This window comes from Tiliqua scincoides, chromosome 2 (genome assembly GCF_035046505.1).
Source record: "Tiliqua scincoides isolate rTilSci1 chromosome 2, rTilSci1.hap2, whole genome shotgun sequence".
NCBI lineage: Eukaryota > Metazoa > Chordata > Lepidosauria > Squamata > Scincidae > Tiliqua > Tiliqua scincoides.
In genome coordinates this window covers 50,374,549-50,484,780 of record NC_089822.1, presented here as the reverse complement: position 1 = coordinate 50,484,780, position 110,232 = coordinate 50,374,549, and the positions used below count along the sequence as shown (strand labels likewise).

Here is a 110,232-nt window from a genome sequence, read left to right as displayed (position 1 = left end):
ATTCAAAACTGATGTCCATTAACTGTAGCTTTAAATGGCACACTCTCCTCTGTTGCCTTCAAATTCTACTACTTCATTCAGCTGCATGTATAGCTCAGGCCTCATCTCCAGCACTAAGGTGGTTCCTATGCCCAAATCAATAGAACAGATTAGGCAACATAATCTCAAGGGATGAAGCTTGCCCTGGAGAAAGTGCTTCCTGAGGAAACAGATCTGGGCCTCCTATAGTGAGGGACCTTAAAAGAATAATCAATGCTAATGTCCCTTGCCCATCAAGCTGCATTTTACCTAGGTGAGTATGACTCCCTTCAGTTCTGCTTTCAGTCTCCTGGGAGAGGAAACAAAATGTTATGACATATCTAGACTTCGGGTTTCGCAGATTTGCATGATGCACATTTGAATTGAAGTATTTCTCCAAGAACACAAATATTTGCTATTTGGCTTGCAAATGACTGAGTTTCAGTTCTGGAGAAGCTAACAGCAAAAGCCAAAGCATGGTTTTTTGTTTTTTTCCAGAGGTAGGGCATTTTACAATGTAATATTGTCAGCAGCTGCTCACACCGATAGACTTTTTTTTCCCCTAGAAGGGTCACTAAAGTCTAAGTCTGGACATTTGCTACTGATAACTGGTTTTGGTGCCTGGAGTGGGGGTAAGCCCCAAAGGAGTTTATTTGAATAGACTTTACTTTTAACAAAGTCATGCATCCTAAGCTTTTGAGGAGTCTATGTGCACAAATATAAATAAAATCACTTGGACCTAGTTATAAACTGCATATGGTTTGGAAAGATCAAGGCTCCAGTAGTTTGTTGAGCTGCAAACAGAAGGGGTGATTCACACACCATCTGGCTTCTGTTGGCAGCTTAGCCTTGCTCCATGTATTGGGTTTCTGGCTGGGGCCTGTTAATAATCATGCACATCAGCTTCCATTTGCACAACTGTGATATGCACACCTGCTTTTTAGATTGTTAGGTGTAGTGGGCCATAAGCTTAATCTCGAATGTGGCAGCAGCTGCACGCAACCTGATGGTTACGGACAGGGAATTTCCATATACAGCAATTTCAAGCAGTCACTGTGAGCCATCTGGTCATGTGAATCAGCCTCCTCATACACAGGATGAGTGATGAAGACTAAGGATGCTTTCACGTTTGTGGATGACCTTTCTACTTAGCCCTGTTTAGCATACCAGATGCTGCCCCATCTTACCTGGTGATGTACCAGCCTCTGCTCCTATCACTCCTGAGACTGAAAAAGAGGACAGAGGAGAAGAGGAAGTGTGGAGGAGAAGAGAGTGGTGTACCTTCATCTATTAATACAATTAATACATCTATTAATTAATGCAAATGTAAAGCTTTAATATTTTTATTTTCTTTGACTTTTCTGTCATAGACATGTAAATATCTTGCACTTAGCTTGTTTGCATCATGTAATATTTTTCAACTTTTGAAATTTTAAGCTTTCATGTTTCAAGGATCCTACAATGAAAGGCCCTAATCCAGTGGTTCCCAAACTGTGAGCCATGGCTCCCTGGGGAGCCATGGAAACCAGCCAGGGGAGCCATGAAATCTTCAAGGAAAACCGGCTGTCCTACAGAATGTATAGGATTGTAGCCCTAATGGGGAGCAGTGGCCAATGGCCCACTAGGTCAAGGAAACCATCAGTCAAAAATTTTGGGAACCACTGGCCTAAACTGTAGCGTACTTAGCTTGTGCATGAATCCAGCCCTGTGTCATTTGATATGCATATACACTACAGTTAATGGTTAACTTGAGGTTAATGGCCAGATTTATTTAGGAGTAAATTCCATTGAAGTAAATAGCATTTGCTTCTGAGTAAATGTGCATAGACTCTGGCTATGAGACTGCAGTGGCTCGTAAACAAACCTATTACGCCTAGCATACAAGCAAATATTGCATACAAGCCTTTTGCTGTTGTGCTTTTTTGTTTTTGTTTTTAAAGATGAACCACTTTTGGTGCCTGTTCCAAGTATTAAAAGGCTGGATCTATCCTATCAATACAGGGCTGGGCTCGCTGCAGCTACCTGATGTTTCACATCAGGTGCCTGCCAACATCGCTGCCTGATGTTTCACTATGATGACCTTGTAGTTCTTTCACAGCTGTGATCTTGGAATCTTGTCCTTGGTTCTACTTTTGAGCCACACCTCTTCCAAACACACCACATAGGAGAATCTCAAAGTAGGATTCAGAGATGACTGATGAAGTTCATCTTACTGGGGATGAGGCAGGGTGACCAGATACAAAGGGGATCAGAGTGCCTATAACTTTAACAGAAGAGGGGATTTGGGCAGGTGCAGCTTTTTAAACCTTTGCCTGTTGAATTGCTAAAATTCCCTCTTCTAAACAATGGTTAAAGGTATAGGACAGCGATTTTCAGCCATGGCACATTGGTGTGCTGTGGATGGTTTTCAGGTATGCTATAGGACTTTGGGGAAGGTCTTTTATTATCAGGAATATTGAGGGATGTGAGCCCCTGCACTGGCATTGTGGTGTGCCTTGACAATTTTTGCACTTTGTTAGTGTGCTGTGAGCTGAAAAGGGCTGAAAATGGCTAGTATAGAAACTCTTGTTTCTATAGAGTTGTTGTAGTTGAGTTGTAGTTGTAGTTGAGTTGAGTTGTAAAAGAGTTGTTGTATTCTTGTTGTACAGAAACTCTTGTTTCTATAGGCGTCCTATTGTATCTGGTCACCCTGGTTGGGGGAAAGCCTTGACTGAGGCTGCAGCACTATCCTTGGAGTCAGTCTCACTGAAGACAGTGGCCTTGCTTCCAAAATAAACATGCCTATTGCACAAAGGACTGACTAGATTTCTATTGCACCAGATGAAATTGACCAGGCTTTGTCTTCAGGGCTCCCCACTGATGGGGGGTGGGGAGCCGAGACGCCTGTCTCCTTTAGGCGGAGCTTCGATATCCCGAGATGGAGTTGGAGCTAATGAAAATTTCACATCCCTGCAGCAGCCTCGTCTCATGTGTGCTTCCCCCCCCCCCCATCTCTTTCCGTGAGCTCATCATCTCCTTGACCGCCTGGCAAATAGCCTCAATTAAGGCACAGCCTCTCTCTGCCCAGCCCCGACGGCACTGGCCTCTTCCCCGGCCAAGCCACTTCCCAGAGGGGAGGATCACCCAGAGAAGGAGGTCAAAGTCACCGGGAAGTTGCGCTGCTGCGGAGGGGCTTCCCTGGGGCTGCCCCCCCCGCGCCTTGCCTGTCCCTCGTGGCTTTCTCATGACGATGTCCGAGTCCGAGGAAGGGAGCGAGTTTGGCTACATCGTGGAGTTGCTGGAGAAGGGCCAGGTAAGGCTGCAGCAACCTGGGTCGGTGTCACCAGCCCTTCCGTGCGCCCTCGACGACGGTAGTGCTGATGCACCGGCTCCCGGGGGGTGCCGTGGCTGCAGGTTCAGCGCAGTGCCTGGCAGGCTGCGGGGTCGAGATGTTCCTGGATGGGACGGGCGCCTCGGTTGCAACGCGAGCCATTCGGGCTTCCAAGGGGGCGGAAATGGGCGGTGGAAGGAAGCGGCAGGCGTGGTGCAGCCTGCGAGGCTGGAGCGGCGACGGGGCGGGCAGCAGCCTGCCCAGCCCACTCCCGCCCTCTCAGGGGCAACCCTTCGGGGCTGGGTTCCTCCAGGTGCAGGGGCTCTCCCCAACGTCGGTGCGCCCTCCTCGCCCTTCTGAAGGCCAGCAAGGGCTTCCAAAGCGGATCCACGACAGGGGGCGCAATCCTAGCCAACTTTCCAGCACTGGCGTAGCTGTGCCAATGGGGCATGTGCTGCATCCTGCAGTTGGGGGGCAGTCACAGCGGCCTCCTCAAAGTAAGGCAATGTTTGTTCCCTTACCTCGAAGTTGTGCTGGGAAATTGGTTAGGACTGCACCCAGAGTCTCTCCCATCCCATTGCTTCTGAAGCCGGTGTGATCAGGGACAACTCACAGGCCACTCCACTCCCCTGTGCCTCCTCTGCAATCAGGGCATGAGAAGCCCACCTTACAAGGTTGCTGTTTGGACTATGGAAAGAGAGTCTGGGACAAGGGCATCCACGGAAATATTTCTTGAGAACAGGGACTAAGGCTGCAGTCCTACTCATACTTATCTGAGAGGAAGCCCCATTCACTATCATGGAACTTACTTCTGAGTACACATGTATAGGATTGGGCTCTAAGTGCGCATGCAAGCCTATGTGCACTTACCTGGGAGTAAACACCACTGAACAGAATGGGACTTACTCAGGGTGACCAGATGTCATAACCACAAGAGATAGGGCACCCCAAAATGAATGAAGCATTTTTCTTTTCCTAAGAAAAATGTAGGACAAAATGAAAGCTAAAAACACTCATATATGGATTTCATGTGGTTTATTTTAACACTATATTACTTATTTTTAAATTTAAAACTGTATTACATATAATTTATTAATTTCAAGAAGGCTATGCACTGCCTGCAGGGGCCTGCTCACAGGGAAAAGGACATTTAAGTCTTTTCCAGGACACAAGGCTCAAAAAGAGGATGCATCCTGGAAAAAGAGGGCATCTGGTTACCCTGGACTTATTTCTGAGTAGACAAGCACGGGATGGGGTTGAAAGTCTGTTTGTCCGTCACTGGTCTGGGACCCTACAGACTTTGTAGCACTGACACCCTTCCCTTTGGACAGTGCAAAAGAGTGGTGCTGAGGGGTAGAGAGCCTTGGGCTCTGCCTGTAGAGGTGTACTCAGTAGGGTTCTATGCTTTGGAGTGGCTTTGTAATGAAGAGCTTTGCTTTGCCCATGGGCTGTAATCAGAACAATGTAGCTGTAATCAGAGAAAAAAGCAGTAATTGGACCAATTGAAGCCCCCCCATTTTGCATTTTTGCATATTATTTATTCTCTCCCTTGGTTGTAGAATGCCAGGCATATGAAGGTTCAAATGATCAGCAAGAAAAAAAAATCTAGAGTTGAGGGGGCAAGTGCCCACACTTACACCCTCTGCAGACAAGTATGATATATAAAGCACTTTCAATACTCAAAAAGAGCTAAATGAGTGCTAAGTATTATTACCATCACTTTACATAGTTTATACATGCTGTGTATACACACTTAACTAGGAGTAAGTCCCACGGAGTTTCATATGAGTAACTTCCGAGTAAGCATGCATAGGATTGCATGGTTAGTCCTTCATTAATCTGGGTGATTAACCTTTTGCACTAGGTTCAGGGAAGTGAACAAAGAAAGGTTAGGGAATTGGTGCATGTCTATGTGGTGTGTTGATCTGAACTGCTCTGTAATTATAAGGATAAAAAGTGGACTGTGAATGTGGAAGACCCCTTGATGCCAGTTCCCTGCTATGCTAATACACATTCCAGCGGTGTGGGGAAATTAGAAAACATGACCTGAAAAGCTGAAGGCACTGTGGGGTTCTCTTGCTCAAGTCTCTGGGGATCACAGCACTAAGTGGCCTGTGCCTGGGCTGTAGCAACGCTAAAGAAGCAAGGGCAATTTCAAAATATTGATAAAAATGCCCTCTTGGCTTTCTGAAGACCAAGAGTGTACTTAACATTTGAACTATGGTAATACAGTCCATGACATGCTACAGACTCACTTTACATTCAGATGAAAGCCTGGCTGGAAGATAAGTTTACACGGGCACTTAATGCCTGGTGAGTTTTTTTTCAGACACCTGAGAATGGGGGTTCTCTTTCTATCAAGTCTTATTAGTTTGGAATGTTTCCCATAGAGCTATCTGGTTGTGTCCAATAAAGGCGGGGATGGATATGTGTCACAATGGGTCAGGTATCACATTTGGGGAGTCATAATGCAGGTAACAAGAGTGGTAGTGAGATCCTTGGACAGAGATGGGGAACTGGTAGAGTGGTTTGGTCATTTGCGAAAGTGCCCAATGTCAGGGGGATATTGCTGTAGCAAGCTGTGATGTCATTGCTGTTTTTGTGTCCATGGCTTATGCCTGAAACAGCCCTTCATTTTGGCTGGATGAACAAAGCTGTTATAGGGGATTTGGCCCCTAGTATTAACCATTCAAATGAAGATGGTCTTGCCATAGGAGATAAGCCCAATGTGATCGAGCCTTTCCAAGATTTATATGGCCAGGGGAGCCTAATCTGAAAATACTTTTCAACTTATTACATATGTGAATGATAGGTCAGAGGCAGGTAATTATAGGTACCAGGCTCTGAGTAAAACTCTTGCCTGTCCCCTGGGAGGCAGAAAGAGGCACCAGGAAGCACTCTTTTTTGGATCAAAACCGTTTCAGGCATGCAGTCATTTTGTCCTGGCTAAGGGCCTTCTATTAGCTTTTCCATTAGCCCTCTGAAAATGTTGGGTGAGACAAATGGATTGGAGAACTTAGAACTCTGTGGGTGCTTCCAGACTTGAGGCCTTTAGCGCTACCCAGTCATGGTTTTCCTGTACATGTGCAACTTGCAACTTGACTTCCAGGCTTGAATGCCATTATTCATTTTTCCCCCCAGCTGAAACACTTCCCCCTCCCCACCATTTGTTAATGAAATAACTTCATTTGACTTCTAAAGTCTGTCTCTGCATGTCTTCAGGGAAGCAAGGCACCTGACACCATGACTCCTAAAAACAGCTTCAGCTTAAAATAGCTTAAAAACAGATTCCCATCCTGAAGAGTGTAAAGACTTATGAACTTGACACATGCTCGGATGCTCAGAGTTGTTCTTGTAATTTGTGTGAGGTAGCAGCAGCCTCTCTTTCCCCAAAGATCCAGCACACTAAATAGTCAAGGATCTGTTGCTTGAACACACAGTACATGGTGTAAACACCAATTTTCAGGCAGGAGGTCTGGTCTAGAGGGTTGAGCCTCTGTTTGCCTGAAGATGACATCCGAAGGTCGCCAGTTTGAAGCCGCCGGCACCGTGAATGGCGAGACCTTGAAGCAACTGACAAGCTGAGCAGAATTATTCCACCTGCTCTTGGAGAGATGAAGGAGCTGCTTGTCAGCCTGCATGGGAGAAATCTGGAGGCCAGAAAGTGATAACAGACCATAAAAGATCCATCTGAAATGTTGTGCGTTTCTTGAAAGATAGAACCTTTCTTCAATTGTAAAAATCCCTTTGGGGGTTTAGAACAGCCTGCCTATGTAAACTGCCTTGAATTAAAGTCTGAGGAGAAATCTGACGACCAAGAAAGACAGTATATTAATGCCTGTATTATTATTATTATTATTTGGGGGGGGGGTCAGTGGGTGGCATTAGGTAAAAGAACACTTTCTGCCATTGTTCTCTGCAGTCTTATTCACAAGGTCTTTGCTTGGCTGTTCACCTAGAGAGGATGGAAAGAGCATGCACTAATCAGAATGCATGTGGAACAGTGCTTCAGTTACCAGTGCATTCAAATGAAATGACTGATGTTACATGATTGCTCCAGATGACAACTGTGTGGGGTTTTAACTTGCTACTCTTTGTGCTAAGTTCTGGAGGAGATGTTATACATTGGCAACTTGGGAAGGGAGGTTACTTTGCTTTTGTACTGAAACTATCAAGACTGAGAAATCTAGAGATGTCCTACAAGATCTATAGTGTTTATGCACTCTGTCCACCACCTGCTCCTCCAGATGAAGCAAGACCTCTTAGCTACTCCCTCCTGGACTTGTATGAGCTCCTTCCCCCTTTTCTAAAGTGTTGACAGTGACTGTTGGGAATTTAAAAGGAATAAATGTGAGTGTTATGAGAACAACTTGATTTGAGCATATTTGGGATGGAGGATAAGAGAGGACGTTGCTTAGCCTGAAGCAAAGAGCTTCTATAGATCTTAGTTGGGTGAAATGTGATTAGATTAGGGCAGTATTTCTCAAACTGTGGGTCGGGACCCACTAGGTGGGTCACAAACAAATTTCAGGTGGGTCCCCATTCATTTCAATATTTTATTTTTAATATATTAGACTTGATGCTACCATGGTATGTGACTGCATTTGGGGAAATGTTACAGACCTATACTTTTAACAAGCTACTATGTATATTCTTTTAACAATGATAGTCAATTGGTCTTACTCCTGGGTAAGTGTGGATAGGATTGCAGCCCAGGATTGTTAATTTTCCTGTTTGATATCACTTCCAGTTATGACATCACTTCCGGTGGGTCCTGACAGATTCTCATTCTATAAAGTGGGTCCTGGTGCTAAATCCCGTAACCACTGGGTTATGGGATTAGAAATTGAAATTCTAGAATTGACGCTCAGCTTAGTAATTTGACCACTGCAGGTTCAAGGCCTACTTCAAAAGGAGAGTTGGTGGTGAAAGTGCAAAGGGCATGAGCAGGCAACAGTTAGTATTGTGTGCCCCTTATGGTGGGCTCACTGTATTATGTTAGGACACTCCAAGACAGCTCAAATTGCAAGGCTCAGAAATGCTCTCTCTTTTGATGCTTCTGACTGCACTGTGGGGGTTCTTCAGCCTGTATTGCTTGTCTCCATAGCAGACACAGGGCCCAACCCTATCCAACTTTCCAGTGCCAGTGCAGTCGTGCCAGTGGGGCATATACTGCATCCTTTGGTGGTCAGGCAGTCACAGAGGCCTCCTCAAGGTATGAGAACATTTGTTCCCTTACCTTGGGTCTGCACTGTGGTTGCACCAGTGCTGGAAAGTTGGATAGGATCGGGCCCACACTCTATTATGGGCTATGTAGTCTTTTCATGCCTGCCTTCCCTGTTTGAAACTGTGCCAGAGGAAAAAGTTATACACAGGGAGAAACTGCATTCAGGACTAATTCTTAATGAAAGTAGTATTAGTAGAACAGAGATAGATGTTACTCTGATGGTTGGTATTGTATCTGAAGGATGGTACTGTAAGCAATGTGCAGGCTATTTCACATGGGCCCAATTTTCTACTTCCAATCTCCATCTCTTAGTGTGTGTATTTCCAGTTCACTGCATGTGTACCATTTTGACATTTTGCTTCAAGTGTCAATAGCTGTGAGATACAGACTTGGCAGAATCAGGGCAAATTGTATGGTTGCATACTGCATACATATTCACTGCTACTTTGGATCTCATTTGCAGCTCTCCCCTGTCCCTCCATCTTTGAGCATGGAGGCTGCTGCTATGTGGCTAAGCTCTCAATTCTTACAGGACTAATTTTAGACTATAAATGAAACACGAGGCATGGATCAAGCAAAATAAGATAAAATTGCATGTACTGCATGTGGCTGTATCTTTATTGATTTAGCAAATATTTCTTTGAGGTCTGCCTTGCATGTTAATTTTTTATATGCCCACGTGCAATACATTTTACATGTTCCTTTAAAGCGATTTGTCTCAACATGCAGCATATGGGTCTGGGCCTTATTCCCACACACAACAGCAACCATGTTTGGTACTGCATAATGTTTGTTATTGACCTTTAAGACAAGGCCAGTTCTGAAGCAAGATGGATGTAACTTGAATTATAGCTCAGTTGATAATGACTCCGTTGTAAAACATTTCAGGCTTATGCTACTCTGAAAACAGACACATTTCTATTTTGAATTGCACAGACCCTTTATAAAGCAAAGAGGCAAGACCAAACTATCACGATATGAATGATGTGGGGTGTGAAACTTCACTGGCTAAAGTGTAAACCACTTCCATTCCTATGTGCTGGTATCAGCCTACAGAGGAGTTAGTTATATGCATGTGGTCCAGTGTTGGTGTTTATCACTCCTACTAGAAGCTAATTATGGCTATCCTCAGGATTACTATATGTATATGCAATGGTCCCATGTTGCTAAGTGACACTTCTAAAAATACTTGTGTTTTCTATGATGACGGATGGGGGGTATAGAAGGGAAAAAGCTGTCATCTTTCAGGAAATGATTCAGAACTTGCCAATGTAAGTTGTGGGGGGGGGGGGGGTGGAGCCTGATGAGACTTGCATGTTTCTCAAACTTTGAAAATCAAACTTCTTTTGTTGTGAGTGATGTTACATATTAAAGTAACAGGTCTCTTTTCTTCCACCTCATCAAATGGGTAGACTGCAGTTTATAATCCTTGTAAGAATCAAGGTTGTCCTTTCCGCTTATTATTTTGTTTACTTTTATTGAAAACAGACTATGATTTCCCTTCCACATGAGATATGCTCCCTGCGGTTATAACGAGATGTGCCCAGTGGTAGAGCCAGCCTTGGTGAGAATGTGAGAAAAGTGATGCAACAAGAAGAGGTGATGAAGCAAGGAGAGGTGGGTTGCCTCAGGTGGCAGATGGGCACAGGTGACACGGCCACCTCACCTAACCCCCCCCCCCCCACTTGCCTCTTACCTATTTCTCCTGCTTCTGCTCTGCCACTCTGTGCTCTGAAATAGCATGGCAAAGCTGGGCACAGCAAGGAAGACAGCAGAACCACCAACCCATTTTCTTCCTAGCTTCTTTGTTCTGCTCCACTCTGCAGCGGTGTAGCAAGAGGCTGTGGCACCTGGGTGGTGACTTTGATATCTCTTCCAAGTTCTCTTTTTCTGAGAACATCGCCTCTGGTTTCTCCTCTCCCAAGGAGGTGCTGGCAGCAGTGGCCTTGAGATCCTTGTGCTATAGCCGCCCTTCTCTGGATCATCTCCATGTGTTTTAGTGGCCTCATGGTCTGGCTGCCACATCTTTCCACCTCCTTTTGAACCTAAGTGAAAGTCTTCACTTGCTTGATTTTAACAGAAACTGCTCAGTGGTGCCCCCCCTTCAAGTAGTGCCCAGGCCATGTGCCCTGCCTGCCATACCTTAGATACGCTACTGCCACTCTGTTGTTTGAAGCAGGCAAGCAAGGGAGGGGAATTAGGTAGTGGTAGTGGCTACAGCAGCAATTCTGAATTGAGAAGAGGACCACTGCTGCTGCTATTGTCTTCTCCTCTGAGACTGGCTGAGTAGGCAGGCTAAGATGGCTGTTGTTGTCGTCTTGCCTCTTCTCTGCCTCTAAAGTGAAGAGACCCCCAGTAGAAGTGGCAGCAACAGTGATGGGAAGCCAGCATCAGGGGTACAGCTTTAGGTGCCATTTCCCGTGGGGCTGGCCCTGATATCCCAAATCTAGATAGTAAGGGACTAAAAACTTATTTTCCTGGCACTTACCTGGGCAGATGGGCAAAATATTCATAGTGTCAGTCAGTGACTCTTCATTGCCTGAAGCAGAACACCAAATGGTACCCCTTCCCTTCCCTGTTTTTCTTTTAAAACCACACATCTCAATTCCTTCCATCAGAGCCTGCCCCTTCTTTCCTTTTCTATTAAGAAAGGAAGAGGAACAAAGCAGAATAGTGCCCCTTTACCTTATTTGCCCTGGAAACTATCCTTGGTTGGGGGTGCTACATAAGTTGCCCTGGAGGACCAGCTCACAGTCTGTTGCCTGAGGCAGTTTGCTTCACCCTGCTTCATGGTAGGACCAGCACTGCAAATTTTTTTTTTTTTTAAAAGACTAATTATGACTGAAAAGAAATGACAGTGTGGTTGGATGTCTTCAGCCAAAGTGCCCTCATCCTAGGCAGAAGAATGGAATTGCTGATTCAAATGTCTTCTGGCCTTTCTTTCTTGCAAATATCCCTGTATTCTTTCTTGCAAATGTCCCTCAGGAGTCAGTCTTTTGCCTTCTCTGTGCTCATCTGGCAACTGCTTGCTTCCTGTTCTTAGGGGCTTTTGAATCAAAGGTTTGTGGTGGATGTGTGACAATATATTGTTGGGGGTTAAATGCCCAAATATGAGGCAACAAAAATCTTGCTTTGTAATATAGGAAACATAAGCACAATAACATGTCGAGATCAGCAGCTTCTTTGAAGTCTTAGCTTTTTGATGTTAGTTAAGCTATGTTTTCAGTATGTTTTGGGATTAGGGGATTTAAGCCACTTCCTTGGCTTATTCATAAACTCTCTTTATAGAAAAAAAAAAGTCTGCTGTTTAGGCATGTTACTTGAGACCAATATTGCTCATTATTTAGCAGCCGGAATTTTAAATGCACTCCAGATGATACGCACTTTGTGAAGTGATGGAACGGATTCTATTGCAGTTCTGGATGAAGACAAGAAAATGTTTACATAATCTTATAAGCACCTACATTTGACAAGAATTTGGCAGCTTTCATTCGGCAGTATTAATGGAAAGGAGGAAGGGAGGGGGTGTTTCAGGGTGGGAGATAAGTGCGGTTCAGGCCTGGGAAGGGGCGGGATTGGTGGAGGAGACCTCTTTCATATCTGAACCCCCATCCCAGGCCTGAAAGTCCTACACTGGGCTTCTTGGACTTTTGCCAGCTATTTTGTTGGCAAAGATCCAAGTAGCCACAATGGGAAGACCTGGAGCTCAACATGAGGTACAGGAACAAATGTCCCTTAACCTGAGAAGACCTCCGGCCTGCTCAATTTCAGTGCTGGATACGGCGTGGACCATGTGTCCCAGCTGCACCAGCGCTGAATAGGATTGGGTTGAGTTTTGCCAAACTCCTGTTGCAAACTTGATCTAGAGAACTTATGCCCACCTTAAGCTAATTAATCCCCCTGGCTCAAACCCAGTTAGCCCTAGCAGTGTATAAACCTACAGCTGAACAGCAGCAATGGGGAGGTAATTAGTAGGCAGCTTGCCTGTGGAGCTGTAGGGTTTCTCCTTCCAGTTCTCTAAGCAGCAGCCCTTGGGCATGGTAGCCTCCAGCATCTCCAGCAGTCTCTATTCCAGCAGCCTCCAATAGCCTTCATTCATTCAGTCCATCAGTCAGCCCATTTAGTCAGTCTGTCCCCTTTCCTCCAAGCTCCTTCCTTCTGTTCTCTTAGGGCCCAATGCTATCCAATTTTCCAATGCCAGCGCAGCTGTGCCAATAGGGCATGCACTGCACCTTGTGGTGGGGCAGTAGCCACAGAGACCTCCTTAAGGTATGGGAACATTTGTTCCCTCACCTTGGGGCTGCACTGCGGCTGCACTGATGCTGGAAAATTGAATAGTATTGGGCCCTTAGTCTCTCCAACTTCCTTCTAGTCTCTCCAATGTCTTTCTTTCTACATCTACACTCTTTTCCTTCCTCCTGGTTAAATGGAGATTTCAATCTGTTTTTCCAGCCCCTATGCTGTGAAGACGTAGACTGAAATCTCCATTCAACCAGGAAACTTCCACAGCTCTGACACATGCATTCTGGGTTATGAAAAGGAAAATGGAGGTGCTGGTGACCCAGAAGAAGGGCAATTCGCTTCCTCTGGTCCATGTACTTCTTCCCTTCAACATTCAAAACAATGACCCAGGGCCAGAGGAAGGAGATTTGGCATCTTGGAGAGTAGAGGTCACTATAAGCGGGTCACTATAGCAGGAACCCCTGCTAATTGGGTAAGAGGCACTTTTTCAAGTGGGTGCTCCTTTTTTTAGCAGGGGGAGAGTAACCGGCCCACCTCACCCCAGCACTGTCTGTTCTAGTGGCTGCCTGCTGGTGTTCTTTTGCATCTTTTTAGATTGTGAGCCCTTTTGGGACAGGGAGCCATTAGTTATTTGATTTTTCTCTGTAAACCGCTTTGTGAACTTTTAGTTGAAAAGCAGTATATAAATACTGTTAATAATAATGTTAATAATATAAGGGACAGATTTTGTATCCCAGGCCATCAGTTCTGGACTCTTATGTTGCAGCCTTCACATATAAGGAACAAACAAGCTTTGACCCAAAGTGCAGAGTGGAATGAGAAAAGTGGTGAGTAGCACCACTTACCTGTAGTTCTACCTTGTTATCAGCCTCATGGTTTTTTCACATGTGACCTTTCACATTAATATGACCATAATTATCAGTGTGTATTACTTTCTCAGTCAGTACTTTCTTTATAACTTCAGTTGGTACAAGAAACAGGCCTGGCCCTCCCTCCAAAAAGACATGCTTCCAGATATAAGGACACAACAGAACAGAACTGGGAAACTATCTTTTAGTAGTGTTGTGAAATATGTGGTGAATGGTGAATCCAGTTCCAGGCTGTCTACTTCTTTGAAGCAGCTTTGTGCTCTGCACAAAGGAGACTTCCAGCCCAATCCTATGCATGTCTACTCAGATGTAAGTCCCATTAGACTCAGTGGGGCTTACTCCCAGGAAAGTGTGGATAGGATTGGACTATTCATCCTTAATCTAGTAAGGTTTCTGGAGCAGATCGCTGTTGTCTGCCCTAGAAGCTATGCCTAGCCCAGGACTTCCTGAATCGCTTAGACCAGGATACTCAAGTCCACCCAATTTCTCCAATAGAAAGAAATAATCTTAATGTAATAATTTTATAAAAGGTAATTAGTATACTGTACTTCTTTGTAGTCCTGGGTAGATGGGACTCGTCAGCCTGGGAAGGCAGCTCATCTGAGAGAAGGAAAACTCTGATCTCAAACCTCCACTGCCTTGTGGCTACATCCAGTTATGGAAAAGGCTTCAGGAGTCAACCTCAAGGCAAAATCCGGAGCCGGAGTCCCTGAGGCAGTTCATGGCTGAACACAGTCCCATTCTGGCAACTCCTGCTACGCCGCTGGAACCAACCGTATTGGCTTCTGCCTTTCCATTGGACCATTTCAGCGACGTGGAGAGGGGGGATTTGCTGCATGGGCAACAGCCTATCCTCCATACCTACTTTACCCAGGCTTCGCGCACTGGAGAGGACACTCTGTTCCAGAACCACCATTCAGAGTGTGACACCATAGTCTTCCGAGACTGAAGGATGCCAACAACTTCTTTGGGAGCTCTGTGTTGACTTGGAATCATTTTGTTGCATCTCAACAGAAAATAAATGGGGAATCAATGCTGAGCTTGGATATTCTGGACAAAAATCACCAGGTTCAGAGATTTGATTTAGTGATTAAATCCCTAATATTATTTCAAATATGACAGAAGTAGTAGCTAACAACAAATAGATGTGTTGTAATGATGTGACCAAAATACTGCCATAGAGAAGGATTGTTTTCTATTTCTATTCTATTTCTATTGCATTCTATTCTGTTCTTTTTCTCATCCCTCTACAAGAAAACAATTGTGGTTATTTTGTACATGCTTAATCTTTCTGCTGAGACAGTAGTCGATTATCAAAGGTTTACATATGTTTTGTTACACGTAGCTTTGAACTCTGAATGTTGTCACAACTTAAAGGTTAAGGAGAACAGAAGAATGGCAATGGTCCTGATGGTTTAAAAATATCCTTCCCATGTCAACTAGTTGAAAGACCTTGCTGACCTTTTCATCCATGGCACTTATTATGCCTAAGAGAACAAGATAACTGAAATCTTGCTTTGAAAGCATCTTAAAGATAAAACAAACTGATACATCAGCAGGTTTAATCCCTTTGATCTGAGGACTGAGCAAACAGTCTTTCACAAAGAGGTCTTGACAATAAAAGTTGGGAGGGTCTGCAAAGCAATCAGCAGACTATAATACTGTATACCTGCTTTGTACTGTATACAAATCTGAAAAGTCAACTCTTGTTGACTAATGCCTAGTGAATAGATGCTGACTGATGCTGTTCTGTTCAATGTGGTCTTGAACAGAACAGTTTTATTCTGAAACTGGGGCATGTTCTGATGACCCTTAACAATGGAGCAATGATCTGCTCAGCTCAAAGTCAGTCAGCTTTGCAGACAAACAGCAAAGGTTGCTGTTAACTAGGAATATTCCTGGGAGCACAGAGATGGTTTAAGGACAGGGCAGATATGGCAATTCTAGCCATGTCTACTCAGAAGTAAATTTTATTGGCTTGAAGGGGACTTACCCAGGAAAGTATGTATAGGATTGTAGCCTCAATTTGGAATAGTCTCAGTGGAGTCAATGGGGGGGGGGGGCATTAAAGAATATCATTCCTACAGTGTCATGGATACTAAAGAATATCATTCCTACAGTGTAATCCTATGCCTACATACACAACAGTAAGTACCAGTGTGTAAAATGGAGTTTACTCCCAAATAAGTGTGTAGAGGACTGCAGCTTTAAACAACCACTTCAGACTACAAGTTTCAGGTAGTACAGTACTTTTGATTACTTCCTCACATTAACACCCACCCGGCCCCCCCCCCCCAAATAAAAAAATAGAAAACTATTTGGGAGAAGTTCCACAGCTCTTTGCCTGCAGGGGAACTTTAAAGAAATATAATTTTAATGGAAAATTATTCTAAGCCTAATTTGGGCCCTGTAGCATTCCTTATGTCTTTAGTGGGAGCATGACGGGATCAGAGAGCCCCCAACTCTGCAGTGCCCCAAGTGGCAGCAGCAACAGGAAGGCTTCAAGGAAAGCTTCAGAGGTTGGAATGCTGATACAAAAAGTGGTGTAGGTGCCAGGGATCCTGGGAAATGTAGTTTCTCAGCATCAACCAAGACATTATCTCTTTTTCTCTCCAACCCAGCACCATAGCAATTGTCATAGCAGTGGAGAGCATGGGTGAATGGAAGAGAGGAGTTATCTGGTTCAGTCACTGTGGACCTGGAGAAGATCTCTTGGGTTGAATGTCAACCTTGTATTTGGGGTTTGTAAGCATTGTGAATCACTGAGGTCTGTATTTCAAACCTGGAAGTCATGAACTTTGGTGACACATAGTTACTAACTATTAGTTACTTCCAGGTTTGCTGGAATATTGGAGCCATGTACTACTACATGGCTCCAATATCCAGCATTTTCTGGGCTTTCTTGGGGACTGTTTGAATAACTTGTATTCAGAAAAATGCTGAGATCAGCAGCACAATAACTCTTTTTTTATTAAAATTAGTCATAGGTGTACAAGTTTTGGCAGAAATATCAAGAGTAACAAGAAATCTTCTGTTGCCAGTCTGTTTTCTTTTCTGGAGGGCTGTTGTCAAGGTTTTTTCTTGCCTATTGTCCATGTAGGAAGTTTCTCGGACAATTGGATGAATCTTGATGAATGGAGGGAGGATGGTGAGGGAGGGAAAGGGGAGAAAAAAGGAGACTTAGAGATGGCAGAGAAATTAAATGAGTTCTTTGCATCTGTCTTCACGGCAGAAGACCTCGGGCAGATACCGCTGCCCGAACGGCCCCTCCTGACCGAGGAGTTAAGTCAGATAGAGGTTAAAAGAGAAGATGTTTCAGACCTCATTGATAAATTAAAGATCAATAAGTCACCAGGCACTGATGGCATCCACCAAAGAGTTATTAAGGAATTGAAGAATGAAGTTGCAGATCTCTTGACTAAGGTATGCAACTTGTCCCTCAAAACGGCCACGGTGCCAGAAGATTGGAGGATAGCAAATGTCACGCCTATCTTTAAAAAGGGAAAGAGGGAGGACCCGGGAAACTATAGGCCTGTCAGCCTAACATCTATACTGGGTAAGATGGTGGAATGCCTCTTCAAAGATAGAATCTCAAAACACATAGACGAACAGGCCTTGCTGAGGGAGAATCAGCATGGCTTCTGTAAGGGTAAGTCTTGCTTCACGAACCTTATAGAATTCTTTGAAAAGGTCAACAGGCATGTGGATGAGGGAGAGCCTGTAGACATTATATATCTGGACTTTCAGAAGGCGTTTGACACGGTCCCTCACCAAAGGCTACTAAAAAAACTCCACAGTCAGGGAATTAGAGGACAGGTCCTCTCATGGATTGAGAACTGGTTGAAGACCAGAAAACAGAGAGTGGGTGTCAATGGCCAATTTTCACAATGGAGAGAGGTGAAAAGTGGTGTGCCCCAAGAATCTGTCCTGGGACCGGTGCTTTTCAACCTCTTCATAAATGACCTGGAGACAGGGTTGAGCAGTGAGGTGGCAAAGTTTGCAGATGACACCAAACTTTTCCAAGTGGTGAAGACCAGAAGTGATTGTGAGGAGCTCCAGAAGGATCTCTCCAGACTGGCAGAATGGGCAGCAAAATGGCAGATGTGCTTCAATGTCAGTAAGTGTAAGATCATGCACATTGGGGCAAAAAATCAAAACTTTAGATATAGGCTGATGGGTTCTGAGCTGTCTGTGACAGATCAGGAGAGAGATCTTGGGGTGGTGGTGGACAGGTCGATGAAAGTGTCAACTCAATGTGCAACGGCAGTAAAGAAGGCCAATTCTATGCTTGGGATCATTAGAAAAGGTATTGAGAACAAAACGGCTAATATTATAATGCCATTGTACAAATTGATGGTAAGGCCACACCTGGAGTATTGTGTCCAGTTCTGGTCGCCGCATCTCAAAAAATCCATTACGGGTTACAAGCCATGATGTGCATGTACAACCTCCTGATTTTGGAAATGGGCTATGTCAGAATGCCAGATGCAAGGGAGGGCACCAGAATGAGGTCTCTTGTTATCTGGTGTGCTCCCTGGGGCATTTGGTGGGCTGCTGTGAGATGCAGGAAGCTGGATTAGATGGGCCTATGGCCTGATGCAGTGGGACTTTTCTTATGTTCTTATGTCCTTCAATTCTTTTGGACAGTGTTCCAGTACTCTGGCCTGGATTTCACCTTCCCCAAATCTTTCTCTCTGTGGATGCAGAGACATTTCTGTTTTGCTGCTTGCTTGTGCTGCAATGATTAACATTTTTTCTTCCAAGGCTGAATATGTCTTTGGCACTCATAATATTTTTAGTTCATTTCTTTATTATGTAAACTTTCAAAAACAAACATTGTACTGGATGTTCATTGTACAGGAAGGTCTGCAAAACAGACAAAATGTTGGTGATAAAAATGAAAGCACTGCATTACAATATTTTAAAACAAGCTTCTTATTCCTATCCCCTGTGACTGAGATTCTAATAATTTTTAAAAAATGATCCATCTCATTCCTGTAGATCAGTGGTGTCCAAAGTTTTTGGCAGGAGGGCCACATCGTCTCTCTGACACTGTATCGGGGGCCAGGGAAAAAAAGAATTAATTTACATTTAAAATTTGAATAAATTTACATAAATTTACATAAATGAATATATTAAAGATGAACTTATATGAATGAATGAAGGTCTTGCAATAGCTTAAGACCCATAAAAGGCCTTGCACAAAGCAAGGCTGGCCTTCCCTTTGCTGCTGCTACTGCATCACAGACATGAAACAGCAAGCAGTGGAGGAAGCCCTCATTCCACAGCTCACGCAAGAGGTCAAACAGTTGCTCTCATGCTGAGAGCAGTTGCACCAGGCCAGTGTGGGCTCCAACAAATCTCTGGAGGGCCAAAGGCTCATTGGAGACTGGGGGCTCCTTGAGGGCTGCACTGGGAGGCCTCAAGGGCCGCAAGTGGCCCCAGGGCCAGGGTTTGGGCACCCCTGCTGTAGATAAAGAGTAGGCATGATAAGCAATGATGGACTTGTGTTAGTTTTCTCAAATTGTAATCACTTCAAACAGAATTAACTATTCACTAGGAGTTATAAACGAAAACAAACTGATTTTCTCAATTACATTCTTCCTAATGAACTTTATTTAAAAATACTGTACTGTATGTAGTTTTGAGGCTTATTTGTCTGAGGCTTCTCAGACCTGGCAGGCTTCTAGCATTGCCTCAGTCTCTCTAATTTGATTTACTTTAATTAAGACTGTTCAAAACATGTGAGCCAAGGACACTGTCTCTCAGCTGTAAAATTTCTAGCCAATATGTTTTCCAGAAGCTTAACCCTACATAGCCACAGATGGTATTTCTCCCCCCCCCCCCACACACACACATGATGGTGAATTTGCTTGGTGCTGGATGTAGATAAAGGAGATGATTGTTGCCTAGGTGTTTTTTTTCCCCACAGATGAACTTCCCTGCATTGATTTCCTTTTCTATATTGCAGTTAGTTATAGCTTGCTGTTAGTTATGGTGTTCAACTTGTTGAACTGACTGTGGTAGAAATGAATAAGTTTACACCTGTTCCTTCTCTTTTTTGACTCTCCCATGTACAGTATTAGCAATCATTTTGATGTCTAAGCATAGTAGGGCTCACTGAAACCAGCTGCCTTTTTCTTGTGCAGCTTTTAGTAAGATATATCTTAAAAGGTTTGCTTTTCCCTTCCAATGATCTCTGCCTCTTTGCCCCTGCTGCTCCCTCTCCTGGATTTGAACAGGAAGAGGGCAATGGTGAGGAATATGAAGGACTTTTTCTTCTCCTGAGAGGAGTGGCAGAGGCTGACATACCACCCAGTATGGGGAGACCAGCATTTGATGCAGCAGGTCACTACACAAGGGGAGAGCATTCAGTGCTCAAATGTGCGAATGGGGGGCTCATGTGTGTATGCATACTGGCATGTCAGAAAGTCCCCTCCATCAGTCCTAAACCAGTTGGGGGGGGGGGCTTGTTTTTGTGTAAGCTTGCACATGTGTACACTCACACAAGACATTTCTCCTGTACCTCTGCTGTACCTACGCTTGGAGATAAAGAATTGTTGCAAGTGTTACAGCTAGTTGCAAAATCTTGAATGGAGTTGAATTAGCTCTTCAGGTAATTATGCCCTTGTTAGATGCTTCCCTTTTATTGTCAGGTTGGGGAGCAAGTTTTGAAAGTCTTCACTCCTTCCCACAACAAAGGAGGAAGCAGAAGTTGGCTGCTGTCAGAACTAGCAAGGGACTGGCTTGCAAATTCCCAATGCTCAGGGTAACCAATTTGCATTCAGCATTCTCCAGCATGCTTTGTAATCCCTGGAATATTCAACTGTTGTTTCTCAGGATTTTAGGATAATTGGCAATAAGAGAAAATGGAGAATTTTCTGGGATTGGGAGAACCTGTTTCTGTCCCTCCCAAAAGAAATGACTCTTCAAACACAGGTTGTTTTTTTTTAAAACACCCTTCCAAGGAGTATGAGAAGCTACTATTTTCTTAACGTAAACTGTGCAAAGGGATTAAGCACAGAAGTATGGAAAAAAGTGGAACCCCAAGTATGAGTAGTTGCTGCATCACTGAAGTAGAATCAGGAATATGATGAAAATCTCTACCCTCCTTCCCCTTTTGCATATTTTTCACTTCTTTTAGATCTTTCTAGCACCTCAGAGGTTGATCACAGGTGGGGGCGAAGTGCTACTTCTCCCAGATGATAATGTTCTGATGCTGTTTGTCTTTAAGGGAGTGCCTGGCATTTGGAGTTCTCAGCCCTACTGGGAGAGAGTTTTTCCTATGTGACCTCCTTCAATCTGCCTTCCCAGTCTGGCATGGTGGCAGTAGTCTACCTTTACCAATTATTTGCATCTTGATCCCTTTTAAAGGATGAAGTGGGACTTGAGAGGGTTGGTGCCGGGTGCTAACAGCTGTGCCCAGTGTTCCTATGGAAGTTTTTAAAAAGCACATTTGAACATAATAATCCTCTAGCAATAGGGAAGAGGGACTTGGGCCCCAATCCTATCCAACTTTCCAGCACAGCTGCTATTGCAATACAGCCGAATGTTCCCTTTCCTTGAGGAGGCTTCCATGACTGCCCCCCCATGGTAGGATGCAGCACATGGCTGCATCAGTGCCATCAAGTTGGATAGGATTGGGCCCTTTGTTCAATTGCTCCGTAAACCCTCATGTACATGCATCCTTACTTGCAGTAAAGAATATAGACAGGAGAGGTCTCCATCCAGATGAACACCAAAACCCCTTTTAGCTTGACAGCCTAATGGGTTGTAGCCAAGGAATCCCAACTTCCATTGCACTTAATGGGACTTCAGTCAGTGGCCACTCACTTCTCTTTCTTTATTTCAGTAGTGCTTGGTCACACTGTCTTTGGATATAAGCCACAGTGTTCAATATGGGGTCTCGTCCAGGCAAGTTTCTGCAGGAATACAATGCTTCGTCTTTAAGGGGCCACAAGACTCCTTGCTATTTTTGCTGCAACCAGCCTAAGGCTTCGATCCTATTCACACTTTCCTGGGAGTAAGCCCCGTTGAACACAATGAATCTGAGTAGACATGCACAGAATTGTGTTCTAGAGCTGCCATCCCTTCCACCAGGGTTCTTGGTCATATAATGGGTCGCTCTTGGAAATAAGTTGGCTGAGCTTCTTTTTGCATCACAATGAATATAAAAGGTAAACTTAAAAATTTTTCAAGCATCATTATTATTTACTGGGCATAAACGGAGAGTCCACTGGATTAAAATGTAAGTTTAGTGTTGGCGGTGAGTAAATATTTAAGGATTTAGATGCTTCTTAAATATTGTGGTTCTCCAATAATCTGAATTTTATTGGATGTGGCTCTAATCTGAAGCAAGTCGGGCCACTTGCGACTACACTAAGAGCCCAGTCCTTTGCATGTCTACTCAGAAGTAAGTCCCCTGTTAGCCAATGGGGCTTCCTCCCAGGGAAGGCTGCAGCTGTGGAGCCTAAGCCTCTGCGCGTCTTCTCAGAAGTCCCATTCGAGGCCTGCTCCCAGGGAAGCGCGGTCGGGTGCAGTGAGCGGGAGGGGACCGGCCCCTGCGCTCTTGCTGCTCCCGGACTTTCCCTCGCTGCAGGAGCCGAGTCCAAGCGAAGCGGGGCTCCGCTCCAGAAGCAGCTGCAGCCGCAGCGCCCTCCCGCCCGTCCGTGAGGAGAGGGCGCTTCCCCTTCCCTGGCGGCGTTCGGCTCGCGGGGAGGGAGGGCGGGTCACAAAGGTGCCAGGCGGCGCCCCTCCCCCATTGTGTCGTGGGCGCGGCGCCCCGCCCCGCCCCGCCCCCCGCAGCCAGCGCCGGCGGGTCCTGGGGCAGTGGCGGCAGCTGCTGGGCGCCTCGCAGCCGCTCGCGCGCCTCTCTCCTCTTCCCCCGGCCTCTGGGGGAGGGGCGGACCAGCCGGTTCCAGGAGGCGGCGGCCGAGAGGGAGGCAGAGAGAGCCGGGCTCACACCGCGCGTCTTCGGCTCAACCGCCCGCGAGCGGAGGTGGCGGCGGCGGCGCGGTGGTTCCAGGATGGAGGGGGACCGGCTGGAACCCGCCGTGAGTGTGCAGCCCGTCCGAGGCGGGAGGGTCGCGCGGGGGCTGCGGAGCGCCGCCCCGCCCCGCCTCACGGGCGCGCCTGGGCTGGACTCTGGCCTCACCTGGCGCCGAGGGAGGGGCGGAGGGAGCGGGACCGCCTCGGAGTCGGGGCTCCCCTTCGCCCCTCGCTTCGCACGCCGCGGAGGCGCTTCTCTTTCCAGGTGGCTTTTGCAGTGCAATTCTGGTGTGCGTGTGTGAGAGAGACACACACACGCACTGAGAGACGCACACTCTAGGTGGCTTTTACAGTGTAATTCTTGTGTGTGTGTGTGTGTGTGTCTCACTCACTCACTGTCTGTCTGTCACACACACTACACTGTAAAAGCCACCTGGAGTGTGTGTGTCTCACACACACGCATCCATATGGCTAGCTACACTGTATGATATACATGCATACACAAAACAAAAATGTGTGTGTATACACATGTATACACTGTTTACATACATACACCTTATGTATGTACGTACACACATACATAATTCGTAGACTGTATAATATACATGCATATACTGTAATTGTATGTATACACATACATCATACATACACTTTATAATGTGCATACATACACCGTATGTATGTACATGCATATATCATACATGCACTGTATAATGTACATGGATATCCTGTACATAAACTTTATGTATGTATGTACACACACGCATCATACATATACCGATTAATATGCATACATTGTACGTATACTGTATGTATATACACGCACATCATACATACACTGTATAGTGTGCATACATACACTGTGCATGCACTGTATGTACACATACACATCATACATATACATGTGTGTCTTTGCATTTGCAAGATTTTTCCTCCTGAGGCGCTTCCCTCCCTCTGACACACATGCTGCTTGCAGAGGTTGGGCGTGTGTGCGCCTTGCACCATTGTTTTGTGCAAACTCATTCTGCTGCAGTTGTCGGCTTGGTGGACTCTGGCCCAAGGAGAAGCTGTCAGTTGCAGCAGGCTGAGCAGGGTCGCTTCAGATCCTCTTCGGATTTCTGCACTGTTTTGGAGAGGGTGGGATGGGAATCTGTGCCATAACTCTGTGGGTTTATATGAGAGGGGAGGGGGTTCATCGCTAGTAAGCTTACGGCCAAACCCCTGCTAAACCCCTGCTTTTCATATGGACTGCAAAATAGATTCATGTGGAAATCCATCAGGTTGAAGCTGAAGATGGCCATTTAAGAGTGGCAGATTGAGGAGGAAAAAAATTCTGGTAGTGATATCTGGTACATATGTGTGGTTCATGTATTCTCTGTTTTAATTTAGAATATTCTTTGTTCAGCACAGTAATTGCAAGTGCAGATGGCCGTTATTGCAACTACTGTATTCCATTTTATTTGAGAGTCCTGTGCCCATCAATAATGTCTGTTATAATCCCTATCGAAATATGGGGAGAAAGTATTTGTCTACCCCCCTTCAGTATGGTTTGTTAGCCAAAATAATTTATTTTGAGTATTTATCTTGCGAGATGTTACTCACTAAGCTATATAACTGGATTTTGACTAATTTGTGTTGAATCATGAGTTTTTCTAGACATGATCTTTGAATAGCCAGCCAGTTGCTTTCCCACTTGCAGTGGCATGCAAAAATTTGCAACCTTCCTTCTGTGCAGCATACAGAATGTGTTTTAGAACACAGTACAGATCACATTAGGCTGATCCTTCCTCCTAGTATCTTTTGTGGTTGGTAGGCACATGCCTCTCAAATAAGATGGAACAGATGCAGTAATGGCCACCTGCACTTGCAATTATTGTGTGTCTGTTTTATTTTTTCATGTTAACTAGAAAAATCTGTTGATTAATATAACCATTTAGCCAAAGTACAGGTGGACCATGGATAGATGACATTGTCATGTAAAAAGCCCTGTAAATAGTGTATGAACAGCAGGTGATTAACCCATCCTTAAGTGTGCTGTCTGGAAGTACCCCATGAACTGCTGCCTGGAATGTTGCATGTTATCTTCTATAGCTTTTAGGGATCCATCCTTCCCAGCAGTCTGCACTAATAAAGGGTGGAGGATACCTATTGAATTGAAGATGATAATAGTGGAGGTATACTGTGTGTGGTGTGCACAATCATCCCCCTATCCTATCTGGTTTTGCAGGCTTTCATAGAGTTTCCCAAAACCTATTTGACCCACAGCAGTAGTGGGACAAAGTAAAAGAATTATAGACACCACAGGCGTTAATGGTGACAATTGTATCACTTTCAGCTTTCTTGAAAACTATTGTGTGTAGCTGGAGCGTTAATGACTTATGTGCAAACCCACTTCCCTCTTTTCTTTGGAGGATTGAAAGGTACAGCCTTTGCTTCTGGAGAATGAATAGTGGTTTGATCATCATTCTCTGAACCTTTGGCAGCCTTGTGCACAAAGCGCTTTTTCTAAAGGGCAGAAGCTGGGTGTTTCAGAGTGTCCCTTAATTTATTCAACCAGGCTGTAACTTATTCTGACTGAACTGTAACTGGGACAAACATCTCTTCTCTCTTATCTAACAATGTGCTTTCTTGTTCTTTGCAATCCATTGGAAGAGGGACAAATAGCTACATGCACACAAGTGTGTGTCTAAGGTGCAGACAGCTCACCAAGTGTTTGGGGCATTTGGTGGGCCCCTGTGAGATACAGGAAACTGGACTAGATGGGCCTATGGCCTGATCCAGTGAGCCTGTACTTATGTTCTTAGCTATCCGTACACTACTCTTCTGATTTATGCAAAGAAGTAATATCAATGACATCATTGACTGAATTTGCATATATTTTAAGAATAAGTTATACAATTGTATTGGTATATAAAGAAATTTTCCTATCTAAAATGTGTTTTCTAAATTCTTATTATGCTTACTGCCATACTATGGCATTACTGTGAAAGTACAGCCCTTATATTTTGAAAGTTTTCTAAACAGAAGAAGCAGGAACACTATTTTAGTCATTCAAATATGAAAGCAGAAAACCATTTTCATATTTGCAGCTAAATCCTAAGTACTTGGAAAGCAACAGGATTCAGTGGGTTGATTATCTCATATACAGTATAGCACCTTTGCAAAGTGCGAATAACCCTGAAACCACCCAAAGTTTTACAGTATTCATTAATGCTTGATCTACAGTCAGCAGTGTAAGGCAAACTGACTTCATACCACTGTTATAAATAGAAGAAAACCATGTATTTCTATCTTTTGCTTACCCATGCCAATTTAGACCTATAGACATCTACCTTTGGCCATTCCCAATAATAAAGTATGTATGCATGTGGATAGGTAGTCTTTTCTACCTATCCACATTGCCAATAAGAACCCTGTTTCTTCCCCACTGCCCTGGCAGTTAAAAAGTAGAATTTCTTTCCAGAGCAGGCAAGCAGAACTTGCATACAAACCTGAACATTGATACCTTGATGATTTTTAAAAATTGAACACTCACCTTCACCCCTCTTGGTAACATTCTAAGATCATAATCCTAAAATCACAATCCACAATCCTTTCTCCCAAATTAAAAAAGTTAATGGTAGTAATGCCCCCACTAAATCTTACGCTAGCACTTTATTCCTGACTGTCCTTGCCCAATGTAATCATGCTTTATGGAACTAAATCAAGACCTTAGTAATGTATGTTGGGTTACTATATCCTACAACGTATGAACACAATGGCTACTGCAGGGAGTCTTGTATCTTCTTCTCTGGAAACTGGATAAATTTAATGTAGGCTTTTGAGAAATATCTGATGGAAATGACATTGGCATGGGTTTTTTTTAAAATATGCAGTCCTCTTGCTATTGTTTGTAATTCTTGTCATTTTTGTTTTCAGGTTACCATTAAGAATATTGAACGAGAACTCATCTGCCCAGCATGCAAGGAGCTATTTACCCATCCACTTATTCTCCCTTGTCAGCACAGTATCTGCCACAAATGTGTAAAAGAAATTCTCTACTTGACACTTGAAGATTCATTCAATGATGCTGCCTCAGAGTCTTCCAATCACAGTAGTCCTCGCATCCGGATACATTCCCCTAGCTTGGATAGAATTGACAGGATTAGTAAAACAGGTATGTATAAGTAATGCATAATTGCAAGATCTATTTGCATGGGGTCTTATTAAAAAAAATAGGTAACATGAGGTCTTATTGCTTTATAGGGATACTTATCGTTCAGGTGTTCTTACAACATTAGTTTTTCAGTGGAGTGGGTAATATAGTAGATTGTTATATCAAACTGTTCTAGTAAGTTGTGGTTGCTTTGAATGACATAGACTTCACTTTGCTAAGTTTATAATAATGGGTTGGATCCTAAGAATGTCTTCTATCAATTGAAACAGCTCAGTTTGCTGGGGGGGGGGTAATTTTTGCTATTTGCAGTTCCTGAAAATCTGCTCCTGATAGTTGGTTGACCCTGAGGAGCAGATAGGGGAGCTGCAGAGGTGAGATATTAAAAAATACCCCCCCCCCCACATGCATTGCATTCCAAGAAATGAACTGGATACAACCACTGGAATTTATTCCATGAAAGGTTGTCCAGGATCACAGCTTTGATTACCTCCCTCCAAATATTTTCTTATTCAGCTATAAATAATTTCTTCTGTATATGTGGTGCTGAAACTCTTTGCAAGCTACTGAAATGCCAATTATGTGTGCTTTGCAATAGCAGCCATCCTATGTAGTTATAGTCTGGACCCTAAGTTTTATGAGCATTATAAAGTGACCATGTGTCTTCAGAGTAGTTTTTGTGATTGTCTGCATTTATGAGAATTTATTTAATGGATATTATTCCTGTTAAATCGGATCCTGAGTGTGGCTGTGTACTAATATTCAGCAAGTTGTGTGGGTGTGTGTTGGAATGGAGGGTAATCTCTATATAAGTGTTCTATAAGTTTTGAGGTTCCATTGATTCTTCTTATGATAAAATGCTTGATACGAATGATTATGTTCTGTACTTTAAAAAATTAATTCTGTATAAAAAGTACTCATTTCAACTAGAAATGGGTACTGTAGGAATTAATTGATTTAATGTAATTAAAAAAGTGTTTTTCCCTATCGCATGTTTTATAAATTGTGCAATCTGATCTGGTGTGTTTCTTTAGAAATAAGTTATATCCAACTCAATGAGATGTATACCCAATCAAATTCTGCAGAGGGTGGCAATTTAAGCAGTTTTTGTGTATTGCAGAATTTAAGTTGTCTTCTTCCTACTGCAGTTTAATTTTTTATCATGGATGTATCATAGTGAACCAATAGAGAATCCTTCCTGTTCTAAAAACAGCTCTCTGTTCATTGTTCACAGCCTCACAGCGGAGGTCTTCTGGGTGGCGAGGTAGAAATGCTTCACTTTTATATGCTTATGGATAGTGTAGTTCTTGTGTAGTTCTTATGATAAATACCTTTTGGCTTACAGTTCTTTTAAACATCAGTGGTCAAGTATTAATACAAATGAATATATGTCAAGTAGCACTGTATAGTGGTCTAGCAGGTGGATAGAAGTAATCCTGTTAAGGAAATGTTACTGTCATTTCTATGAAACCAATGTGAGGGTCAACTGGATTCAAATTTCTAACAGAATACCTTTTAGAGCCCAATCCTATGCATGTCTACTCAGAAGTCAGTCCCATTATAGTCAGATGGGCTTACTCCCAGTGAAGTAAGTGTGGATAGGATTGCAGTCTTATTGAAGCTGCATGATCACAACTTTCATACTAGTAAAAAATACACCCTTAGAAATAACTATAATCAGTAACCCTGTACTTGGGTTTTTAGTGTGGTGGATGAATTGCTAGCAAAGTCATGACTTGCATGTATTGCTTTCTAAAGGGGAAAATATTTGTTGGACCTGGTGTTTTACATCAGTTTGTACTTTACCAAAAATGTGATACGTTTATAAGAGTGCTGATGCAATTTTGCAGTATTACAGTGAGGATTAAACATGTAAAATATTCTAATCTAATACATCCTATTATAAAGGAAAGTCATTCCATGGTCAGGATTCAGCTTCAGTATCACAAACTAATGTATTGGTCTGCACAAGTAGAACAGAACAATGTTGTCTGCTTTGCTTGCCTTAAGTTATTTCTATGTAGAAATAATGGTAAAGGATTGCTGTGCAATTCTCTTGCCCAGGTTATAAATGGCCTTTGGGATGTTTAAGAGTCGTTGCCAGCCTCTCCCTTTCTCTCCTTTTTCCTTGTGGCAGGGGTAGTTGTTACAGCTGTGCCTGCAACTGGGGTTTTATCAAGTCTTGTTTTAACAAGCTTGCTTATTCTGTAGTCCCCCTCGTTTGCAAAATCCATAGAAATTACAGGGGGCTCCCACATCTGCGGATTCACTTATCCGCGAATTGGTTCCGTGGGGACTGTGCATGCCCCTTGCCTCAGGAGGGTCCTCTGATCCCGACAGTATAAAAAACCCTGTCGGTTTCTCCATGAATCTAGAAGTGACTTTTAATGCCTTATAAGGCATTAGGAGGCCTTGGGAAGCCCCAGACCTTCTCTGGGTCCCCTAATGCCTGATAAGGCATTAAAAATGTCACTTCTGGTTTCACTGAGAAACCGCAAGTAGCGTCTTTTGCACTGTTGGGCTCAGTTTGAGCCCAGTGGAGGCTATCTGGAGGTGAGGGGAGCAGAGCTCCCCTTGGGTCCGGGGGTGGGTGGGGGACGGTGTTCACCTGTATTAGCAGTTTCATGTAATCATGGGCGCTACTGGAATGGAACTTCCACTGATACAGGGGCAGCCTTTATCCTGTACTCCATTGGTATTAAATGGTATGCTTGGAAATGTACATTGCTTGTAGGTTTAGCTCTTCTTTGAAAGGCAGTTTTCTGAGAACTGCATTCTGAAAAGTTATGACTAGAACTGAAAAAGTTTTACAAAACTAGACAGGGAAGTACATTTTACATTAAAGGAAAACAAAGTTGGTAGTTGAGCATAATCAACAATAGTTTGTAATTTCCAAAATAATACTTTTATGTTTTGTAATTCAGTTCTTGCCTTATCTCAAAAGTCCTCAAAAAATTCTTAATATGAAGAGAGCAAGAATTTCATTTATGAACTTAATATAATATGAATCCAGTTTACCGTAAAAGTCTTTTTTGTCTAAAAATGCACCAGTTTTATTCTTTGTTCATGATGCTGGTGATACTCTATTCAGATATCTAAGCTGAATTAAAGATGTATTATCCCTTTTCTAGTCTGGCATTTGTTGTGGTAAATCATACTTAAATGTCTCAAGTGGATAATGAGGTTAGCAGTTATGTGAGAAGCAGATTAAGGCAGGTGGTCGTGAGAATCAGATTTCCAGTCATATGTAAACAGATTTTAATCAAGTTTAGAACAGGGGGCAGATACAGTTCTTCCTATATTTTATTTACTTTTAAAAAATTTATATACTGATTTTTTAAAAATTAAAAATGCACCGTGGTTTAAAGGAAGATTCAACATAACCAAAAATCGGTAGGATAATGGTGTAATAAACCACCAGCAATTTAAAGCAATCTGGAACAGTATAAAAAGACAGCAAGGCTATAAAAACAGTATCCATTAGTTGCATGAGAGAGTCTTGGAGAATAAAAAGATCTTAACCTGGCACTTAACTTGTAAGGTTTCATGCCAGCTGAAATAGCACTGGTACAGGAAGGACTTTCCATAACTAGGCTGCAGTCAGTTGAAAGGTTTCCTTTGCCCTAGTTGTTGCCTAGCTGATCTACAGAGGTTGGGGGTACCCAGAGGACATACAATGCAGATCTTAAAATCCAGGAAGATTCCTCTGGAAGAAAGCAGTCAAGTGAGCAAGTCCTGAGCCATCAGGGTTTTAAAGAACAAACCTTGAATTGTGCTTAGAGACTTGTGGGAGCCTATGAAACCTTTTAATGTGGGTGTAGTATGATCAGACTGTCCTGTCCCAGTTAGTAATTAGACTACCATGTTCTGAATTGGCTGAGGGTTCCGTACAATCTTCAAAGGATGTGAAATATTCCCATCCATTGGGTATCATGTCTGATTGAAGACAAAGGAGGTGATTAAAATGCATACAATTTGTATTAGCCCTTAAGTGTTCTTATGACATTTTGTCATTAGAAATGTTAAAAGGAAAAAGGAAAATACCATGTTCCATGGTATTAGAGGCAGGTGGGCATTTGCTCCCTCACTAATAATAGCATCTCTTATTTGAAGCTACTCAGGTCAACTTCTAAATAATAGAAGCCTGAAGTTTTTTTGCATTTGTGTGAATGGCAGTAGAATGCTTAGTTTGTGAATTAATGAAATAGCTTAATTTAAGAAACTTAAATAGTCTCCATGAAAAGGGATGGAACATCTTTGATCTTCTGGATTGACTAATCATCGGTTTGATGTCACCAGTATGTTCATCAAATCATGCTTTCATTCTCATACTTTTTTAAAGCTTTTGTCTGATCAGAAGTAAATGAACAGTTAAAAATATCAGTCTCCCATTTTAACTTTAACTATGGGGTGCACCTATTGACACTTCAGAGGCATGCTACTCGCTAAGTGTTTCATTGTCTGAACTTGACCACTGCATCATTTTTTAAAACTTGTATTGGATTGTGTCTCTAAGAATTTTGCCTGCTTGATTGTCATTTAAATAGTGAATGGCTTGAGTCTGAGTGATGTTTGTTGCCTGTTATAGTAGTCAATATAAACTGTTTCTGTGGCTTCTGTTTTTCACTGCATGTTGCATGTTACATTCTTAGACCTCTAAGTTGCTCAAAGTTTAGAATGCATAGAATATATTTCAGTATTCCATTGTATGCCGTGGCATCACAAATGTTTGCGGGAGGTGCGGGAAGACAGTGCATCACCCCCATGATGGACCTTCTCCCATGCAGTGGGCTAGGCAACAACCCAGGTGGTGGGCATGGTGATAAACCATTGCCCCACCCACTTGTTTTTTGGCTATACCTTTTGATAGCACACAGATATTTCAACGCAGTTAGTTTCATCGCATTCTGCATGAAATTACACATTGCTTGTTATATAACATGATGGCATTATTCCTACAAACTGTGATTTTAGCAGTTTTGGTCACTAGTGGTGTTACCCCCCTGGAGAATGTCATCTTACTAACACCTTATTTGTTCCATGCTGTGTCATAATAACATCTCATTAACTGTTCAAACAATCAGTCTCATTGGTCTGTTTTGAATTAAGGAAATGTACTTTTTTGTTACATAAGACAGTTGCATTTTTGTTTTCTGGTTTTTTGGCCATGACTTTTGTTAGAATTGAGATATTTCACTCTGGTTTTTTTTATTGCATTCTGCTGTAAATTACACATCAAATGGTGTTTTATATTATGGTATTATTCCTACAAACTGCGATTTTGGTCACTAGTAGTATCACCCCCCCTTTGTGCATCACCTGGTGTGATCTGCACCCCCTAGTGACACCAATGATTGTATGTAAACTTTTTATGGCTTTTTTTGAGATTAAATTTGCTTGAAATACAAACATGCTAAATAACTACTTTTTATAGTGTGTGATCTATAAATGTGGTATCCATCAGATTATAAATGTGGTAACCATCTTTCTGAAGATTCCCTGGAGTATGAGATGTGTTGCTTTCATTATCAATCCAGAGATGGGTTATGACTCCTGAAGTGTGCATACAAGTATTAGAAATGTGTCTTTAGAGATAAATAATTTTTAACCAACTGATCTGAGTGCAGTTACTTAGGTGCTATGATGGTACTGCATTCAGGGCTATATATTTCCTGCCCAGTCATGAGATGTGGTGCAGAAGTTGATATCCTGACAGTGGCAGTTTTCATGGTTTGAGAAACTGCAGTGGGGTATGAAACCTTGGAATCCAGAGTTTTCATTGCCACATGCAGTTTTCTGATTTGTCCTCTAGCAGCAGCTGTCCTTGACTTCATATCCTTATAGCCCCATCTTCCATTCACCTATTTTTAATCTATAATTCAAACTCTTTGAAAACCTTCATCTCAAACCTCAATCAAAGTGTTGCATAATAACCCTGCCACAGAGGAAAGTTCCTGCGTGGGATCTTCTTGCAGTATTGACACCATGTTGTTGGAGATCCTGGACCAAAGTGTTGTACTAGGCCCTGTCCCCCACAGCAACTCATGTCGGTGTGTTGGGCGCTGCTGCTATTGAGTTCTGGTATCACTGTGACTGAGTGGGCCCTTGGCCGGCATCCAGTCTGCCAACCTCTGGTGCTATTCTTGCTTTCTTGCCCCCTTTCAACATTAATCTGCCACAGCCTCTGATTATTCATTCCAGGGGTTTGGGAGGCCCTCTGTGCAAGATGGGATGTTGTATGAGGGCAGCTGATTCAGTGAAAATTCTCCTCTGTTCTAGCAGAAGAGTAACTCACAAATATGGCTTTTGCACAACCCAAAATTCAGGAAAGTTGGAAAGACTTATTATACAGGTACCTCTCATTTTATGTGGGGGTTACGTTCTCAAAAATTGGCACATGTACAGTATTAGGTATTGGCAACCTTCAGTCTCGAAAGACTATGGTATCGCGCTCTGAAAGGTGGTTCTGGCACAGCGTCTAGTGTGGCTAAAAAGGCCAATCCGGGAGTGACAATCCCTTCCACACCGGGAGCAAGTGCAGTCTGTCCCTGGTCTGTCTCCCTGGCTATGGGCCTTCCTTCTTTGCCTCTTAGCCTCAGACTGTTGGCAAAGTGTCTCTTCAAACTGGGAAAGGCCATGCTGCACAGCCTGCCTCCAAGCGGGCCGCTCAGAGGCCAGGGTTTCCCACTTGTTGAGGTCCATCCCTAAGGCCTTCAGATCCCTCTTGCAGATGTCCTTGTATCGCAGCTGTGGTCTACCTGTAGGGCGCTTTCCTTGCACGAGTTCTCCATAGAGGAGATCCTTTGGGATCCGGCCATCATCCATTCTCACGACATGACCAAGCCAACGCAGGCGTCTCTGTTTCAGCAGTGAATACATGCTAGGGATTCCAGCACGTTCCAGGACTGTGTTGTTTGGAACTTTGTCCTGCCAGGTGATGCCGAGGATGCGTCGGAGGCAGCGCATGTGGAAAGCGCTCAGTTTCCTCTCCTGTTGTGAGCGAAGAGTCCATGACTCGCTGCAGTACAGAAGTGTACTCAGGACGCAAGCTCTGTAGACCTGGATCTTGGTATGTTCCGTCAGCTTCTTGTTGGACCAGACTCTCTTTGTGAGTCTGGAAAACGTGGTAGCTGCTTTACCGATGCGCTTGTTTAGCTCAGTATCGAGAGAATGAGTGTCGGAGATCGTTGAGCCAAGGTACACAAAGTCATGGACAACCTCCAGTTCATGCTCAGAGATTGTAATGCAGGGAGGTGAGTCCACATCCTGAACCATGACCTGTGTTTTCTTCAGGCTGATTGTCAGTCCAAAATCTTGGCAGGCCTTGCTAAAACGATCCATGAGCTGCTGGAGATCTTTGGCAGAGTGGGTAGTGACAGCTGCATCGTCGGCAAAGAGGAAGTCACGCAGACATTTCAGCTGGACTTTGGATTTTGCTCTCAGTCTGGAGAGGTTGAAGAGCTTTCCGTCTGATCTGGTCCGGAGATAGATGCCTTCTGTTGCAGTTCCAAAGGCCTGCTTCAGCAGGACAGCGAAGAAAATCCCAAACAAGGTTGGTGCAAGAACACAGCCCTGCTTCACTCCGCTTCGGATGTCAAAAGGGTCTGATGTGGAGCCATCGAAGACAACAGTGCCCTTCATGTCCTTGTGGAAAGATCTGATGATGCTGAGGAGCCTGGGTGGACATCCAATCTTGGGGAGAATCTTGAAGAGGCCGTCTCTGCTGACCAGGTCGAAAGCCTTTGTGAGATCTATGAAGGCTATAAAGAGTGGCTGTCGTTGTTCCCTGCATTTCTCCTGCAGTTGTCTAAGGGAGAATACCATATCAGTGGTGGACCTGTTGGCTCGGAATCCACACTGCGATTCTGGATATGTACAGTATGAGCTTGTAAATTAAATATATTTTTGCTATTGGAATGTACTTAATGGTACAGGTTAGGGGAAAAGTCATATAACACATTGACTGGTGACTTCTGCTTGCTCCAAATGGTGTGTGGAGGGGGGTTGAGGAGGAAGACTACAGATGTTAATGACTGAGAAAGCAACAATGAAAACAAGTCACAAAAGGAAACTGATAAAGTGGTAAGTGGCAGCTTGGTGAACATTGCCACACGTGTGGCATGCCACTATGCTGCAGGAGCATGCAGGAAGGTTGATTGTTTACATGTGCAATTTTTGAAATTAGGGTTCTGGGATTAATTGAACAAGCACATTATTTCAAAATCATGGAAATTGGGAGGTACTTGTAGAAGAGGCTTTAGCCTGTCTGTGAAACTTAGATTTCTTTGATGTAGAACTTGGCTGATGTGAGTGAAAGAAGTCAGGGTTTTTCGTTGCCACAGAATACTATGTAGCCTTGCTAATGTGTAAGGGCTTGACATTTAATATTTGATCTTTGTTTCTGGTAGACTCAGGTCAAAATAATGCTTTGCTGAAACTCAGCTTTTAAAGTGACACATACACATTTTTCCTGCTTGTCCATCCCTATCTGTATTTGAAATACTTTTATTTATGGCTTGGTTAAGATTTGTAACTGGGAATGAAATCAAATTTGAAGTGTTCCCTTGTTTGAGAAGAACTTAACAGCCAAGCTTTGTACTTAGGACAGTGTTCTTATCATTAAAGTTCCTTGGTGTAGAACTATTTTCCTATATTGTTTGCAGTGTGTTTTATATTACAACAGTATATCCATCAGCTTGCCACAACTGTTTGAGGAAGATTAGGCTGAGACATAGTGAATTACAAATGACCACCAAGTGAGCTTCAGATGGAACAGGGCTTTCTTTTTCTAAGTCTCTGTCCTTTGTAATACAGTATGATCTCCTTCGATCTGATTATTAGACAAACCACTATCTTATAAGTTGGTCAAGAATGTCAAATAATGAAATATTAAGCAGTGAATGTAGCTTTTCTTGGTGTTTGTTTGCAAGGATGTATATTTTGTGTTCAGAGTTATTAAATGATGTGGCATCCATGTAGTGCCATTCCTAAAGTGATGTGTATTAATTCCTAAATAAGGATCTGGCAGTGTTGTTCAATTCATCAAACTATTTTCTTTACTGCATTGTAACTAAACCAGGTCCTGCCAGCTGTACAGGTTGGAAACGTAATTCATTAACTCCTAGGACAACTACCTTCCCTTGTCCTGGATGCCGGCATGATATAGATCTGGGAGAGCGTGGCATCAATGGCCTATTTCGCAACTTCACCTTGGAAACTATTGTGGAACGATATAGGCAGGCAGCAAGAGCAGCTACAGCCATTATGTGTGATCTCTGTAAACCCCCACCACAAGAATCCACAAAGAGCTGCATGGATTGTAGTGCAAGTTATTGCAACGAATGCTTCAAAATACATCATCCCTGGGGAACTGTAAAAGCGCAACATGAATATGTGGGACCAACCACCAACTTCAGGCCTAAAGTAAGTGACTTTTCTCAATTTGTAATAGAACTGTCAAAACTTTGCACATGACCATTTTTATTTTTATGCTGAACAAAGGCAAGTCTATATTGCATGACAATTGCCATGAGTTTTAGTGAGCAGGCACTTCTTGAGTCTGGATGGAACTTTAAATGATTCCGTCTTCATTGTATGACACTTGTGTATCATCTTCCAGTATGGGCAGAACTACTTCTGATCCAGTGTATACACTAGCTGTGATCTGATAAGGAGTTGTGCTGCTGTCAGACTTTGCTGCAGCAATACAGCATTGCATGTTATTTTGCTATTTCAGTCTTGTAGGATAATTGCAAATGTAGTTGGTAACTAGCTTCCATGAAAGTGCCTTAAAAGTAATTGTAATAAGGAAAGGTATGATAAATCACAGAGCAACCTGATTTTATCTGGTAGAAGCCCACCTCAGTAAATGGCTCATAACTATGGAATCTAGAAAAAAAACAAAAAACTGTAGCAATAGTGGAGAAGTGGTTCATGGCTATACCGGTAGTATACAAATGCTGGGCTTACTAGTTAGTCATAATTTGTGGTTGCTACAGTCACCTTCTCTTCCTCCAGTTCCTCTGTATCTGCCGGAGAACTGTGTATGTATGTGATAAATTAGCACAATGTAATGGACTCTAAATAATTCCTTTCATACTTGCAGAACATGCTTTGTCAAAGCTGTTGTCATCCATTCTGCACCAACTGATTTAACCAACACTGACAATCACACATGCCTGCCTAGCTTCTAGCTTTATTTCTCACTTCTGATCAGGGAGTTGGGGAACTTGCAGAGGGTACGGGGCCAGGACAGGAGAATTCAGTGAAAATTGCAGATGAGCACCATGACAGTTTTGGAGAACAGCCTATACCATGGCATAATGTGTTCCTGTACGACAGGATTTACGAGTAGGTGGAGCCATATCACCAGATGTCATAGGGGCATAGTTTCTCCAACTAGGACAAGGTCTTGCCAGTATTAGAGAATGATGTAGTTTCTGTCCTCTTATGCCCCATGAGAGGGCAAAGTCATTTTTTTTAGTTGTTTGTATGTATTGCTAGATTTCTGTATAACAAGATTAATCAATCATGAAATTGTTTAAGGCCAACATTGCATATATGCAACAGGCACCAAATGTGTATGCCTGTGGACAGGGCAAAAGTGGGTTGATGGGGAAGGATAATTTATTTCTTCTTGGGATCTGTCATTATCAGACTAAGGCAGTCAACAATTAGTAATTTAACCTCCCCACAGCTGTACACATTTGGTCCCTGTTGCATATATGCAACATTGGGCAGAAATGGCTTAAAACACATGAGATCTGTCTCTAGAAGATGATCTGGTATTAGGTTTTTGCAAGTCTGCTAAAATAGAATACAGTGAACTCTCCTTATTTGCGGATTTCAAATTTCAGTGCTCAGCAATCTAAAGTATGTATGTTGTTGTGGTTCAGGTTCTATTGAGACTCTTCTTCATATTTATTAAATTGTGACTGCTACTCTGATTTACAGAGCTACTATTTATACCCTATTTTAAAGTCATTTAAGGGATCTGAAATTGACATGCTTAGACAGTTACTAACTGGCAGGAAAGATATTTTATCAATTAACATGGCAAAGTACCTTTACTTATCTATGCAAGAATTGTCTCAAGAAGTTGAGTCTAATTAATGCATGATATGGATACTTTTGTGTCTACACCTTGGTTTTATTGTTTATGCCAATAAAGGTCTTTGATTTGATTTGATTTATTTGTGGATTTCAATATCCGCAGATGCCAAGCCTACAGCTGGAGGCACTCGGAGGACCAGCTGGATGCAACCAGAAGTGCCTTCTGGGAGATGCTCCGAGGTCCTTCAGCCATGGATTTATTTATTTGCAGAATTCAGTATCCCCTGGGGGTCCTGGAACAGATCCACTGTGGATATTGATGGCCCACTGTTACCTTAAAATGGAAGAACATTCCCAAAGCTGCAAGAGCACTGAGCACTACTTCAGATTCTATAGAACTAGGGTCCTTTATATTGCCTGTTACAGAATGATATGGTTTTTGGGTTTGTAAGGCAGTCTTCTCAGTCAAGAGCTAAATTATAGGCAGATCTGCATGTGCACTGCAGTTCTGTGGGAACACAGGCAAACGGTAAAATGCAGTAGTGAGCACAGACTTCAGCTTCCAGAGAATCTGAACTTTAATTTTAAACATGATCAAATTTGTAGACTTTATGGCTATGAAGATATACTTAAGATAATACATAAGCATATGCAAACAATGTGTGCTGAAATCTAAGATGCCAGAAGATATCTTAGCCAGATTTCTAGGGGTAGCTTTTCAGTGTCCTATGTAGCTTCTTGTCACTTGATTATCAAAACCTGAATAAATTCACTCAACTGACATAGCTTATATAGTTTGCAGCATTCTGTTTTCTTGGCACAGGATTGAGGTTGTGTAGTTACAGAATTTTAATTATTATTTTTAAATAAGATACAGCCCATACTACCTTCATAGCTAGAAAAGTTTAGAAACACTTTTGCAGTGAATGCTGTTTACTTAGAAAAGCAACAAGAAGACAATTTACTCTAATCTTCTTGTTTACATGCATCTGTAGAATAAGGTTCATGTAAACATGCCTGACAATGCACAACAGGGAGAGCAAAACCTCTTCTGACTCGCTATCTTGCCACTTGGTGCTACCCTGGGTTACATGGGGCTGACAATTATTTTTAATCAAATCAACACAAGTCCACTCCCTCAAAGACTTTCACAGTTATTGGTATGTTTGAGAAGGAAAAAATAATTCAAACTTTATTTGACTGCATCTGTTGCCATTGGTACACCTTTCAATTTTTTTCAATTTGATTTGAAGACATCATCGTGGTTGTAATCTTCACAATATTGCTTTCGCACACATACATGGGTGCCTTCATCCATGTCTTAATATTACAAACAGCAGTTATAGAGGAGGTTTCAGTAAGAATGGAAATCATTGTTCCATTATGTGTCTGTCTAATGAAGCCTGAGATTAAAATTTTCCATATAGGACATGCTAGCTAGTATAGCTTGGTAAATTAAATGTTGTTTGCTTTTGTGATTTTATTGAGGCTGTGCTCCAGAATTTCATTTCCTAGGTAATTGGTGTCCTCCATTCAATTTCCATTGATGGTTAACTCGATGGCTTTGCATCTGTCTGAGGTTGCTGTTTTTCTAACTCAGTGTTCTCCTTCAGCCTGGTACACAGGGTTGGAACACCTTCCACAGTGCTATGGGTTGGGGGGCTATAGCTACGGGAAGAGGGAGATTAGTACTCGCACACATATGTAGGGGCAGAAGTGTCTTTTGTCTGTGCAAGCAGATCTTTAGAACTAAGCCTATAACTAAAGTAAATAACTAAGCATAGCTTAGGAGAGCTGTTAAAAAAGAATGGCACCTACAATATCTCATGCATCATAGCAGCCTTGCTGAATCACCGCGGACACCCGCTCACAAGTCGACTCCATAGATAAGTCGAGGGCAGGTTTTGAGCCAACAATCATGGAATTTCCTATGACACTCCGATAAGTCGGAGGTTAAACTTAGGGGGGTGTCTGACTATAGTTTTGTCTGATTTTACTCGAGGCCAGATCCTGAAAAATAACCCACCACTAATTGTTACCCAAGAACTGTAGTCTCTAATTTATTTAAAACATAGTAAAAGATCATAAGATACATTTTTATTCTTTTTAAAGTCTAGTCTTCATCACCTTTTTGTAAGCACTATCAGAGTAAGTGCACTGTAAACAACATACCAGTAAAGCAGTGGTTCCCAACCTGGTATTCATGTACTCCCAGGGACACTCAACAGGACCTTTAGGGGTACTTGAAAAAGAATGGAATAATGGTAGAAAAAGGCTCCAGAATGCCTTGCAAGACAGGAATGCCTTGCAAGGACCAGGAAGGGAGGTAGCTAGTTGGCTGTGAAAGCCCCACCAATAGCTAGTTTTTGGTCATCAATTCATGTATGCACCAGTGATTGAAAACCAGCACAGTAAAAAAGCTGAAACATAATATGGAAAGTGATCAATCACCCAGAATTTCTCAGCATACTTCTGGTGCAAAACAGTGCAAAGGCAGAGTCTTCTGTTCTTCAAACATAAAAAGAGAAAGCACTGTGATAAATACATGAATTCTGGGCTTTCATAGAGAGGAGATAAGGGCTTGTATTATTAATTACAAACATTTTGCTAATATGAAGGGTATGAATTATGGAAATAGATTGCCAAGGGATATGCAAGTGAAAAAGGTTGGGAACCACTGCAGGAGATCCATGAATCAAATCCACCTTTAAGGTGTTTGGCGTGTTAAACCAGAAGCTCTACCTACAACATACAACCCATAACACATAACTAGAAGTATGCAATTCAATTCACAGCAGAGAGATGGAGCTGCATATATTTGCAACTCTTTTTACTCAGAAGTAGACCCACCGCTTTCCATGGGTGTTATTCTTAAGTAAGGGTGCATTGAATTGTAGCCTGCTTCAAATGGAAAGGAGGATTCCCATCCTGGTGTTTCAAAAAACAGACCTGCTTTGCAAGCATTTGCAAAGCAGAACCAAGCTGCAGTAGAAGGAAGGAGAATAAAAGGTTAACAAATTGTTTCTAAGGAGCTGTGCCTGCCTGCTTCTTGAAAAACTTGGCGCCCGTCTGCTGGCAAAAATTTCATGTACTATAGGCAAGTATCTACGGTGATTCCCATTTATAACCCTTCTGCAGATTGAATATTTTAGATGGTTGTTTACTAAAAAGAGAAGCAGATGGAATCCTGTAATTGCTAGTAATCCTTTTAGTGAATTAACCTTAAAATGTTCAAGTCTGTGGGTTTGTTGGTTAAATTAACTGTATCACCCGCATCATGTCTCTACCATTATAGAACAGTGAATTGTTGTTAAGAGGGGAAGGATGTATCTATGTAACACTTCAAAACAAATTACTGAATGAAACAACTTGCTTAACTTTTGAGGAAAAAACCAAAGGCAGTCAGGAATAACCTTCTCCATTCCTTTCCCCAGAGCCAGATGGCTTGTTTCTAGAAAACATTTTTGTGGCAGTTAATGCTTCCACTTACAAATACCTCTTTTATAGTATATTAACTATTGCAGACAATACTGTATAGGCCAGTCTTAGATTTAGTCTTAGTTCTGAATTGGTTAGTCTTAGATTGTATAGAATAAAATTATATTGCAGCAGGCTATTGTAAATTTTAACTAAGTTTCTATATGCATTTAATTGTTAGATGTGTACTACTGCATGTGTGTACATTATACATAATTAGTTTGACTATAAACTTATGCCTTGTTTTTGATGCTTTGAAAGTTGGTTGGTGATGGTGTTTGGAACATGAAACTTTCCTGTACAACTGTTAGGTTTTTGTGTAAATGGACTAAGGAATTTACATTAGACTAGAAATGAAAACAAGTGTGACAGCTCAAAGAACTCTCCAATAGAATAACTCAATAGTTATTCCCATATAAGCAATTTGTGCCTGATCAGTACATTGCAGTAGTTGGAGAATATGACTCTCCCTCTTCTGGTTAGCTAGTGAGTTGTAGCGTATCATTTAGTAAATCTTATAATTGACTAGGAAGAATAGAATGCATTTTGCAAAATTTCTATTTATGTGACTAGGCAGTTGTCTAGGCAGAAATTCTTGGTATAGTCAGCTCACATGCTACCCGATGATTGCATTCTGAGTTTGGCATATAAAACCAAAATTGTGTATAGCTGAATCTCCCTTAAATTCAACAATATGTACTGTCACTTTAAGAACAAAAATCATAGTATGAAAGACACATGGAAACTGAGGGAACAGCAACTTCTTTCTCTTGTTTCAGGCTTGCTCTGGGACATAAATAGCATAAGTTGAATGGCAGGGGGAATCACTTGCACTATTTAAATTGTTTTTCTCTTTTTTTCTTTTTTGTGGGAGTGAGTGCATATACTTGAATTTGCATAAGTCACTTGTGTAAGATGTTGACCCACTGCATTCATATATTTATAACATATGGGTATCTTCATTTGATGGAAGCATTTTTCCCCTTCTTCCCTGAACCTCTCTGTTTTCAGTCTTTGCATGCATACTTTCACTTGGTGCTTCCAAACATGCTTTGGAGATGTTCTTTTCCCCTTAACAGGGAAAATGTTGAGCTATGATAGTTATAAGAACTCTGTTAAGATGACTTTCCTTTTTTGTACCTTTAAAAAAAGTATCAAAAACATAGTTATGCCTGTGTCTCAGTTTTTTAATTAAAGGTTCCCTGCTGTTAACATACAGTAGTTTACAAAATGGGAGCAATTAATACAAATGGGAGTGTGATCAACATACTAGTTTATTGTTGGGCAGTCCTTTAACGTACATTCATACGATTGTTTCCTTACCAGATTTTGATGTGTCCGGAACATGAAATGGAGAGAGTAAACATGTATTGTGAAATATGCAGGAGGCCTGTATGTCATCTTTGCAAATTAGGTGGCACACATGCAAATCACAGAGTGACAACCATGAGCAGTGCCTACAAAACACTCAAGGTAAGTGGGTTTGGAAAACAGGAACTGGATATTTTTGGAGGTGTAAAAACAAACTTAGACCATATTCATCTTTGCAAATGGAGGTGCCGTTTTAAAACATGTATAGAATTGTATTGAGCTTTATGCTTTAGCAGCAGTTAGAGCTACAGCATCCATCTACTAGATGGAAATTGTTTTTTTCAAGAAATGTATTCCCTGGAATTTTGCCTCCCATAAAGGAGCAGCTCAAGGAAGCATACAACAAAAATCAATGCATGGAGAACAAGCAAACATCAAATACAAACAATAAAAAACAATGACAGCAATAGAGTTGGCATTGAGAGCATCCCAACAAAACAGTAAAATAGCAGCAGTTACAAGCAAAACATATCCCAAAAGCTAAGTGGAGCAAAGTCTTTAGCTAGCGCCAGAATTGAGACTTAAGAAGGGGCTGACTTAATCTTCTGTGGGATGGAGTTCCACAACTTGGACACTACTACAGAGAAGGTCCTTTCCTCCATCACTCCCAGACATGCTTTTGTTGGAACATGTAGAAAGATGCTCTCAGGAGATGAGCAGTTTCATGTGTTTGATGCTACACGCTTGTTTTGAAAATTGGTACTACATAGTTAGGCTACTTGGCACTTCCTTTCAGATGTGCCTGGCACTGCCTGCTCGTATTATAGAAAAGTGTCAACAGGGATGTGACAGTGATGGGAGGAGGAAGGCAAGCACTATACCTAGAGTTGGCCATGTAGGGGTTTTGCAAAAATGGGTGATAGCGCAGATTACTGAGGCTGTAGGAAGCAGACTAGGAAACCTTAAAGGCTCGGAGAGGTCTAGGCTGCAACTACCAAATACATATTTTTGAAAGGGTAATGGAGGCTTCATTGCTTTAGTTAAGTAGGTTTCAGCTTTATTTAATGCACACTTTAAATAATAATAATAATAATAACAACAACAACTTTATACAACAACAACAACAACTTTATTTTTACCCCACCTTTCTCCCCAAAGGGACTCAAGGCGGCTTACAACAGATTAAAAACATAATTTAAAAACAAACATATTAACACATCATAAAAAACAGCAGTCAGAATAAAAAATAGGTAAAAAGAGCATAGAGGAGCAGCAAGTCATAAAAGAATCAGGCCTGTAAAAAATATTAAAAGATGTTAAAAAGGCCGAGAACTCAGAAGGCTTGTTTAAACAGAAGGGTCTTCAGGCCTCGCCGAAAGGTCTCAAGAGAGGGAGCCATTCTTAAGTCAAGGGGAAGAGAGTTCCATAGCGTTGGTGCCACTACTGAGAAGGCCCTATTTCTTGCAGCCACGCCACATACCTCCCTAGGCGGCAGCACTTGTAAAAAGGCCTTCTCTGATGACCTAAGAGGACGAGCCGGATTGTACGGGAGTAGGCAATCTCTAAGATACCCTGGCCCAGAGCAGTATAGGGCTTTAAAGGTCAGTACCAGCACCTTGAATTGGGCCCGGAAACAAATGGGTAGCCAATGCAGCCGCTGGAGAAGTGGACTGACAGAGTTGAACCACCTACCTCCAGTAACCACACGGGCCGCCACATTCTGCACTAGTTGCAGTTTCTGAACCGTCTTCAAGGGCAGCCCCGCATAGAGCGCGTTACAGTAATCTAATCTCGATGTCACCGAGGCATGGATCACCGTGGCCAGGTCTGCACGATCCAAGTACGGCCGCAGCTGGCGCACCAGCCGAAGCTGAGCGAAGGTCCCCCTAGCCACAGCCGCCACCTGGGAATCCAGGAGCAGCTGCGAGTCCAGGTGGACCCCCAAGCTGCGGACGTGCTCCTTCAGAGGGAGTGCAACCCCATTCAGCGCAAGCCGATAATCCAGCACCTGCATCAAGGATTTCTGAACCAGGAGAGCCTCTGTCTTATCTGGATTTAATTTCAGCTTGTTAGCCCCCATCCCCCTATAAATGAAATAAAGGTTTCAGCTTTATTTAACACGTGCATGCACACATACATACGTCTGTCTTATTTCACAATTGACAATATAAAGTTTTTTTGAATATTATAAATCTTAACCTATAAACATGATTATAGTTTCTAAAACTCGTAATGTTATAATGATTGTAGGTATAACTTAAATTTAATCAGCACATTTGACCATCTTCACTTAGTTCATACCAGCTGTTCAAATAGGCCAATGTTTTATGGTAGGTTTGATGGAACAAATTATTTTGTCATAGAAATAGATTTATATTTAACAAAATGTATAAGCTTAACTAATATTGTCTTGCTTATCATGAACATACTTAATACTGTAGAGACTAGTGGCAAAATTTCTCAAGCGGTTTTTTGTACAAACAGTATATTGCTTTTATTCTAGGTTTTCTGATTTGATGGAAGAAGTTCAATGGGCCTGTGGTATCTGTGAATTTAACTCGTTGTGGATGCCAGCAGATACCAGGTCCACATTTAAAGTGCTTTAAAAACAAATAAAAACACCAAAATGACATTTCCTACCTTTGCATGGCCAAACTGCACAGTTTCCCAGACTCTAGCAGTGCTCAAACCTCTGTGTGTCTGGAATGTGGTCCCTGTCCGGACCACATCCAAGTATTCTGCCCAGGCACCACACGAAGTCCACCTTGTTCAGAGGATAGGGATGCTGTGGGCAGTTGCATCTGTTGCCTGGAGTCTCAGAAGGCTGCGTGACAGGACATCTAGGCAGATGCGACTACTCAGGGCATTCCTGTCCTCCAAATGAGGAGGACTTTGTGTGGCACCTGGGTGAAACCGAAAGGTCTGCTCACTGGGCAGACAGATCTGCCTGAACCCTGGATCTGGCCCCTGGGCCAGGGTTTGAGCGGTCCTGCTCTAGAACCAGTTCTAGGACTGAAAGACCCACTTCCGGGTCATGTGGAGGTTCCTTTCTTCTCCCAGCCTTGCCCCAGAATGCATTGAAGGTAGGAAACACTATTTTGGCCCTTTTTTATTTTAAAGTGCTTTCAGTGTGGGGCCCCAGTATCCACTTTGAACCCCCATGAATACTAGCATCCACCTGTACAGACTTGCTACTTACCCAGGATAACCTTAAACTTAGGGTCAGATTGTATGTTACACTAAACACAAAAGGTGGACTTTTTTGTGTTTGTTTTCCCTAAATAGAGTATTGGGGGATGATGGTCAAAACTTTTTGAACTTCAGTGGAGCAGTTGGGGGAAGGGCTTAGCATTTCCCCCCCACTGTGATAACAATTCCAATTGTGAGTACCATGAGCTATTTTAAATTTTTTTCTATTGACTTTCAGTTTGAGCTTTTCTCAGTTTGAAATAGGATGGGATGGAGGCTGCAATCAGGATTGCAGAGGGCCAGAGGCGTAGTTAGGTCATTTGATACCCGGGGCCCATAAATTTTTGTCATCCCATATGACTTAATTAAATTAATTAATTCACTTTTTATAACACCTTTCTCTAAGAAGCTCATGGTGGTGTACATGGTTCCTCCCCTTATTTTGTCCTCACAACAACCCTGTGAGGGAGGTGAGACAGAGATAGTAATAGTCATGACATGGAATGAATAATAATAATGGCCTGAAAAATAAATGCAGTGAATATTTCCCCACAAGCAATGGATGAAATTCTGCATCAAATGGTATATAACATGATGGTATTATTCATAAAAGCCACAATTTCCAGAATTTTGGTCACTAGGGTGACACCCCCCCCGGATGTCTCATTGGCCTGTTTGGAGTTAAGGCAGTGGTTGTCAAACTTTTAAAACTGGGACCCACTTTTTAGAATGACAATGTGTCCAGGACCCACTGGAAGTGATGTCATGGCTGGAAGTGACATCAAGCAAATAAAATAATTATATATAATTAAATTAAAGAAAAACATAAATAAGGGGAAGCCAACCCAGTTTCACCAAGGGAATTTTATCTGTAGCCTGCCTGCAATAACACCCCCCCCCACACACACACAGATAAAGCAGTGAGATTTTCAGTCCTCCCCAGTGCCCACCTTTCCAGCTCAAGCCTCTGGTGTGTTCTTTTGGGGGGGGGGGGCTGCCTTCTGAGCTCCACTTTCATTAGATGGGGACCATGCAGCTAGCCTTGCATTCCTCTTTGCCTTACTTGACCAGGAGCCAAGGCACATTTGCTTACTCGTGAGTAAACGCAACCGTGTGGCTTACTTTTGCTTTCCATAGGGCTCAATACATTTGTCTGCTTGGAGGGGGGGACTTCCTTCTTGGGTGTTTTTTGGGGTCTGCTTTCATTGGATAGGAACCATTCTGGTGTCATTGGATTCCTCTCAGCCTGCCCTTTCTGACAAACTATGGTATGTTTGCCTAATCACGAGTAAACGTGTGATATGGCTTTCATTTTCTATAGGGTTCAATGCATTTTTTGTCCATAACTGGTTTTTTGGCCATAACTTTTGATGGAAAGGAGATATTTCAATCCGGTTTTTTTGCATTGCATTCTGCCAGACATTCCGCATCCAATCATATATAGCATGATGGGGTTACTCCTAACCTTCACAATGTTAGCAATGTTGGGGCATTTGTGGTGTTACACCCCCCCCCAAGGATGGTACTTGGGGTCGACCACCCTCCCGCCTCCCACTAGCTACACCACTGCAGTGGGCTCAGTGTACTCCCTCAACCACAGTTTTACCCATCTTGCCACTTCTGCCCTGGCATGCTGTTTAAAGGGGAAACAAAAACACATTATGCATTTCATGTAATGTGTTGTTTGGCCATGAGCTGTCCTGTTTCAATCTTAAAAATAACTTTACTAAATAAGCAGCTTTATGATACTTTCAGGAAGGATAGTACAGGTCCAACCTTGTTACACACTGATTTTTCATACATGGATTTGACTCAACACAAATGGCTACTGCAGTTGAGAAGGAATTTGCTGATCCCTGGAGAAGGAAAAAAGCATTCGTTTAAAATCACAGTTTAAAAAACTGCTTTTCCTATTGTTGTAGAGAGACAGTCACACAAGCATTTGTTCCATTCTTCAGCTGAACCAAGCAAAGGCAGGGGGAACTGTGCATTTCTGATTGCTGACTGCCTCTCTACAATAGTAAGAAAAGTTGTTTTTAAACCACAATTGTAAAGCGACGCACTTTTCAATCTTCTTAAACTGCTTTGATTTAATACATTTTATGGTATCAGCAGGGAGTTCCAGAATCAAACTCCTGTGGATGTTGAGGCAAGCCCTTACTTCATTAGGAGCAGTGCAGGGGCGCAAAACCTAGAAGTGGGTCTTTAAGTCTTTTTCCACTGTTTTTTTAATCCACTAGGGGTTCCAGAACAGAACCCCAGTGGATAATGGGGAATGACCTGTATACTTCCAAGAGCAAAAGTCATTGCTTTATATAGTTGCTTTGTGGTAGCAGAAATGTCTTTTAAGATTGTGAATTGTATACTGTCCCTCTCCCACTGCTCCCCTTTTCTATCATGTCTGTATGGTATTGTATGCATTGCACAATGCAGGTATGTGCTATAGTTGATGGATATCAGTGTTTTAGTTCCATTAAGCTTGGAGTGGTGTTTAGGCTGGATCCAGATGCTGCATAGTTCATGGAACAGGGCTATGTTTTATTCTCAGAAGATCTGCTCCAAAATAGGAAATAGCAAAGAATTTGATTTCTATAGATGGCTCACATGTTCCTGCATAATTACAGTTCATTTTTTTCTAACGAGTATTGCTTTTACTTTTAACAGGAGAAACTTTCTAAGGATATAGACTACCTCATTAGTAAAGAAAGCCAGGTGAAAAGCCAGATTTCAGAACTTGGTCTTTTAATGAAGGAAATGGAGGTAAGACTTTGCTTATTGGCATGGGCCAAGCAGTCTTATGATGATGCTCCTATTAAAGTGGAGATAGTAATGTTAATTTTTATGTGATGACTGCATGTTGCATTTCGTTGAAACACGTAAATGTTTTTTTCCTCTATCAGTTGTTCATCTTATTTAGAGCACTTCTGTATAAATCTCTTTTTAAATGAAGTGGCTCCTAGTACAGGCAGCTTAATGGGGTCTTAATTTGCACATTTTTGAAATAACAAAGTTTACAAATTAAAACCAGAACTGTGATTTGTTCAGGCTTATGTTTGAAATAACACTGTCAGTTAGTTGCTAATTGGTTGCTAATGAGTAACCCTGTTAGACGCTGGCAGCTTCTGGTGGATGGGGAAGTCTCCTATAAGGCCAGAAGATAAAAAAGAGACAAAGCAAATGTGTTCACAGAGCTTCTGAGATGGTTGTGGTTGCACATCTTGTAAATTCCTCCTCCTTGGTGGCAAGGGCTGGAGTGCCAGCAAGGCCACAAAGGGAGACTTCTGAGTTATTTCTGAAGCTAAGCAGGGTCAGGCCTGGTTAGTACTTGGATGGGAGACCGCTTGGGAATACCAGGTGCTGTAGGCTTATGCCATAGTCTTTCGAGACTGAAGGTTGCCAACCACCAGGGAGAGAGAGAGAGAGCAATCCTCTGTGGTTGTCTCTTGCAACATGAAAGTTATGAAGCAGTAAGTGGATTTTTTCCCCACAGGATAACTGACAAGCCTAAGAGAAAACTGTAAGCTGCTTACCGTTTTCTGTTTCCTTGCCAGCATCTTTGTTTTTCCTTGTTGCTTTCTCAGTTATCCACATTACTAGCCACTTCCACTCCCAGTAACCTCCCTCTTCAATCCTTTCCTTACGCTATCATGCATAAGCACAAGTCACCAGTCATCAGCATGAATGTTAAATTTCCCCTAACCCAGATCAATCCCATTATTTTCTACAGGAAAGTTGTTTTTCATTTACACAACCATCAGATGAATATGGTTCGAAAAAATTCTTTCCTGCATTTTGCCAGCACGGCATGGTGTCTATCTGTGCAGCACTCATTTGGGCTTATTTGGCGTTGGATGCACAGCCTAACTTGGGCATTTTTTCCCTGCTCGTTAGGTTGTGAAACACCTGAAATAAAGTTTTTAAAAAGTTAGGTTTCCGCAGATGCCTCCCCTTCTCTGATTTATCACTTGTTTCAGTGGCACTCCTGCCTTTAACCAATGGTAAGAAAGCAGGAGGAAAACCAGAATGCGAGTTTTGTGGGGACGACTACCGCGCTGATAAAATGCAGGGGGATTTTTTTCCCCCCAAATATTTTTGAACAGTGGCGTGTTGGGTTTCCTCACAATTTTTCCTGTCTTTATGTTGCTTGGTATGGGAATCGAGCATGCACAGAGTTTTTCATCTGTGTGGGGTTCTGGAACCAAACCCCTGCGGATAATGAGGGCCCACTGCATGTGCAGTTTTCTAGGAGCATAACTCCTGCATAATTGAGAACTGCTATATTTTGTATATTCATACTGAGTTATTAGCTTCGACCATGCTCTTACTCCCTCAGGTTTTAGTCTATTTTGTCAACCATTTTCCCCTGTCTTATTTCTTGGATCCAGTTCTGTGCCTGAGCGCACATAAGAATACCTAGATATTATTGAAGTTGAATAAGAAATGGATTCATTTGTTCTAGATGGCAACTAGAAAATGTTTCTGTTGAGTCATGGAATTGGGTTGAAGAAGTGCATCCCAATTGGTGATTCTTTAGAAGACAGACTTATTAAATAGTTGATTGGTTATGCCATAAGTCAGTGTTGCATGCAAATAATTCAGTAAATTATGCAAGAACTCTAATGCAAATTAAGGCAAAACTAAATGAGACATTAAATGCTTCAGTGTCTAGTTCAAGGATTGTTTAAATCAACCTTTAGCTGCTTAGGGATCCTATCTGGAAGTAAGGAAAGTTTAGCTCTTTAACTCTGCTAATTTCTTGCTGAGTCTCTTCTGAAGCTGCCATTTACTGCATTGGTACCTTCAGGAGTATTTTTAGTGGTAAGAGCACAGAGGTAAAAAGTGAAGTGCCCCCTACCTCAGTGATATAGTTCACATCTGGATGCCCTCCCTGCACCTGCTGTGTAAAAGTAAAAATAAGTATACAGTACAACTAGACAATGTATTTAAACTTCCTTTAAACTAGTTCAGCAATTAGACAAATCATTAAAGTTGACTTTAAAAACAAGTAATGCTTATTTGCAACACTTATGTGCTTTTGCAACCATGTGAAATGGTTGAGAATGCAGACAGGGGCTGAAAAAAGAAAAGAGAGAAAGCTATAACCATTTTGCAGCCACTTAACTATAGACTGAATAAGCAATTGCAATTTGATCAGGTAGTAATTGTGCAGTTTAGACACTTGAGAGAACTGATGCATGTGAGGGCTCTTACTTCTGGTATTCTATAAAGAGAGAAGTCTTTGGCCTGATTTTGGGGCAAGGAAGGGAATATTCAAAAGCATCAATAAGTTTAAGGAATAAATCCTATAACCATGGAGAAACATTTATCAGAATTGTGGGTTGGTTTTAACACACATAGGCTATTGCCAATAGCATCATCTGATGGAAAGGTTAATACCCTAGAAGCAGAATTGCATTATTTTTGCACTTGTTTATATAATGCCAAACTAGATGCCTAATTTCTTAAAAAGCAATCCTGGGCGTGGGTAAAGGAGGTGAGGATTGAATGAGAACTGTGGCACATGTGAGTTCCCCCTGCGAGTTGCTATTAGGGGTAACGTACATATCTAGTTTGTCCCTTAGTCTTGATATAAACAAACATTTGGGTTGAGATCAATCATTGCAATGAATTTAGACAATATTGTATTTGAAAATCCACCCATCAAAGAAACCTGACACTGAAATATGTAAGCTTTGGATAATAATCTTTCTCTTGTAAAAGCTGTGCTCCTCTACTGATATGGCAAAACATGGAAACTCAGGAGCTTTCTTGTAATCTGCAGTTAAAATATAAGATTGGTATTTTTAGATGTTGCACAACAATTATAGTTGTTATAATTGTTATATGGAGCAGGAACTCCATTCCTGCTTGGATATAAGAGCAACTTTTGGCAGATTTGTGATGTCTTGATGGTCAGAACCATTAAGGGCACAATCGTAACCAATTCTCCAGCACCAAGGTAAGGACAATGCAACTGTGAGGTAAGGGAACAAACACTCCCTTATTCTTGAGGAGGCTTCTGTGATTGCCCCCCAACTGCAGGATGTAGCACCTGCCGCAATGGCACCGCTACGCCAGTGCTGGAAAGTTGGTTAGGATTGTACCCTAAATCGGCTATGTAGTTGAATGACTGTTTCTTATTTAAAACTGTGTAAAATTAAACTGGATTGAAACCTGTTTCTTACCACCCAGGCAGTGGTTCCCAAACTGTGTGGGTTGGGACCCACTGGTGGGTCATATCCTGATTTTTGGAGGGTTCCATAAGGGTTATAACTAATTAACTCAAGCCCTGAAGATATTAAAATATCAGATAGCCACTAACTATCCTTGCAAGGAGCTGAGCTCCCGCAGATCATACGCATGTGTAAATATAGGGAGATAAATGTTTGCGGGTCTTTTTTCTGGTTATTATTACTTGTCAGTAAATAAAACATTTCTTTCTAGATCTCCTTTTTTAAAAAGTCAGGCAAACTTAGGTGCTTCCTGATAGAGTATCATTTTAAAAAGTGTGTCCCAGTACTAAAATGTTTGGGAACCACTGACCTAGTGTCAAGTGCACTTTACACTCAAAACTAAGACTTTTGATTTCATTATTTTGGTAGTTAATGTAAAATGTTGTCATGTTGCTTAGTATTGATATACACTGTGTAAGTGAAGCCTTCATGTTCAAATGTTTTTATATAGTGTAATGGTGAAAGAGCCAAGGAAGAAGCATCTAACAACTTTGACAGGCTATTTGATGTTTTGGAAGAAAGAAGAACAACGGCACTTAGGGCAATTGAAGCTTCCAAAAATCTGAGACTGGATAAACTGCAGTCTCAAATAGAAGAGTATCAGGGACTTCTAGAAAATAATGGCCTGGTGGGATATGCACAAGAAGTTCTCAAAGAAACAGACCAGTCTTGTTTTGTTCAAACAGCAAAACAGCTGCATGTTAGGTATGTAATTTGTCTTGTGTTATATTTTTAGATGATATACTTCAAAGTAAGAATTGGATGGTTTCCCCATCTGCTTACTGCAGCCCATTTATAGTCCATGAAAAGTGAATTGGTATTTAGAGTCGTCTCCCCCCCCCCCCCCACTGCATCGGTTGGTGTATGTGTTTGACATGAACTGGTAACACCCCCATGCCCCAACAAAGTTGCTTTCTTGTATGTGCACAGTGTATGTTGAATTGAAGCCTGCATGTCATAACGTTGAGGAGCTCTTGTGCAGCTTCTGTCTATTTTAATGGAGCTTTACAGGAGAACTTCTTAGCTGATTGTTTCCCCTGCTCCCTTTGAAATCTTAATTCTGTTTGTTAATCATGCAACAGGATGGATTAATACACACTGGGCTGCAGTTTTTGCATTCCATTAAAGGAAATTTGGAAAAAAAACACCTAATTTTGCCATGGTCAAAGGATGTTGTATTGAATAATATTGTCAGTTTGCAAGATGTTTTTTTGTTTCACTGAAGATCCTAAAGGCTAACTTGTTAGAGTGTGTGCATAAACCTAACTAGTAAACATTTTCCACACACAGAATTCAGAAAGCTACTGAATCTTTGAAGAGTTTCAGACCTGCAGCCCAAGCTTCTTTTGAAGATTTTGTTATTGATATAGCAAAACAGCAGGAAGCTCTTGGAGACTTGTCTTTCCATTCAAGTGGTAAGCTTAGTAGGATGATTGCTTTATTTCTCCCACCCCCAACTTGCTCACTTTCTTTCCAGACACCGTTTACTCTCAACAGTTTTCAAACATTGTATATACCCTGAAACACCTGTATCTTTGGGAAATGTCTTGGTATTGGAGAAAGTACTGTGCACAATTACATGTTGGAACCACTTTGAAGAGGAAACAGTTCCTTGTTGTTGAATAAGTAAATCGTGGAATGTTCAGGGTGTTTTAGTAAGTTAATATTTAAGATGCATGGTTTTTACTGGTTTTATTTATAATAAAGCAGATTAGTGAATGTTGACACTTCACCTCTGTGAGCTATGGAATTTTCTTTTCTTGACCAACTGATATCACCATTCAAAAATTGTAGTGAGTGGATTAAAAAAAGGCTGTTGGCAGGAGCAGCCAAGAATATCCCTAGAAATTGAAAGTCTTGTTGTCAGAGGAAACACTAGTGGTATGAGTAGCACTGCTATTGGGTGAGGGTGACAACCTAGGGCTGAGTAAGCTGTGACAGGCTATCCAATCTGTAAAGTGAGGGGACATTTTTCCCCCGTAACACTGCAGATGTTTATGTTCTGAGGCTTTTTTATACATTTGTCATGCTTCTGAAGAACGTAAAAGGCTTTCCTAAATCTAAAAATTGTTTTTGTTTGTTTAATTCAGGTGTTGATATACCAGAGATAAATGAGGAACAGTGCAAAATGTATAACAAAGCTTTGATCTGTTGGGATCATCCACAGAAAGCAGGTTCATCTGATACCTACATCCTTGAATACCGTAAGCTTAGTAGAGAAGAGGCAAACCCAGCATGGCAAGAGATTGAAGTATTCAGCAAGAGTAAAATAATCTCTGACCTTGACACTAACAGTAGTTATTCCTTCAGAGTCCGAGGATATAAAGGATCTATCTGCAGCCCTTGGAGCAGAGAAGTTATCTTGCACACACCACCAGCTCCAGGTACAGTAAGATTCAGCGACGTGGAAACTTTTAGGAGGCTGGAGAATTACACATACAGAGTGGGTTTATGTGTAATTATATCACTTTAATATTTTTAAACTCCCCTCTCCATGTTCTCCCCAATGTTTTAAGTCTAAGCTTGAGCTCCAAATGCTAGCCCAATTAATTAATTCTTAGAACACTTTTGAAATGTTATCAGGCTGAAATTTGTAACGGGAAGTTTAATAAATGCAGGACAGCTACCAGAAAGTCTCATGGGGCGCAATCCTAACCAACTTTGTAGCATCGAGGTAAGGGCAGTGCAACTCTGTAGTAAGGGAACAAACATTACCTTACCTTGAGGAGGCCTCCCTGACTGCCCCCCAACTGCAGGATGCAGCACATGCCCCATTGGCAAGGCTATGCCAGTTCTGGAAAGTTAGAATTAGGTTAGGATTGTGCCCTTGGTGTCTTTTCTGACTCTGGTCTGGTTTTCTGGTTTATTTCGGCAGGGGTTGTGGTGGAGAAAGACCAGAAATAAGGGAGTGTTAATTTCCAACTTTGAATAGATTGGTAGCATGCCCCTTCCTCAGGCAGGCACCTAAGAATTTCCTCTAAAAGGAATCAGCGGGTTATTGCAGCCCAAAAGAATTACCAAAGAGGGGTGTGTGTGTAAGGTGCACCACCCTAACGCCACACACCTCTCTGTTCCAACACTTCCCTGTTTCAATTGTATAGCCAAATAACCTGATTTTGGTGAGCAGCTCTACCCAACTTGAACACACATTTGAAATAATAAAAAGGGCTATATTAAAAAAAAATAATAGTCACTAGCTAGTAAGTAGTCAAAGTCCGAATCATGGAGAGATTTTAAGCAGCTCATGGGATAGCCAAACAGCATGTCCCCCTGGCTGTCCAGAATCAGGTAAAGAATGCTTCCAACGGATCCTTTTTTTAACTACAAGGATTCAATCACAATACCCATATAAATCACCCACCTGGGCCTTTCCTATAGTCATGAATCTCTTGTCAGGTGTGTGTACTTTATCTTGGATTATAACTCAGTCTCTCTTGCATCTTCACAATGGCACTATCCCAAGATAACCCAGGAGAGGATTTCATGGTTGTGTGTAACTCTCTCTTAAGTCAGGAGACTAAATGGAGGATATCCTGATAAGAATGGTTCCACAAAATACTACCATTATAAATTCCAAACTCCAGGAGAGACTTTCTAAAATAAAAGTGCAAAGAGCTACCCAACTAATGGTCTTTTTAAATATAATTTTACTTCCTTACCATCTTAGCATTTCAAAAGATAAATCAGCAGAGAAATGGCAGTTCTAAGGAACTATAGTCTGTCTTAACCACTAGGTACTAGAATCAGAACTACATCAGAAAAATACACCCTCCTGACAGGAAGTAAGAAAGCAAGAACCACTATCACATTGGAAATATATTCACAGAACATTCCTGTGGAATGTTTACTATCTGAAATAGTAAAGATTTTTTTTTGCTAGTTGGTGCATTGTGCCTGTCTGCCTCTCTGTTTTGAATAGTGCAACTGAAACTCTGACTACACATAACTTTATTTGTGGTATCTACAATTTTTGCACTCATACTAGGTTACTTATTCTGTCTGTAAAGGTGGGCCCTCTGTATCCACAGATTCTTTATCTGTGGATCTGTCTCAGTGTGGGTCCCCCAGACCTGCATGGAGTCAGACTTGGCCCCACCTGTGCCCTCCAGAGCTGCACTCTGGTTGCATCTGGTGGGTTTCCTGAAGCCTGCAGAGGCAGTGCACATTTACCCGCTGCCTCTGCAGGCTTCGGATTGACCATTTTGGCAAAAGAAAAAGAAAGTGACTTCCGGTTTCCCTTGGAAAACTGGAAGTGACCTTTTTTTTGCCATATAAGGCATTCTTGGGCCCCAGGAAGCCCCTAAAAGGTGGACACACACAGCCTCCAGAAACACACAAAGCTGACTTCAGAAAACACAGCTCTGGCCCCTTCGGAGGTCTTACGGGGCTGAAAATCATGGATTTGATTATCACAGTTTTCTGTATCTGCAGGGGGAGGGGGGGTGTCCAAGAATGGGTTCTCCATGAGTACTGAGGCCCCACATGTGGTTTAAAGTAGAAGAATATCCAAGTTTTTTTCCTGCCAACAGCTAGAATATCTGACTTTCTTAAGAATTGACACTAAAGCTGAGCATCTCTAACACACACATTTATTTTTCAGTTTTTAGTTTCCTTTTTGATGACAAGTGTGGCTACAATAGTGAACATCTCATGCTGAATGCAAGGAGAAATGCTGTAGAAAGCAGGGCTGGGTTCCCTCTGCTTTTGGGAGCTGAGCGTATCCAAGCAGGCTGCTATACCACCTTGGACTGCATTGTTGGAGACACTGGTATTGTGAAAGGAAAGCATTTCTGGGCTTTTCATGTGGAGCCCTATTCATATTTGGTAAAAGTAGGAGTTGCATCTGATGCCAAGATCCACGAATGGTTCCATAGTTCTCGTGATCTTACTAGCCCAAGGTAAGAAATGCTTTGTTGCTTTCTTAAGATCTCATAGCTATTTTGTTTTCGAATAAGCTGGAAAGCTACATAGTTGAAATAACAGCTGAATTTTCAGTATTGGTCTGTTATGTTAATTGAGTATTGTAATGGGAAGCAACATTTCCAGATATTTGTCTGGATCTGAAGGACTGTGTCAGCATTTCTGTGTGTTCAAAAGATCTTTCAGCCTGTGCATCTCAAACAACACAAATGTCAAGTTTCTTTTTGAAACAATTTCAAAAGTAATTTGTTAACAGCATTGGGTGGGCATTTGAATGGCATTAATCTGCCATTTAAATTAAGGAAGTCAAAAACTTCATCTGGCACACTTGAACTCTTTGGCATGCCTAAAGTTAACAATTTCTGCCCAATGTTGCATATACGCAATAGGATCAAATGTGTACTCCTGTGGGTTGGGCAAAAATGGGGTTAAATTAGTTTTTTGAACCCCACCATTATGTACTAGTAGGGTGACTGTATAATTTGTTGTCTGAACTGGAACATTTTTATGAGTGAAAAGGGATGCACAAAATTATTATAAATTTTGTGAAATAGATATTTATACATCAACAGACTGGTCTTTTTAGATATTTATATTGATATTTTTATTGATTATCTGAACATTAAAATACGTAAACAGAATAATTATTCTTGGTACATATTCACGTATTTTAAGCCAATTTAAATACTTATTGGGAAGCCCTTACAACCCTCTAATTAAGATAGATAAGTTAATCAACCTAACATTTTAAATTAATGATCAAATAAATCGCCTTTATGAAGAAACAGAAAGCATTGTAGCAGATACCAATGTGACAAGCATATCTGGTACATTAACACAAGGCAAGGTAACCAGGAGGGAGATCAACCAGACTGAAGACATGATGAAAAGGATAAATAGAATTGAGAAAAGGGGGGGGGATCACCTTTAAGAAGAAGCAGAGGGAAAAATACCATTGTTGCTTGACAACCAACCAAGAGGGTTAACAGTCAAACCGAAGACAAAAACACAGAAAAGGGTGTGGGGGAAAATGAAATTCAAAAAGTGCAAGGAACTGCAAATCTTCCCCCTTCTAAAAGGGGAAGAGGGGAGAGACGAATCAAGTAGGGAAATGTGAAATACTAATCAAGAGGACACATGAAGGCTGGAGGAATGTGCAAATTAAAGGAAATGGAACTAGAAAAAGGGAGGTGCAGTGAACTGGAAAAAAAAGTGAAACTGCAAACTCTTCCCCTTCAAAAAGGAAACAAAGAAAATTGTGTTGCTTCAACTGTCAACAGCTGAAAATGAGGCAGCAACAAGGAACCCCAAAATCTCTATTGAAAATGCAACAAAAAGAATGTACTGGCACACTCCAGACACCAGAAAAGCTGGGTGCAAGCTGCAAGACTACTCTGGATTGAAATAGGGCTCCACCCCTTTAAACCAGACACCAATCAGGTGCAACCCTTGGCAGCTCCTCTGCAATTCCAAAAGTGGGGATGTGTATCTGGCAAACTGTGACATCTGATCACCTTATGTATTACATATATAAGGATGTTTGAGACTGATCTAGGTTCTCAGAATTGTTAGGATACCTGACCATAAGCCAGATACCTGTAATTCGTACTCTGTGTGTTGCAAGACTCCACAATCCATGGGAAAAAGGACCCTTGTTTCAAAATGAGGGAAATAAATACAATCAAGTTGCATCTTATGTGAGGGTTAAAATTATACAGTCAGCACCTAAGGGGAAAATAGTGTATCCTTAAACCTCAGGAAATAAAAAGTTACATACTGTCTCTCTAAGAAGTTAAAACACGTTATGAGTGACAGCAGGAACTGAGATGACTGAGGGAACAGTAGATTAATTCTTCCATCTTGCACCCACTCCAGGGCACGTACTTGGTGAATGGAATGGCAAGGCATTATTTAAACTTTTGTCTTTCTCTTTTGGTTGTTGCTGAGTGTGTAGACTTAAATTCACACAAATATAGCACATTATATTTGTACAGTGACTATATCTCAAAAGTAGGCGGCATACTACCTTAGAAACCTAAATTTGATACGCATGTGTCAAAGTCCTGTGTGGCACCGTTGCCCTAAGGGACAGCTCAATATAGTTGAGATTAATGAGAGGACTAAATTTAGTTGTGGTAGAGACTGATGCAACAAATAGAATTAACTTCCATAAAGTATCGACACACTGGTACAGAATGCAAGCTACAAAATAGACACAGGAATGAGAATGGCCTCTTCCTTGCCCTCCTCTAGCCTGGGAGTCCTCTCAACTCCCTTGAATCTTTGCTAGACAGAAGCATGTTGGTCCATGCTCTGGCACAATACCCCTTCTGACCCTTTTCACAGATGCTAGGTTACCTCCAGCGTACCTATTTGCCTACAACTGACTCTGTCTTGTCCTGTTGACAGATAATTCCCCACTCAAACTGCTTAGCATAATTACCCACCCACCCTGATATCTTTGTGCAGTGTCCTGCACTCATGGGTGCTTTTGTCTGGCAGGTGGGTAAGCTTTCTTTGCCAACTGCTCTCTACCCAGTGTACTGACATCCTGATTAATAGAAAATTGACCCTTTCAGAACTAGCTATCAAAACTGGAGGTACGAAGGTTGTAACAAGAGGCCACCATAGAGCAAGCCAAATACATGTTGGAAAGGATGCTGTCCTTTGGGAATACTGTTCTCTGTTTACACATGTGAATTAGGTTTGGATGTGGGAAGAAGGGATTTCCAGTACTATCCAGAAACATGCACCTGTGCTTGTAGACCATACGCTGTATTTATCTGTAAGGGCACATACAAAGTGAATACATCTTGCATTCTGCAAGCTTGGGTTCATATTTCTGACTGCTTCTGGAAATGTGTGTTTGCAGTCCTATCCACACTTACTTGGAAAGAAGCCCCATTGACTATAATGAGATTTTTCTAAGAAGTCATGTATACGATTGGGATCTGTATGTGCGTTTCTTCATGATATCAACTCTTTTGAAATGTTTCAACACCCCAGTTTGCCTTCCAGAACACTGAATAGGGGAGGCTTGTATTGTTGCAAAGTTCACTGATCCACTTAGAAAACTCAGTTTTATTCAGTGATAAATGTTTTCATTGTATTACATGATGGGATGGCTCAGAAAAAAATGTTCTATGAAGATTCCCCGTTCACCCATGTGGAGGATGGGGGAGGCCTGGGTCTGTGGCTTGCTCCTTTTCACTGATCTTCTCCAATGTAGGGGTCAAAATTGGCACTTTGCTGCCACCATGAGGACAAAGCCAGACAGCGAGAAGCTGTTCTTAGAAACTTCCCACCAGAGAATTTCCCCTCAGCTCTTCCCCCAAATCTAATCAATAGTATGTAGTCAAGGGTTGAGGAGGACTGAGGCAAGAATCTTACAACAGAGCATAAGCAGCTAAAGAGTTAAACCATAAAAAGAGTTTAAGCATTCTTCGTCTGCATGAGTGGTATAATACCAGAAGGGAAGCACAAAACAAACAGGCATGGGAAATCGTTTTGGAATTCACAGTGCCTGTGTAGAAATACAAGCAGGTCATTGAAGGAAAAGTTAAAAGCAAAATAATTCCCAATGCATCTTAGCTCATTGGTTCTTTATACTTAAGGCTTTAGCTTTTCAGATGCCATTAACTTTTTTGATCCTTGGGGAGGTGGATGAGCACTTGATCACACAAAGATGTTTTTCTGAAGAAACCAAGGTGGAACACATTAAATCATTGTTGGACTTGACCTTAACAAACGCAGGTTTGATTATGTCAACGTTCCATTCGATTGGATCGTTTATCACCATCTGAGCATCCCTATAGAGCAACCGCAACTGGCAACAAAAGCAGCAACCTACAAATCTTCTCTGTAAATAATAAATCTCTAATCATTAAAAATTTAATTGTCTTTTTGTGTGCGGTGGGAGGGGGTTGCATGTGGTCCAGAATAATTCCAATTTTTGCTTCAGTGGTCTGCAGACTCCTAAAGGTTGGGAACCACTGTCCAAAGGAAGCCTTTCTCCTAATGAACATGATGCTGAGGCTTTCTGGAATCTTTTGAAGGGGAGGAGCAAGAAGAGCTTGGTCACCCTAAGTACTGTTTAACAATTCCAATCTATCCCTTTTCCTGGGAAACATTTATCAATGCTTGCAGAATGTAAGCTGTGTAAACTTGTATACAATAAACTTGCAAATCAATCAAATCAGACTTTTGTTCTGCAACATAGATGCATGTTCCTTCTTTCACATCCAGGCCTGATTCAAATATGTAAAGGGCCAACAGATTTTCCACAAGCCAGTATTGTTTTCCACTTGTGATTTGGTTTATGTGTTCAGCACTGAAATTTCTGAAGGATTACAGCCTGTGCATGAGTGCCCTTGTTTTGTTTAAGAATGTGTGTTGGGATACCAACAGGCAATAACAGGGTTATTCTGGAGACTTGGGTAAATAGAGAATATTTGGTCAGTGACTCAATAATATACCTCATTGTTGCTTATTAAGGGGAAAGTTCTGCAAAGGATAAACTTCTCTGTTTAGAACAGGGGTGTCCAAACTTTTTGGCAGGAGGGCAATATCATCTCTCTGACACTGTGTTGGGGGCTGGGGAAAAAAGAATTAATTTACATTTAAAATTTGAATAAATTTTCATACATGAATTTATTACAGATGGAACTTATATGAATGAATGAAGGTCTTACAGTAGCTCAAGGCCTATAAATGGCCTTGCACAAAGCAAGGCCAGCCTTTCCTTCGCTGCCACTGCTGCATCACAGATGTGAAACAGCAAGTAGTGGCAGCAAAGGAAAGGCTGGCTTTGCTTTTTGTCTGATTGGGAGCCCCAGAGGGCCGTAAGTGGCCCCCAGGCCGGGGTTTGGGCACCCCTGGTTTAGAACATCATGCATGGTCTTACTTTATTTGCTTGCATGTTATCTTTTGCAGGTTTGTATTCCCTTTTATAGTGACAACTTCCTCTTGAGAAGGTTGGGGCACTGTAAAATGTATTTGCACTATTTAAGTAAGCGTACATGTTTTATAGAGGCAAACCTGTTTTATAGAGGCAAAGTATGTGGCCGAGACAGAAGGATAGCTGGTGTGTAGTGACTTGTGTAATTGTACAAAACCAAATAGTACTCAGCACAACAGAAAAAGTGCTGAACTCAGAGCGCAATGGAAATATGAGCTTAAAGAGGACCATTGCATAGCATTGTTCGACACAGTATCGAACTGGCACTGTATCAGGTGATGACAACTTTCCTGGATATTTCTGGAAGGGAGGGTGGACAGATCCAGTAACAGTGACCTCAGCTTCCATAAACGTTTTATCTTCTCAAGGGCTGGTAGAAGTTTTACCAAAACTCTTATTGGATGATTTGTATTTTGTGTCAAGTGTAAGCTGTGTATACTTGTGTACCACAAATGCACATTCCTCCTCTTCAAATCCAGGCCTGATTCAAGGATGTAAAGGGCGAACAGAACTCCCATTGGACAACATTGCTTCTCACTTATGTGTTCAATGCTCAATTTCTTAAGGATTACAGCCTGCACATTAACACCATAAGCATCTTATTTTCAACTATTTACAGTGTTAATAGTGCTGATAAGTGACATTTTTTATTTTTCAAGATTACAGTTGCTTGAAGCTATCAGGGAGAAAAAATTCTGCCATCCAGAAGAAAAGGGCCTGAAAGAGGAGGAGGGGGGAAGAATGGAGAAAAGGTGGAGATTTTTTAAATTAATATAGTTTAGAATTGGAATAAGGGGGTATACTCTAAGGAAGTGCAGAAAGCTGCTGTTGGAGACATAAAGTTCTCTTGTAAGCCCTTTTGCATTCTGTATCTTCAGTAAGTCAAAGATTCAATATCTTGCCTGTTCAATACAAGTAATTATGAGCCACTTTGCCGTTGTTATTCCTTTCCTTGTGTAAATTAATAACTTTGATTCAACTTCTGTAACATTAACTTCCTTTTTTTTTTAACTTACTGTCTTCCTGTGGGCTTACATAGCTACGGTTCTTCAGTTTTTCCTCATCATGTTCTTGAGCAAACAAACTCAGCAAACACAACTTGGCCTTGATTTGCCCAAAGCAGGAATTTGAACTGAAATTGCTGATATCCTATTCACTTCACTATACCACCCCCCACCATTTCTCTGTAACCTTGCCCTCAACCAGTAAAAAACACTGCTAGTAAAGTGCCCCTCCCCCACTTTATTAGGGAAGTCTCAAAACAAGTTTTCTTCTGTAATTGGAGCTAAATGTTAGAAGGTAGTTCCCAGCCACATGTGTTCCTTGTAAGGCAAACATAGAAGTGGGAGTGAGTGGGTGGGACTGTTACCTTAGAAGTATAAAAGTTATGACATTTTAAAAATTCCTTGGGAATGTCAGTAGTCTGTGTACTATTTTCTGAACTGTTATATTTGTATCTAGCTTTGTTCATAGGAGTTCAGAGCAGTATTTTATTGAGATGTTGACTTACCTGATGCTACCAAAGTGAGCCTCTCAGCTGAGAGAGAACTTGAACTGGATTTCCCATATCCAAAACTCTGATTCTCTGCCCCTAACGGAGGGGAGCGATCTGTGGTGGCAAAGTCCAAATACAATTCATGCCAGAGCCTTTATTCTTACACTAGAGACTTCCCTTTACCTTGTGGTAACTCCAATCACTTGAGTATCCCCATCATAATGCAGTATCCTTAGAGAGAGGTATAATATACCTCTATGATTAAGCCATCCCGCACTGTACTTGCTAGCTACACTGGCAGGAATCTCAATGTGGTAAACCAACATAATTGTCAATTGTCATTAATTGTCAATTGTCAACATACGTCAGTTGTCATTAAACCACCTCGCACCTGCCCCATACTTTGGCAGTCCTTGCTGCTTGTGTATTAGCCACTGCAAAGAGCTGGTCGATCCTCTTTCTCTCTCTCCTGCATATCAGAGGAACTGGTTTTCATGCACAGTGTATTAGGAATCAACACATGTTGATGTACTATACTGTAAAACATATTACAATTCATACATAATGTGTCAGGGATTGATAAAGAAATTGTGTGTTGTTCTTCTAGATATGAACAAGACAGTGGTCATGACAGTGGGAGTGAAGACATCATTGTTGAATCCTTGCAGCCTTTCACACTGGTAACCTTAGGCATGAAGAAATTCTTTATTCCTAAAGCATCCCCTACTCCAGCTGCTCCTAAAGACTCTGCAAATAGAATTCTTCCCATGCCATCATGCATTGGAATCTGCCTTGACTGTGACAGAGGTAAAGTGGGATTCTATGATGCAGACCGGATGAAGTGTCTTTATGAGCGTCAGGTGGACTGCTCTGGTAAAATGTATCCGGCTTTTGCATTGATGGGAAGTGGAGGAATTCAGCTGGAAGAAACTATTGCAGCAAAATATTTGGAATACCAAGATGAAGACATGTAATGCCCAAGGATCCATCTTTAACATTATGTCTTAATTACATCATATCTCCTAGGTGTGTTTGCTGCACTCCTGCTTTTGAGTCTGTATTCTTTTGAGTTTTTCGTGGGAGAGAAAACGATGCTCTGTCTAGTGCCTAGAAAGGTCTTCCTGCAGTTGCCTTTTTGATCTGCCTTTTGCATGCAGTGACACTGGATTCCTTCAGAAAAACAATTGGATTAGCAGCCTCATTGTTTGTCTTAATCTGGAAATCTGTCTATCCAGATTCTTTTTTAGCTGGCACTGCAAGCATTCACATTCCATTTTTAAAATGGAAATAGTCCACACATAGTAGTGCATATCTTGTGATTATACATGATGTATACTCATTCCAAATGGAGTCTACTGCTGTTACTGGTCAGAAGGCTTAGTAACTGTCTTTGAATGGATGCAAAGTACATTTTGGAATTCATGGTTCAGCTGACCACTGGTAACAATTTTGGGATGAATGGTGAATCACTATGATTGTATCTAATATGGACTTATTGTGACTACTTCAATTTACTTTTTAAAACTGATGTAGCTGTATCAATTATTAATAGCAAGGTTCATGCATACATTTTCAGTATCATAGGTTATTTCCTACGTACTGTATTTAAGTGAGTTTAAATAAGTGCAATTTATCTTGAGACATCAGACCTTGATGTTAAAAACTTTCTGCATATATCTTCTTAGAGGGATAAAAATGCAGACCCAAGTGGAAATATATAGATTTTTTAATAAGTTTTGTTGGTACATTTTTTTATACTTTGTAAAATAATTTTAGTGTGTCCAGAATAAAAGTGCACTGACAATTACGTTTTGAGACACTTTTGCCTTAAGGTGTCATCTTAGTCAAAATCTGTTAGCTACAAAGCAATCCGTATGAACTTGTCTAAAGTTCCATATAGTCTGCTTAGCTTGTGGAAAAAATGTTGCTCCAAAAGGGAGGCTCTTGAAGCACTGCAGTTCTGGTTGTAACTTTCTTTTGGTGAAGATAAATGTGTGTAATATTTTACTAACTACTGTTTTAAAAAAAACAAAAAAACCTAAAGATGGCAGCAGTTGTTCAAGATTTGGCAATTGCTGGTCATTTCTGGATCATAACTACAGTCCAAAGCATTAGTATTTAGCTTGTTTATTTATGGGATGCTGACTAAGCCATAACTTATTTATTGTACAGTGAGGTAACCTGCTCTAAAGAATCCTAGATCATAATTTATCAACAAGCGCCTTGGACACCACCGCTACTTTTTATGCATCCTACAGTTGGAACTAAAAATGTGACTAGTGCTGGCACTAACAGTGTGCTTGGAGCAATACCAAAACAAACACAACCACCTGGTGCTTGGTCTTCAGTTTAAGGGACCAGGGAAAAGTTCCCATCTGGTTATACTGAGGCTTTTGCTTTTCACCAAATTGGAAAATATCCCTGTTCAATCATTCTAAACTATTCAGAAGGGGTATCCAGAAACTATCCACTTTCTATCTTGAGAGAGCACTTTACATACAGACTAAGCTAAAATGTGTGTGGATCATTCTCAATATAGCTGCTATAACAAAGCTGTTAGTGACTACTGTGTGATCTGCAAAGCTCAGTATAAGTGTACATCATGTAGACAGTTCTCAGAAAAATTTTTTTGAAGCTTTAATGCAAACCATAACGCCTTGTTTGAAAACATTGTGAAGTGGAAATGTAACTTTCTCAAGAATTTAAAAAATAAAATCTGAAAATGGTTTGGTTTTTATTATTACACTCTTCTCTTGTTACTTCTAATGGCAACTTCCTGCTAAGAGTGACCACTGAATGTAGGAAAAGGCATATCATCTTGTGCTCTGCTTGTACTTCAAAACATTAATCTCTTCCAAAATTGAAGTCAGCTGTAAATGGTAAGGTGTTTTCCATGTTCTGACACAAATGGCAAACGTTTTCTTTTATCTTATTTTTACATTTATTACTTAGAGTAATCTGCCTGTCAAAAGCCAGTCTGATCAAAGTCTGTAATTTCCCCATAGTTTTTACTCTGTCAGAGTAGCTTTTTTTAAAAAAGATTTAGCACTAACAAGTGGCAGAGATTCAAGAAACCTTCTGGGAAGCATTTCATTAGTATGTTACAGAGGTATTGCCAATTGTTAGGGCTGGATCTGCCCTAAACCAGTGCGTTGAGAGCAGGGGTAGGCAACTTACGGCCCATGGACCTCATCCAGCCAATAGTTCCAAAAAGCTATATCCACCCATCCCATGGTGGTCCTAAAAAGAATTCAAGTTTGTAGTTCTAGCTGTAAGATTTACAGTGGAAGCAGACCAAGGGCAGAAGCTTCCTTTGAGCACCATTCTCTGACTGGGCATATATTTGCCCATCTTTTTTTTTCCTTGGCTATGTAGCCTAATTGGGAGGTTCATGCATGCATATTGAACACACATGCAATTTTGCGGACCTGATGTCTGGCCCCTATGCGGAAGAAGGTTGCTGACCCCTGCTCTAGAGGATCCCTTCAAAAGTGGTGGGTACAAAGGAAGTGGTACTAGAAGTGTAGCAGGAAGTGATAGCCCTGCTCCGTGCAAGGACTATCATATACAGCAGTGGTTCTCACACGTTTAGCACTGGGACCCACTTTTTATAATGAGAGTGTCAGGACCCACTGAAAATGATGTCATGACTGGAAGTGACATAATCAAGCAGGAAAATCAGGCTGCAATCCTACCTACTCACTTACCGATGAGTAAGTGCAATTGACTATCGTTTATATACATAGTAGCTTGTTAAAAGTACAGGTCTGTCGCATTTCCCCAAATGTAGTCACATACCATGGTAGCATCGTCTAATACAGGGGTGCTCACACTTTTTGGGCTCGAGAGCTACTTTCAAACCCAGCAAGGCCCGGAGATCTACCAGAGTGTGGGGGAGGGAAGATCTCTATAGAGATCACAGTAAGACCAGTGCAAAACCCCTTGCACACAGAACCAACAGATGGAAGTTGGGGGGGGCAGATCTCCATACATACCAGTGCAATAACAGGGGAAAGGTAAGTCAGCCCCAGTAGAGTCAACGGGGCTTCATCCCAGGGATGCATGGACGGGAGCAGCTTGAGAGCGGCTGCTCTGCCTGTCTACTCAGGAGTCAGCCCCAGCAGAGTCAATGGGGCTTCATCCCAGGGATGCATGGACAGGGGAGCAGCTTGAGAGCGGCTGCTCTGCCTGTCTACTCAGGAGTCAGCCCCAGCAGAGTCAATGGGGCTTCATTCCAGGCATGCATGGACAGGGGAGCAGCTTGAGAGCGGCTGCTCTGCCTGTCTACTCAGGAGTCAGCCCCAGCAGAGTCAATGGGGCTTCATCCCAGGGATGCATGGACAGGGGAGCAGCTTGAGAGCGGCTGCTCTGCCTGTCTACTCAGAAGTCAGCCCCAGCAGAGTCAACGGGGCTTCATCCCAGGGATGCATGGACAGGGGAGCAGCTTGAGAGCAGCTCCTCTGCCTGCTTAGTCAGGAGTCAGCCCCAGTAGTGAAGCCCAAGAGCAGCCCCCGACGCGGCTCCGGCTCTAACAAGACACCCTCCCCCCTTCTCAGACCAGCCTTGCCTCTGCTCTTCCTCCACAAAAGGGGGCCAGGCAGAGGGCAGTCCTGCTGCAGAGCACCCCTGCATTACAAGAGCAGCCCCTGACGCAGGCTGAGGCTCTAACAAGGCGCCCCTGGGGAGGGCTGTGCAGAGGCCACGGCCACTCACCTCGCTCCTCGCCTCAGCAGCGCTGCCTCTCCCGCGCTTCTCAGACCAGCCTCGCTGCTTCCAGGCTCTCTGCCTCAACAAAATGGCCACGCTGTGGAACAGCCGCAGCGGAGGGCTGAAAGAGCACATTAACAGTTTGGAGAGACAGGGCTCCGCAATTGACTCATTTTGCCTCACGATTGACCAGTCGATCGCGATCGACGTATTGAGCACCCCTGGTCTAATATATTCAAAATACTGAAATGATCACCCACCTAATGGGTCCCAACCCACGGTTTGAGAAACATTAATATACAATCTTCTTGGATCTCAGCTAATAAACTATATTTTTTTCCTCCATCATAAATTCTGCAGTCTAATGCAATAAGCATCATGTGTGAAAGGTAAGTAAGAATGCAGGCCAGAAGTGTTACAAAAACTTATTGCCTGTATGTAACACCTGAGATTTCTGTGTTACACATTTCTCCTTGAAAGCCTATATTTCCTACCCCCCCTTTCTTTCTCTAAACATTCCTCTTGCCTGACAAGAGTTGAGTGGACATCTTTTAACTGATCCAATTAAGAGTGGTGCTCCACCAACTTTGTGTTTCTAAAGAACTTTCGCACTGATCTATGAACACTTAGACCAGTGGTTCTCAAACGCTGCAGGGGGAAGGCTCGGGGGGCTGTAGGGGCTTGGGTGCACTTACCCAAGCCTCTTGCAGCCTCCTTGCGGTGCAGGGAGCCCTGGCAGGGCTACTTCTGGCAGGGCTCCCCGCAGCAGGGAAAGTGGATGTGGAGCGATCGCGCCCCGCCCCAGCTAAAGCAGAAGTGTAGTGCACCCAAGCCCCTGCACCCCCCTGAGCAGTGCGATCCTGGGGATCGTGCCACTGCCTTCCCCCTGCCTCTAGGCTGCCCTGCCCCTTAAGGGGGCAGAGACCAGGGCCCTCAGGCTGGGGCGTTGCTATGCTCCAGTTTGAATAGCACTGACTTAGACTGACCTGACCTGAAGAATATTTCTAGGTCCTTGGTTCTGCAATAAGAGCTTCTGTGTGTTTTCTGCCAACTCCAAACACTGTACCAGGCCAATCCAACTACTTATGAAAGGATTTGTTTGTTTAGCTAGCCAGTTTGGTTGGACATTCTCTGCCCTAGTTAATCCCTTCTCTGTTTGCTCAGCTCCTTTTCCTTGTTCATATTAAGGATTCTAATACTGTGCAGTTCTCTTCCACTCAGTTCAGGAAACTGCTTGTTAATTGGTGTGTCAGGGTCTCTAATTCTATGTCCTGACAGTATCTTAAATCAAATTGTAGAAACATTGTCCATTTGAGTAATATATCTTCAGAGGCTGACAAATGTTCCTTGTCCTACTGAACTGGCTTCCAAGACAATGAGTGTCTGGAATAATTGGTGATTACATCACTCAAAGGCTATATATAGAGAAATGACAAATATATTGTATTAAAAATGTGAAATGAAGGGAAGGCTGTTATAGAAAATACCTAGACTATCCTGTAAACCAGGGGTCTCCAAACCCCTGCCTGGGGGCCAGATGCGGCCCATGGCCAGCCTCTGATCCCCTGAGAACCTATGGCCCAGCTGACCAAACACAACCGGAGTGTGCTTGTGGGGTGATGGAGTGGAGGTCCGTTTAAGTGTGTGCTTTATTTCTTGGGCTGTGTTTGTGCTTGGAGAAATCCTGGGCATTTGAGCCCATTCTTTCATTCATTCATCTAAGTTCCATCTCTAATGTATTTATTTAAATTTTATTTAATTTTTTTCTGGCCCTCCACATTGTATGAGAGATTTGATGTGGCCCTTCAGCCAAAAAGTTTATCGATCCCTGCTGTAAACTAACAATTTCACAGACACTGAACTATTTGTCTATGGTTTAACGAGTTTCTAGATGAAGCTGGAATTTGAAACCTTAGTACCAAGGGTGGTGAAGTGTATTACGTTTTTGAATGTATAGCTTTGCTAAAGGAGTCCAGATGTCTGTTGTGAATAACAGTAAGTTATAAAGCTGTGATGAAAAAAGTTCATGTAACTTGGGAGGAATGAGACCTCTGCCTTTTATGTAGGGTTGCCAATCCTTAATGACCCTGCACCTGTGCCTTAGCAGTCTTACATACAGCAATTAGGGCCGCATAAATTTGCATGAGACTAAATGGGTTTGAAGAAAAAGCTCTTTTAGTTGGTGAATATGTATGTTACAGCAGGTATCATGAAGGCATTCCCTTCTGTGTGAAAATGAAGGGGGAATGTCTCTTCTACAATGGTGAGTGGCATCTCTGGTACATCTTAAGATATTCACAACTTTTTCAAGAAATGTGGTTTTAAAGAAACCTTGTCATTCAAAAGGTATTACAAGTTGGCCCTTATCTGTGGATTTTACATCCGTGGATTTGACATGGATCCATGGTTGGGTTCCCCAACCCACAATTGCAGGTAACTTCTGGCCACATCTGGAGGGTGTTCTAAGGTGGCCTCCCCACATCTCGGAACACCTGTAGAAAGTGTCTAAAATGGACTTCCAGGTTCCAAAAAACAGGTGCACTTTTCGGACCCTCAGAGCACCCTCCAGATTGAACAGGAGGGTACAGGTCAACCCACGCTGCAGATTCCATTATCCACGGGGGTTCTGGGATCGAAACCCCCACACATGCCAAAGTTGGTCTATATATAGATCAATTTAGGTTGCTATTCTATGTGCACTTACCTTTCTGTAAATCTCATTGAGCGAGATTTGAATAAATAAGCAAAACAGAGACCTTATTAGATGCAGCAGGAATAGGTCTCTCCCAGTATTGTCCTCCAGGCTTCTGGATGATGTAGCAGCCAAGGCTGCAGGGGTGTGAAGGCAGAGTTGCAATATTCTATTGCAAGTCTATTCCCCTGTGCAGTGAATTCCTGTTTCTGAGTGTCTCTGTGAGACAGGATTGGGATTCTATTGGTGTACTGCCTGACTTGTTGCTCAAGGGTTTCCTGGCCTGAGCAGGTCCCCCAGTTACTGCTTCTGGGGGATCTCAGTGTTCACACCAAGGCCCCTGGATTGGGAGCAGCTTACAGTTTCATGTCCACTATAGCAAGCTTGGGCCTGTCTCAGCAAATTTCTTCCCTGATGCATGAGATTGGACGCATAATGGATCTTGTGTATACTGCTAGGCAAGTAGATGGTATCTAGTGTGGAGGTGATTAAGGTCACTCCACTGCCATAGATAATTTCCTGGTGCAGTTTAGGCTGGTCATGCCCCCTTGATTCTGCAGATGTGGGAAACAATCTGTATGGTCTGCCCCCTGAACAGCATAGAGCTTGATTGCTTCAGAAGAATTTCTAGTTAGGGCCAGCAACTCAATGGTAGTCCTCAAAAAATTTTTGGGGGGTTGTTGCTTTGACTTTGAAGCTGGCAGTGTAGCCCATCAGTGAGTCATGACCTGATGCTCCCTGTAGTATGCAAAACATTAACCCATTTCTGCCCAGCCCACAGATCTCTGTTGTATATATGTATATATCTCTACACATTTGATCTCTGTTGTATATATGCAATGTTGGGCAAAACATTACTGGGAGCCCCTGAAGGCCATTTCTGGTTCACACTGGGCCTGTGATCCAGAATGCTTCAGTGAAGCGACCAGAAGCAACATCCGGTTTGCTGCTGCAATGTCCAGTTTGCTTCTATGACTTCTGGTTGATTCCCCAAGGTATTCTGGGGGCCACAGACGCCAATGGAGTGGGTCATGGGCCTAATACAACCTGGAGGGGCCTCCAGTGGCTCCCAGTAATGCTTTGTGGCGCTATGTTGGGTCATGATCCACTGTGGAAGATGAGAAGGATTACGGTGGTTCAAAGTTTGAGAATCAATGCTCTGGAGCAAGGGTCTCCAAACCCTGGTCCACTGGCCAAATCCAGCCTTACGGAGGATTTTATCCAAACTGTGATTTTATCTGACCAGCCTCTCAGAGCTAAAAATAACTGAAAAGATGCACTTCTCCTTCTCCCAGCATGGCTATTTACTGCATTCAGCCACTAGAAGTGCTGAATGTAATGCAGTATAATGGAATGAAATTATTCCATTACATCCAGCACCTTAACTGGCTGAATGAGGTATATACTGGATATATTCTAGATCGCACAGTATCAGTATATACCGTATTCAGCCAGTAGAGGTGCTGGATGTAATGTAGTAATTTCATTCCCTTCAATTACATTACCTTCAGCACCTTTAGTGGCTGAATGCAGTATATACCCATGCTTTTTCAATTCTTTTTCAAAATCCATTCCCCTCTCTTCCTGTGCAAGTCAATTTTACCCTCTGTTCCCCTCCTCCTTCCACCCCCACCCGCTTATTGTATCCAATCTAACTCTCAGCATATTGTTTCTCCATGTACATATCACTTATTTATTTTCCAGCCCAATGTGACCCTCGTGCCGAAAAGTTTGGAGACCCCTTCTCTAGACTAAAATTGTTGGTTAACACAGGCCACCTCCTCTTTCTGCTATTGCACTTTCAAAATGTTGGGAAACAAGGCATGGATTACTTACACACTGAAAAGCAGTTGGGAACGTTAGAAGAGGAGATGAAAACTGCTTATACATAGCATGATGTCACTAATCTTAGTGCTGGTGTTTTGTGGTTGAGAGACTGAGGGCCCAATCCTATGCAACTTTCCAGTGCCAATGCAGCTGACAAGGCACTGTAGCCCTAGGTAAGGGGGAAATAAAACCTTCCCTTATCTTACAGAGTCCTCCATGACTGCCCACCCACCACAGAAAGCAGCAGCACACAGCCCATTGACATGGCTGCATCAGCGCTGGGACGTTGGATAGGACTGGGCTCTGAGCAAATCAGAACGTCCCTACTTCAAATCTCACCTCTGCTATGCTCTGCCCATTCTGTTTATTTCAAACAGGACCAAACAGGAGTAAGAAAAAGGAGGAGGTAGTGAATTGGAAGGCAAGGGGGAAGCTGACTCTGGATCACCATTCTCCTTGCTTTCCGAAGCAGCCAGAAACAGGACCTGGGGGCATGGAGGGGCTAGCCCTGTTCTGCTTTAGGCTTCCCTATCCCACCACCGGGAATGGCCATTTTCCATGCTGCAAGGGGCAGCAGGATCATGCTTGTCTTGGTGGGAGGAAAGACACACTTCAGATATTAGCAGCTGCAGTTCTTAGTGAGAAAGATCACCCGCAGAGCAGTGAAGGAGAGAAATGTCTTGCCTCTGAGGTTATTTTATGGCCTGAGTCAAGCTCCAGCAGACATATCTAAACAAGCTAGCTGTTGCCGTGGAAGAGGTGGCACTGGTTCATAAGAACATAAGAACATAAGAACAGCCCCACTGGATCAGGCCATAGGCCCATCTAGTCCAGCTTCCTGTATCTCACAGCGGCCCACCAAATGCCCCAGGGAGCACACCAGATAACAAGAGACCTCATCCTGGTGCTCTCCCCTACATCTGGCATTCTGACTTAACCCATTCCTAAAATCAGGAGGTTGCGCATACACATCATGGCTTGTACCCCATAATGGATTTTTCCTCCAGAAACTCGTCCAATCCCCTTTTAAAGGCGTCTAGGCTAGACGCCAGCACCACATCCTGTGGCAAGGAGTTCCACAGACTGACCACGCGCTGAGTAAAGAAATATTTTCTTTTGTCTGTCCTAACCCGCCCAACACTCAATTTTAGTGGATGTCCCCTGGTTCTGGTATTATGTGAGAGTGTAAAGAGCATCTCCCTATCCACTCTGTCCATCCCCTGCATAATTTTGTATGTCTCAATCATGTCCCCCCTCAAGCGTCTCTTTTCTAGGCTGAAGAGGCCCAAACGCCGTAGCCTTTCCTCATAAGGAAGGTGCCCCAGCCCCATAATCATCTTAGTCGCTCTCTTTTGCACCTTTTCCATTTCCACTATGTCTTTTTTGAGATGCGGCAACCAGAACTGGACACAATACTCCAGGTGTGGCCTTACCATAGATTTGTACAACGGCATTATAATACTAGCCGTTTTGTTCTCAATACCTTTCCTAATGATCCCAAGCATAGAATTGGCCTTCTTCACTGCCACCGCACATTGGGTCGACACTTTCATCGACCTGTCCACCACCACCCCAATATCTCTCTCCTGATCTGTCACAGACAGCTCAGAACCCATCAGCCTATATCTAAAGTTTTGATTTTTTGCCCCAATGTGCATGACTTTACACTTACTGACATTGAAGCGCATCTGCCATTTTGCTGCCCATTCTGCCAGCCTGGAGAGATCCTTCTGGCGCTCCTCACAATCACTTCTGGTCTTTACCACTCGGAAAAGTTTGGTGTCGTCTGCAAACTTAGCCACTTCACTGCTCAACCCTGTCTCCAGGTCATTTATGAAGAGGTTGAAAAGCACCGGTCCCAGGACAGATCCTTGGGGCACACCGCTTTTCACCTCTCTCCATTGTGAAAATTGCCCATTGACACCCACTCTCTGCTTCCTGGACTCCAACCAGTTCTCAATCCACGAGAGGACCTGTCCTCTAATTCCCTGACTGTGGAGTTTTTTCAGTAGCCTTTGGTGAGGGACCGTGTCAAACGCCTTCTGAAAGTCCAGATATATAATGTCCACGGGTTCTCCCGCATCCACATGCCTGTTGACCTTTTCAAAGAATTCTATAAGGTTTGTGAGGCAAGACTTACCCTTACAGAAGCCATGCTGACTCTCCCTCAGCAAGGCCTGTTCATCTATGTGTTTTGAGATCCTATCTTTGATGAGGCATTCCACCATCTTACCCGGTATGGATGTTAGGCTGACCGGCCTATAGTTTCCCGGGTCCCCCCTCTTTCCCTTTTTAAAAATAGGTGTGACATTTGCTATCCTCCAATCTTCTGGTACCGTGGCCGTTTTGAGGGACAAGTTGCATACCTTAGTCAAGAGATCTGCAACTTCATTCTTCAATTCCTTAATAACCCTTGGGTGTATGCCATCAGGGCCCGGTGACTTATTGATCTTTAATTTATCAATGAGGTCTGAAACATCTTCTCTTTTAACCTCTATCTGACTTAACTCCTCGGTCAGGAGGGGCCGTTCAGGCAGCGGTATCTGCCCAAGGTCTTCTGCCGTGAAGACAGATGCAAAGAACTCATTTAATTTCTCTGCCATCTCTAAGTCTCCTTTTATCTCCCCTTTCCCTCCCTCACCATCCAGAGGGTCAACCGCTTCTCTGGCGGGTTTCCTGATTCTAACATATTTGAAGAAGCGTTTATTATTCCCCTTAATGTTGCTGGCCATGCGTTCCTCATAGTCTCGCTTGGCCTCCCCTATCACCTTCTTACATTTCTTTTGCCACAGTTTATGTTCCTTTTTATTCTCTTCATTAGGGCAAGACTTCCATTTACGGAAGGAAGCTTCCTTGCCCTTCACAGCCTCTCTAACTTGGCTGGTTAGCCATGCGGGCACTCTCCTGGATTTAGTGGAACCCTTCTTTCTTTGCGGTATACACCTCTGCTGGGCCTCTATTACTGTTGTTTTAAGCAGCCTCCATGCACTCTGGAGAGACTGGACTCTTTTTACCCTCCCTTTCAACCTCCTTCTAACCAGCCTCCTCATTTGAGGGAAGTCCGCCCGTCGGAAGTCAAGGGTTTTTGTTAGAGATTTGCCTGGTATTCTTCCCCCAACGTGCACGTCAAAACGGATCGCAGCATGATCACTGTTCCCCAATGGCTCAGTAACATTTACATCTCTAACCAGGTTCTGCGTACCGCACAAAATTAAATCCAGAGTCACCTGTCCTCTGGTGGGCTCTGTGACTAGCTGATCTAAGCCACAGTCATTTAGCACGTCAAGAAATCCGGTTTCCTTATTGTGACCAGAACACAAATTGACCCAGTCAATATGAGGATAATTGAAGTCCCCCATGATTACAACCCTGTCCCTCCTTGTCACCTCCCTGATCTGTTTCCTCATTTCAAGGTCCCCATCAGATTTCTGGTCTGGAGGACGATAGCACGCCCCCAGTATTACATCGCTGCACAAGCCTGGTAATTTAACCCACAGAGATTCTACGGTGGAGTCGGACCCACCTTCAATCTCTACTTTGCTGGATTCTATCACTTCCTTAACATAAAGGTTCAACCTTGAGGTGGGGCTCTCAGCAGATGGAGAAGAGAGAGACCCTTAATCTAGGTGTGCAACCCTTTTTCTTCCACTGCAGCACCTCCCAAGGCTTGCCCCAAACTTCCCTCTTCCCCTTTGTCCTTTGACGCATCCAGATAGCAACAGAGCCACTCAAGTGGGTGAGGAAAGAGGGCCTCCAAAGGGTTGGGGCCAATATGCAGGCTGCGAATACACTAGCTAATTGCCGCATTTTTCTTGGGTCAAGATGTACTCCTTTATCTCATCCCATGGCCTTGCTGCCTCTGTGTGCATACCATTGCGGTTATAGCTGGAACCTTGTATAGTTTCAGCTCAGCTCTTAAGCAGGCTAGGAAAGGATGTCTAAAAGGAAATGGCTGGGCGGTGGCTAAGTCAAGTCAAGGTCTCAGTTTTGCATCCTAACACCGAGTGAGTAGGCAGCAGCCATGGTAACAACAGCAGTGGAGGTAGGGTGTGTGCATGGTAATGTACGTGCAAGGTTTTTAATTTTTTTAATTTCACAAGAGGTGCATACTAGGTGGGGTTTGTGAGACAGATCTGCTCTGGCTATTCCTGCCTGGGGCTGAATAGGGCTGCCTGGGGATGAATATTCCTGACAGGGGCTGAATCTGGGACATGTGCATATATTCTGCCACTGCACTGCAGTCTGATCTGCAGCTCTGTGTTTGTGCAAACACCTTTATTGTCAAACAACCTCTAAACACCAGTAGCATTTGCTCCAGAATTGTGAAATGTTTTCCTGAGCGCCCAATCCCATCCAACTTCACATTGCTGATACAGCTATGCCAATGGGGTGTGTGCTGCATCCTTTGAGGGAGGGCAGTCATGGAGGCCTCCTCAAGGTAAGGGTATGTTTGCTCCCTTACCTTGGGGTCAAATTGTAGCTGCATCAGTGCTGGAAAGTTGGATGGGATTGGGCCCTGAGCTGTTGCTCAGTCTTGCCAGTAGGTGGTAGCCACTGACTGAACAACAAATGATAATGTGTTTGATTTAATTCATAGCCATGCCTTCTGCTGCATAGATTTGGTTCTTTTCAGTATTTATTGTTATGCGCGCACACGCGCATACACACACAGAGAGAGAGTTAAATCCATTGGGACAAACTAACTAAAGCTAAAGCAACTTTTGAGGATAGGTGGCCAATCAGAAGCTCTGCTCATCTAAGGTTTTTTAAAAAATAGAAAGCATAATGGCAAACCACCAATGGTGAAGCCTAGGTTTTGCACTCTTTTTGGACATTGCCTTTACTGACATTTCACCAGATATTAGAAAGATGGTGAAAGGATGTGGATTTTCACCTGGAGACTTTGTGCCAGGTGGCAGTGGCAGGGAAGTTAGAAGTTAGGCTATGGAAATTGCAGGGCACCTTCACTAAGTTGTTTAATGTGGGATTGTCTGGGCAGGAGGTGGGCAGGAGGTCTGGTCTAGAGGGTAGAGCCTCTGTTAGCCCGAAGATAACATCAGAAGGTTGGAGGACACTGGCAGCTCCCTGAATGGCTGAGAATGGTGAGACCTTGAAGCAGCTGACAAGTCAAGCTGAGTAATTCCACCTGTTCTTGGTGTGAGCAAGAAGCATGTTGGCTGCCCTCCATGTGAGAAATGGAGCTGCTTGTCAGCCTGCGTGGGAGAACTGGAGGCCAGAAGTGAGACCAAACCAGGAAGATCCATTCTGAAATGTTGTCAGTTCTTGAAAGAGAGAACCTCTATGATTGTAAAAATTCCCTTGAGGGATTTAGAAACGCCTGCCTATGTAAACCGCCTTGAATAAAGTCAGAGGAGTAATCCGATGACCAGAATGACCAGTAATCCGATGACCGATGACCAGGCGGTATATAAATACCAAGTTATTATTATTTATTATTATTGTCACACTTGATTCACCCTCTTTATGAGGGTTCACACGGCATCATCATCCAGACACTGTACTCATATATTTCCCTGTGTTCAAACCTTAATATTCATGAACTAGCAGCCTATTCCTAATCAACTTTCCAGTTCTGATGTGGCCATGCCAGCAGGGCATATATGGCATTCTGTAGTGGTGGGGCAGTCACAGAGGCCTCCTCAAGTTCCTTTACCATAGGGCTGCATTGCAGTTGTATTAACGTTGAAAATGGGTTAGGATTGGGTTGTGATAAAATCTAATAAGTAAAGCAGGAGTACAGTAGTTCAATGACCACACATGTGAGCTGTTGTTAGCGTCATTGTTCTATCTTTACTTGAGAGGCACGGGTCAACAGACCACAACAGAAGGGGGAAAATGGGAAGGTCCAGTTGACTGCATTCTCCCCAAACATGCTGTATCCCCAGAGGTGTGGAAGGATCATTGCACCCCACATGTGGCCGAAGAAGCAGGAGTTAGTAGCAGACTTCAGAACACCTTCTGGCTGAATGACTTTGCATGCAAATACAGTATCTTCTTGCAAACTTTAGGATTAAGCAAAATGTTTTGTTGAGGCCATAATTAGCACGGATGGCTTTAATTTTTATTTTGAAAATAGCGGCCAGATTGGGAAAGCAGCAAGAAAGGAGGGTTTTTCCCCCCTCCCCTTACCATAGCCCCAAACCGGATCATTCCGTCCCTAAAACAGTGATGGGCCATGGAAAGAAATCCCATGGTTGCCAATGGATTTAGTCCACAGATTGAGCAGAATAATATTTTGTGTTTTCTCTTTGCTAAAGTTTGTTTACAGTTCTTTTACTGCTTTGTGTATTGTGTATGAGGGGCAGCCACATTTTGTAGCACACAAACTGTATATTGTGCATCTAGCAAAAGATGAAATCTGTGGGCTCTTTCAGTAAAATCCATTCTGAAATTGCTGCCTGTATATTTGGATATCAAATCCTGAACCTTCATCAAGCCAGACACCCAACTTGCTCTGTGTTAACAAAATTCTTGACCCGCCACATCTGATGTCAAATAAACTTTCTGCTTCTTTTTTTTCATGTTAATGTGGTTGACTGAAATCATTTGTCTCAATGTCCCTGTAACACCCTGCTTGGATCTAAACATGACACAAAGGAAAGAATGATAGTGCTCTTTGCATGCTATAAACCTCAAGGCCTTTCCCGAAACACCACCTAGATTATTTTCTCATCTCAAATGCATTGGCATCTGATGAGGTTGCTCTCTTGAACCTGTTTTTCTCTCTGCTGTTATACACTTTGGAAAATTGGAGTGATAACCTTTTTGGTATTTTATGTTCCTTTAGTGAATGCAACATTTACATTTAATTTATTGTTTCACAGTCTCTTTTGAATGTGACCCAGACATTTCACATGGTGGCATTCAGAACTGTCATGCTGTGTTGCCTTGCTTCCTGATTTCTTAACTAAATACATTATTTTTTTATTGCATATTTGTATGTCATTTCATGTTGGAAGTGTGGGGAACTTTATAATGATTGCTGCTGCCTTAAATTGTATGCCCTCCCCCAATTTTCTTTTGCTATGCAGACTTACAGGTTCTTTTCATGCCTGTCTGTCAGAGACCAAATTAAAAATTAGGAGAGTTGCCTCCCAGGACTTATGGTGGCGGATCTTTCGATCTGCCACCATAAGTCCTTCTCTGGTGATGCAAAAGCCATGCTGCTGTTGTGTGTGCTGGGGCTGTCAGCACAAATGGCAAGAGGCCCCATGTGCATAACAGCACCTCCCCAGTGCCTTGCCAGAGCAGGTAGTACAGCAGCAGGGGCAGTTCAGGGGAGGATTGTGGACAGTTTCGGGCAAGGAGTGGGCTGATTAGGGGCAGTGTGGGAGCAGGAGCGGATCCCTTTCCCAGCCCCCAAACACGCCTTGGTTCTCCTTCGACTCAACGCCGTCACTAAGGTTTATGTCACCTGGTGTAGGAGGCCAGTGTGTCACCCCTATGGACCTACTCCCATAGAGTAGGCAGGGCAATGCCCTGGGCAGTGGGCATTGCGATGTACCATTGTCCCGCCCTCACTGATTTTTTTGCTATAACTTGGGCAGGAGATCTGGTCTAGAGGGTAGAGCCTCCGTTTGCCTGAAGATAACAGCTGAAGGTCGCCAGTTTGAGGCCACCGGCACCGTGAACGGCAAGACCTTGAAGCAGCTGACAAGCCAAGCTGAGTTTTTCCATCTGCTCTTTGGCCGCCCTTCCAGTGAGATATGAAGGATTGTCAGCTTGCGTGGGAGGAAACTGGAGGCCAGAATGTGATACCAGATCATAAAAGGATCCATCTGAAATGTTGTGGTTCTTGAAAGACAGAACCTTTGTCAATTGTAAAAATCCCTATAGGGATTTAGTATAGCCTGCCTGTGTAAACCGCCTTGAAATAAAGTCTGAGGAGAAATCTGAAGACTGTGAAAGGCGGTATATAAATACCTGTATTATTATTATTATTAACTTTTGATAGAATAGAGATATTTCAGTGCGGTTTGTTTCATTGCATTCTGCACGAAATTACTAATCGATTACATGATATATATAACATTATGGTACTATTCAGAAATACCAAGATTTTAACAATTTTGGTGACTAGTGGTGTCACCTCTCCATGTGCGTCACCCAGTGCAGCCCGCACTCCCCTAGCGACACAACTGCTCAGACTTATGCTAAATAACTAAATGTTATGGACTGGCAGGGGATAGGATTGGGCCTTAAATCTTTGTCAGGGTTGGCCCACCCATGAAGCCAACTGAGGCCTTGCCTACCACTCCTCTGTTCTTCTGTTCTTTCCCCTGCTTCCTATTTGAACCTATTTGAAGGGCAGGAGGTCTGGTCTAGAGGGTAGAGCCTCCATTTTCCTGAAGATAACATCCACAAGGTCGCCAGTTCGAGGCCACCGGCACCGTGCGACCTTGAAGCAGCTGACAAGCTGAAGCCGAGCTATTCCATCTGCTCTGAGCGTGGGAGGATGGAGGCCAGATCAGAATGAAACATCTGAATTGTTGTGGCTCTTGAAAGATAGAGCCTTTTTTCAATTATAAAAATCCCTACGGGGATTTAAATACGCCTGCCTATGTAAACCGCCTTGAATAAAGTCTTGAATAAAGACCAAGAAAGGCGGTATATAAATACCTGTATTGTTATTGTTATTGTTGAACCCAGGAAGTGGGAGGAAGAGGAGGAATCTGAACTGACCCATATGAACTGACCCATATGGCCATATGAACTGACCCATCATTTGATGAGGGGAGAGGTGGTAGCAGTAAATTTTGCTCTTTAATTTGCAAACAATTCACTTTAAATCTGTATTTGGGGTAGTGTTACATAAAAAAAACCGAAAAGTGAGATCAAGATAACATTGTGTAGATATTATTCTATGTGAGGGAGCACAAACCCCTGCTAACTGGGCAAAGTGATGCCTTCTTTTATTTATCAGACGGAAAGCAGCCGTCCCACTTCACTCTAGCACAGGGGTGTCCAAACTTTTTGGCAGGAGGGCCACATCATCTCTCTGACACTGTGGGGGGCAGCAATGGGAGAAAATTAATTTACATTTATATTTGAATAAATTTACATAACTTTACCTAAATGAATATATTAGAGATGGAACTTATATAAATGAATGAAGAGCTTGCGATAGCTCAAGCCCTATAAAAGATTTTGCGCAAAGCAAGGTCGGCCTTTCCTTTGCTGCCGCAGCTTCAAAGACATGAAACTGCAAGCAGCAGAGGGAGTCTTTGACCCTGCAGCTCGCTCAAGAGGTCAAACAGTCATCCCTTGTACTGAGAGTAGTCACATCGAGCCAATGCAGGCTCCAGCAAATCTCTGGCTCATTGGAGACGGGGGGCTCCCTGTGGGCCGAATTGGGGGGTCCCCGAGGGCAGCAAATGGCCCCTGGGCCAGGGTTTGGGCATTTCTGCCCTAGCATGCTGTTTTTTTTCTGTGACTATTGCTGGTGTTTCTTCTACAACTCTTTTAGACTGTGAGTCCTTTCGAGTCAGGGAAGCATTGATTGATTTATTCAGCTTTGTAAATCACATTGTGAACTACTTTTTGTTGAATGATGGTATATAAATATTCTTAATAATAAATAATCAAGAAGTTCTGAAGGGATTTTCTTGCTGCTGCTTAGAAATGTTTCCTCATATGAACTAGCCAGAAAATATGGAAGATTCACATTGTCAAAGGCAAGATTTACATTTTGCAATTTTTTTGACTAAACATTTAAAGAAGCTTTCTAAAGCTCTAACAGAGTTGGTGAAGAAACACAAGAGGGCACTTTTGTCCACTCTTTGAGTAAAAGTAATTTCCATGTCAATAGTGGTTGTTTTGAAACTCTCTGTAGGGGGAAACTTCGATCATGGCTAACACAATCTTTGAAAATAACGGAGGCTGCAATCCTAACCACACTTTCCTGAGAGTAAGGCCCATTGAACAAAATAGGACTTACTTCTGAGTGGACCTGGTTAGGATTGTGCCCTAAGTTAATATTCTTTAGAGATAATAAATACAGTGATGGCACAATCTTAGGGTCTATTGGAGTGCGTGATCAGAGGCAGATCCAGAGTTTGTGTTTGGGGGGGGGGCGCATGATCACTACCAACTTCAGAGCCCAGGTCAACCACGCAGGTAGACCTTGGCTCCTGCATGGACTTGGAGCCCAGATCTACCAGTTGGGTAGACCTGGGTTCCCGTATGAACTTTCAGCCATTGGCTGGAAAGGGAGCCCAGGTCTACCCAGCTGTTAGATCTGGGCGCCAAGGCAGGAGTCCTTTCCTGCTGCCAGACAGTTTGGGAGGGGCCACGTACCCATGGCTCCCCTTTGGATCAGTCCCTGTGCGTGATGCAATGTCTGTTTTATCCTGTGTGCTGACTGGGGATCAGGCTGTTCAGGAGAGGTAAGAAAAGAACAACATTACTTACTTTTCTGGCTGCTGCAGGGTCCCAGATGGAAATCCTCATATCTACACCAGCTTTGTAGCTGGCATGGTCTTAAGGAGCTCGCAGGAGGTGTGTCTGGCCTGGGATGGATGTTCTAGATATGGTGGACACCAGCACCACTAAGATCCATCCTGTTCCGTCCTGATCTGCCCTGATTGGGCCCTCGTCCAGCAGAACTTTGTGTGCAGCCAATCTGTGCTACACTGCTGATGGCATATGGTAGTAGTGCAGCACAAACGGGTGGAATGACTGCCATGCAACTGGACCTCCCCCTCAATGGACTGGCAAAGAAAGAGGGAAGAGATTGGCAAGGAAAGCAAAACTGGAGTGACATGGTAGCCCACCACTCTTCACATCCAGGGAATGGGAGCAATGAAGGCACATGGACAGGCAGTGGTGGGCACAATCTACCAATCTGCTGCTTGGGCAACTGCCTCAATTGCTCTCATGGATAGGCCAGCCCTGCAGAGGTAGTTGCTTTGTACTGAATCAGGCCATTGGCCTATTCATTGTCCGCAGGGTGTCAGACCAAAACTACCGTCTGCCCTACCTGCAGTCGTCAGGGTTTGACCCTGGGACCTTCTGCATGCCAAGCAGCTTTGTCACTGCACTATAGCCCCATCCCTGGGCTGTTTGTACTCAGACCTCTATGCCTAGACATTTAATAGCTTAGACATTCTATATTTTAACTAGCCCAATATAAAATATTTGCAAGAGTTATTGGAATTGAACAAGAGATTTCTTCTCAAAGGCAATAATTAAAAATGGGTGGAAAAGATGTTATCAGTTTGCAGCTAGAAAAATTAGCAGAAGCAGCAGGAGCAACTTTCTTCCTCACTAGGTAGATATTCATCTTCTGTTACTCATATTAAATTAATGGAAGCTGGCTTGCTAAACAGTTCACTTGCTGAGTCAAGACTATCACCCTTCTTGTTAAGCTTCCTTGCAGGGGGTTTTGCACTGTTCAAATACAGTTTAAGCAGCAAAATCCACCCATTGCTTGAGCTGAACCATTTGGATTCAAACCTACCCTCGCTTTGTGAATACAGTGGCATGGAGGGACTGTCTGAATTAGAAGCCTCAACCAAATTTGGTTCAGATGATTGTGAATGAACCCTGCATAGCTGTGGACTCAGCATTCTGCCTCTTTGACATACCGGAGGAAAAGATGAAATGTTCAAGCTCATGTTTAAACTAACCACAGCTCTGTGCTTCATGCAAACCTGGAAATGTGTTTAGTTTTGTTTATTCCCAATTCAGGATCTAAAACCACAATTCGATCCTGGTTGGTTTGAATAAACCACCATAAAAGCTAACCACAATTCTCTAAGTTCAGACCAGACGCAGAATTGTGGTCTGTTTAAAAACAAAAGCATTCCATCTCCTCTTTCAGCGTGCAGAGGAGGAGGGGAAAGTTCAAGTCTGCGTCTCTCTCATGCTTATTCATGGTAATCTGAATCTACTCAAAGCATGTAATATCTTGCCAATCTATACTCAAGAAAAATATCACAATATGTGTCTCATCTGTACATAATAGATGCTGACAATGGCAGTTTCTTTCTCTTTTCTTAAGTGTTCATGGATGTGTACTCCAAAACAAGAGTAAGTGTAATCTTCATCAATGATAGATACAGTGTGCCCTTTGAATCCACGGACTTGGCATCAGCAGATTTGCTTCAAAATATTTGAAAATACATTTTTCCTTGCATTTTGCCAGGGAGGCACTGTGGTCCCAATCCTTTCTAATTTTCAAGTACTGATGCTGCTATGCCAACAGGGTATGTGCTGCATCCTGTGGTGGGGTGCAGTCATGGAGGCTTCCACAAGGTAAGGGAACGTGTGTTCCCTTACTTTGGGGCTGTATTGCAGCTGCATTGTTGCTGGAAAGTCGGATAGGATTGGATCCTGTGTGTCTCTGCAGCAGCACTCATTCAGCGTGTTCTGGCTTTCCTCCTGCTTTCTCCCAATTGGCAGGAGGTGGGAGTCAATGGAAGAAGTAACTGGACTGGGCAGAGTGGCAAATTGGAGGAGGGGAGGTGCGTGGGGAAACCTAACTTGGTTTTTTTAAAACTTGGTTTCACAAGTTTCTCAACCTAACTTGGGCGGAGAAAAGTTACCTAAATACACCTAAACTTATACTGAGTACACTGTACCTCAGGATATCAGGTGCTGGGAACAAACAAGTAGGTGTTGTAGAGCGTGGGATTTTGAGAAAGCAGGAGGCCAAATAAGGGGTATGGTTAAAATCTGTCAACACCAGTGTTGGCAGAGCCAGCAGAAGACCTGTTGGTGCCTGGGGTGCCATACTAAATGTTGCCCCTCATTACCTGGCGAGGTGACAGCCTCCCACTCCCTAGATTGGAAAAGGACAACAGAATGGAAGTGTGAAGGAAGGCTAAGTGTCATACTCTCTAGCCCACCACTCTTCTTTCCTTCACACCTCTGATCCATCATCCTCTTTCTTTTCAAAAGCAAGGAGTAGGAGGATGAGAGTCAGTGGAGGCAAGTGGGTGGTTGGAAGTGGGTGTCTCCTTGTTAATTGGCTGCCTCAGACCTCACTGTCAATGGTAGTCACTGAGACTACCACTTCAATCAGGCTCATGGAAGGGCTGGCCCTGAGAGTCAGGAACTTGATAAGAATGTGACTCTTATATTTGGGACAATATATTTGATCAAGTTGGGTTGAATAATTCAGTTTATCAAATAAAGGCCATAAAATGGCATATATGTACTGTCGAGTTGGGAAAATGTAAATCCTGGAACACTTTTTGTCATTTACAACTGCAGCCTGTGCTCTGACACTGAACTATGGAGTCTTCCAGAGTATTTTTGAAATCCTCTCTTAATATTTTCTGCTTCCCACTTTATCTTCCCATCTAGCCTGCTTTTTATATTGCATGAGTTACCTTCTGTTCAGAAAAAAATCCTCCCTCTAATGCGTGTTCAATGTAATGAATCATACTGTTGTTTAAGTTTGAAGACCTACTCAGTAATCACAAAATGTATAACGATTCAGTTGAGTTTGGGTTTAGCAACCATGATGTTCTGATTTCATAGCTTGTTGGAAGGTACTTATGTCATAAATAAATGTGTGTGATTTATGTAACGAAATTGCACTTTGATTGCGTGCACTTGGAACACAAAGTTTGGGGAAATGCTACCACAATTACCAGGGATTAGAAAGTGCACTGTTTCCATTATCTGTAATGGGAAGTAAGAACCAGTTCTAAGAGGAAGGTAGTACAATATGAAATGAAGTCTTCCTTGCCTGCCTTACCTTTCCTTGCCTTACTTGCAGCACTATAGGAGATCAAGGCAGGCTATACATCAGGCATTTGCAAAAACCACCATCCTGAAGGTATCCTTATAGCCCATTGTCACTTTCCTTTATTTGCACCATTCATTCCATTTTAGGCTTTGGGTCGGGGTGGGGGGTGGGTGTTCAGATCAGGCATTGACCAAGGGCCTACACCAGGGGTGCTCACACTTTTTTGGCTCGAGAGCTACTTTGAAACCAAGCAAGGCCCAGAGATCTACCAGAGTTTTTTTTACAATGTTCGCGCCATCATAACATATAACATTTATGTGTACAATGTATGTTGGTGTACCTTGAGCCTCACTGAGTATAACAGGACTTACTCCTGAGTAGACATGCCTAGGATTAGGCTGTGAGGCTGCAATCCTAGCCACACTTACCTGGGAGTAAGCCCCATTGAGTACAATGGGCCTTACTCCTGGCATTTCCTCCCAGAGGCACCTGAAGGGGGAGGGGTCGGCACTCCGCGATCTACTCATTTTGCCTCGCGATCTACCGGTAGATCGCAATCCACCTATTGAGCATCCCTGGCCTACACTAATAAGACTGTGTTTGCTCCTGAATCTTTCTTAATAATGGCGGCAATAGTGCCTAATGCACTCTCAGGGAGTGAACTGGGGTCCCAGTGCAGAATTTCGCCCCAGGGATCCCAACTGCACTGATTGGGATACTGTAGTTCTTTCTCCTGCAAATCATGCTTCTTTTGTGAGCAGAACCAGAGTAGGACTGTAAGATAAGAACATTCCTGGGTATCTGCAGGCTACTGCAGTGGCATAGCTATAGGGAGGTGGGGTGGTAAGTACTGCAGGTGCTGCAATGCACCATGTAAGCAGCCCCTCCCACTAGCCATCAGAGCCATTCCAGGCAGCAGCAGCAACACACAGTTGCTTGTTGAACCAAATGACGTCTCCTGCATGTTGCCATCACTATCACATGGTGAACCAGCAATCAGCTATGCACAAGAGAACACAGTCCTACTAGTGCATGTAAATCGCTCCTTCCGCCTCACTATAGTGCACCAGCCATCAGACTATTATCCCAGATAAACCCCATTGAAAGGAATAAGAACTGATGAAAAACATGGGATTTGGTCCCTGAGACAGATCTCTGCCCATCTCTCTCTCATTCTGTCATCCTGAGTAATTCCCCAAGTCTACCTCTTGAGGTGGCTGCTTCACCTCATCACTGCAGGGCCAAACGAAATTATTTCCAGAGTGGGGCCTCTGTGCTTATTTTTCTAAAATGTAAGTCACAGTCATATGGGACCAGATCAGGATCACGGTGGAAACATTTTCACATATTTCACTTGCTGGGTCCTGATGTGGATCCTCCTGCTATCACTATTTGCCCAGGGATAAACAGTCACTTTGTTTGGAGTGCCTTTCTCAACAGGATCCTGATCAGAACTGCTGGCCAAAATCACACACTCTATGTATTCTCTAGTTTGGCCTTCTGTAAGGTCACCTCTCTGGGGTCAGTGTTAATCTGCAACTAGTAGTGTGGAAGCTACTAGCTTGGTACAACTTGAAGTGGGCTCTGTTCTTTTTTTTTTTTGTTCTTACCTTCATCTTGCTTTGGAATCATGGGACAATGTCGGCTTCTTTCATATTTCCAGTAGTGCAATAAGCCAAACTATTTCCTAGAAAAGCCTGGATGATTGTGGAAAACTTTAACGATGATTGGTAAAAATTTAACCAATACCAAATCAATAGAAATGTGACTAATTGAGGGCCCAATCCTGTCCAACTTTCCAGTACTGATGTAGCCGTGCCAACAGACCTGCAGTGGGAGGACAGTCATGGAGGCCTCCTCAAAGATGGGAACAATTGTTCCCTTACATCAGTACTGCATTGTAGCTGCATCAGTGCTGGAAAGTTGGATAGGATTGGGCCCTATTTGTTATTCAGATATTATTATGCTGAAGTGAAGTCAAAGCAAGCAAGAAGCATCCGCTTTGACACGAGATGTGCCCCTTTACAAGTAATTACAAGTATTCCCATATAGCAGCATTGTTTGTGGCTTGGCCTAACATGAAGAGTTTTTTGTCTGTCCCCCCCAATAATAGGACCATTCTACTATTCCAAAATAGCTCTGATGCACCAATTCTCAGCTGCTACAAGGTTTTTGTTTGTGTTACTACACAATGGTAGCCATGGTTGCCTGTGAAACATCACTTCCCTATGCATACATGTAATTCATTCCTTCAGAGCGCTATTGAAAAAGAACATCGTAATACAAAGCCATCTCTCCGCAGGTTTCTCCAAAGTGGGATGACCATTGATCATGATGAACTCCCTTTTGTGTGCTGTGTTGAAATCAGTGCAACCCAGACCATTAAGTCTGCGAGAACTCTGCTTTATTGAGACTCCATCTTTTCAGCTGTAGGAACAAGGCGGAAAAATTGGCATCCAAATAAAAAAAAGAGCGGTTTTGCTGGAGTTGTGCTGCTAACTCTGTGAGAACTCTGCTTTATTGAATCACCTCTTTTTCAGCTGTGGGAACAGAACAAAAAAATTGGCATCCAAGTTAAAGGAGGGAGAGAGAGAGGTTTTGAGGCAAAGTGCTACATTTGTGACAGGGGCCATTTGATTGAAAACAAAGTAGGAACAAAAACAGCATAGAATGAGTAACAGTCAGTTTTGACTGTTGACTTGAGGTAAGAATAAAGACTTAACTGTTAGTTCATTGTAACTATAAGCCCCATTTGTTCCAGGCCTGGTTCATAAACATTCCTTGTAAACCTGGGAAGCTCTAAAATTTCCCTTTGAGGTCCCTCTTTGGTGGCCTAGAAAGAGGACATCTAGCTTCTGGTGGTAATAAGAAGACAATTCTATCCCTGCCAGATATTTATTTTCTGAAGGCACAAATCCCTGTCCTTTAATTAATAACATCATTTGGAAGATGGATGATTCAGGTTATGGCTGCAATCCTAACAACACTTTCCTGAGAGTAAGCCCCACTGAACAAAATAGGACTTACTTCTAAGTAGACCTGGTTAGAATTGTGCCCTTTGAGATTTTCCCAACAGGTTATGTTGCTGATGGCTTAGCTGACATGGTATAGCACTGAAACGGTATTTGCAAGCTTAACCAAAGGTTTCCTAGTGATTGATAGAAGGTATTGCAACTGTTGGGTCTGTTAGTCCTTTCTATTATCTTTAATGTCATGGATCATTATGTGTTGGAAACACAGCTGTCAATCAGATCGTGTTTGAGTGCTTCTTAGCAGTTAGTGAAAGTCCTCTTTGCGAAAACAGTTAGTGAAAGTCCCACGTATGATACTATTTGGTTTCATTCTGCCTTACTCTTATTCATATACTACATTGTGAGAGTCCTGGGGCAAACTGTTGTTTGTTGGGTCTGAAACAAGTTGCGTGCATGTTCCCTCCTATTCTTGCATGCCTGGCTGAACTCCAAGCCTCCTGGTTTATTAAACCATAGTTGCAGTGATATCAAGGCTGAGAATGTGATTTAAAACTCTCTACAAACCAGGACTGCAAACCACAGTTTGATCCTCCTGGTAATCCTGGCTTGTAAGGAGCACATAGACGACAGTTTCCTGGTTCATACATCACAGTTCAGATGAAACTGTGCTTTACAAACCAGGAAACTTTAGATTCATTCAGGCATGCAGAATGGAGGAAGGAAAGTATGTACACACAGGTTGTTTCCTGTCCAACAAACCATAGTTTATTGGATTGCCTGAATCAGACCATTGTCTTCAAGCCTTTCACCCCAAAGACGCAAACAATGATTGCCACATATATGTGATGTTGCCATATTGATCTCAAATGAGACTGAGCAGAACTTTTGGAAGCTTGTAAGATTCAAAATCCCAAGCAGAATATTTTCTGCGAGTCTGTCTGTATGCCTTTCTGTCCACCAATCTACTTCCCATCTACACCCATCAGAGACAGAATTGTTTTTGATGTGTTCATGTGGCAGCTTTCACAACCAGTGATCTTGTTTTACAGGTGCATGGATATAACTATGGGGTTATTTTAACGCTATATAACTTGCAATAAAAGCCAGTTTATTTGCTACCTGGCAGCACAATCAGATGTGTCTGCTGATATCCAAATCCATAAATTATGCATCAGGAAGGACTAAAATCAAAAACAAAACAAAACCAAAGAGAAGATGGCATGATTTGGAACATAAAGGAAACACTTGAATGCTGATTTTTTTCTCCCATTTAAATGTAATGTTTATTGGATATGGGACGACCCAAATAAAAATGTTGTAATGGATATTAATGCCTCAAGCACCTGTGCACAGTTACAAAGACTGCCGCATGACTGATAATGTTAAACAAATATTATCACCACAGGTATGTATTTAACTGAATGTTGCCATAATTAATTCCAGGTATGCAATGGCAGAGAAAAGTGGAAGAGCTGCATGAGAAAAACTAGTTAGACCATCGTGAAAAACACAACACAGATTTTCATTGGTTATAAAAAGTATTTGATAATTGTTTAAGCTTGTTAGGGGTCCATAATTATGTCAGATGACTCTCTGCATTTCTGGCTCAGCACCAACCTGCTCAGCTGGGATTCTCTCAAATTTACAATTGCTAGTGTTGAAAGCTCCTGATTTCCCCCCCCCTCTATTTTTGACATTTCTAAAACTCCAGGTGCTTCTGGGATGCCACAGCATCTTGAAGAGACTGCTGAGTTAACCAGATATAGTAGTAACTGTTGAGATCTTCTTCTTCTCCAACTGACCAGTAAACCAAGAAATTGGCTTTGAGCCGGCTAGTTGATCAGTGCCTTGCTTATATTCCTTGCATTTTCCCTCTATTGGGTTTGATTTTCTCAGTTTTTAATAAACCTGTTCTGCTTTCACAGCTTACCTACCCAATTTCAGGAGAGTTGTCCCAGTTGGAGAGCAAGCATTCAGTTTGAACTGATATGCTCACCAAAAGAGTTTCTGGAAAATCTGGAATGCAACACCTCAGCCCTAAATGTGCTTATTCAGAAGTAAGCACTGATTTTAGAAGAACTCTCTGACAGCCCAATCATGAGCTGCCCGGGGCATGGAGCTGTGGAGGCACCGAAAATGGCTGCTGCCACAGGCTACTTGATGGGACAACTTGATTCACCGCCAACAAAAAGCTCAGCAGTGAATCAAGTGCCTCCGTGTCAGACGGTGAGCCTGACACAGAGGCTTTGGATCCAGTGGAGCAAAGTTCTACTGGTCCTGCCTCCCTTCCTCCCTGCTCCCTCCCCCAGCACACCTCCCCCCACCTCCTGCCTTCCTGTAACACCTCCACCCGCCCTCCACTTGCCTCCCCCTCCCCATAACGCCTCCTCCCTGCCTCCCTTCATGCCCCTGCTTACCTCTCTGCTGCTCCGTGGTTGGGTGCCTGCCCGGTGGTAGCTTGGCGCCGGCCAACACTGGGCTACCACTGGTGCTCACCCAGCCGTGAGCCTTCTGGCACTTTTGTGACAGTGCGCACTGGAGGTAAGCTAGTGCCGAGCCCAGAATTGGGCTCTAAGCCAGTCTTAGCCAGGTCAGGAAGCAGAGTCCTGATATGGCTTAATGGAGCCCTGGGAACTATAGTTGTGTGTTGGAGGGCTTGGGAATTCCAGCAGAGAAGTTCATAAGCCTTACCAAAGTGGATTCTCGCTGTAGCTCAGTGGTAGAATGCATGGTTTAAATGTAGGCCAGGGTCAATGTCTGGCATCTTTAGATAGGGCTGGGAAAGACCTCTGGAGAGTTGCTACTAGTCGCTACTAGAGTAGACAAAACTGACCTATATGGTCCAGTGGTCTGGTTTGTCATAAGGTGCTTTCAGATATTCAACTATAATTCCCATCATTCTTTGTCCAAAGCCATGAGAGTTAAACTAGGAGAAAACCAAAAGTACTGCTGTATTATAGATATGCCCATAATCACAAACAGCCCAACCTTATCCCCTGCCATTGTCTGCAATGCTGCTGCATGCATGAAGTATGCACTGCATTCAATGGTGGGGGGTGGTGACCAGAAGGCCTACCTCTGAATAGTCCTTTTACTTACCTCTGAATAGGCTTTTTACTTACCTCTGGATAGGCCTTTTGACCACCTATGGACTTACACCATCTGTGTAGGAGTAGAAAAACGGGATATGCAGGCCTGGGAAAAAGGGGATAGGATCCTAGTGAATGTTGCTGCTGCCTGGATCCACTCCCTCCCCCGAACCTCCTCAAGCATGACATTCCCCTTCTGTCAACTTACTTGGGTTGGTGTAGCCCAGGCTGTACAGCAACAGGCACTTAGAGATGTCAAAACGTTGCGTTGGTGGCTCCAAATGGCCTGGTAAATGGAGTCAGGACAGGGATACTTGCTTTAGTTTTGTTTATTTGAACGATAATGAACATGCCCTATATTCCAACAGCATAATAATTTAGCCAATAGGCATCTCCTAATTGATCTGACTCTCCAGACTCTGGAATAACACAGAAGCAGTACTTCTGAGGACAACAGATAATATTTCACAAAATCTAAAATCTGGCCATCAGCCAGCATTCATTTTCCTTGATCAAAGTGTTCCTCTCCCATATGGTGCAGTATTAACATGGAATGCAATTAAGAGGGATGCTAAATTTGAATTTCTTCAGAGAGTTTTAAAATCTGGAAAGATATTGGCATCTTCCCTTCAATGAAATTCCGTATTCAGAATCACGATTGTCCTCAACCTTGGAGAGTAAGCACTCAACTTGAACTGGTTTGCCAGCAGGTCACCTCTTCTTTGGCAACTGGAACATTATGAATGTATGTGCAATACCCCAATGATATAAATAAGCCTTGAGCAAGTGCTATGCACTGCGCATACTGCTGAACCTTACTGGCATCTGCTCTGGATTGCAGGGTTGGGAACTTGACTTGGATGACTGAGGGACTCGACTCAGATGTGTGTTTTTTGCTGACTCGTGAGTTGCGCATGTGGAAGACTCAGAAAAACATTCGAGTCAGGGGCCCCGTGACTTAGCACTTGTCCCCACGCATGCAGACTTGAATCCGCCTGTGCTTGGGTGTGCTTGCTTACTGTTTTCGCGTTGTGAAAAACCTTGCGGGGCCATCATTCAGAGGACACAGGTGTCGTAGACTTCATACACTCCCGGGGCTTTGGGGTGCTCAGAGTTCTTGGTTCTTGAACCCTAGAGCCCTCAAGGACCCCTGTTCGGTAGTACTGCCACCACCCTGTATGTGCCAGTGTCTCAGTCCAGGGACACTGAGACCCTCTAGGCTTAATTCTATCCCTTGCAGGCACTGAGCACTTTCTTTAATTAAAGCCTCAGTCCTCAAGTTACTAGACCTCAATGAGTATTTGGTAGCTTGGTAGGCAGGATTCTGAACCTTTTGTCCCCAACAGACAATGAAACAACTTAGTAAAAGGATTTTTATTAAATGCATAGGGTTACATAAAGTTACAAAAGGCAGCAAATGCTAGAGGCATAAAACTTCTAGGAAACATATCAGCATTAAAATAACAAAGCTAACTGGCTATCTCTATTATTCCCTAACTCTTACCTGGGTCAGCTTTCCTTTGTAGATCTTTCAGCCAGGTTACCTAAGAGGCCACGTGGCGCTGGTGGAGCAGACTCTCTCCTGCAGGATGTTGCACCAACAACCTTTCCCACCAAACAGACAAAAGACCCGACACCCCCTTTGGGCTTTGTTCTTATACTTCTCATGCTAACAGGACTCAGGTAACTCTGTACTCATTTAAACTGTCCAATCAGAGACCCCTGGGGCCAGAATCTTCCCAAAGTGGGGCTGGATGCTAGTCCTCCTAGCTCTTCCCCTTCCCACTGGAGATTCATGGTCGCCTCTCTGTCTGCTTAGGTGCTACATTATCACCTTCCATTGAGTTGTAAATTCCTTGCAGCTAGAAACTGCAAGCCACTTCTCTGTTACTGGGTTACTTTGGTTCAGGCTTTACATGCTACTAGGCCTAAACTGTACATATTCATGACAACAGGATGGGAGGTTTGGTATTTTCTTTGGCTGAGGGAGAAATGAAGGAGGAGCCCAAGGGGGTTCTTGCCTTACGATTGGCTGCAGAAGCCCCAGGAGGGGGAGGAGGCAGGGAAGGGGGGGGGAGGCAGTTCATAGTGATCAAGCTTTCCTCCTCATGGCTTCGTTGTTACTTGACTGGTTGCAGTGGAACTACTTCTGGGTAGAACTGCCAAGGAATGGGTCGTCCTGGTAAGCCTCACAGCTGCTGTGCATGACCCTCCTCTCTCTTGCTGCTTCTGTCCTGGCTCTCATGCAGTCCCTCACACCCCCACCTGCCCTGCTTACAGATGGGCAGGGACAGGAGGGGAGTGTTTAAAGATAACTCTGACACACACACACACACACACACCCTGGCAGCAGCCCTGTTTTTTCCACAGTGGGCCTTTTAAAGGGGGGACTCGACTCAAGTCCTTTAGAGTCATGAAAGGGTAACTTGGCGACTCAGCAGGTGCCCCTGTTATGACTCGAGTATCAGGGGGTGGTGACTCTAGACTCAACTGGAGTCAAGTCACACTTGGTTTTCCTATCCCTGCTAGCTTGTAACAACAAGCCCTGAACTCTGGATGGCAGTCTGCAACAGAAGGCAGAAATATGTTAGGATACTATGGAAAGGATCCTTTGAACTCCTACTCTACAAAACGTATTGCTCAATTTACAATAATCATGTGGGGGTGACATGCTGCTCCTTATCCAGTCCTACTCAAGAAACACAGTGGGTTGGCTGAGAAAAGCCAGGGAGGAGTTGTAATGTCTCCAAGAAAAAAACACAAAGTGACCTGTCAACTTTTTCACCATCTGGTGGGGACCCAACAAACAGAGGCCAAAATGCTCATTCCTTACAGGGGTCTCACAAAGAACCAAACTACATGTTACACACAAAACTATGTAACAGAAGCTTGATGGCTCTATGAGAAGAACTGTTTCTAAAGGGCGCAATCAGGGATGAGGTGGTGATTTGTGCATAAATTTTTTTGTGTGTGGGAGGATGCGTAGCCCTATCCCCATTTATTTTCTGTACCAACAGTCCCATTGGGCTATTGTTATGCACATTTGCCTGTAAGGTATTATTTGGCCCACAATGGCAACTTGAACAGAAATCTACAAAACCCAATTTTATCCACATAACTGCCACCAATGACGCAACTTAAAGCTGCAATTTGCTCACATGTTGCATATGGTTGCAAGACCAAGTTTAAGAGTTCAGGCTTTGGATTTTATTGTGGCAAGCCTCAATGCCTGCAATCCTACAGTCAGGCTGCAGTCCTCTCCACGGTGTCCTGGTAGTAAACTCCATTGGGCACAATAGGCTTAGGACACATTGGCCCTAAACATGTACTTGATACAGCGCAGGCCCACTGGCCTGCCTGTTCCAGTGCAAGTTAGGACTGGGTTGCTAAAAAAACAGCCGAATTGTATTCAGGTCTATGGCTCTGCTCCTGTGCCAGACAATCATAACAAGCTGTTAAAATGTGTCTCGGTGCTCATTTGAAAACAAGTTAGAATGTGCATCCCATTCAGAGCAATTCAGTGCAGGCAGTTTGCATACTCACTTGGATTAGCATCTGAAAACACCTCTAATTTATGCCTACAGTTCCCAGTCCAGGAAGTGATAAACTGTTTCATGCATACCTAAGCCCATTTTGGACATTTTAGGTGGATCAGGCTATGCATCTCTCTACATAGCCTCCAACATAAAAATCCATTAGCATCTGCTGTAAATTTAACTCCAGCTGATGGATTAGAGGAAGGCTGTCATCATTTAGAAGCAAAATTGACTTTTAGCCTGATACTACGTACCTGAGACTCAAAGTCCCAATTACTTAGTGGGACTTATTCCCAAGTAACGGTGGTAACCTTAGAAAATTAAATTTACGGTTTGCTAGCATCACTCTTTGTAGTGACTAATCTGTTTTATGTAACTGAATTATCATCAACAAGGAAATAATCATTCTTACTTGTGTATGTCACTTTGCCATTTTAACAGTTTAAGATGATTCATTCAGAAGAAAGAGTACAAGATATTAATTTAATGTTGTTTCATTCATTCATAGCTGGAAGCCACCTGAATTTCTTAACTTGGAAAACAGTTAAGGGACTAAAAAAAAAATCACCTTTACTGTACTACTGTCCTTGAAGAGGTTGCAGTTAAATTTGATTATTAAACTGAAATCATTTCTTGAGACAAGGAAACATTTCTAGAGTGATAATTATTAAATCCTAAAAAGATGTTGAATTCAGAAAAACTTGCTGCTTGCCATCATTTGATTTTATATCCCAAGTAAGTGGAAAATGAAGAAATACCACACTGAGTAGATAAGAACCGATATACTATTTTATGGCAGATTGAGCATGATATTTGTATAACATTCCCTTAAAAGTAAAGTAGTACTTGTCTTGTTAAAACAAAATGGATTGCCAGAATATTTTATATTTTTTTTTGGGGGGGGGGGGAGCAAAGAGTCTTGTAGCAGCTAATCAGACAAACTTAAAAGTTGCTTCATCATAAGCTTTTGTGGCTGAGAGTGCACTTAATTAAGTGTGAAACATCTTCATACACTTTGATAAAGTGGACTGCAGTTCACAAAAGCTTGGGCTGAAAAAAATTGGTCAATAAGAGCAGTGGTGAACAAGACCCCTTGTTCCATTTTCCTAACACTAATTTACCCCTGCTAATTGGGTAACAATTAGCCCCTAACAATTTACCCCTGCTAATTGGGTAAGAGGCACTTTTTCAAGTGGGTGCTCCTTTTTTTAGCAGGGGGAGAGTAACTGGCCCACCTCACCCCAGCACTGTCTGTTCTAGTGGCTGTCTGCTGGTATTCCTTTGCATATTTTTAGATTGTGAGCCCTTTTGGGACAGGGAGCCATTTGGTTATTTGATTTTTCTCTGTAAACCGCTTTGTGAACTTTTAGTTGAAAAGCAGTATATAAATACTGTTAATAATAATAACACATTTGCCACTTTGGGAATGTTTTCAGAGGAAATGTCACTAGCTGATTTTGGCCCCTGAACATATATTGACCATGTCCCTAGCCCTCTGGTTTCACTATCCATTGTCAATTTACCTTATATTAGGTCAGAATTTACATCCGTTCAGATTTATGAATAAGAAATGTAATAAAACAGACAAAAGGGGTCTCACATCCCTGGGTCAGCCTGCACTCCCTTGGGAGTTCCCTCTTGTCTGAGACAGCCCACCTCCTGTAACTCAGTAGGGCTTCAGAGTAAAAATGGTCTGGATCACATTGTTCAATTGCAGATGCTAGGTTGAAATTTCCAGTACTGAACAGGTAGCCTTGTCTTCTTCTCTGTCTCCAATCTGGTTTCTGACCCCTTTCCAAAATTCAGCCACAAACTACAACTCAGAATGATTTAAAAAAAAAAAAAAACTTTGAAAATGGAACTGAAAGTTCAATCCTTTCCTTCCCAATGGGTAGGAAGTTATACCTCTCTAGGACTCAATACATTTTCTCTTTAACCCTTAGACCAGGGGCGCCCAAACCCCGACCCTGGGGCCACTTGCAGCCCTCGAGGCTTCTCAATGCAGCCCACAGGGAGCCCCCAGTCTCCAATGAACCTCTGGCCCTCCGGAGAGTTGTTGGAGCCCGCACTGGCCCCATGCAAATACTCTGTCGCTGAACAGAGGCGACTGTTCGGCCTCTCGAGTGAGCTGTGGGATGAGGGCTCCCTCCACTGCTTGTTGTTTCACATCTGTGATGCAGTAGTGGCAGCAAAGGAAAGGCCAGTCTTGCTTTGTGCGAGGCCTTTTATAGGCCTTGAGCTACTGCAAGACCTTCATTCATTCATATAAGTTCATCTTTAATATATTTATTTATGTAAATTTATTCAAATTTGAAATGTAAATTAATTCTTTTTTACTCCGGCCCCTGACACAGTGTCAGAGAGATGATGTGGCCCTCCTGCCAAAAACTTTGGACACCCCTGCCTTAGACTATCCTGGAAGCAAAGCATTTTTGAGTCCCCCCCCAATCATGTGTTGTATGTGAGTATTGCTTTGTTTGGTGCATGAAAGCAAATCATTCAGTGCTGTTTGTTACAAACAGATTTTGGCTCTGAAGGTGGTTAGCACCATTTCAATGCTGCTTGGGTGTCATTTCCAAAATATTGTTCTAATGTCTTTAATACATTGTATGCTACAGTGTCTTGCATCATCATCATCATCATCTCAGTTTTTATATACGCCTTTCTGGTCATCGGATTACTCCTCTGACTTTATTCAAGGTGGTTTACATAGGCAGGCGTTTCTAAATCCCTCAAGGAGATTTTTACAATCATAAAGGTTCACTCAACATTTCAGAATAGATCTTCCTGGTTTGGTCTCACTTCTGGCTTCCAGTTCTCCTACACAGGCTGACAAGCAGCTCCATTTCTCACATGGAGGGCAGCCAAGACGCTTCTTGCTCACACCAAGAGCAGGTGGAATCACTCGGCTCGGCTTGTCAGCTGCTTCAAGGTCTCGCCATTCTCAGCCATTCAGGGAGCTGCCAGTGTCCTCGAACTGGCAACCTTCTGATCTTCAGGCTAACGGAAGCTCTACCCTCTAGACCAGACCTCCTGCCCATATTATTCTGAGTTAGGAAATGTCTGTTCTGTTTTCTTCCATTCTGTACTGATTGAGTTTTGGCTGGGAAGAGGTTAATAAAAGCACACGCTTGGAACTGTTTTCAGGTATAAAATATTGTTCTCAAGTGTCTTTAACAGATCCTGCTGTTCCTTCATCTATTTCATTTCTTAAAGGCCCGTTTCAGCTTGTTACATTCCTTCCCTTCTGGCTTTTACACTGTCCCTTACTTATCTGTCTGGCCTTACCAGCTCATTCCATTTTGGTCATATTTTCTTGTCAAACTGTCATTTTTTGGGGTTTTGTCTTTAGAACATCCCTCAGTTTGTTTTGCTTTCCTTATACTGTGCTGTCTCCCTGAAAGATAAAATGTCTTTATGGCTCAGACTTTTCCTTTTGCTTTTTCTCAGCCAAGAAGCCAATAACTCTAGCCCTCCCTTTCCTTCGGACAGTTGGCACTGCACAAGAGTTGGAGCTTTTAACTTTATTGTGTTGTTGGGTTTTTGCACAGCTCCCATAAACTCTTGTTTGCCAATAGTATACTTTGGGTATGTTCTGCAGTATCAGTCCCAGAGGCAATGGGATGCCAGATAAATAGCCAAACAATTCTACAGTCTATTAGCAGGGCCAGCCCAAGGCCTCCTTGTACCTGAAGCAGTGTGCCAAATGCTTCCCCTCTCCCATTTACCCGGTGGTATGCCAGCCTCTGCTCCTCCTGTACCATGGTTTGGAAAATGAATCATGAGTTTTGGTTCATGCCCAAACCTGGACTTCTTTTATTCAATCAATGGTGTGTGCCTATTTGATTTGTATTCAGCACAAAACGCTCAAAGGGAAAAGACAGCCCTATTATGAAAGCTTAAATACCAAGCGCTATTTTCTGTAATTTGATTGCATTCTAGCTAATCTAGACCTCTCTGATCCAAAAAGTTGGTTTTTGATTAAAGTCCAGATTCCGCAGTGACAATGTATAGGGCAATCTGTAGGCAGCAAGGACTGCCCACATGTTGCAAGTCACAGAATTGGGGCCTTAGTCTGGATGCTTTTCTGACATGGTGCCAGTGCTCCTACTCTGAATTGTGCACAAAATAATCTGACTTTACCTGCCTTATTACAGACTAGATAGTCTTTGTTCCTCAGCATGTGATTATTGAAATGGAGGGAAACATGGTAATTGTTGTTGTTTTGTTCCAGTTGTGCATAAATTGTTTCAGGGGTGTTGGCATGCTGGAATGTGGTTTTCATTGTTACTAAAAGTACTGTTAACACTGAAAGTATTTCTCACAGTTGCAAATGCTTCAGGATATCAATACACAATTGAAGGGCATTGCAAAGTTGAAATGTCGGCCAGTTAATGTGTTTCTGAGTGATCTCTATGCAGCACATGGTGGATAATTTGATGGCAACGGTTTAATGTATCTCAACTATTGATTATGTAACATGCTACATGGTGTTCTCTGTTTTTTCTATGCAATTTTCATAAGGCATGTGCCAAAATAGAACTCTTACAAATTTGATATCTTTGTTTGAAAAAGACTGATTTGGTTTTAGAAGTGGCCAGTTATAGTAGGCAACATGAACAAATGACTCTGTGCTGGAACGAGCAGAACATTCTTGCAGTACAGGTCTGTCATACAGACCCTTTTGATGCTGAAAGAAACTATGATTGTGCTCAGCAAGGGGAGCTGAGAAATTTGCCAGGGGCACAAGGAGCCTCCTCAGTTGTGTTTTGTGTGGCAGACTGGAGGAATGGGTCCTCCTTGTTCTCAGGAAGTGGCATAGCGGGGGGGGGAATCTTTAAAGATGGCAATGTTTTATTCAAAGGAAGGTTTAATGAAGACAGAGGCACAATCAAGTGCTCAGTTGAATTGCTGTGATTCCCACCCTCCTTTTGGGTCATATGTAAATATGGTGGTCACTTGAAGTGCATGATGGAAGGTGCTCCCCAATGCTGGAGTGCATTGTGCCCCCTGGGGCTATTTCTAGAGTTTTGATGCCCAGATTCTTGCAAGTTTTTAGGCCACTGCCAGTCATGTGACTACATATATTCCTGATGCCCACAAGATGCGAATATGCCCATGTTTCTTGTTTTTGTAATCCCATGTCACGTCCGAAGTAGAGGCTCAATGGAATAGGCATCTCTCTTCTGAAGGATGCACTTGGACATGTCTGGAGTTACTCCATACTACTACAGACATGCCTGAAGTTACTCCTCCTTTCCATTTATCATTATGCACAATGACAGAGTATAGTTGAAGTCAAATAATCTGGTCTATAGTTGCCTGAATAATTTTTCAGTCATTAGATACAGGGTATAACAAACATTCAACAATTAAACTTTAATTGTTTAAAACAGATTAGCTCACTTTAAAAAAACAAATAGCCCTAGCAGTGTCCTGTTCAAAACAGATACAAGAGGCCCAATTATCAGAATCCCTCAAGATCCACCTTCACCATGTTTCCCCCATGTGGCCCAATGTCAGTGTAACAGTATGTTAAGAGTACCCCCAGTTTTCCAAGTTCTTCAGTATCCAGAAATTGCAGGCATTCCTGAAGACTTCTGATAAATGAGATGATGCTTAAATAGAATCACATGAAATCACCCCACTGTAGCCCAGTAAACTAAAGAATCCAATACAATCCACATCAGCTTCACACAGGGGACTCTTTAATTAACAGAGGGCCACTTCTCATTTTAAAGTGGCATCACTAAGTAATCAATAGCCCCAGTGACTTCTAAAGGCTAATTGAAAGCATTGTGGAACATTAATCACAAAACAGTTCAAAAGCAATTTCCAAATTGCTTCCTACAGAGGTCAAGTTATTGATATACACATTTGAGTTAGTTGGCCTGTGCAGAAATCAACATTAAAACCAAGATCAATGGCAAAGCATTAAGCTGACATACCTGGTAGATGCCTTCAATGGTATGAGTAAATAACAAACAGCAAAGGGCATCTGATTTTGTTACCTTGAACTATATTAGGTATAGGATTATTCTATATTATGGTTGTGCCTGCATTTTTGTCTAACAAAGAACCTCTATAATGGATGTGAACAGAAATTCTCTTTCTTTCTGGATCTGGAAGTTAGCTTTCCAAGTTAGTTTTGGAATCCATTGTTTCTGGCTGGCTGCCTCACACAAATATATGGGCAACTAACAGTCATTAGGAGAGCCCCATTGAATTCCCCACCTTCCTCGGTATATATTAATAAGGTTACTATTTTCTGAACTGGAAGTAAGCTAAACACATCTGTGATCTAGATTTACTCGAAATAACTCTCCATAGGTGGGAAATAGAATTTATTATTCTGCTTCCTCTCAATGAAGAAGTATAATGTATATAATTCCAGGATTTTTTTTTCTAATAAGCCATCTTAAGAGAAGAGTTAAGTGTTGCACATTCACTCATGCTTCAAAAAGCAAGGAAATGGCAAATTAAGACTTCCACCTTGCACACCATGTAAGTAGTAAAAACATTGCACTGTCTTCTATAGTACTGTATGCTTGCCCTATGTATCTATCAGTACATATATACTGTATATACATGTTATATATATGTTCTATCAGTCTTTCAGCTCTAGTACTTTTCCTCTGCAGCCTGAGGGCAACACTGAAGTTAGCAGCAGTGCTATAAGTATTTTGTGACAAGTTAAAATTAATGATATAGAATGCCCTTTAAAAGGAATGGATGCAATATCAATGCCAATTTGGAAATAAATTCCACTGTCGTTTGTAAATCCCACTAAGTGGCTCTGAAAAAACACGTTGGAGCTGCATCTTTAGGACTGGGGTAGGACAGACAGAAGAGTGTGCAATAATGAGGAGGGTATCAGGAAGAATGTGTGGAATTTACAGGGAGGTGCAGTAAGGGTAAGGTGCAGCAGCAAGGGACTTGGAGGAATGATAGAACTAATGCCTGGAGAAGTGGACATAATTGGAGCTGACATCAGTGGTGAATGTTAAGTTGATGAATGTTAAGGGCCCAGTGTTGATATCCAGGACTGTCTTGCATTCATGGCCTTGCGTAGTAGTGGCAGAGTGCCTGTATTGGACCCACCCACACAGGAAGGGCCATGGAGGGTGGTTTGCCAAGGGACCCTTGAAACCTGAAGCCAAACCTGTGTTGAATTACTACTGCCTGGGTGAAAAAGTAATGAAACATGGATAAAAGATCATGGTGAGTGATCATGGACCATTCATGTCATTCCTCCAATTTTCCATAGCTACTTCCCAGTTCCACTCTGCATTGCTTTCCTCTCTGATATTCATCCTCCTCTCCTGAGTTTCTCATTTCAGCACTGAAACTTGGGTCCCTGGTCCAATCTGGTCAAATTACAACTCTGAGCATAGCAGTCAGATATAAAAGCCCTGAAGAACTGTCCTTTTACACATTTCTAATTGGTGTGACTTGAATGGTCCACAGGTGTGCTGCAGGAGTTTGGGGGAGGGTCATTTATTACTAGGGCCATTGGGGGTGTGAGCTCCCAACCAGCAGCTTGGTGTGCCTTGTCAATGGTCAAAAAACAGATGGTGTGCCTTGACAATTTTAACGCCTTGTCAGTGTGCCCTGAGATGAAAAGGGTTGAAAATTGCTGGTGTAGCGCCAAGTGTCCGAGGTGGGAAGTTCCCAGGCCACCTGCAAAACAGGAATAAAAATACTATCCTAACTTAGAGGTTTATTTGTAATAAATATTATTGAAATAATGCGTGCACAATGACTTGGCCACTAAACAAATGCAGAATGTCATTATTGCTGATGGAATAAAATCTTCCACACAATAATGTTTTTCTGTGTTCAGCACATATAATTTTGAGACATTTCTGTAGGTAATTATTGCAAACAAATGGAGCTGCATATAACAAGCATTAAACTTCTATCCTGACACTGTGTAAAGATAAATAAATATGTGGGTTGTGGTGGACTAAGTTCATAGATAGGAAGACAAAGGAATATGTGAAAAGACAGTTTGCCTTGCAATTGGGTGCAATTCCTTCCACCATTAACTGCCATGTTGAAGCCTTATGAGAACAATGATTCAGACCTGTTGGCAGCCATTTATGCACTCCAACAACATACACTTTCCTGCATCCTGTTGTCTGCTCACCCACTGTGAGGGTGTTCATCATAATGACATTTTAAAGCCTTCCCCCCCCCCCCCCACTGTCAGGACTAGGATGGCATGCAAATTACCCCATAAATTGTGTGCATCATAAAAGTGGAAAGTGGAGCTTTAAAAACTATTCCATATCAAGAAAACCCCTTTGGAGCTTTATGAACACAGAGATAAGGCATTTGCATAACAATTTTTGAAGTGCAAATGGGGAGGGAAAGAAAACATAAGCTATTTAGAGGAAGTCATTATAGCCTGTAATGTTCCACTGTTGATAATGGCAGATGAATGATTTGTGCAAACCACCTGAATGCTGGCGCGAAAGCACTGTAGAATTGTTTTGTTCTTTGCTTTTGAAAAGTAGACTTTAGCAATTTTGAAGTGCTGTTTTTCTTTGGGGGTGGTTCTACATCTGTTTTTCCATCCACTGTGACAGATATGTTCTCATAGTTGTGATGTTTATAATTTGTTCTATAGGGGTGGGGCCATAAGTCTGTGTCAAACTGCTGGCATTTCCAGTGAAGGAGAAAATATAATAGATCAAGGCTAGGAAGATCTTGGGCTGACACCTTGGAGACCAGTCAGAGTAGGTAGTACTGGACAAGATGACCCAATTATCTGAAGTTGAATCAGGCAGCTTCACGTGTTCAGATTCAAAAGTTACCATGTCTGTTTCATCCACCGAGCTTCTTGCAAGACCAGTGAATGTGCAGAGTTTCAATGGCTAGCTAAACTGACTTAAGGGAGCAATCCTGGGTTGCTTTTGGGCTGGCACAAGTCTCTTGCTCTGATTCAGGAGTGTTGCAAATATGACATAAGGCACGTTTTGCCTCCTTGATAGTCAGGAAGACTGGTGCAAGGATGTGCGCCAGCCTCCCCACGCAACTTCCCAGACTTCAGCCAATGAGTTGCACCAGTTGAGGGCAGCCAGTGCAAGCGGTTGGGGAGGGTGGGTGGAGGGTAGAATGAAGGCGTTCAGGGTGGGGGGAAGGTGGGCAGTGGGTGGTGGGCTGGCAGGTGGGAGCACCAGGCCTGGGAGTGGGGCAGTACAAGCACCCTGCACTTAGGCCTTAGTGGCTTAGGTACCAGCATCCAGCACTTAGGCCGGCACTCCTAAGTGGCCCAGCCTTACACTGGACTGCTTGGATCTGTGCCACCTCTTTAGGTGGCACAGTGGGAGACTCCCTGCACTTTTTCAGGGGGATGGGGATGAGGAGAGTACTTGAGTAGTAGTTAGTACTTGAATAGATGGGGATGAAGAGAGTACTTGAATAGTAGTTAGTAATTCCCTGAGGGGAAGCTTAGTCTGCAATTCTGTACACACTTACCTGGGAGCAAGTCCCATTTAACACAGTGGGATTTGGGTCAGGGAGCCATTAGTTATTTGATTTTTCTCTGTAAACTGCTTTGTAAACTTTTTATTGAAAAGTGGTATATAAATGCTGTTAATAATATGCATAGAATTGTGCTCTTCATGCCCAGAACAGGAGGAATTGATCAGTGGCAGCACTATTGCAAAAACGAAAGGAGGCTTCATTGTCAAATGCAGACAGCAAGTTCTAAATATAAAATACCCATTGTTAATAATGTACCAACAGAGAGACACTTTTGTGATGCGGTTTTCTTAGTTCATCTGTAGGCTTGATGGCTCAGAAAAACGAGTGCATAGAAAAACATTGGTTCCTGGATATTACTGGATCTCCAACCTATAAATACAGTTTCTATTCATGTAATATTCAAAATAGCAAAGCAGTGTAGTTTCCACACTCTTTATATACTGATATCAAATTAAAATAAGATATTTGGTGCCTTTTGTGTAGGGCAAATTCAGTCACCTTTTGCTCTGCTAACTCACATGATTCCTCTCCTATATTTCACCTACCTTTCTGCCTCCTCTACTGTTAGTACATCTGCCTTTGAGTGCCATTGTAGGACAATGGCAATGTTAGACAAGGCTGACAATTCCAGTTCACTATTTTTGGTGAATTAGCAGGAGAAATATAGGGAGCAGCTGTCTCATCGTCAGTGGAGCCAGATTATTGACATAGGCCATCTAACTTAGGGCACAATCCTAACCAGAAGTAAGAACCAATTCTACTCAGAAGTAAGTCCTATTGTGTTCAATTGGACTTACTCCCAGGAAAGTGAGGTTAGGATTGTAGCCTTAGTATCATCTATATACTGACTGCAGATCTCCATGGTTTTCAGACAGGAGTCTCCCACAATCCTACCTAGAAATCAGGGATGTGTGGTGGATGGGGAAGCAGGTGAGGCAGAGCCTCCCCTGGAGTTCTTCGAAAAGCGCTGCAACCATATGAGGTGCGCAAGCACTCACAGCTCACATGCAGATCACAGAGCACATGGGTTGAGAGTGCTTGAGTGCTTCACATGATGGCGGCACTTTTCAAAGGACTCCGGTGGGGAGGCTCTGCCTCACCTGCCTCACCATCCACCACAAGTCCCTGAAAGAAATTCCAGGGAATGAGCCTGGGACCTTCTACATGCACAACAGGCACTCATCCATTGAGCTACAGCTGCAATTCCCAAAGCATTTCACTGATGGCATAGCAGCTGTACCTGTGAGCTAACAAAGAACTTATTTGACCTCCCAGTTGCAAGACTTCTAGGAAGCAATAGCCCAAAGTCCCTTGCTTAGGAGAATGGGAAAATAAGCATGAGATGGTTTGAATACTGTGGATCTGTGGATAGTAATCTATGATCTAAATCATCACTACAGGTACATGACCTTCAGAATAGTCAGGATAGGGTGATACTGTAGGACATGTGCCATTTCAATGCCTCTGAGTTCCTCCATTTATGTCTGGATGTAGAGTTAATAAAAAACACACACCCAGCTTGGCAAGACCTTGCAAGTGGAGTAGTCACAGATTTGATGACATTAATAAAGCAGGCCCGTTCTACTTCACTCAAACTGATTACTTGGCTTACCCATTTCATTTCAGGAAGTTACTTGTCACATAAATCTCTTTCATAGTTTGTCTGGTGTGAAGTCACCCCATTTTTTTCCTTTTAATTCAGTGTCATTGTGTCAATGTGATTTAATATTAATATTGTGAAGAGAGAAGGTGCCATTCTGTTGCATTATCTTAGGAGGCACACCTCCTAAGATCACATTCTGCGTTCCCTACATGCGTGTCACTGGTAATAAAATACAAGGTGAGGTGCATAAATGGGCTTGTCAAACAGTATGGGCATGATCCAGTCAAAGTTAATAACTGTTTAACTTTCATTGATTTCAGGAGGAGAAAATTAAACACACCTGATGAAATCAATGGCATTTATTCCAAGGACATTTCCAGATAGCCTATAGCCATAAGGTCCATAGACAAGTTTGGCTAGCATTATAACTTTAGCTTTTCTCAGAAAGTAAGTAAGGTTTGTTGCTCCTTCTTGTGCACTCCCTGGATTTGAAAAGCAAGAGAGGAATAGAACTGTAGAGGAAGTGTGGAGAAGAGGTGAGTGGTGGGTGAGAACATCTCCTGGGAGATGCTTTAGCAGCCCGTCTCACTTTCTCTCCTATGCTCTTCCCTTCTTCCAAGTTTGAGGAACATAAGAGGAGAAGTTCCAGGATAAGGAGACAGACACAGGGAGCAGCACCTCCCACTAAACCATTCTCTGCCTCTGTATGCCTCATGAATAAGGTGGCCCTGTGCACGTGATCAGCAACTTTCAAAACAATGGTATTTAAATTTGGAGGGTAGCCTAACTATGAGATTCCAGTGAACACAGAGAAAGTTAGGAATCAGTGGGGTTCGTTGTGCGATGGGCAGCCTAACTTTAGCCTGAGCTGCACAGCCCAGCCGCTGTGGCCTGCGCTGTATCCAGTGCAGGTTAGGAGGTGGCTGGAGGTCTCCTCAGGGTAAGGGAGTATTTTCCCTTTACCCCATCTTGAGCCCCAGCCTGTCCTACAGGACTTCTCAGATCCACGCCAGCTATTTAACTGGTGCAAATTTGGGAAGCCCAGGGGATTAGGATATAATGGAGGCCTGTTCCGCGGATCCTGCCCCCACCCAGGTTCAATCTGCCCCTTTTCCACCTTCCCTTACTCGGAAACAGCCCTCCCCGCCCTGCACCACCAGGTGTGAGCCTACCTGCTCCAGCCAGCACTGCTTTTGGATATAGCGCTGATGGGCTGGCACAGGCCTTCAAGCTGGCACTGCCTGCTCATGAGCAGCTGGAACTGTGCTTTTTGGCATGTTTGTGACACTCTGAGCTGACTCAGGGACAGCTGTGCTCTCTGTTGGCTCAGGCTGACATTAGGATTGGGCTCTGAGGATCATTGTCTAAAAGGGAACTGGGAGTGCTGAACTATTTCTGGATTCAGACCTCTGTCATTTTTCTATGCATTCTACTCTATCTCAAAGTCAAACAATGATGCATCTTGCAGTTCATGTCGAAGAGGGTAGGGAAAGATGAATCGGTTTTTGCCTAAAGCTGTAACAAAACTTGAGCCATCCTGTGCCTTGACTCTGAAGGACCCCATGCTAGCTTCCCCTCTCATCTGGTTCTGTTCACCCTATTCCAAAGCCCTTTTATATATCCAGTTCTCAGGCTATCACTTGGCCTGGCTAGCTGGCTCAGAGCCCAATCCTGAGCTCTGTAGCACCAGTGGCATGAGCGTACCAGCAACACTGGGCCAGCGCCAGTCAGTGCTGAGACTCAGTGCTGCTCGAAAGGCCAGTTGGCGCTCCAGCAGTGCCAGTGGGCAGAACGGGATGGGGGGAGGGTGGGCCGAGCAAAGGAACCGGGGCGGGAAAGGTGTGGGACTGACCAAAGTCTGCTCCGCTGGATCCTGAACTCTGTGTTGGGCCAGAAGGCCTGACACGGAGTCTCTCAACTCTGCGCCCGCAAAATAGCCATGCAGACTGGAGAAGCCCAATTGTAGGGCTTGGGGCTTTTCCCAGGAGAAGGGGATGAAAGTTCCCCTGAGGAGAGACCTCTGGCAGCTGCGTGAGGCTGCAGGATGCAGTTGTAACCCCTTTGGTACTGCTGCACCCAGTGCTGGTGCTGCCTTTATGATTGGACTCTCCATTTGGTCTCTCTGATACCATCTGATCTCATCTGATACGGGTTCTCTGACTCGTTAATGTCTTGTAGTGTTGATCTGCTAAAGAACAGCAAGGGTCATTAAGGCTAACAGTAGCTCAAAACTCTGCAGAAATATTGTCTATGCTGCTCCTCGATTTGGACACTCCCATGTACATGAATCCATATGATACATCTTATTAGTACTAACATTTGGTTTCCATCCTGAGCCACTCAGAATACTGCACAGACACGAGCTAATTTAAAAATGACATCTCAATTAGCAAAACAAATGAGTACATGGCAGCCCAAACTATGTGTGTTGTGGAAATCCATTAAGATTCACTTCTGCTGTGGGAAATAAGGCTCCATCAAATTGTCTCAAGAAAATGGGGTAGCATATATGGTTACAGTAATTGAGCTTTATGATGGTAGGAAGCCTTGCTAAACTCTCCAGAAACAGGTGTTTAATAATGGCTGATTTTAATGAGATTGTCTTGAGAAACTGTTTGGGAAATTGTCAGAGACATCCAAAATGTAAATGAGAGGCAGAAAAATGATCACGCGGGATACAAAGCAACTGGAGACATGTCTGTGGGGCAAAAGGTTTAAGACATGAGCTTTGTGAGAGAAAATTAAAAATGATGAACATTTAACTGATGTTCTTTATTGTTCTTGGTCCCTAGCATGTTCTCAGAAATAGGAACAAAATCAAAACAAGTGATTTCATTACTAGAAATGGGTCAATTAGAGGCGCGTCAATGCATTGTTTTGAGAAATGCTTCTGATGGGGAAGCATCTTTTTTTCAGGAGAGAAAAAAAAAACAATAGCTGCAGGGGCCCCAATCCTGATCAAGGCTGCAGCACTCAGGGAGGGGGAAGTAACTCTTTTTCCTTTCACTATTTTCTCAAGGAAAATCCCCCCTCAAAGCCATTGTCCCGCTTCAAGAAGCCACTCTGGGGGCAAATATAGTTTGTGGGAGGTGCTCAGTGGGAAGACAGCATTTGGGAAAAGAGTCAACCATTCCCTCCTTATGCTCCATGGTTCTG

General features: G+C 42.9%; 1 protein-coding gene across 1 annotated transcript; it reads left to right on the top strand.

Annotated features, from left to right (window-relative positions):
- Nucleotides 1–26,578: 26,578 nt before the first annotated feature.
- Nucleotides 26,579–64,415, top strand: TRIM36 (tripartite motif containing 36). The gene is made up of 9 exons (XM_066615180.1): nucleotides 26,579–26,810; nucleotides 35,905–36,230; nucleotides 42,663–42,809; nucleotides 48,501–48,596; nucleotides 52,521–52,774; nucleotides 53,360–53,484; nucleotides 54,160–54,453; nucleotides 56,670–56,967; nucleotides 64,049–64,415. The coding sequence occupies exons 2-9, from the start codon at nucleotides 36,072–36,074 to the stop codon at nucleotides 64,413–64,415; spliced, it is 1,740 nt and encodes a 579-aa protein (XP_066471277.1). The 5' UTR covers nucleotides 26,579–26,810; nucleotides 35,905–36,071.
- The last annotated feature ends 45,817 nt before the right edge of the window (nucleotides 64,416–110,232 follow it).

Bases quoted from the DNA above. Each gene is read 5' to 3' on its own strand.
- TRIM36 (XM_066615180.1), top strand. From the start codon at position 36,072: ATGTGTGATCTCTGTAAACCCCCACCACAAGAATCCACAAAGAGCTGC. The intron at 42,810-48,500 runs GTAAGTGGGTTT...TACTTTTAACAG, and splicing joins GTGCCTACAAAACACTCAAG to GAGAAACTTTCTAAGGATAT. The intron at 52,775-53,359 runs GTATGTAATTTG...TTCCACACACAG, and splicing joins GCAAAACAGCTGCATGTTAG to AATTCAGAAAGCTACTGAAT.